At 44.8% G+C, this 144179-nt stretch overlaps 4 protein-coding genes across 4 annotated transcripts; 2 read left to right on the top strand and 2 right to left on the bottom strand.

Moving 5' to 3' along the window:
• Window positions 1-43196: 43196 nt before the first annotated feature.
• Window positions 43197-48294, top strand: LOC308265167 (transmembrane epididymal protein 1-like; the record flags this gene model as incomplete). Its single annotated transcript, XM_080698759.1, has 2 exons — window positions 43197-43985; window positions 48265-48294. 2 exons carry the CDS (start codon window positions 43197-43199, stop codon window positions 48292-48294), a joined length of 819 nt encoding a protein of 272 aa, XP_080554885.1.
• A 1909-nt stretch (window positions 48295-50203) lies between these two features.
• On the top strand, window positions 50204-105268 carry RGSL1 (regulator of G protein signaling like 1; the record flags this gene model as incomplete). Its single annotated transcript, XM_080698758.1, has 25 exons — window positions 50204-50216; window positions 53653-53735; window positions 56501-56575; window positions 58110-58239; window positions 60968-61072; window positions 62461-62622; window positions 64139-65100; window positions 69639-69701; window positions 70888-71110; window positions 74537-74644; window positions 79074-79179; window positions 84000-84193; window positions 85786-85903; window positions 86515-86623; window positions 89221-89347; window positions 89455-89529; window positions 90085-90259; window positions 94068-94206; window positions 94444-94568; window positions 97304-97413; window positions 99585-99677; window positions 100062-100128; window positions 102910-103014; window positions 104933-104940; window positions 105159-105268. 25 exons carry the CDS (start codon window positions 50204-50206, stop codon window positions 105266-105268), a joined length of 3585 nt encoding a protein of 1194 aa, XP_080554884.1.
• Window positions 105269-108761: 3493 nt separating this feature from the next.
• Window positions 108762-124711, bottom strand: RNASEL (ribonuclease L; the record flags this gene model as incomplete). The annotated part of the gene is made up of 7 exons (XM_080698757.1): window positions 108762-108873; window positions 115098-115231; window positions 118110-118160; window positions 118829-118961; window positions 119237-119442; window positions 120587-120672; window positions 123241-124711. The coding sequence occupies 7 exons, from the start codon at window positions 124709-124711 to the stop codon at window positions 108762-108764; spliced, it is 2193 nt and encodes a 730-aa protein (XP_080554883.1).
• Window positions 124712-140451: 15740 nt separating this feature from the next.
• RGS16 (regulator of G protein signaling 16) lies at window positions 140452-143686 on the bottom strand (the record flags this gene model as incomplete). The annotated part of the gene is made up of 5 exons (XM_080698606.1): window positions 140452-140673; window positions 141608-141774; window positions 142057-142124; window positions 142804-142911; window positions 143643-143686. The coding sequence occupies 5 exons, from the start codon at window positions 143684-143686 to the stop codon at window positions 140452-140454; spliced, it is 609 nt and encodes a 202-aa protein (XP_080554732.1).
• Window positions 143687-144179: the final 493 nt, after the last annotated feature.

The following is a 144179-nucleotide window of genomic DNA, read 5'->3' as shown; positions in this document are numbered from 1 at the left end:
ACCTGTGATTCCCTTGTCTCAGACTCCCAAGTAACTAGGATTACAGGTGTGCACCACCATGCCCAGTTTCATTGGCCTTTTGTATTTTTTAGTCTCTTTCTTTTATTTCTGCTCTGATCTTTGTTATTTCTTTCCTTTTAGTAATTTTGGGTTGGGTCTTTGGTCTTGTCTTGATTGGTCTGGTCCTACTCTTCTGGTTCCTTGTGTTGTATCACGAGGGTTGTTATTTGAGATTTTTCATTTTTTAATTTAATTAAAAATTTTTTTTCAAAACAGATTCTCACTAAGTTTCCCAGGCTAACCTCAAACTTGCAACCTTTCTTCCTCAGTTTTCTGAATAGCTGAGATTACAGACATGGGCCACACTCCTGCCTTCTACTTATTTATCTTTATATAGGCACTTATTGCTATAAACTTCCCTCTTAGTACTGCTTTTATTATAACCCATAGATTTTGGTATTTTCATTTTTTATTTGTTTCAAGAAGAGTTTATTTCCTTTTGGCTTATTTATTGATACATTAATCATTCAAGAAACTGCTATTGAATTTTCATATGTTTATAGAATTTCTAAAGCTCACTTTGTTGTTAATTTCTAGTTTTACTCCATTGTAGACAGAGAAAATACATGCTATGATTTTGGGTTTTTTTTTTTTTTTACTTTTTTTAAAATTTGTTGAGTCTTATGCTGTGGGTCAATATAAGGTTTGTCCTGGAGAGTATTCCATGTGCTGATCAGAATAATGTGTATTCTGCAGCTATTGAATGAAATGTTCTTTATATATCTGTTGGGTCTACTTAGTAGTATAATTTAACTTCAGTGTGTATTGTTGATTTAGTGGGTAGTCTAGATGAACTGTCCACTGATGAAAGTAGGGTATTGAAGTCCTCACTTTCTGTTCTATATAGTCTATCTTACCTTTTAGTTCTAATGTTCGCTTTGTCTAATTTAGCACTCCAGTGCAGGGTACACCTATATCTACAATTGTTATGTCCTGTGTTTTGGTTGATCTGTTTATCACCGTTTAGTTACCTTCTTTGTCTCTTTTTTACAGTTTTGACTCAAAGTCTAGTCTATCTTATATGAATATTTCTATTCCTAACTACTGCTGGTTCCCATTTTCATGGTGTAGCATCCTGAGTCATTTTTAATCTCTATGCTCCTTTACTAGAAAAATGAATTTCTTTATAAGCAACATAACATTGGGTGTTTTTTAACCCACTTAGCTAGTCTAATTTTAAATTTTGGGACTTAATCCATTTACATATGTTATTATTATAAATAAAGATATAATTTTGTCATTTGGTAATAGGGGGTGTTTTTATATCCTTTGCTCCCTTCTTTCACTCTTATCAATCTTTGTGATTTGATGGTTTTCTATATTGATAGGATTTGGTTCTCTATTTTTTCTCTTTTTTAATACCTGCTTTATTTACTGTTGAGGTTTTCTTCATGATGTAGTTATAATTTCTTTCTTTTCTTTTCTTTTCTTTTCTTTTCTTTTCTTTTCTTTTCTTTTCTCTTCTTTGTGTGTGTGATACTGGTGATTTAACCCAGAGACATTCTACCTCCAAGCTACACCTCCAGCCCTATTCTTTTATTTTTTATTTTGAATCAGGGTCTCACTAAGTTATGGAGGGCCTCACTAAATAGCTGAGGCTGGCCATGAACCTTATTCTCTTGTCTTAGCCTCCCAAGTCCTGGGGTTACAAGCATGTGGTGCCACACCCAGATTCTTTGGCTTCTTGAGTGTAGTATACCTGTAGGCATTTCTTGTAGAACTGGTCTGGTAGTGATGAATTCCCTTAATATTTGCTTGTCATGTAAAATATTTCTCTGTCATTTCAGAAAAACAACTTTGCTAAGAATAGTATTCTTGGTTAGGAAATTTTTGTTTCTTTCAAAATTGAATAAATCATCTCATTCTCTTCTGGCCTGGGAGGCTTCTGCTGAGAAGTCAGTCACCTGTTAATCTAATAAATGACTTACTGCTCTTATCTTACTGTATTTAGGATTCTTCTTTTCTGCTTCTGACAGATTGACTATAATATGCTTCAGAGGAGCATTTTTGGTCAATTCTATTAGGGATTCTTTGAGCTACCTAGACCAGGGTGTCCATATCTTTCCCAAGATTAGAAAAGTTTTCAGCAATTATTTTATTGCATATGTTATCTAAGCTTTTTACCTTTTCTTCTCCCTCTGGAACATCCATAATGGAAAAGTTTGATTACTTAATAGCATTCCATAAGTCTCAAAGATCCTCTTCATTTATTTTTATCTTTTCTATTTTCCTTTATCCAACTGAGTTTTTCAAAAGACCTGTATTTAACTTAGAAACTCTTTTTCTAGGACTATGTGTGTAGCTCAGTGGTAGAGTGTTTGCCTAGTGTGTATTTTGAGGCCCTGAATTCAATCCCCAATACTGCAAATAAATAAATAAATAAATAAATAAATAAATAAATAAATCTTAGTTCTGCTAAGTTCTGCTGTTCGGGATTTTTTATTTCATGTATGTGGGTTCTTTAGCACTATTTCTGATTGGTTCAGTTTATGATCTCTATCTCTTTGCTGAATTTCTTATTCACAGCATGAGCTGGGTTTCTATTTTTATTGAGTTTTCTGTCTATATTCTCATATCTCATTGTTTTTTTAAAAAAAAAAAAAAACATTCTTCTGATTCCTTGTCAGGCGATTCATTGATGTACTTTTTTTATGGAGTCTGTTACTAGAATTATTGTGTGGAGGCATCATGTCAACCTATTTTCTTTATGCATCTTCTCGGCCTACACTGATATATGGGCTTCTGATGAACTATTTGCCCCTGCCAATTTTATGAGTAGTTTTCTTAGTAAAAGACTTTCTGCTAGTGAAACATCCCAGGGTGTTGGTTGAGTATTCTGCACTGGCTTTGGTGTATGGGCCCTTTAGTGCAGTGTCCATGTAGCTTTTTCAGCCTCAATCAGTATTGGCAGTATCTATGGGTGACTCAGTGGTCTGGGCTGCAGTGGTCTTGGGATTGTGCTGCGAAGTAGAATAAAGCCCCCTTAGGTAGGACAGGTTCCCTGGCAGCCCTGGGTGTAATACGCCCTGCTGCATATGAGGGGCATCCATGGGTCATCCTGGTTGGCCCAGGTGGGTGTGACATAACAGGCCCAGTTGTGACCTGTGGTGCTCGTCAGTGTCTGAGGGTTATACAGGGGCCAGACCATATCAATGGGCACAGAAAAGGCACCTGTCAGTGTTTGAGGACTGCATGGAAGGAAGGAAGGAAGGAAGGAAGGAAGGAAGGAAGGAAGGAAGGAAGGAAGGAAAGAACGATCAATCAAACAATAGCTATTGACTGGAGTATTTGAAGCAAAGCATCAGAACTGAGTGGGGGAGATGGCGCAGAGCAGGGAGATACATCATGCCCTTATTTTAAAAAGGAAACTAAGCACATAGCATCTACTGTTCCATGTTTCCTTCTCTCGAGATCAACCCTGAAGTAGAAGGAGGGAGAGGACAAGGGCCCCCGCTCCTCATATCATGGAGGCCAGCAACAGAGAGCCATCAAGCAAGCAGATTCAAAGATAAAAGCACAGCTTAAGGACACACCCCAGGACACAACCTCTCTAGCCACACCCCTCCGGCCTCGGCTTTCACCCAGTTGGTCTATTAAAATGGATTTTTCCGCCGGGCATGGTGGCGCACGCTTGTAATCCCCGAGCTTGGGAGGCGGAGACAGAAGGATCGCGCAGGTTCGGAGCCAGTCTCTCTGGCTTAAGAGACACTGTTTCCAAATAAAATGTATAAAATAGGTCTGGGAGTGAGGCCTGGAGGTAGAAGGGCTTCCAGGAACCCCAATACCACCAAAAAAAAAAAAAAATGGATTTATCCACTTATGAGCTTACAACTCTCATGGCATATCAACTCTAAACATACTCAAATGAACTCTTCATGGGACTTTCTAATAAGTTAGGGCTAAATTTAACCCAAGAGGGTAAATATCTGTATCCTGAAATCTATAAAACATTAAAAAAAAACGAATAAAACACAGAAAAATGGAACTATCTCCCATGTCCATGGATTGGAAGAATTAGTATTGTTAACATGTCCATAGTACTTAAAGCACTTTATAAATTGAACCTAATCTCTATCAAAATTCTAGTGTCCTTTTTCATAGAAATTAGATAAACAATCTTAAAATCTTCATAAAAGCCAAAGTAATCTTAAGGTAGAATCATGAAGTTAGAAATATCACACTTCCTAATTTAAAATTGTATTACAAGGCTACAGTAATTAAAACAGCATGGTACTGATATAAAAACAGACATACAGACCAATGGAACAGGATAGAGAGTCCAAATAAAAAACCATGCCTATATGGTCAACTGATCTTGACAAGAGAATCAAGAATATTTAACTGGAAAAGAATAATTTCTTCAATAAATGGTGGAGGGAAAACTGGATACCAACATGCAGAAGAATGAAATTGCACCCTCATCTTATGACATACACAAAAATCAACTCAAAAATGATTAAAGATCTGAACCATAAAAGTCTTACAAGAAATCAGTGAAAAAGCTTTTTGACATTGGTCTTGGCTATGATTTTTTAAATGTGATTCCAAAAGTATAAGTAACAGAAACAACAAACAAGTGGAACTATGTTAAACTAGAAATTTTTGGTGCACCAAAGAAAAAAGCCAATGAAATAAAAAGATGGTTCACAGAATAGACAAAAATATTTGTAAACCATACATCTTATAAGAGGTTATTAGCCAAAATATAAAAGAGTCTTTATTTAGAGGAGATGGTGGAGAATAAGTGAGTTATGTCCTGGGCACACAGATGGTTCTGGCTTTATACAGCATATCACAGCTTACTTAAAAGTCATATGTTGTTGAGGATGAAGGAGCCCCAAGAAGCAGGGATCAGGCTTCCTGGACTCTTTCTTATAGGAAATCTATATACTGATCTGAAATATTTATTTTGTATGAGCAAACATAACTTCATATGAGCAAAATGTAAAATTTTTGTTTTTAAAAATGAAAATTATCAATTTTTTTACAGCAGCTAGTTCACACAGGATAATGCATAACTATTATATGGCATTTAGAGAAAAGTTTGGACAAATACATAAATTAAAAAATAAAAGAAAATAAACACCTACAGCACCATGATCCGACTATAACCACTATTGGCCTTTCGTTGTAGGAACCCAGATTTAGGAAGGCAGAGTTATGAAATAGAAAAACATGACTGGGGAATTGAGAGATCAGGATTCCAGTCCCAGCTGTTTTTTCTAATTAGTAGCCTCAGTGTCTTTATTAGCAAAAGGAAAGGATCTTGATCTCTGTGTTCTCTAAATTAAGAGAGGGCTGGGGGATTATTCATAGCAGGATGGACAAGAGTGTGTTTATCACTGTTAAGTTGGGTCCTGCACTCATGTGACTTTGTGTCACATGACCTCTGCAGGGCAAGGGAGGGGCTGAAACCCCCGCGAGAATTGGGCATTCCCGCGAGTAAACCCTCATCTCGCGAGATGCATGCCTTTAAAAGGAGAGCCCGCGTCCTCAAGCTTCGGACAGGCGCGCGGGCCCCACAGTGCCTCGCCCTGATCCCCGGGAGAGCCGTGCCATTAAAACTTTACATGCCACGTGTACCGGACCTCTCTCGTGTTTTTCACACTCCGCCGTATGCACATTATTTTTATTTTACTCGCATTTAATTTTTTATTTTACTTATCATTTGGTGCCGAACCGGGAGAACTCTTGGGTCCCTCCCCATTTTTTTTCCTTTTTTTTTTTTTCTGTTTTCTCTTTTTATTTTTACTCTCTTTTTGAGCCCCGGACTCTCCGACCCGCCAGCAGCTCGACTGTGAGGTCCCACACCAGCGCTCCGCTTGCAGGCGTTGCTCCCACCACTGCCGCCGCTGCCGCCCCGTGCCTGCGTGGACTACCTCCTGCACGGGCCAGGACCTCTGCCTGCTGCTTGGACCTCCTAAAACCGCCGTTCCCGCCTGCCCACGCCGCCCGCCGCTGGAATGGGACCGCGCCGCCCGCGGACTGCGCCACACCGCGTGCCTATGTCTTCTCCGCGCCTGGCGTTGCTTAGACCCGCCTGCCGGGGCCGCCTGCCTCCTCCATCTAGGCGGCCACCACTCTGCTAAACAGCCCCCAGCCCGCCAAGTCCAGCCCGCGCTCCAGCTGGTTCCTCCACTCGGACTCGCGCCCTGGCGCCCTTCACCCTGTGCCTGCCCACCCCTGCTGCCGGGGCCTGGCCATTCCGGTAAGCAGCCACATGGAATTACTGGGGGGGGGGGTCGCCAGCTTTGGCCCGCCATCTTGGACATGTGGAATCACTGGGGGGCCGCCATCTTGGCCCCACCATCTTTAACCCCTCCCACCTCATGGCCTCATTGGAGGCCTCGCCATCTTTAACCCCTCCCACCTCATGGCCTCACTGGAGGCCTCGCCATCCTTAACCCCTCCCACCTCATGGCCTCACTGGAGGCCTCGCCATCCTTAACCCCTCCCACCTCGTGGCCTCACTGGAGGCCTCGCCATCCTTAACCCCTCCCACCTCGTGGCCTCACTGGAGGCCTCGCCATCCTTAACCCCTCCCACCTCGTGGCCTCACTGGAGGCCTCGCCATCCTTAACCCCTCCCACCTCGTGGCCTCACTGGAGGCCTCGCCATCCTTAACCCCTCCCACCTCGTGGCCTCACTGGAGGCCTCGCCATCCTTAACCCCTCCCACCTCGTGGCCTCACTGGAGGCCTCGATATCCTTAACCCCTCCCACCTCGTGGCCTCACTGGAGGCCTCGCCATCCTTAACCCCTCCCACCTCGTGGCCTCACTGGAGGCCTCGCCATCCTTAACCCCTCCCACCTCGTGGCCTCACTGGAGGCCTCGCCATCCTTAACCCCTCCCACCTCGTGGCCTCACTGGAGGCCTCGCCATCCTTAACCCCTCCCACCTCGTGGCCTCACTGGAGGCCTCGCCATCCTTAACCCCTCCCACCTCGTGGCCTCACTGGAGGCCTCGCCATCCTTAACCCCTCCCACCTCGTGGCCTCACTGGAGGCCTCGCCATCCTTAACCCCTCCCACCTCGTGGCCTCACTGGAGGCCTCGCCATCCTTAACCCCTCCCACCTCGTGGCCTCACTGGAGGCCTCGCCATCCTTAACCCCTCCCACCTCGTGGCCTCACTGGAGGCCTCGCCATCCTTAACCCCTCCCACCTCGTGGCCTCACTGGAGGCCTCGCCATCCTTAACCCCTCCCACCTCGTGGCCTCACTGGAGGCCTCGCCATCCTTAACCCCTCCCACCTCGTGGCCTCACTGGAGGCCTCGCCATCCTTAACCCCTCCCACCTCGTGGCCTCACTGGAGGCCTCGCCATCCTTAACCCCTCCCACCTCGTGGCCTCACTGGAGGCCTCGCCATCCTTAACCCCTCCCACCTCGTGGCCTCACTGGAGGCCTCGCCATCCTTAACCCCTCCCACCTCGTGGCCTCACTGGAGGCCTCGCCATCCTTAACCCCTCCCACCTCGTGGCCTCACTGGAGGCCTCGCCATCCTTAACCCCTCCCACCTCATGGCCTCACTGGAGGCCTCGCCATCTTTAACCCCTCCCACCTCATGGCCTCACTGGAGGCCTCACAATCTTTAATCCCTCCCACTTTCCACTCCTAACCAATCCTAGGAGTCGGCGGCCATCTTTCCGGCCTGAGCCAGGCAGCTTGGCACTTGCTCTGCCTGCCAACCGCCTGTGCGGGCCAGGACCTCTGCCTGCCGCTTGGACCTCCTAAAGCACCGTTCCAGCTTGGTTCTCCGGTCACCGCTGGGACCTCTGGCCGGTTTGCCCCACCCGCCCCGAGCCAGGCTCCCTGGCGGTGCTCCTCGGGGCCCAGCCTCAGCGTCTGGCGCATGCCTGGAAGCCATTTTGTCTCCACGCCGCGGGCCCGGCAAGCCACGCCGCCTGCGCGCCCCCACTGATCCCGCCAGCCGCCAGTGCCGTCCACACCAGCCACCGGCATCCACGTGCCCCAGCTCCACCACGCTCCCAGCAGCTTCTCAGCGCTTCTGTCACAGCCAGCGCTGGCTGGCAACACTTCACTCCGGTAAACTGCCTCCTTCCCTTGGTTAGCGGGTTCCGGACTTGGGTCTTCCGGTCCACTGGGACCTAAAAATCCAAGCGCTTGGTGACCCATTGTCCCCCGGTCCACTGGGACCACGCTGCGGATGACCAGGTCATCCTCCGGTTTTGAGAAGGAATGAAGACGTTCTTCCCTATCTCTTAACCTCTGTTTCCGAACGATTGAGCAGGGAAATCGGGGACGCCCATTTCCTGTTCTTCGTTTCCGCCCACGAACCAATTATGGGGAGTCGAACCTTTATACTAGCAGATGCCCTGAGAGCCTGTCTGCCTTGATACGAGTTGGGAAATAGGTTGCGGTGGACCAGGAATAGTTAGGAACTTTTATAAGCGGTCTGGTATCCTTCCAAATGCTCTCCCCCATCAGCTTCCATTTATTTTCCCGCCAGCTGCCATTTTGTGATGGCGCGTAGTCACTGCCTGGTGATGTCACAGTCGCCATCTTGGCCCCGCGCCAGACTGCAATTTTGCTGGGCGGCCCGTGTGGGCGCGCCCTAGGTGCTGTGGGAAACGCCGGGGCTGGGGCGACACCCTCTGCCCGTGGGGAGTCTGCGTTGCCATTCTTGCCAGACACCAGCCCCGGGATGCGCTCTTTGTGAGTATAGGTCCGTCACAGCTGACAGAACCTTAACATAGCATCTAAGTTTTAATTCCAGAGAGAAACAGGCGGAAATGGAGCATACACTCCGACTTTGCCAAAAAGCAGATCCCTGGTAGCTGCCCTTTGGCTGGCGGTGGCGGCTCAGCCCCCTGGAGCGCCACCTACGTGTGGAGGACTGCAACAACAACTACCTCCAGGAGCCTGCCTCAAGTGGGGCAAAGCCACGCCTACCAATCAGACTGCTCGGCGTGTGGCCAGGAGGGCCACTGGAACAGTGCCCTTGGAAAAGGGTGAGCCCCAGGTGCCTCAACACAGGGGGAGCACCTTTCCAGACCAGGCCCCGCCGCTGGCCCTACTCAGCCTGGCTGAAGACTGATGGCTCCTGGATCCCTCAACCTCCATCCTCTTTGCCAGCTCAGGGTAGCTCTCCAGGTACTGAGTAAGCCAGTCTCCTTTTTGGTCGCCTGCTCAATCTCATGATTTGTTTTTTTCTTTAATAGCCCTTGCCTGTTCAAGCCTCCTCAAGCGCACATCACTAAGCTGTCCAGGGTAACCTCCAATTCGCACTGCAGCTATGCACCCACCTGCACCCCCTTCTGGGGGACTGGACTCCCTACTCCTCCCGGCCTGGGGCCCCTGACGACGCCCCTTGACAGCAGGAAGAAGCTAGAGGGTCCAACGTCATCCATTATCCCTACCATCAAAAGGCCGGAATGTTAAGTTGGGTCCTGCACTCATGTGACTTTGTGTCACATGACCTCTGCAGGGCAAGGGAGGGGCTGAAACCCCCGCGAGAATTGGGCATTCCCGCGAGTAAACCCTCATCTCGCGAGATGCATGCCTTTAAAAGGAGAGCCCGCGTCCTCAAGCTTCGGACAGGCGCGCGGGCCCCACAGTGCCTCGCCCTGATCCCCGGGAGAGCCGTGCCATTAAAACTTTACATGCCACGTGTACCGGACCTCTCTCGTGTTTTTCACACTCCGCCGTATGCACATTATTTTTATTTTACTCGCATTTAATTTTTTATTTTACTTATCAATCACCCCATAAGTTTTCCTTTTTAGCTAGTGGTCAAAACACAGAGGAAACTTCAAAGGGTTGAATGGCCAGAGGTGACCAAAGGAAAACTGTGCGTGGGCTATGGAAGAGAAATCCTTAAGTATTCTCTTTGTTTCTTGCTCTGGGAAGTTAGTGAGTCTCTCTGAGTAAAAGTAGTGCCTGGTACAGCAAATTCTATGGTTCCATTAAGTATTTTCCATGAGCAAATGGACAGGGCATGCTTCTGAGTAGCTCAATTTAACCTAGAAAGACTGCAGGTATAAGGAAGAGAGCTGCCTTTGTCCCCCGGTAATGGTACTTCAGTAGTGCCTTGGGGCTGTGGGTCTAGGGACACAGAGAACATGTAGGGAACAAGGAGATATCATTCATCTCCTGACCACACATCTGTTTATCTCTACCTCACAACCACTCCTGGCAGCTGGGACAGGGATGTCAACAATTAGAGGAGGAGGCAGAGCATGTACTAGAACATCAGAAGTTCAAGGTTGGAAGTGGCATGTATGCAGAACAAGTAATCTCACACAACATCCCATCTGTCCCATCTGTGATGTTCAATCCTGCACCTTGGCCAGGCATCAAGGCTACAGTGCTGTTGATTAAAACATGAGCATCCTGATCTCAGGACTTTGAAGATAGGAATCGCCCATCCCAAACCAGACACTGCCCACAGCAGCTGAGATGGAAGCCAAGCCTGGTGAATGATTAGCAGAACTGCCGGATGGCTCCGGGTCTGTGGACACAGAGTCCCCAGAACGCCGTCTAATGGGGGAAATGCAGCTGGATCACAGGAGGGATTTGTCCCGTATCATGAAATGCCAGCGTGAGCAATAAGGTCCTCTGGAATTCAGTAAGCATAAACTTACTAACTGGAGTGACATACGCTTGTCCTCAGAGTCTACACTCTAATGAAAAGTGTAACACACACACACAACACTGCCATTTAAAGAGTTCTTTAGAATTAGAGAATGTCATGGCAAGTGATGTGTAGAATGCATTTTAGATGACTCTAGTAGTGAGAGGTATGAGATGATCAAGCTCATCCCTAGACCTGTCACTCAAAACTGCAGGTTATCAGGAAAAGGCTTGGGTGTGAGCTTCTTTCTGAAGAACCTTTTAGTCTGTCTCTGTTTAGTTGCTTAGATCATCATCATCTCCTTCTTCATCAGTGTTTACAACTCATCTTGTTCCTTTGGGAACTTCTCTCTCTCTCTCCCTTTTCTTCTCTCCCTCTCTTCCTCTCTCTCTCCCCTCCCTGGCTTCCATGAGCCGAGCAACTTTTCTCCACCACGCCCTTCCACAATAATGTTGTGGCTCACCTCAGACTCAGAGCAATGGAGCAGGTTGACCATGGACTGAAACCACAAGCCAAAATAAACCTTTCCTTCTTTAGGTTGTTATTGTCAGGTGTTTGGGTCACAGTGATGAAAAGCTGGCAAACACATAACCATTGAGTGCTTTTAGCATTCCTGCTAGCATTGCTTTCTTTTTTATTGGTGCATCATAATTATAAACAATAGCAGAATTCATTATTATATGCTCACACATACACATACCATAATTCATTCAATTTCCCTCCCGGGAACCTCCCCTTCCCTCTCCCTTGGTCCCCTTTTCCTCTTTATTTTCATGAGAAGTCTTTTATTTCCTTTTTTTCTCCTTAGATTCCTCATACCAGCACAGCTTCCAATGGTCCCTTCAGTGAACATATGCAATAATTTTGTCCCATTTGAGTGTAAAATTCTGGAAACAAATGATGCAGTAACTTATAGCAAAAGTGGCCTCAAGAGTAACACTGAAGATGGAATTTGGGGACGAGGTTGCTGCACATTTGAGAAATCCATGAATAACCTCCTTGCCAAAGAAAGTGTGACATTTAAATTTAGCGCACAGTGGCATCACAGCTACCCCATCCAATTGCACAGCTTGAAGTGTAGGAGAAGGGTAAAGGGCTGCGAGGGGAAACAACTATGGCAAGTTGGTGAGATGGTAACCACAGTGATTTAAAAAGTTTAGGAGAGCAGCACCATACTGCCGGCAGCAGCTGCGACTTCACTGGACGGCTACAGCAAGCCGAGGTGAGCCGCTGCGGAACAGCCAGGCAGGATTTCTCACCGCAGGTAAAATCTAAAGCTCCCAGTGGCTGAGCTCAGCACACGCTGCAGGGATTCAGAGTGGAAATCAAAACCAAGAAGAAATATGCCAGCCTCACGGCCGAGGGCATAGCAGCGGCGCCATATTGCCACCGGCGGCAGCAGCAGAGAATTCACCGAATCCAGTACAGCTACATCTGCGTACTCAAGAACAGTGAGTCAAATTGTGGGCCACAGAGGAGAAATCCCAGTACTGTACTCCCTGGGACTTGACCCAGTGGGGGAGGGGCGGTGGCAGAAATATCACACCATAGGAGAACGTGCAACCTGGCACCCCCCACAGTCTAAAGCAGCCTCTATCGACTCTCTGGGTCGGAGACTCTGTGATACAACCCAGTAAAGGAGTAGTGGGGTATGAGATACTACTGACTCGAGATCCAGAACACCTTAAGTGAAGTCATAGTAACCCAAGGGAAGAAGCCAGAGAAGGCACAAACTTCCGAAATCATGGGAAAGAGGAATAATACTGGAGCAATGAATGCCCACAACCCCACAACATCAGAACCCAATAAAACAGAAAATCAGAGATTTCTAGAAGATCAAATCAGGAAAATAACTGTAGAAATAATAGAGGTGCTTCGAAAAGAACTCAGAGAGAGCCAAAAAGAGATAAAAGATGCAATTAATGAAGTAAAGGCCTCAATTCAAAGCACAAACAACCGATTAGACCACATGGAGAACAGAAAGATGATCATTCCAAAAATGAAAGCATAGTTTCTAATCTAGGAAAAAATATCCGACAGCAGGAATCTGATATTGAAGAAATATGGGCCAATTTAAGAGAGCTAACCTAAGAATAATTGGAATAGAGGAGGGAAAAGAAAGTGAAACCAAAGGGATCAACAATCTCTTCAAGGAAGTAATAGCAGAAAATTTTCCAGACATAGAGCAAGAGGTCGATACACAGGTCCAGGAAACTTATAGAACTCCCTTCAGACAGGATCGGAGAAGAGGATCCCCATGCCACATAATTGTCAAAATGACCAATGTGGAAGCCAAGCAGAGAATCTTAAAGGCAACAAAAGCAAAGGGCCAAGTGACATTCAGAGGCAAACCAATTAGAATTACTCCAGACTTCCCAAACCAAGTTATGAGAGCCAGAAGGGCTTGGAGTAACATATTCCAAACTCTGAAAGAAAACAACTTCCAGCCAAAAATTTCCTACCCAGCAAAACTTTCTATCAAATTAGATGGAGAAATAAGAAGCTTCCATGACAAACAGAAACTGAAGGAATTTATGTCTTCAAAACCAGCACTAGAGAAAATACTCAAAGAGATTAACTACAAAGAAGATATAGGTAACACACACCAGAACCAGAGAAACAAGAGTTTCCATCCAACAGACTGTTACCGACTAGCTCAGTTCTGTGGGGGGCAAGTCCACTAGCGGTCGGGGGCCTCAGAAAGATGGGTCAAAAGGCAGGCGGCGTTCTGCAGATCCTTATCTGCAGCGGTCCTTTCCCCTCTATGAATTCTTTAAGTTTTTAGTCACGACGCTTTGGAAAAAGGACCTGAGGTGGACAAAGGCTTCTTGAGCCAATGACACTTTATTATGAAAAACCCAAGAAATTTATACACTTCACCAGTAAAGTTAAGAGAAAGGGAGGCGGGGGTCCTTCAGCTGGCTGTTGGCCTTTGAAGAATTAACTTCTGTTTCTCTCCAAGGTCTTGCAGATAAGCAGCTCCAGGTGGCAGCCTCCCAGGATAGTCGAGGCTTGGGAGCTTCTCAGGGGGATCTTCTTTTAACCCTTCCTGGAACTTTCCATCTTTTGGGCTCAGTTCATATAACAAGTGTGAGGAGATTTGGTAATTCAGGTATTGGCATCTTATCTTCTGAATCTGAAAGCTTAAGCATACTCACAACACAGTTTGGCAGACAAAATACCACAAACAACACCACAAGTTTCCCAGTTCCAATTGTCAGATGCATTTCCTTAACTGCTGAGCATTCAACAAGCCTATTAAAAGAATCCACTTATCTTTAATAATCCACTTCCCTGTCACAAACTCTTTGCAACCTGCTTTTAACCTTCTAATTTCTTTCTTTTCCAGTTGGGACTTTCTTATGATAAGCTCTTTTTCATGCAAAAATGCTTTTCTTACTCTTACAGTATTTCCTTTTCTTCATACATATATATATTTAGAATGTCTGTCCTTTATTCTGTCATATTCATTTCTAACTATGCGGCCATTTTTTCTGTCTCCTGGAGTGCTCACACTGAGGTAAAAGTTAACAGTCTTTTTCTTTGGGTCTATTGTATTTGGGCAGCTAAGTTGTTTCTTTAAGGTCACACACAAGGTTTTTCTCTGTCTCTTGGCAGGATTTGCCAGAGTTAACGATGAAGGTTGGAGGCCATTTGTGGTTGCTGCAGCTGGGGTGCTTATCACAGTACCCGAATTCTGGCCAGTTTCTCATTATTGTTGAGCAGAGCCAAGGACGCTTGGACAGATTATTAGAGTGTTCATCTTCACTGACTCAGTTTTATAAATCACATCACTGGAGCAATTCATATAGAAAGTTAAAAGGAATAAGAGTGAAGGGTATCTATAAGTTGGGGGGCTTTGGCCAGAGACGATACCTGCCTCTCGGGGCTTTCTTGCCGATTACTATGTGGAGTGGGGGTTCTCAACACATAGATGCCGAGGCAGCAGGATGTCTTGGCATTTCTCCCATTTTTGATTTTAAAAGAAAGGCATAGGTTTCACGTTGAATGGTAGAGATAGAATGACAGATTAGGCGAAAGACAATTGGAAATATGAGAAGTATGAAGAATAAAATTGCTCCAATGACTGCAAAGCCAATTATATTATTTGTCCAATTGAAAGGATTAAGTTCTTTTAAACCTGTTAATAAAGAATCAGCCAAAGTTTTAATATTTTCAACATTCAAATGCGCTTTGCTCATAATAGTGATGTTAGACCGTAAAAGCTGCAAATTATGTGTAATATCTGTATAATTCCAAATACCTAACAGATGATTTCTAGTATTATTCCAATCAAGTGAAGAATTGTATGGCATAGGGGTGACACAAATATACTTAAAACTGGCATGGCAGCGTGTGGACAATAAGATTTTTATATTCTGTATTTTCTGTCCCAGCCCCAGAACAGCTTGTTTTAAGGCATCTACTTTTGTTTCCAATTTTGTGGCAATAATCTCTTGCTGTGCTAATGCTAGAGAGACATTTTTACTTAAGTCATTTATATAAGTAGCAGTTTGTATTTCCTGAACTAAGGCCACAGTAAAAAGTGCAATTCTTTAAGTATTTGTAAAACTGGATTCTCAAACCAAGGATCATCCTTTAAATATACTGGTAACATTACATATTGTGGTCTTTTAAGAATTATAATCACAGAGTATTGCTTATTTAAGTCTGATGTTAAACAATTTGTAAATATACAATTTTTGCATGAAATATGATAAGATCTTCCAAATCTATTTATAGCTAAATTTTCAGGTTTACCAGCTAAAATTCCCATAGGATATTGTATGCATGTTTTAACTCCAATTGGAGCAGAATTAGTTTCTTTAGGCTTATTTAAAAGAATCATATTTGAGGCCGCAAAGAGACGAAACAATTTAGGTTGAATGCCTATTCCATTGTAAAAGGGAGAATGAGTTATAAACACCGGTGCCACCCAGCCTGGAGTGAACCATTTTCGCAGTGGCTCCCCTAGAGTTTGTGGCTGATAATTATTGAATTTTTTAGAATTATTTCTTAAGTACTGAGTATAATCATAAGATGGACTTGACACTGAGAAATCTAGAATTTGGTCTTGTGACTCACTGGGTATGAATACGGCGGCCTTATCAAAGCTACATTGAAGCCATTTTGGTCTGGTATTAAAAGTATTCCAGAACTGATCTGGGTCTTTGTACGTCTGCGCACAGTTGGGCAAGTGCGATTTCCTTTCCAAATATGTATCATTAAAATTATGATATCCTAGCGTCATCATTTCCAGTTCCCAAATTAGACGCTTTGTCCGTTTTTTATCAGCATAATCAGGAGCATCAGTCAAAAAATGTTCTATAATTTAAGGGAAGGCACCCTGCAGGCGACCTTCCTGACATGGTGACACAAATTGGAGTAGTATCAGACATTTCTTCATAATTTATTGTTTTTGATACCAGTGGAATAGAACTATCCTCTATATCTCCTAAGATATAACTATTATTAGTTGTAACCTTTATAATATCAATGTCTCCCCATCCCACAGGATGTAGGATAGGAGGGTCAGGTACATAGGTCCAATAACTGACTCCCTCTGCATTAGGTACCTGTAAAGAAATAATTGCTAGCATTGCTAAAAACATATTTTTCACTGTAACAACCTTCCCTGCCGAAATTACGGCTTCTTTTGCTCTCTTAGTGAGAGTCTGAAGTTGATTTCAGGTGGGGGTACTTGCCTCCCTTGTAGCTCTTGCCTGTGTAGAGGAAGTGTTTAAGCGCTTAAACGCCAGCATCATCCCCTTCATCCTCATTTTTTGTCTCTTCCTTTTTTGTGTTTTTCGCCTGGAAAGGCTTGATGAGTCGGTCTGGGATTCAGATGGGTGATTCTGCATTCTGTGGAAAAAACACACGCACATCCTTCTCCCCGAGGTTATTAGGCCTTTTTCAGGCCCCATTGAGGTCTTTTAAAGTATTTGTGGCTGTTTAGCCAAAGACATTTTTTCCCAATGTCTCTGCATGGGAGTGTGATTTTGGTCATTGCTGTTTAAATGATTTAATACAAATAAAGCATGATGTAGAGCCTGATGAGGTGAAAAATAATGATTTTTCTTTTGCCTTAACAATTGATTCTTTAGGATTTGATGAGTTGTTTTTATAATTGCTTGCCCTTGAGGATTATAAGGTATTTCTGTCACATGCTCAATTTCCCAGTTGTCACAAAATTTTTTGAAACCAGTTGATGTATATGCTGGAGCATTATCAGTTTTAATTTTCTTAGGAGTTCCCAAATAGGAAAAGCAGGCAATCAAATGTTGTATGATATCTTTAACAGCTTCTCCACTCCTAGCTGTAGCATAGAGAGCATGTGAATAAGTGTCCATAGTTATATGTACATATGCCAATATTCCAAAATCAGGTACATGGGTTACGTCCATCTGCCAAACCATTCGAGGCTTTAAGCCCCTTGGGTTGACTCCCATTTTTTGTATCTTATGAGTAAGTGGACATTGTTCACAGACTTTAACAATTTGTCTAGCCTGTTTTCTGGTAATACGAAACATTCTTTTTAGAGCTAAAGCATTTTGATGATGCAATGCATGGCTTCGTTGTGCCTGCTCTATGACATTATTTATTGAGATTTCCCTGGTAAGCAAATTAGCCATAGCGTTTCCATGAGCTAATGGCCCAGGTAAATTAGAATGTCCAGCAATATGTGATATAAAGATTTTATTTTTACGCCCTTGAATGATTTTTTGTAATTGTTCCAATAAGGTAATAATTTTTGAATGTCCAGACAATAGAGCTGTTTCTATAGCAGGAAATATTGAAACCACATATTTTGAATCTGTATACAAATTAATCTTTTGTTTCCAATGTGTTAAAGCCAATATCACAGCATAAATTTCTGCTTGCTGAGCAGAAAACTTTGCACTATAATGAATTATGGGTGGGTGGTCTGGTGTATAGACCACAGACCTTTCATTTGAAGATCCATCAGTAAATATAGTAACAGCCTCATTTAAAGGTTTCACAGATACAGTGTTTGGAAAAATAAATTGTATTTCTTTGGCAAATTTTATTAAAGGGTGTTTTGGTAAATTGAATTTAATTTCTGAAGGCCATACTTAGTCAAATGCTGAAGCAAATGCTTAAGAATTTTTTTTACTATTTCTTTTTTTTTTGAATGAGCCAGCAAAATGTCATCCATATAATGAATTATACAAGCATTTGAGAATTTTGTTCTAGTTTTTAGGATTGCCTTATATATAAACTTTTGGTACAAGGTTGGAGAATTTTTCATTCCTTGTGGCAGGACTTTACACTGAAATTATTTCATGGGCTAAACATTATTTAAAAGAGGGAAGAATAAAAACAAATCTTTGATCAACTTTGAAGAAATACAATTTTTTAATTTAATTATAGTAATATTTTTAAATTTTGGAGTATAATGCCTTAATGAGTCTAAGAAGTTTAGTAACATTTTTTGGATTAATTAACATTTTTTATTATTTATTTATTTAGTGTTTAAGGAATTTTTATTAAAGCAAGAATTTTATAATCCAAATTATGTTATTAATTTTATTACTTGGAACAAAACTGATATTTTGAGCAATTTTCAGTAAAGTTACAAAATTAAAGAAAGAAATGCTTTAAATTTTTGTATTTTGCTTTAAAATATTTTTCCAGGGTCTATAAGACATTAATTTGTTTTTATATTTCACTATTTTTATGGGTTTTTGTTATTTTTGGTATTAGGTCAGGCATGGGGAAAGATTAGCAATTAAGTGATATATATATATTTTTTTTATTGGAAACATATATCATGAGAGGAATTACTTTTGTTGCTGCTACACCCAGAGTTTAACCCTACAGTATTTTTTGGAATAAGGCCCACATTTGCAAGATTTATTTTATGAAGATTATTAATAACTGATAATTGTTGAGAATGAGGAGCTGGTAAATCTATAGCAGCACTCCTTTGCCTGGACACAGTGAGTGTTGGTATGTTTGACAAAGTTGCAGGAGAGGACTATATTTCTTTAAACTCCTGTTTTAGAAAATTATTTTTCATCTTAGTTATGGCTGAGAGAACACTTGTCTATTAATTTTTTTTGTTTTGCTCTTTTTATTTATTTTTTATTTATAATAGAATCTTGCAGTTTTCAATTAAAAGAACTATATTCTTCGGTGGGTCTCTGTAAAATTTTTGTAGACGGCTTTTCTGTTTTTATTTCAGTTATTTTGCCAATTCATAACAGCAGCTTCTCAAATCCAATACGGCTGCCACAGTTGTACATTTTTGACCTGAGTCTTTATGTCTAATTAAGCTCCAATTTTAGTAAAATAATTTGTTTTGCCTTGTTACTGAGGCATATTTGCCATTGCAAATATTGTTGTACTGTAAGGATCTGTTGCTGTACAGAAATCACAAAGGATCCAGTTTTCTGCTCAAGAGTGTAAGAATTTAGTGCAGTAATTAGAAATAAGCCCATAAAGCATGCATGTCAAAGTTAGACCCTCCCCAATGAGTTTGCTGCAGCAGATTAGGGTTAAAAGCAACAGGAAAGATGAAAGCTAGTCCCAAGATTTAGAAAAGACCAAAGTTTTGGCAGGACTGGATCCACTCTTTGTTTAAAAGATTGTATGGTTATTTTTTATATATATTTTTTTGTTTGTTTGTTTTTGTCACAGGGGCAAAAATTGGAAGTGAGTGCTGGCGCCAGGGCACTCATCCCAATTTCATTTCCTGGGCTTTCTGATGCAAATATAGGTTTCTGATTTTAAGCATGATCCAGATTTTCCTCTGACAATTTGTATACATGAAGCAATTTTTAGTTTAACTTTACTATATCAAAAATTGTGCCGTCAATTTGTTGAATGATAATTCTAATTAAAGACTAAATGACCCACCACTAGGAGAAGATGTTTATCCTTTAGCCAACAGGCTTTGGTAATAGACATGGATATTTAATATTTCTTTCTTTAGAGTTTGTTCCTCTGGAGGCCAAGGAATGCATATTATTGATACTTTATAGCAATTTTGTAGTTCTTTTGATGACATATTTATCTTATATTGCTTTAAAAGATGATATACTAATTTTGTAAAAGGATTGTTATTCACTTGATTTCCCATACTGTTTTCTGTTTGTATGGCCTCTTTCATAGCTACCAGAAAGCCTGGGTCAGGCAGAGATTTGTTTTGATTAATAGGCAAGGCAGGAGCTAAGGCAACTACAGGACAAATCTTTCCAACGGATTTATTTTCATGATCTCCGTTCGCCTCTTTTTCATCTGTCTCCCATGCCAGCTTGTCTAAATCACAATCATCAGAATTTGTAAGTTTTCTCTGTTTATTTTCTGAAGATTTATCTGAGCTACATTCTTGCTCATTCTGAGAGAGCTTTGTTAACGGCTCAGATTCATTTCTGCCATTATCTGAAGGTATCTCTTCTGTAAGACACTCCAATTCTGATTTTTCACTCAGGATGTCTCTAATTTGAGACCACAAACTAAAAGCTTGTACAGGCACTCCATTAGGGCCTTTTTGTTCATAATGTTTTCTTATATCTCTTTCCACCTCTTTCCAGTCCCGTAAAGAAAGGCTGCCTTCCTCAGGGAACCAAGAGCTCACAGTTAAAATAAAATCATAAAATTCCGTGAGATTTTTCTTTGAAACTTTGAGTCCTCGAGACTCAAGCATATGACTAAGCACTGACACAAAGAATTCCTTATTTCTAGATTGTGAATGCCCCATAACTTTTCAACTTAGTAGTAATTGCTCGTACTTAACCGATGTCCTTTATCGGCGAGTCTGCACCACTCTGACGAGAGCCTATCCTTTTGCCTGAAATTTTTTAAAGAAATAAAGAGGAGAGATAGCTTACCTTTCTGGGTCCGACCTGTTTAGATTCCACCTTGGGTGCCAGTTGTTACCGACTAGCTCAGTTCTGTGGGGGGCAAGTCCACTAGCGGTCGGGGGCCTCAGAAAGATGGGTCAAAAGGCAGGCGGCGTTCTGCAGATCCTTATCTGCAGCGGTCCTTTCCCCTCTATGAATTCTTTAAGTTTTTAGTCACGACGCTTTGGAAAAAGGACCTGAGGTGGACAAAGGCTTCTTGAGCCAATGACACTTTATTATGAAAAACCCAAGAAATTTATACACTTCACCAGTAAAGTTAAGAGAAAGGGAGGCGGGGGTCCTTCAGCTGGCTGTTGGCCTTTGAAGAATTAACTTCTGTTTCTCTCCAAGGTCTTGCAGATAAGCAGCTCCAGGTGGCAGCCTCCCAGGATAGTCGAGGCTTGGGAGCTTCTCAGGGGGATCTTCTTTTAACCCTTCCTGGAACTTTCCATCTTTTGGGCTCAGTTCATATAACAAGTGTGAGGAGATTTGGTAATTCAGGTATTGGCATCTTATCTTCTGAATCTGAAAGCTTAAGCATACTCACAACACAGTTTGGCAGACAAAATACCACAAACAACACCACAAGTTTCCCAGTTCCAATTGTCAGATGCATTTCCTTAACTGCTGAGCATTCAACAAGCCTATTAAAAGAATCCACTTATCTTTAATAATCCACTTCCCTGTCACAAACTCTTTGCAACCTGCTTTTAACCTTCTAATTTCTTTCTTTTCCAGTTGGGACTTTCTTATGATAAGCTCTTTTTCATGCAAAAATGCTTTTCTTACTCTTACAGTATTTCCTTTTCTTCATACATATATATATTTAGAATGTCTGTCCTTTATTCTGTCATATTCATTTCTAACTATGCGGCCATTTTTTCTGTCTCCTGGAGTGCTCACACTGAGGTAAAAGTTAACAGTCTTTTTCTTTGGGTCTATTGTATTTGGGCAGCTAAGTTGTTTCTTTAAGGTCACACACAAGGTTTTTCTCTGTCTCTTGGCAGGATTTGCCAGAGTTAACGATGAAGGTTGGAGGCCATTTGTGGTTGCTGCAGCTGGGGTGCTTATCACAGTACCCGAATTCTGGCCAGTTTCTCATTATTGTTGAGCAGAGCCAAGGACGCTTGGACAGATTATTAGAGTGTTCATCTTCACTGACTCAGTTTTATAAATCACATCACTGGAGCAATTCATATAGAAAGTTAAAAGGAATAAGAGTGAAGGGTATCTATAAGTTGGGGGGCTTTGGCCAGAGACGATACCTGCCTCTCGGGGCTTTCTTGCCGATTACTATGTGGAGTGGGGGTTCTCAACACATAGATGCCGAGGCAGCAGGATGTCTTGGCAACAGACAATTAAGATTGGTTATCTGTGGAGATTCATTACTTATGTTAGTCTTTTACCTATCTCTAAATGGTATTGTTTGCCTTTATTGTTGTTAATTTTTAGGATTTCTAGTTGGAATATTAATATACCTTCAGATATAGCATTTGGAAATATTTTATCCCATTCTATTAGTAACTGTTAACTCTGTTTACATTGTCTTTGGATATACAATATCTTTTTTATTTTTTAGGGAGTTTGTATACTCTTCTGTTGCCTGTGCCATTGAAATCATATCCAAGAAATCACTGCCAATTTCAATGTTGTGAGGTTTTTATGACCCAGATTTTCTCCTAAAAGTTTATAGTCTTAAGATTTATATTTAGGTCTTTTATCTATTTTGAGTTAATATTTGTATATGGGATTAGGTAAGGGTCCAACTTTATTCTTTTCCATGTCATTATTATGTTTCAACAATATTTAGTTAAAAGATTATTATTTCCGCCACCAAATGTTCGTGGAAACCTTGTCAAAAATAACTTGACAATATAGGGAAGAATTTAGCTCTAGGCTTTTATTTAACTCCAATGGTTTATATATCTGCCTTTAGAATAGTACTACACTGTTTCAATTATTGTAGCTTTATATGGTTTGAAATCAGAAAATATATATCTTCTAGCTTTGTTCTTTTTCAAGATCGTTTTGGGTATCTAGAGTCCATATTCCATATTAGGATAGATTTTTTTTCTGAAAAATAAATATATAAATATATGATAGTTTCACCTAAAAAAATAGAAAAAAAATATTCTCTGGTAAGAAAGAAAGTAAAAAGAAATATTTAAATGTTATCTTTAAGTCATCAAAAGCTTGGTATCAGACAAATGAAACTATTATGTGAGATTATCATTTTTAATTTTGGATAAATTGCTATAATACTAGATGTCAACCACTAAGCCAAGCATGGGAGGGAGGGATGGGGAGAGAATGGGGTGGGGATCGGGTGGGGGCTGACTGGGCGATGTGTGCATGTATGTCTACAAAAGTTTGTATCCCACTATGATGTATGAATACAGTGCACCAATAAAAAATAAAATAAAATATTATGCAAATATAAAAAAAAAATAAAAAGTTTAGGGGCCAGCTGACTTCTTTAGGTGTCCTAGAGTTATGCTGGCCAAGTTGGTAGCCACTAACCATGTGCTACTACTTACACTGAAATGAAAATCAGTTAAATTAATTACATTTAAAATTGCTTCCTTAATCATATTCAAATGCTCACTGGCCACGTGTGGCTAGTGACGACTATATTCTATAGATGTAGCATAGATGTAGACCATTTTCATCATTGCAGGGATTTTTATCAGAGAATGCCCTCCAGTAGGATGTCCAAAGTGGAGAGAAAAGAATGGAAGGATTTAAGTGCTCGGTTCAGAAGATGAGTAGGAAGTGAAAATTCACTTAAGCCAATCTTAAAGGAATCCTCATTTCTTATCACTGCAGGACAGATATGGTGAAGAATCATGTTGAGAACTATATCGTACAGATTGTAAAGTAGAAGAGTCAATTAGGCACAGTTCCTGCCGCTGTCTAGTTTCAAGTCAAGGATTCTGGTAGGAGAATAAGTAGACCCCTGAGACGTGCATATGGAGAAGGACAGGTAAGGTTAAGAGCCTCGAACTTCCCAGTTTCCAAGGCTCTCTTTCTGATAGAGGAAACTTTCTCCTATCCAAGAAAGCAAGCCTTTCTCTGTGTAGACCCCTTCCAACAGCTTGCATGTGGAAGGGAGCCATCACAGAGGGTGCCAGCCTTTGTAAGACTCACTCCTGCTGCTCTGATTACCTCCCAGTCCAGCACAAGAGTAGGTCCCAGTGTGGCCCAGGGGAGGATATTCAAGACCTGGTCTGAAGTGGAAGAGGAAATCAGTACACCAAAATAATCCTAAGTCCTCACCCATAACGTTTGGTCACAAGGTGACAGGCATGGGTAAGAATTACTTCTACAGGGCTTTGACCACATGAAGTGAAATCTAAGAGTTGATAGAGCCAGGAGTGGCGGCACACACCTGTAATCTCAGTTCTGGGGAAGTTGAGACAGGACGATCGCAGGTTCAAGGGACAGCATTGGCAGTTTAACCAGACTCTCGGCAACCTAGCTAAACCCTCGTTCAAAACAAAAAGTGCAAAGGGGCTGGGGTGTAACTTGGACATAGAATGGCCCTGGGTTCAATCCCCAGTACCACACATATTAAAAAAAAGAAAGAAAGAAAAGAAAAAAGTTAATTGACCTACATTTGTACATTTGTCAAACGTCTATTTTTCTGAGATCCTGGATTTTATATGTTGGCTTGGGCATCAAGGAGAGGTAAAAATGACCTGCTGGGCTAGACAAATGAAACCTGTACTTAACAGTGGTCTATGTTCAGTGAAACTGACTTATCAGAATTTACCTGGAAAACTCTGAAAGCACTGCTGCGTCGAGCCCTTTGCAGTGATGGGAATTTTCTATACCTCATCCCCTCTACTACTCAGACTTCTAGCCACCTGTGGATATCGAGCACTTGAAAGGTGGCCAGGAACTGGATTCTAAATTTTATTTCATTTTAAAAGTTTAAATTTAGCGCTCACGTCTAGTGCAGCTGTCCTAGATGGTATTTCTAGTTTAAGGAGCTGGAAGGCTCAAGAGAATGAGGATGTGGAAATGGGCCTTTGTGGGGAAACCGGCTCAGACTTCCCTTAACCCTAGCCTCAACCCCTTGAGGGCTTGGAAGAAACTTTCTTTTTCTTCTGAGCCCACTCTGGCTGCATTCTAGAGGGGTTTTGTTTTGTTTTGATGGTACTGGAGATTGAACCCAGGGGCATTCCACCTCCGAGCTACACTCCCAGTCCTATGTTCATTTTTAGTTTTGAAAAGGGCCAGGCTGGACGTGATGGTGCACGCTTGTAATCCCTGTGCTTGGGAGAAAGAGACAGGATCGCGCAGGTTCAAAGCCAGCCTTGCTGGCTTAAGAGACCCTGTTTCCAAATAAAAATATAAAAATGGGTCTGGGAGTGTAGCCCGGAGGTTTCCAAGGTTTCCAAGAACCCTAGTACCACCAAAAAAAAGAAAGAAAGAAAGAGAGAGAGAAAGAAAGAAAGAAAGAGAAAGAAAGAAAGAAAGAAAGAAAGAAAGAAAGAAAGAAAGAAAGAAAGGAAGGAAGGAAGGAAGGAAGGAAGGAAAAAAATGAGTCCAAGTTGGGAGGGCCTCACTACCTTGCTGAGGCTGTGTGTGAACCTGTGATCCTCCTGTCTTGGCCTCCCAAGTACTAGGATTACAGGTGTGTGCCACCAAGCCTGGATATTCTATAGGTTTTGATCCATGGGATTATTTTCTTTCACATTTGAATGACTTTTTTCATTTCTATTATTATTTTTCTCTTTAGCTTAAAAGTTATCAAGAGGAATGTCTTTTACAAGTAAATTGCAATTTTCTTTTACCATTCTTTTAATGTTAATGTTTCTTATTTTTAAGTAGATTCTTTTATTTTTATTTTTTATTTGTGTGTGTGGTACTAGGGGTGAAACTAAGGGGCTTTCTACCTCTGGGCTATCCTCCCAGACCTATTTTATACTTTATTTGGAAACAGGGTCTCACTAAGTTGCTGAGAGCCTCACTAAGTAGCTAAGGCTGGCTTCGAACCTGTGGAATCCTCCTGTCTCAGCCTCCCAAGTGCGGGGATTACAAGCGTGCGCCACCATGCCCGGCTTGTAGATTCTTATTTTTAAGTATATTTTTTCTTTATAAATATTCTTTGAGAGGTATTAAAATCTTTTGTACTCCTATTAATATTTTACATGATATGATTATGTCTGAGTATGTTATTTTATGACTGTGGCTACAGATTGTTCATTTCTTTTTATTTCTATTAGCATTTATTTTATGCATATATAAGTATATGCATAAAATATATACATATATGAATAAGTATAATGCTGTATTGTCAACACATCAGGGTTCATAATTACTACAACTTCTTAGTGAATTAAATGTAAAAGAAAAAATTACCTTTGTCCTTCCTATTTATTAGCACTTCTTACCCTTAGTTTTGTCTGATATCAGCATCGTAGCATCTGCTTTCTTTTATTGTCTTTCTAGTATACACGTCTACGTGCCCAAACATCTTGTACCCCATCATTTTAAGCAATGTCTTGCAGATACTATGCAGTTTGACTTAGAATTTTAATCTATTCTAAAAAACCTAAGTTACCTTAAGATGAAATTTTAAGATACTTAAATTCATCATGATCATTGATATACTTGGACTTAAACTGTTATATTTTGGACCCTAGTTTTTCCTTTAAAATAAGTTCCATAGGAATGAATAACTTCATTTAGTAGAATGAAAATTTTCCCTGAAAGAAAGCAAGGTCTGTTAGAGCAGGAGGCCGGAGGAACTTGAGGTCGTGAGGCCAGGGTGTTTTGTTTCCAACTGTCCCCACCGTTCAGCTCTGAGTGTGGAAAACTCCCCAACAATCCCACGTACTCTTCAGATAAGCCACATAGGCAAAGCCGCCTTTTGCCTCTCAGAACACCAATAATTTGTGACAGTCCCGATTCTTCTGTTCTAAACAAAGAGCTTTTAAATGTGAAATTTATTAAAAGTCAAGGCCTTGCTTCCCACGGAGAAACAAGAGCTAGGGCAGCGGTTACTGGCTGGCGTCTTTGCTGCCACTAGGAAAGACTACAACTTCCCGACAGGTCCTAAGAAGCTACAGGGTGAGGTGGTTCATGGTGCCGACTCTGAGCACCCGGATGCTGCTGGAGTACCTGGATGCTTTCTGTCATCAACACTTAGAAGACCTCAGCCCAAGAACTTCTCAGAGACTCATGTGCTTCATAGCGCTGTTGTTGCTTGTTTTGTGGTACTGGGAATTGAACACAGAGGTGTTCCACCTCTGAGGTACCCCCCTGGCCCTTTTACAAATTTTTTCCTTCTCAAATATTTTCAGTGTGTGTGTGTGTGTGTGTGTGTGTGTGTGTGTGTGTGTGTGTGTGTGTATTTTTATGGGTGCATCATAGTCTTATAGTGTAATTCATAGTGCTCTTGACAGACATGCATGCCGCCCCTGGTGGGCTTTCCCCTGGCTCGCTCCCCACTCCCCCCTTTCCCATACAGGACATTGAAATTGACACTGGCATTCTCACAGATGCGTATGTCAATGGGAGTGATTCCTTCATTAATTCTCCTTCCCCACCCACCCTTCCCGAGACCACCTCCACCCTCTAGCTCCACTGGAGTGTCTCCTCCACTGTCTAAAGTACTCGCTTAGAATTTTTTGTTTTGGAACAGGGTTTGGAACTCGGTTGCTGAGAGTCTACATTGCTGAGACTGTTCTTGAACCTCTGATCCTCCTGTCTCGGCCCCCCAAGTACTGGGATTCCAGGCATGCGCCAACATGCCGGGCTTCCTCATTGGTTAAATGGGGTGGACACCAGAATCGCATCAGAGGCCATTGTGAGGATCAGAAGAACAACGTAAAAACATTCAGCAGATTCCTGGGCTCTAGTAAGAACTTCCAAAGTGGAAGCTGATGTTATTAGTAATAAGTATCTTAAGTCCCCACACAGGACTCTGGACAAGAGTAGTTTTGGCACAAATTATTGTTTCGTTAGCCTTCCGAGGACAGCCGTGGAGCTCTCTGAAAGCACTTAACATCTGTATGAAGAACCGCATCTTCTTGCCTGGTTACCCTCAGCGCCCCCACATCTGCCTGAAGGCATCGGCCCACAAACAGAGGGCCTGAGGTTTAAATGGACATGATACTCACTGGTCTCAGATTCCCAACCTTTGCCCTAATTTTTAACCTATTTCGGCTGCAGTTGTTGCATTAGGAAGAACTGGACTTAATGAAATATTTAGTCCCCAAACTTTTTGTGTCCCAAATTAACTTTAATGAGCAAACAAAGGCTGATCAAGAGGGCCGAGGGGAGCTTTGAAGCAGAAGCCAGGATGGGTAGATGCCCTCTGGCACCCAGTCAGCGTTTGTTTTTGATGACAGCGAACCCTCAGATCTTTCTCATGGGGGATGCAAACAAGAGGCGATGGTACCAGAGCACTGGAGACTCCACCTTTTGCAATATCTCTGCCTGCTGGCTCAGCAAACATGCATCGGACACCTGCTGGGAACAAGAAGCTTGCTCTAATACTTTTACTAAATGCTTTGGGTACTACTGGGGAATTTCACCTTCTAGGAGAGGAAGGAGGAAGGAGGATGTACACAGATGGCCATGTCAGGAGGGGGCTGTGGCATGTCATAGGAGAGATACAAAGTTCCTTTGGGTAGGGAAAGCTGCAGGTGCTCCCACCTCAGAGAGAACGCAGATGGCTGTATGCAGAAAGTTAGATGGGATCTGCCCTTTTAAGAATGGTGGGCACTTGGGAGGATGAGACAGGAAGAGCACAGGTTCGAGACCAGCCGCGGTCAGTAATTAGTGAGACCCTGTTTCAAAGTAAAATAAAATAAAAAGGGCTAGAGGTGTAGCTCAAAGGTAGAATGCCCCTGAGTTCAATCCCCAGTACCAATAAATAAATAAATAAATAAATAAATAAATAAATAATAGGACAGTGGCATCTGAGCAGGTGTGCGATGATTTTCTAGGTAGAGCACGCAGTGTGAGCACTGGCAGAGGAGTCCATTCATATTGTAACAGGTCAGATGTGTTGAGTATTACATATGCTCAAATAATGGTAGTAAGTATCTTTTATACCTGTTTGTTTTTCCCTTTCTCTAGTCCCTAAGCTGGTGAAAAGCAGATTCCCAAGATGTCTACTGGGATATGGAATTTGGGAACAACAACAAAAAAAAAGGAGATGAAGATGAATGCTAGTGCTTAGGGGAGCTCAGGATTGCCACAGGCCCGGGGTCGTGGGGAGGGGAGCTCTGTTCTGCGCCTTCGGGCTGGCTGCCCTCTGATTACAAATGCCGGGCCGCCTGCTCCTTTCCCCTGTATGATGCGGCGTCCACACCTCTAAGCAGCTCTGCTCTGGAGACATTTCATCCCCTGCCGCCACAGCCCTGTGGGTGAAGACTTCCCCAGCTAGGAGCGCAAGGATTTATGGGATGGTCTGTCTGTCACTAGCCGTAGCAATCCTCCGGACCCGGTTCCATAGTGAACTTTCTCTGGATCCATAGCTTGTCCTTTTCCATTTTTGAAATTCAACACTAAAACAAGATCCTAATCATAACCCTCCTCTTGTCTCTGAGTTTCAGGAGAAGCTTCAAAGGACCCGGGTGATAAGCGTCCGTGGGAAGCGCTACCCTCGCTCCCAGGGCAGCCCTGGAGCGCCTGGACACTCGGCTTGCCCTCAGCTGCTGAGGCTGCCCAGAGGCGGGGCGTGGAGGCGTGAGGCCCACCTGCCCCCGGGGCTGTGGGCAAAAAGAGGGCGCCTCAGTCAGGCTGGAGATGAAATTGCACCCTTTCGTGTTTCTTTATAACACGGCAAATACTGCACTGAAAATCATCAGCACTCCATGCCAACTCCCAAATCTACGTTCCTCGCCCCAAACTCCAGACTTTTATAATCAATTTCCATCAGTCATTGAAACAACAGGCATCTCTCAAAGGTAAAATGCCCCAGATAAACTCCTGGTCTTTCCCTGAAATTCTTCCTGATGATCTTGTCATATTAATATATTCAACTCCCCTCCCATGGTGAATAACTTTTTTAAATACCCTGTCCTCGGAAGCTGGGAGTGGTGGCACACGCTTGTAATCCCAGCATTCGGGAGGCTGAGACTGAAGGATCATGGTTCGCAGACAGCCTCAGCTACTTAGTGAGGCCCTCTGCACTTAGTGAAACCCTGTTTCAAAAAAATAAAGGATAAAAAATAAGGCAGGGGCCGGGCGCGGGGCGCACGCTTGTAATCCCCACGCTTGGGAGGCGGAGACAGGAGGATGGTGCAGGTTCCAGGTTTGAAGCCAGCCGCGGAGGCTTAAGAGACCCTGTTTCCAAATTTTAAAAAAGTATAAAATAGGTCTGGGAGTGTAGCCCGGAGGTAGAAGAGTTTCCAGGAACCCCAGTACCACACACAAAAATTCCAGCTTCTTAGGTGTCAAAAATTAAAAAAAATAAAAGGCAGGGGGTGTACCTCAGAGGTAGAATGCCCCTGAGTTCCATCCTCAGTGCTGCAAAAAGTAAATTAATTAATAAGTAAATAAATAAATAAATACCCTGTCCAGTATTCACTTAAAAGAAAAACTAAACAACCCATAGTTATTAGAGCCTAGACCCTATCTCCATGTTGAAAAATATTTTAGTATATATTAATATACACTAAATGTTATTTTAATCAGAATTCTATCAATAATCCCAATACTTGGGAGGCTGAGGAAGGAGGATGGCAAGCTGGAGGCCAGCCTCAGCAGCTTAGGAAGGCCCTCAGCAACTTAGTGAGACCCTATTTCAAAATAAAAAATAAAATAGTCTGAGAGTGCAACTCAAGGACAGAATGCCCCTGGATTCAATCCCTAGCACCACTACTACTAATAATAATCATAACATTAATAATAATAATAATTCTATTTATTCATCATTGAGGGATACATTTCTGGCAGCAATGTCAGTTTTTAAATCACCACACTGTGTCAGACTACATTCTGCTTATTTACATTTATACAAATATATATACCTATATACTTATTCAGCATTTAGTTCATAAGGTCTATATAAAGAAAAAATATTTTTTGGCTATTACCTTCCCTTAAATAAAGCTTCTTCATTAAAACAAGTTATAATACGGTGAGATATTTATATCAAATACTGTCAAGAGGTTAATGAAGAGGACTGGAAATCAACCATTGAATTTAGCAGCATAGAAATCCTAACTGAGCCAGGCCTGGTGGCGAGGCCTGGAATCCCAGTTCTTGGGAGGCTGAGACAGGAAGTGCGCAGGGTCAAGGGCAGCCTCTGTTTAAAAAAAAAATAGAGTTGGGAGTGTAGCTCAGAGGTAGAATGCCTCTGGGTTCAACCTTCTATACCAAAAAAAAAAAAAAAAAAGAAAAAAGAAAAAATCATTACTGACTTTGAAAAGAATAATTTCACTGGAGAGGTGGGGTTAAGAGTCTCTTTGAAGTTGGTTCAAAAGAGCATGAGAGGACAGGAGTTGAGACACGAGAATAAACAACTTCTTTGCAGAAGTTTTCTGTGCAGGGGAGCAGAGAAATAGGACGATAGGCAAAGCACGCAGCGCTAGCTCACGGAAGGGTCAATAGAGGTTGGCCTATGGGAGGTGCTCAGCAAATTTCGGCTTACTGAGAAAGTGCTAATAAATCTGTAGGGAGAGGGGCTAGCCAGGACAGCCTTTTAGGCCCCTTAGTTTTAATTTTAGTTTTAGTTTTTGTGCCACTGTGGATTGAACTCACGGGTGCTCTACCTCTGAGCTATACCCCCAGCCATTTTTATTCATTTTTTTGAAACAGGGTCTTAATAAGTTCTTAGGCTGGTTTGGAACCTGTGACCTCCTGTGTCAGCCTCCCAAGTGCTGGGATTATTTGTGTGCACCACCATGCCTAGTTATAGAAGACTTGTTGTTCTTGTTTTGTGGTACTGGGGAAGGTACCCAGGGGCATTCTACCTCTGAGCTACACCCCAGCCCAATTTTCTTTTATTCTTTATTTTAAAACAGGGTCTCACTGACTTGCAAAGGGCCTAAGTAGCTGTGGCTGTTCTGGAACCACGATCCTCCTGTCACAGCCTCCCAAATGCTTGGATCATAAGCATGCGCCACCACGCCTGCCTGACTTATTCTTAAAATGGAGCTACAGCGGCTGGCTGGGGGCTGGTGCCAGAGCTGCCCATGGGGCCTTGGCTAATCCCTTCCCCTATATCATCCCATTCTTTTCCTGCCCCTCCCACCACTGTCCCAGGCGAGATACCTGAATTCTGGTTTCATTGCCACTAAGAAGCAATCTGTGTGTCAGAACATTATTAAGTTCAGAGCTCAAACTCACAGCACCTGATTTTCTGGTGTAGCAAAATGAGTCACCAAACATTTGTCTTGAATTTTGTGTTTTAGTGTATCAAGGAGATCCTTCGGAACTGTGTGTGTGTGTGTGTGTGTGTGTGTGTGTGTGTGTGTGTGTCTTGTAGTGAAAGTCCCCTTTTCTCTACATAGAAAAGAGATAGACTGACTGAGGGGCATGGTGGCATACAGTTGTAATCCCAGTACTTAGAAGATTGAGACAGGAGGATTGCAGGTTCACAGCCAGCCTCAGCTACTTAGTGAGGCCCTCTGCAACTCAGTGAGACTCTGTTTCCAAGTAAAGAATAAAAAAAGCCGGGCATGGTGGCGCACGCTTGTAATCCCGCACTTGGGAGGCAGAGACAGGAGGATTGCGCAGGTTTGAAGCCAGCCGTGTGCGCTAGCTTAGGAGACCCTGTTTCCAGATAAAAATGTAAAAATAGGTCTGGGAGTGTAGCCTGGAGATAGAAGGGCTTCCAGGAACCCCAGTGCCACACACAAAAAAAAAGAATAAAAAAAATGGGGCTGAGGGTGTAGCTTAGAGGTAGAATGCCCCTGGGTTTAATCCCAAGCACTGCAGAGGGTGGGGAAGAGGGAATCATCAAGTCGGAATGAAGGCTGTATTTATTGCCTGGCTGCACGCCAAGGCCGACAAGCAGGCAGGTATGTTCCCAAAGGCTGGCTCTTCCTAGTCTCTCAGGAGGGTATAGGCAGCTCTTTTAGTCCCTCAAGAAAGGGCCTTCCTAGTAATATGGAACTCACTATTGAAGGAGACGAGTCAGGTGGCCCTTTGGGGCCTTAGGGGGCTGTTCAGCCCAGGAAGAACTCACAGGAGTTGGGAAGAACCTGAGACTGTGGGTTTGGCGGTGTCTGAACCTGGTGTCTGAAGCGGCACTAAGTGAATTGGCTGCTCAGAGAGTTTCTTCCTTCAGAAGCCCCGCTGGCCAGCAGAGGGACCAGGCTATCACAGCCACCGTATTTCACTGGGCTACGGCACCAGAGAAACTTGGTTGGAGTCAGTTCCCTGTGGAAGCTGGGGGACTGCTGTGAGAAGGGGCGGAGGGGGTCTTGTTGCTATAGCAACAGCAGTGCACTCTTCCTGCCTCTCCGTTTTCCAAGAATGGCTGTTCAACAGATTGCCACTAGCTACGAGGGTCTTGGAGGAAGGGAGGAGATGGCTCCCTGTGGATGACAAAGGGCCTGTTTGAGACAGTCAGGGGACCGAAGCTGGTTCTATTTTCATTTCAGAAGTGGCAACGCTGGGTGTGGTGGTACATGTTTGTAATCCCAGCATTTGGGAGGCTGAGACTGGAGGATCACGGTTCACAGCCAGCCTCAGCTACTTAGTGAGGCCCTCTGCAACTCAGCAAGACCTTGTTTCAAAATAATGAATAAAAAATAGAGCTGGGGTGTAGCTCGGAGATAGAATGCCCCTGCGTTCCATCCCCAGGAACCCCCCACACACACACACACACATGCACACACAAAGTGTGGCATTGCTTCTGTCCAAAGAGTATGAAATTATCTCTCTATAATTTTATGTGCTCAGGCAGCAAACCAGGTAAAAGGGGTCTCTCCTCTCTCGCCTGACGTTCACATAGCAGAGCTGTTGATTCTGATGGCTACACAAATGATATGATTTGTTTTCTGAGTCCTCTTTCAGAATGACCCAAAGAACTACAAACTGTTACTTCAAGTAATAACAAAACTCTCCCTTCACTCCATGTGGAGTTCAAGTTTTCTTTCTGAAAGACATTGAAGCCTAGACCTGATTTTCAATCAGGTGTGAAACACAACACAGCTATTCTGGTACATCTTGGGTGGGAATGGATGAGGGAAGGAAGGTCCATTAAGGACTCTCCTGTGGGAGGACCCTCAGCCCCCAAAAGGAGTTCTTCACAAGCCATAGAACACCCCCTCTCCACCCACAGGTGCATGAAGACTTGGTGGAAGCCTGCCCTGAGAAGAAAGCAGAGCGCCCTCTTGCCCTGGATGTGAGAACTACAGACGCCCTCATGCTAGAAAATGGGCTTCTCTAATACCTACTCCAAGAGCTCCCATTTTGGGGCAACAAAGCAAATGGATCTAAGCCCCCACTCCCCACCCGTGCAGGGAAAGGCATGCTGACTAAGACAGAGCAGAAAAAAATCATTTGTGTTTAACCAAGATCTAAAGAAGCAAGCCCAAATCTCCAGGTGGTAAAATGCAAAGTGTAACTCAGATGACACTCAGATGACAAACCCGTGAGTTGAGCCTGTGGCAAGGGAACGTGAGACAGGACCCAGACACAGGTCCTCAGAGCTGGGATTTGCATGCCAGTTGGGGGCAGGAGATAGTCTTGAGGAACTGAAACTAGGTTCCCGTATAAAGGCTGGATTTGGAAGTTTGAAAATGTGGCCGCTTCAAGGTGAGGGAGACTAAACAAATCCCTCTTACCAGCTAAGGAAAGCGCAAAGAAGCTTGTTTTCTGCTAAGAGAAAAATAAACTGAGGCTCCTGTGACAATCTGGAACTTCTCGTAATCCAAGCTAGGGTATGGGATTACTCAAACTCTTGGGGTAGTGCAGAGGGTACACGGGAATGCCAACCACGGTGAAGATGTCAGGTCTGCCATGGGATTACTCAAACTCTTGGGGTAGTGCAGAGGGTACACGGGAATACCAACCACGGTGAAGATGTCAGGTCTGCCATGGGATTACTCAAACTCTTGGGGTAGTGCAGAAGCAAAGAGGCTCTGAAAGGAAAAAGCAGCCCCAGCTGAAGTGGGTTCCTGATCGGTTTTACAGCCTCTGCTTAAGAAGACAGGATAAGCTCTCTAGGGCTACTGTAAGAGAATACTCCAAACTGAGTCACTTAAAACCAGAAACTTGTTGTTCACAGTTCTGGGGCCAACACGCTGGGCTCGAGGTGCCAGCAGGGTTGACTCCCTCGGCAGGTTTTGGGGAATCAGTTCCTTGACTCTCGCCGAGCTTCTGGTGGCTTGCTGGGGATCTTTGCTGTTTCTTGGTTTGCAGAAGCATCCCCCAGATCTCTGCCTTCACTTTTACGCGATGGTCTCCTTGGTAGTGTCTGCGCCCACGTTCAATCACAGTAAACTGAGCCTGAGCTCATCGAAGGATGGTCTAAAACCAGTGAACCAAGTAAACTAACAAGACAAAAACCACGGTAGATGTTTGATCATGTTTTATCATTAGTCAGCCTACTTTTTTCCTAAGTGTAGCCCTAACGGACAACCCAAGCCAGACATCACTCTTGTCATTTGGGCAGAGATCCTGTCTCCACAAAGAGTGTTTCGATTTGCCACTCGGAAGCGAATTCCAAGAAAATCTAAGCCATTTGGAAAAGGGAAAAAAAACACAGGCCTTTCTAAAACTGTCTAGCGGGCGCCAGAATCGCTAGTCATCAGGGCTGGAAAGGACACCCAGAGGGACCACCACAGGACTCTTTTTCAGTCCCTAGCCATTTTTTTTAATACTTCTCTACTTTCTCCAGAGTCAGCTTCCCTTGTAATCCCAGTGGGGGAGAATCCCGCTCCCCGAAGGCTGTGGGGCTGCTGGGAATCCGTGAGAATCAGAGCATCCACTTCTACCAAGGTCGTTTTGTGGACTTGCTGCCAGAAACCAGATGGCCTGGCAGGAGATCTGAGACTCTGACTGCAAACATCAGCCCCTCGTCCCTGAGGGGTCACTGAGGACGAGGAGCTGGAAGAGGCCTCACCCTGACCACTCACTAATCAGCTCCTAGACTGAGGTCAGGTGACAGGGGCAGGCCGGCCGGGCGGGGCTGCCCATCCCAGGGTGAAGATTGGGTATTTGAAAAGAGCTTTGTTTTCATTGGCCCTAGTCTAGCTCTTGGGGGGGCCTACTTGTCACCCTCCCCCCAGAATGTCCCCTATCCCTGAGCTGTCTATCTTTTCAATGTAAATTCCAATGGAAATGTCTATTGCTTTCCAAGGATTACGCTGAGCCTCTCCCATCAGAATTAAGCACTCCTCTGTGTTCCTATTGACTTCTGTTTATACGACCATCTTAAAATGCAACTCCAGATGGCGTTAGTCAAGCCCTTTCTACTCGATCGTGCTTTTCTTTTTTCTTTTTTTTTTCAATTTCACATTTATTTTTATATCTTTATTGGAGCAATGTGATTATACATTAGAATGAGATTCAAAGTGATACAGAAACACATGCACACTTTGATGTATTTCCCTCCCTCTTTTCTCGTACCCTTTCCCCCTTCCTCCTAAAATAAGTGCTTTCCAAACTTAATTACAGACCAACCGGGGATCCTGGTAAAATGTAAACTCAGTAGGTCTGTGATTCTCCAGTTTTTGCAAGCTCCCAGGTGACAGCGACACTGGTGGCCTGCAGATCGCCCTTGGGTGCCAAGGTACAGCCTTTGAGTTCCTTACAGGCAGGTGACATGTCTTATTTAGCTTTGAAATGCCAGCTTTTAGCACAGGGTTTGGCTGATCATAGGTGGTTAATACATATTTGTTAAATCCGAGTGGAGTGGATTAAGGTTTCTGGAATCATCTTGCAGAATGCAAATATGTGATTTTATCAGTATTAGTCTCTTCTTGTAGCTGAGATGTCAGAAAGTGGAGTGAAGGAGTGTGTGGTGCTCACAAGGGTAAGGATAAACCCAGAGAAAAACCAGAAGAGCAGCTTTACAGATGCAGAAACTCAATTACATCCTCCTGTTTAAGTTCCAAAGGAGTGACTGTCACACGAAAATTGAAACCAGAATCCCAGGTGATTTCGTTAACGTTAAGGCTATGTCTTTCCAGTGGCTGAAACACGCATGCCCTCCCCACCTACTCACCCACACAGCCCATCCACACTTTCCTCTTCCTTGCACCCGGGGCTCGTGTAGCTAGTGCTAAATCACCATCTATAGGAGGCCATTGTTTGGGCTAAGTCCTGCACTAGGCCCAAAAGACAGCCAAATAGTCCCTGGCCTTCCTCTTGGTCAGCTCTGGCTGCCACATGGTGCAAGGTTGCTCCTCTTACTGGGTTCTTGTCTATGAAATTTAAAAAATTGATAGGCTACAGAAGGGTGAGCATAGGGTATAAAGATTTTATTTTATTTGTTTTTGTTTTTGTTTTTTGGTGGTTCTGGGGTTCCTCCTGGAAGCCCTTCTACCTCCGGGCTACACTCCCATACCTATTTTTATATTTTTTTATTTGGAAACAGGGTCTCTTAAGCCAGTGCGGCTGGCTTCGAACCTGTGCAATCCTCCTGTCTCAGCCTTCCAAGTGCGGGGATTACAAGCGTGCGCCACCATGCCCGGCCTATAAAGATTTTATTTTAAGCCAAGGGATGATAGAAGACAAAAACAGCTTTCTCCCCCTGCAGGAGAGAGGAGCCCCAGAAGGAGAGTAATCTGGAAGTTTCTGGGTGGTGAGCTTTTATGCCTTATTGTGGCCCCTCTCTGCTTTTGTGATTGATTGGAACTGGGTCTTGGGAACCCAATATCTTTCACCTAGTTTCAGTGCTTAATGTGAATCTCTAGACAAAGGACCCTTGCAATCTCCTGGGCCCTCCATCTGCCCCTTTACCCTTTTGCTTGATCCCTCTTGGGGCTGAAGGTTTGTATCGACTCACACTGTAATCCCTGTATCTGTTAACCTTTCCCGTTTCTGTCCTTTACACAGCCTCTTCTAACCCTTCATGCTCCCAGTTCCTCTACCTTGCCCTCCATTCTAGGCTAGGAGGTTGAAACTAAGGTGTTATCTGACCTTCCAAAATAATCAGGAGAGAAAGATAATACTCAAATCCCCAAACAGGCCAGTTTTAGCTACACAATAAGGAACGGCTTTAACCCTCACGAAGAAAGTGACTTTGAAATAGCCCATCCACCTTTGTTTTTTTTTCCTTCAGCCCTATTTTTTTCTATAAAGCCAGCGCCCTCCGCTCAGCTCACCAGAACATTCACTGTTTTGTATTCACAACTAGATTGTGAGGGACTTTATGGTACAGAGCATGTGTCCATCCAATAATGAATTAACTGGTTCATTCCTCAAAGTATCACTGAGCACCTGCAGGGATGGGGCTAGATTAGAGGCCAAAGAGACAAAGATGGCAAGACATGGGCCTCTGACTTTAAGGACCTCCAGTAAAAAAAGTTATGAAAGGGTGTGACAAGCATACTGGTAAATATATACATAATTTTAACAGAGAAATATCCTGTCCTGCTGGGAAGAGGCTTGAGCTGAGGCTCAAAGGAGAAATGAGGAAGAATTTCCCAGGCAGAGTGGGGGACAGGAAGACCACTCCAGGCTGCACTTCAAGAGTGTCTGGCCTAGGTGGAAAAAGACTGGAGATGAGACCAGGTCAGAGTACAGGGCCACTTGAAGCTTTTTGTAAGGGCTTGGATCATACCTACGAGGCCATGGAATTCCACTGTAGAATTTGAACTAGCCAGTGGTGTGATTCACTCTCTTTCCTCAAAATTTCCCTGACTGAATGCAAGTAGAAACAGAGGAAGATGGAAGCCTAGCTGAGAGATGTTTCAAAAGAGCAGAATTGCTGATCCCTGAACAAGGGAAATGGGTGGAGAAGGAGTAGGAGAAACAGACCAGAAAGCTTATTTAGGAAGAGAACATCCAGAAAATGTCTTGATATAAAGGATATGAGGGTGAGTCAAAATTAGCACCTCCACTTGAAGAGAAATATGTCATTACCTTTCAAAACAAGAAAGGGACCAGTTCATGTTATAGTTTGGATCTGGTTTGCTCCCCAAAGGCCCATCTGTTAAAAGACTTGGCCTCCCATGATGCTCTGGGAGGTGGTAGAACCTTCAGGAGGTGGGGGCTGGTGGGACGTCTTCAGGCCATTTAGGATCTGGCCCTCCAAGGAATTATGGGATCCTGGTCTCTTCCTTCTCTTTCTTACCCTTACTGATCACAAGGTGAGCAATTATAATGTACCCACTCCCCCCACACACACACAAACAAGACACTTAAATCAGTGGATCTGCCTGACCATGGACTGGAAACTCCAAAACTCTGAGCCCATGCACACTTTTTCTCTATCTCAGGCATTTCTTATAGCAACAAATGCTATATAGTCCATGACCCAGAAATTATATAGTCTATGACCCAGAAATATAGTCCATGACCCAGAAATTTTATTTCTGGCTCTCTACCCTCAAGAGAAAATGTATTTACCATTGCTTACTAAAAAGAAAAATGTAGATAAACTAATATGTCTATCAGTAAAGAAAAATGTTAAAAATAAAAGAGAAGCACCTCTGAAGAATGAAATGGTTCTTTTTCCAACACGTCCTATGACTGAGGGAGGTAGGGAAACAAACCAGTTGTAGAAAGATGCATACAATGAGAGTTGATGCTCTAGAAAAAAATAGAAAGCTCATTTTGGCATTTGAGGGGCCCCTGTACACTTGTCTATCTTTTCACTCTAACATAGGCTTATTCCATATTGTCTCTCCCCTCACAGTGCTACTTGGGTTCCTTATTCCTTTCTTAAGCAATAAGAAAACATAGCCAGGCTTGGTGGCACATGCTCGTAATCACCTACTTGGGAGGCTGAGACAGGAGGATTGAAGGTTCAAAGCCAGCCTCAGCAACTTAGGGAGACTATTTCCAAATAAAATATAAAATAGGACTGGGGATGTAGCTCAGGGGTAAAAAGCCCCTGAATTTAAAAAAAAGAAAGAAGAAAATATATAATTAAAATTACACCTGGCAAAAGAAGACAATTTTATTACTCGCAGATGACATAAAATCATTTGAAAGTTAGAATATGACAATAAAACAAGATGATTAATATGAAGGGCAATACAAAATTATAATTTCTCATAATTATAAAATAAAAGGGCCGGGCGTGGTGGTGCACGCTTGTAATCCCCGCTCTTGGGAGGCAGAGACAGGAGGATCACGCAGGTTCAAAGACAGCCTCACTGGCTTAACAGACCCTGTTTCCAAATAAAAATATAAAAAATAGGTGTCTGGGAGTATAGCCTGGAGGTAGAAGGGTTTCCAGGAACCCCAGTACCACCAAAATAAATAAATAAATAAATAAATAAATAAACTATTCATTGTAGCAAAAAGAAGATAATTTACTAATAAATAAACCAAAATGAAAAAATATAGGATCTATGTAAAACAAAACTTGAGATATCTTGTATATTTGGTTGGCTGTCATGAAGGGTAATATGGCCTTAACCTTCTAAATAAATAAAGGCATATTTCAAAAGAGAAAATATTTGATGGCATTCTCAAAAATATTTGAGAAAATATTTGATGAAGTTACTAACTCAACAGACTTTCTTAGCAGTAGTGAGACCCTGTTTCTCAATGAAGAATAAAAATATAGGGCTGGGGGTGTAGCTTGGAGGTAGAATGCTCCTGGGTTCCATCCCCAGTACCACAAAAAAAGAAATTATCTGGAGATAAAAATTACCTGGAGATGCTTATTATTTTTGTTTTCGTTTTTATTTTTATTGGTGCATTATATTCATACATCATATTGGGGTAAAAAAAAACTTGTGTGTAGAGACATGCACACATCACTGATTTAACCCAATTCCCACCCCATTCCCTCCTCTTTCCTCCCTCTCTTGCTCAGCTTAGTGGTTGACTTCAATATGTTTAAGTACATTGTGTGTTTTAGAGATTTTCCTCTTCCTCCCTCCTTTCTCCTCCTTTAGGCTGTCTTGTTTGCCCCTCCATAGGAATTCAGAAAACGCTTCCACTCAGGATCTCCCACAAAAAAATAAAATACTTAGGAATAAAGATCCTATTCATTGTATCAAAAAGAAGATAATTTACTAATAAATAAACCAAAATGAAAAAATATAGGATCTATGTAAAACAAAACTTGAGATATCTTATATATTTGGTTGGCTACCATGAAGGGTAATATGGCCTTAACATTCTAAATAAATAAATGCATATTTCAAAAGAGGATAAAAAATCTCTACAAAGAAAATTATAAAACACTGAAAAAAGAAATTGAAGAAGATCTTAAAAGATGGAAGGATATTCCATGTTCATGGATTGGCAGAATAAATATCATTAAAATGGCCATCCTTCCAAAAGTGATCTACAGATTTAATGCAATGCCCATTAAACTACCAAGATCATTTCTCACATACATAGAAAAATCAGTTCTTAAATTTATCTGGAATAACAAAAAGCCCAGAATAGCCAAGGTAGTTCTCAGCAACAAAAACCATGCTGGAGGAATCACAATACCTGATTTTAAACTATATTACAGAGCCATTGTAATAAAAACAGCATGGTACTGGCAAAAAAACAGATACATAGACCAATGGAGTAGAATAGAAGACCCAGAAACAAGTCCACACACTTCCAGCCAATTGATTTTTGACAAAGGGGCCAAAAACATACACTGGAAAAAAGATAGCCTCTTAACAAATGGTGTTGGCAAAACTGGTTAACCATATGCAGAAAATTGGAAATTAATCCCACTTTCTCACCCTGCACAAAAGTCCATTCAAGATGGATCAAAGACTTGGAGATCAAACCAGAGACCTTGAAGCTCCTTGAAGAGGGCATAGGTCCAACACTGCAACACATAGGCACAGATAAACACTTTCTCAACAAGACCCCAAAGACACAACAAATTAAAAGGTGAATCAATACGTGGGATTGCATGAAACTGAAGAGCTTCTGTTCAGCAAAGGAAACTGTCAAGAACCTCAATCGAGAGCCAACAGAATGGGAAAAGATTTTTGCCACCTACACCTCTGATAGAGGACTAATATCTAGAATATACAGAGAACTCAAGAAACTCAACACTAAGAAAACAAATCATCCAACAACAAAATGGGCAAATGAACTAACTAGACACTTCACAAAAGAAGAAATTCAAATGGCCAATAAATGCATGAAAAAAATGCTCAACACCACTGGCAATCAGAGATATACAAATCAAAACTACCCTGAGATTTCACCTAACTCCAACCAGAATGCCAATCATTCAAAACACAAACAACAACAGATGCTTGCAAGGATGTGGAGACATGGGAACTCTAAGACATTGTTGGTGGGGTTGCAAATTAGTGCAACCACTTTGGAAAACAGTATGGAGAATCCTCAGAAGAATGGGAACAAATCTATCATTTGATCCAGCAATACCACTTCTGGGTATCTACCCAAAAGAAAAGAAACCAAACTACCAAACTAAAGCATATGTATGTTCATAGCTGCACAATTCACCATAGCCAAACTATGGAACCAGCCAAGATATCCATCAACAGATGAATGGATTACAAAACTGTGGGATATGTACACAATGGAATTTTACTCAGCCATCAAAAAAAGTCAATTACATCATTTTCAGGGAAATGGATGGAACTGGAGGACATTATGCTAAGTGAGATTAGTCAGTCACAAAAAATAAGAAATCAGATGCTTTCCCTAATATGTGAGAATTAGGGAGAATTGGGTCATAGGAGGAGATGCTTATTATAAAACACCACCCCTAGATTTTGTTTTTTTTTTTTTTTTGGTGGTGGTACTGGGGTTCCTGAAAACCCTTCTACCTCCGGGCTACACTCCCAGACCTAATATATATATATATATATATATATATATATTTTTTTTTTTTTTGAAACAGGGTCTCTTAAGCCTGCCTGCACAGCTGGCTTCGAACCAGAGCAATCCTCCTGTCTCTGCCTCCCAAGCGCAGGGATTACAAGTGTGCACCGCCAAGCCCAGACACCCCTAGATATTCTAAATGAGCATTTCTGAGTAGGACCTAATCAGCTACATTGTAACTAGAAAAAAACACTGTGTTAGCCCAAAGAAGGGAGCTCAGACAGCAGCATCCCAGTTCTCTCTAGAGATCATCAGGACAGAGATTCTTAGGAATGAGCATTTTTCTGGCAATTCTCCCATCCCGATAGTTTGGCACACCGTATGTCTACCTGTGGCTCTTAACATCTGTTCCTACCTCATCTCTACCTGTATCATTTATGGTATTTTGTAGCCTCAGTGACTAAGAGGAGGGAAGTGGAAACCATAGATGAGGCAAAGGACAGTGGGTGGACCAGAGGGCGGCAGGAGGGCCTCCTGCAGAGGCTCTGACGGGGCAGGGCCCGGGGATCGTGCAGGAGAACATGTTCCTGTCATCAACGGTTAGCTGGTCATCAGTGAACCAGGACAGGAGACTAGAACGGAAACCGTGACACCCACCCATCATGAGCTTGGGCGTCCTCCAAACCCATTTCCCTTCTGTATGCGGACGCAGTGGGCTGGGTAGAGGATATAAGTAGGTTTCCAGAGGCCCCTCCACCCCCCAGGCCCCTGACTGAGAGGCCATTCCCAATGCTTTGAGGCCGCCTTTGGCCACACCTACCTTCAGTTCCATGGGGGGCTTTGAGGGTCATCTGTTCCCAGGGCTGTCTTTTTTCCTCTATGGACTTTATCACGCCCGACTCATTTCCAGAGCCTTGATATGCAACTCCCCCATCCAGTATCCCCCACGCCGTCCTTGGAACAAAGGGAGATGGGCAAGGCTCCGGCAGACATATTACATCGGCTTGCTGAAGATCCTGAGCACCGGCATTTTAGTAGCCCAGGAGCTGCACAGCATTCACGGACAGCTGGTGCTCATCAGCAAGATCTACCACCAGCGGAGCTTTCTGTACCGCAAACAGTGGCAGCATCTCACTCTCTATATGTCCTTCTTCCTGTCCGGGTGTGTGGACGTGGTGAGCCAGAACCTGCTGCCCCAGCGGTGCGTGGCCCTGGAGCAGGGTGCCCAGGCCTTGGGTACCTTCATCTACCTGCCCTTGCTGGTGTCTCACGTGCAGGACACGGAAGGCGTGGAGCTGCAGGCTCACATCCTGCTCACACAGGCCCTATTCCTGCTCACGCTGGTGGTCACCGCAGAGATCTGGGCTCCCAACGTGATGCTGCTCTGGGTGGCGAAGGCCTTGCTGTATATGGTCGCAGGCTCTTGGCTGATACAGATCGGCTTTATGCTGTACAAACCCATCTCTGGCTACAAGTGGATGGACGATGACACCAATGACATCGCGTTTGCCAGCACTGCCTTCTGCTGGCACGTGGTCTTGGACGCCGCGCTGATGGGCTGGGTCTACGGCTTCTCTTGTGTGTGGTATTGTTGCATTTTTATAAGGCCTGATGCTGGTGTACCCCCGCAGGGTTCCATAAGGCCTGTGTATTCTGGGACACCTGGAGGGGAGGTCGCGGGAGGCGAGGTGTCAGGGAGCAGGGGCAGGTGTCCTTCCTTCAGAGGAGTCCCAGACCTCGAGGCGGCAGACCCCGCTGGGGCGGACAGGCCCCTCCCGGCTGGGCAGCATGGGAAGGAAAGGCAGATGAAAGAAAGACACAGACCTGTGACCTTCGCTCTCAGCCCTCCCAGCGCTGGCCTCCCTGCCTGTGCCCTCCTCAGCTCCAGCCCCCCGCCAGTTTGCCCTGCACCTCTCTACCCCTCACTCCCCTCCCTTGATAACATTAAAATAAATAGACAGGAGGATGGCGGTTCGCGGCCACCCTCGGCTACTTGGTGAGGCCCTTTGCAACTCAGTGAGACCCTGTTTCAAAATGAAGAATAAAAACAAGGGCTGGGGATGTAGCTCAGAAGTAGAATGCCCTTGGGTTCCATATCCAGTACTGCAAAATAAATAAATAAATTAAATTAAATCATGCGTTTGGGGCCTTTTTATAAACACCCCTCACCCACCACACAGAATGGCCATTCCCAGACACATTTGGCACACAATAATGTCTCCACCAGAGTCGCCACTTCCTTCTTCCTTCTGATCCCAGGCCTTTTTGATGTTCATACTAACCCCAGACTGTGATTTTGACTGTTTCTTACTTTGAGTACTTTGTGATTTGGCAAAGAGAAAGTCTGAGTCTTTCTGCAGCTTCTTCTCCTGCAGAGTCTAATAGAGCAGAGAAACCCTCTTCCTACACACAGGCTCCACGGACTTGCCTGCTTCCGGGGACTCTCCACTCTGCCTCCTTGAGTACCATCAGCTTCTCCTGCCAGGCTTTTCGTGTGTGTGTGTGTGTATGTGTGTGTGCACGCGCGTGTGTGTGTGGGGGGGTAATAGGGTTGAATCCAGGGGCATTCTACCTCTGAGCTACATCCTCAGCCCTTTTAAATTTTATTTATTGATTGATTGATATATTTATTTGTGGTACTAGGGAGGGAACCCAGGGGTCTTCTACCTCCAGGCTATACTCCCAGGCCTATTTTATATTTTATTTGGAAACAGGGTCTCACTAAGTTGCTGAGAGCCTCACTAAGTAGCTGAGGCTGGCTTTGAACCTGCGTGATCCTCCTGTCTCCGCCTCCCAAGCGCGGGGATTACAGGCGTGCGCCAACATGCTGAGCTATGTTTTGCTTTTAAACAGGGTCTCGCTAGGTTTCTGGGGACCTCCCTGAACCTGTGAGCCTCCTGTTTCCACCTCCCATGCACTGAGATCGCAGGTATGACTGGGCCCGGCTTGCTCTGTATACTTCTGAATCGATTTCCAAGTAGTTGATTCTCCTGAACCCACTCCGCTCTGACTTCTGTGTATAATAAAATCCAACAGCAGGTTTATTTTGCATACTTTTAATCCTCAAAACTCTTCTGTTGGGGAGATTTATCGATGAGTCAAACTTAAAAGGGTTAAGAAAGTGGCTCAGAGCAGCTAGACACTTTGCAATGCCACATAGTGCTACAGCTGGGTGTCGAGGGTGAAATTATTGGTTATACTACCACATATTCTTCATTCCTGGTTGAGACTAAGCATCTACTTAGAACAAAGTGGGGCAGGGCAGGGATGCCCGAGACCCCATCCTTCTAGTGCCCTAGTCCTTCTGGTTCTCAGGAGAACTAGATGTATTCTTTAGTTCTAATCCTGCTCTTCCTTGTTCATTTTTCTCATTAAAAAAAAAAAAGTTTTGAGGAGTCGAACATGGTGGCACATGCCTGTAATCTCAGTATTTGGGAGGCTGAGACAGGAGGAGCCAAGTTCAAGGTCAGCCTCAAAAACTTAGCAAGACTCTGTTTCAAAATAAAAAAGAGCCAGGTGTAGTGGCGCAGGCTTGTAATCCCAGTGCTTGGGAGGCTGAGACAAGAGGATCACAGGTTCATGAATAGCTAGTGAGACCCTCTGTAAGTTAGTGAGACTGTGTTTCAAAATAAAGAATAAAAAATAGAGGTGAGGGTGTAGCTCGGAGGTAGAATGCCCCTGCATTCAATACCCAGTGCCACAAAACATAAATAAATAAATAAATAAATAAATAAATAAATAAATAAATAAAACAAATAAAATAGGGCTGGGGCTGCAGCTCAGGTGTAGAATGCCCCTGGGTTCAATCCCTAGTAACACACACACACACACACACACACACACACACACACACACTAATGGTTAGGGTGAAAAGTCAAGGGTCAAATATTTTCTCTCATATGTGGAAGCTTGAGAGAAAAAACAAAAAAACAGAAAAGAGATTTCATGAAAATAGACCAGTAGAGCAGAGAAAGTGAACCGAGGGGGACAGAGGAGAAGAGATACAGGAGAGGTGCTGGGGAATGAAGCCCACCAAAGTATGCTGTGTGCATGAGGTATCACCATGAATCCCGCTGTGAGGCATGATTATGATGCATCAACAAAAGCACACTTAACACATTAGAGTGCCCAGGCATGAACTTGCTGGTGGTGGGGTGCCAGGCTGCTCCACCCTCTGGTTGGGGTCAGCCCGAGTTACTGCAGGGAGGGGAGGTGCTTCTCACAATCATTTTGATGCGGCTCAACCCTGACTTAGCATGTGCTGGCCTTCCAGCCTGGACCCTCTTCCGTGGATGACTCAACGCATCGGTGGGAGCACAGGCAGCGGTGCTCCTCCCCCATGGAGAAGGCAGGATCCTCCGCAGGCAAGTAGAACGTGCTGGGCCGTAGTTCAGCTTCCATGGTCCTCCCTGGCCCTGGGGGTCAATGGGGCTCCGCAGTGTCTCCCATGGGTGCTATTCTTTTTCTTGCTGTTTCAGCCCTGTCCCGTGGTTTCCCCCACCTTGGAAGTCCTTCCAGGCCTCCGCCCAGCCTTGTCTTCTGTCTCTCACCCACTTGAACCTCCCCTAGAGCCTTGAGTCTGGGGAGGTGAGGGATCTTCTTTACTTCCCAACTCTTTCCTATTGATACGCAGAAGTCTTTTGCTTTTGTTTTGATTTGTCTTTACTCAGCACCTCTTCCACTCCTTTTTTAAATTTTAAGACATGTTTTGGATTTTGTAGACTTAAAAATGGGCGCTTTCTTTGCTATTATAGTCTGACCTCAGTGTAAGGCAGTATCTTTGGCAGGGGGAAAGTCATATTCAAGGGTTGAAAAGCAAGATCCACATGTTAGTATTTCAAGGTATTATCTCCACAAAGATGAAAGTTGAAAAACTACCAAAGCAACTTGTTAACCTTAGCCGTATCCCATTTTTTTTATAATTTTAAAGTTCTGTTAAATACTGATTAACTCATCTCTTTTTTAGAAAATTAACACCTCCAAACAGTATTATGTATCACAACATATATCTTCTGTGTATAATAATAAATCATAGTAGGAGCTAGGAAGCCACAAAGAATTATACTGAAGGCCTAATATATTAGAATAGACAGGCCTGCTATTGGATAAGGGTATTTTTGTATTCTCTGTATCATAGTAGGTATGAGAAATTTGACAGTAATCCTAGTCACTTTGTAAAGTAAAAACTGAAAACATTTTGTGGAAAATCAAAAACACCCAAATTACAGAACATTTTTTGTGGGAAGAAGGGTGTAGTACTCACAATCGTCCACCAGAGGACATCATCTTTATGTGAACTGTGAAGGACACTTAATCTTCCTTTGGTGTTGAGCTCTCAGTTTAAAAGAAGTGAAGAGCCAGGCGCGATGGCTCACGTTTGTAATCCCAGCGCTTGGGAGGCGGAGACAGGAGGATCGCACAGGTTTGAAGCCAGCCTCAGCTATTAGTGAGGCTCTCAGCAACTTAGTGAGACCCTGTTTCCAAATAAAGTATAAAATAAGTCTGGGAGTATAGCCCAGGTAGAAAAGCCCCTGGTTTCCATCCCCAGTACCACACACACACACACAAAAAGTGCAGGGCAGGTGGAGAGGAGAGCAGGAAAAACACATAAGCAGGTGTTGTCCAAGCAACTAGTCAATATAGCATGTATCTGTTATGAATAAGCATGGATTCCAATCATGAAATAGAAATACGTGTGTGTGTGTGTGTGTGTGTGTGTGTGTGTGTGTACACCTTGCACATATCTTGGTCATTCAATCTCAACCACTCTTTCTATCTGGGGTAAAAAATTCATCTTGTGATTCCTGGAAGGACTGTCTTCTCCACGAGACCATGAGGTGCTTGCCACAATCATCCCGGTGGGGCGCAACCCACACTTGGCATGTGCTGGCCTTCCAGCGTGGACCCTCTTCCACGGACGACTCATAACGCATCGGTGGGACCACAGGCAGCAGCGCTCCTCCCCCATGGAGAAGGCAGGGTCTTTGCACGAGGGTAGAGTGTACTCGGCCGCAGTTCAGGGATCGTTCTGCCTTTCAAGTCTCTAGCCAGTAATGTGGGCGTCTCATCCTCACCATGTGGCTGTGATCCCCATTTGATTGTTAATGGCGCCAAGAGTCGACCTCTTTTGGTCCTTAGTTCTGATGGTGGAGTGACAATCGAGGGGAGAGAGTAGCTTCACGTGGCTTGGCTGAAGACCAGTCCGAAGACATCGTTATCTTAAGGAAGCGGAGTCTATATCACTATTGTAGACACCGTTCTTTTTGGAAGAGACCACAACTCTGTTTCTTTTGCTCAGGTTCTAATACCTCTTTTCCTAAGGAGGTGATAATCTAAGAAATACACAGATGCTATAGAACCATCCAGAGCTTTATCGTAAACTCTCTTACGATGTAGGTACCACATGGACCGGTGGATGAGATCATTGGTAATAGATCAAAGAAATATTAAGGATACAAGCTCATTTTAGGACACGCAAAAATAAAAAAAGAAAGGCTCTTTTCTAATTAAAAGGACTTTAACAGTGTCCAGTCTTTACCTATGCTTAAAGTACAGCAATTTTTCAAATATAAGTGATATCCTATTGGCAATTTATATTAACAATATTATTCTAACTTCCAAAGTCCCCCCACCCTGGAACAAAGATATTTTAGGAGTTATATGGCTTCCTAGAAATTCCAGAACTTAAATATTTTTTTGTGTGGTACTGGGGATGGAACCGAGGGGCCTTCTACCTCCAGCGATACCCCCAGACCTATTTTATATTTTATTTGGAAACAGCATCTCACCAAGTTGCTGAGAGCCTCACTAAGCTGCCAAGGCTGGCTTCGAACCTGTGCGATCCTCCTATCTTAGGCTCCCACATACTGGGATTACAAGTGTGAGCCACCACACCCAGCTTAAATTCTTTAAATCCTCTCATAATTTGCAACATTTAATAACTCTCTTACCAAAAGCTTGGGGGATATTCTTGGCTAAATTTCTAAGGTTTATAGGGATGATGGTCTTTAGTCTTGATATGCACATCCTGGTTCCCAGAGAAAGGGAATTCAAGCCCTTTGAAAGCTGATGTTTTAGGTTGACAGAATGTCCAGGAGATATAGCTCATTAAAGTTATATCAAGAATAATAGCTTACAAGTCCCTTCGGAGTAGAGTTTAGAGCCAAAAAAAGTAGCTCTAGAGTAGGAAAAGATGGAGTAATTAATATATCTTAGAGCCAGGTAAGGCAGCACATGCTTGTAATCCCAGCATCTAGGAGGCTGAGACCAGAGGATCACAGTTCATAGACAGCCTCAGCTACTTAGTGAGGCCCTTTGCAACTCAGTGAGACCCTGTTTCAAAAATAAAGAATAAAAAAATAGGGCTGGGGGTGTAGCTTGGAGGTAGAATGTCCCTGGGTTCCCTCCCCAGAAGAAGAAGAGGAGGAGGAGGAGGAGGAGGAGGAGGAAGAAGAAGAAGAAGAAGAGGAGGAGGAGGAGGAAGGGGAAGGGAAGAGAAGAGAGATAAGAGAGGAAGAAGAGGGAGGAGGAGGAGGAGGAGGAGGAGGAGGAGGAGGAGGAGGAGAGAAAAAGAGAGAGGGAGAAAGAGATTTTAGAAAGAACCTGTCAGTGCACACAAAATAGTATGGTGCAAACATAAGATGAATCTGGCACATTCAGAGGGACCCAGGAGATCAGGTAAGATGAAGACTTACCTGCAGACTGAGGTCTCCATCAGAGATAAGGAGGCCAGTGCCCATGGAATCTGGAACCCTGTGTGTTCACAAGGGGTGACTTTCTGTTGACTAGAGTCTAATTCTGTTCTAGCCCATCACAGGGGCAGGAAGAACATGGCAACATGAGCAACGCTGGTGAGTCTGAGAGGGTTGTCTCCGAGGCTTTGAGCCCTCAAGGCAATCTGCTTGCCTTCCCAGTTAGGGACTGGAGTGAGTCCTCAGGGGAACCACGTGTGACTTTTGTGCGTGTCTCTCTCCCCCTCCCTTCCTCTTTCTACCTACCACTATCATATCTAAGGATAGGACAAGGCCTCATTTATAAGACAACTAAGAGCCGGGCATGATGACATACACTTATAATCCAAGTAGTTGGGAAGGCTGAGACAGGAGGATCACAGGTTTGAGGACAGTCTCAGCAAGTTGTGAGACTCTCATCAAACTAATGAGACTCTATTTCAAAATAAAAATAAAATAGAGCTGGGAGTGTAGCTCAGAGGTAGAATTACCCTGGATTCAATCCCCAGTAATACACACACACACACACACACACACACACACACACACACACTTAAGGCTAGAAGGAGGGATAACTAGTAACTGGCTTTTATGTGCCTTACCCCTTCCAGGGAGAAAGATCCCATGAAGTTTGGGGTCATCCAATGATTTATTTTCTTACCAAGTCAATATCATTATTGTGGAAGGTGAAAGCCTTCCAAAATTATTAGGAAGCTTAAAGGCAGAATAGGAGAGAATAAAGAAAACAGGAATGAAGAAATGGTAAAATGGGGAAGGGGGTATGTGGAGCGCTGTCTCATGGTCTAGCCCCTTCCCCTAGTAGTGTGTATAGACAAGGTAAACAATCAGTTCAGGATCTCAGCCAACCTCTATTTTCTTGCATTCAGAGGGTCTCAATAACTTACTCTCCAAAACCCGAAACCCATGGCCAGCTTCATAAAGACAATGACACAATCACACCCCCAAGAGATTAAAGATCATCTCTTAAAAGAACCATTTATTTGGCCTTTATGGATCTTAGATAATGTGCAGGCATTTTGAGTGCTGAGGAGAAGGATGCGGAGACAGACTTCCTCCTCTCACAGAGCTCGGTCTGGTGCGGTGGACACATCAATGGATGAAAACATGACTTGTCGATTGTAATAATGGAAGATGTGCACAAGAGTGCAGGGGGTGAATGCTTCAACTATAGTGCCAGATGCTACCATTCTTGGTTCACCAAAATTATATGTAAACCAGATGGATAACTTGTCATTGTGAAGCTGACTGGGGTTGACCTCTCAGGTGATGGCAATATGAGAAAAAAAAGACATAGAGGTTTTAAGTGAGAGTTGACAGAATGCTCAGGAAATAACCGTGCCTTGGTTTTGTAAACCAAGGAGACAGAAGACACGGAATGACAGGAGATGGGCTTAAGAGGCAAAATCCAGGTCAGGTGAAGCCTCCGATTCTATACCAAGGAGTTTAGACTTTACCTTGTAGGACACTGAGGGGTCTTTGAAGAGTCTTAACAATAATTATTATCAGCACATTATGGGTGTCATTGTGTGGAAGAGGGAGGAAACGAGACTGGAACTAGGGAGATCATATAAGAAACTGGTGCCGTAGTCTCAGAGAGATGCTAGATCTCTGAAGATAGAGTGGCTATGTATAAATGGAGAGGACGGGAGAGATTCCAGAAATGTGTGCAGGAGGGAAGCCTCATAAGATAGACCACCACTGCGTGTGGTGGGTAGAGATGGAGGAGAAAGAGCAAGCAAAAGAGTGAGCCAGAGAGAGAAAAAGGGGCGAATCTGTTTCCTGGATAATTGATCACCAAAAGTTATCTTAGATAATTGAATACAGGATGTGTCCAGTAACTGAGACTGGGAACACAGGAAAAGGAGGACGTTTTGAGGCCTGTGGAGAGGAGTCCCATAGCTCACTGGACATTTAGAATTAGAGCCAAAGAGAGAAGTCAGGACTGAACACAGAGATTTTGGGATCTTCTATGTGTTGTTGATTAAATAAACCAGACAGAGCTCATGGAAAGAAGAGCCGTGGGCTGGTGAAGGGATACAGGAAAATCACTCATGGAAATTTGTCACCCAAGACAGGAAGAAAAAATGATACCCAAGAGAGAGAATGCAAAAATGGTACCCGCTCTGCCGCCCTGTTGGATTGGCTGGCTTTCTATTCTATGATTCAAAGACAATAATAACTTGATGTTGGAAAAGTGATGGACTGTTTAGTCTTTATGTTATCAAAACTGCATAGTGGCACTCACTACCCTCATCACACACTTAACTGAACTAAGAGAGAGGCCTCATGGCCAGGCGTGGTGGCGCACACTTGTAATCCCAGTACTTGGGAGGCTGAGACAGGAGGATTGCATAGGTTCGAAGCCAGCCTCTGCTACTTAGTGAGACCCTGTTTCCAAATAAATAAAAAATAGGTTTGGGGAGTGTAACTTGAAGGTAGGAAGCCTCTGGGTTCCATCCCCAGCACCGAAAGAGAGAGAGAGAGAGAGAGAGAGAGAGAGAGAGAGAGAGAGAGCGCTCATGTATATTATTTAGATTGTTCATTTTACAGTTTTTCATTATAAACTTTGGGTGTGACAGAGAATGGTAGGCCGTTAATACAACAATGTCTTATTATCTACTAGTTAAACACTGTGCTCTAAAGAATGGATTGGAGGGAACTTAGAGGGATCACCTAGTATACCCAGAGTTTCAACATTTTTGGCTTTTTGACATTCAATATTTACACCCTCTAATGAACTCAGGAAAAACTATGATCAAAGCTGGGGGAAAAGTAAGAAAACATTGCTTGACCAAATCAGTATTCAAGAAAGTTCTTGATAGGCGATATACAAGGCTGGACCCAAACTTAACCAGTTGAAATTTGACTGGAATATAAGTCCCTGCCGTTGTCTTCTAAAGATGACACTCTTGAATGAAGTCTGATGGAGTTAAACAGTGCAACGTGGCAGTCCTAAAGATCCCAGCTCAGCTCACAATGTAGCATGCATGATGGGTATGGTTCTCTTGTGCCTGGGCTGGGCAGCATCTGCAGAGTGTGGGTGATGGGCCCTACTCCAGCCCATGAGAGAGGAACCAGACAGAAAGGAGGAATCGGTGAACTATGACTTAGTGACCATCCGGAGAGGTTGAAGGTAAGCATAAGGCTGTGCTGCCTTTATAAATATTGGAAGCACTGTCCTATGTAATAGGACTTAGATGAATTCTGTTCAACTTCAGAGGGCAGAATTTCCATACATGGGAGGTACTTCACAGTGAGAAAAATCTAACCATTTTAATCCCTTCCTAAATGGAATGGGGACCCCTGTGAGGCACTGAGCGCCCCACAGCCGGGAGTGCTGAAGCAGAATGATACAGAAGAATCCTGGAGAAGGGGAAATCAAGTGACCCCAAAGAATGTCATTATGCTGAGATCTGGCCATGTGAAATGACCGATTCAATGGCTTCAGTTTTTCAACCTGAATATAACCCTGGTCATGCTGTTTTGTTTTATTTTGTTTTATTCTGCCTTGTTTTACTTTGTCCTCCCCATATAGAGATCATCGGGTCTACAAATCTCATCATTCTGCTAGAGGATGAAATCTTTGCTGACTTCTTCAACACGTTTCTTTCTCTCCCGGTAAGCATTCTCAGACTTAAAATGCTTTATTAACAGCTGAATAACAAATCTCGATGACCCAAGGGCCCTTTTTTGGTATCTTACTAAGTTCTTTATTAAGTAAAAAACTTTTCCTACTTGAGCAAATTAATATGAGCCAGAGCTACCTCTCCCATCTCCAGGAACTTCCTATAATCAATATGATAAAATCTAAATCCTCAGCCCCCGTAACCGCCTTTTCCCATCCAGAGGCATTTCCTCTGATCTGGTCTGCCCATACCAGTGCCCGGTGACTTCTGCTGTAGCCTAAGTACCCCTGCTCACCCCCACCTCCAGCCCAGGCTTTATTTTCTGTCTTCCCCATGGTTCCTCTAGCAAAAGCCCTGACCCAGAGGAGTCAGGAGAAGCTGACATGAGTGTAACCTTAAAAGAGGAGTCTATATTTAGAAACCAACTAGGGGAAGAAGGAACAGAGGGGAAGGTGGAGAAGGAAGTAGGAGACAAGATGGGTGTGATGGCGCACACCTGTAATCTCAGTACTTGCATGGTTGACCTAGGAGAGTCTCCAGCTCCAGGCCAGCCTCGGCAATTTAGCATGAAACAGCAACTTAGTGAGATCCTGTTTCAAAATAAAATGGGTGGGGGTGTAGCTTGGAGGTAGAATGCCCCTGAGTTCAATATCCAGTACCAAAAAAAACAAAACTAGAAGTAGGAGAAATAAACTCAGTTGAGTAGCAAGAGAAGCAAGGCTTTAGAGACAAAGAAAAAAATGGTGCCAACCAATATGATTTGAAAAAGGAACAGGAACCTAGCATGGAAACATACATCTGTAACCCCAGTACCTAGGAGGCTAAGACAGGAGGATTACAAGTTCGAGGACAGCCTTAGCAATGTAGCAAGACTCTCAACAACCCAGTGAGGCCCTGTTTCAAAACAAAAAGGGGTGGGGAATGTAGCTTGGAGGTAAAATACCCTTGGGTTCAATCTCCAGTATCAAAAATAAATTAGTAAATGGGAAGCAAGAAGAGCGTTTCCATGAGCAGAGCTTTGGGGAGATCCTGGCTTACACCTTTGCCTCTCCACTATCTTCGTGAAGGTCTCAGAAGTCTTAAGACATATTCACCACTCAGTTCACCAGTATGATTGAAGAGGCTCACAATAATGTCCCAGCACCAGAGCAATGTCTTCAGGCCAAGAGTGTAAGAGGGTCCTGGCTACTTAGGCAGCTGTAGTCAATGGAGACAGACAGTGTTATTTCGTGTTGAGTAGTCCTGTCAATTTACACATGTCTATCCCTTCATTCCCATTCACAGTTACTTTTTAAAATAGGCACGACTCCCCATTTATTAGCGGCTCTCATAAGCCACATGACTTGCCTAAGAGCGTGCAGTGAATCTGCCCTGCTCAGGTCTTTGTGCACCACGCTCCCATGCCCTCAAGTGTTGTATTGAAGCTGCTCCTCTGTAACCTACAACTGTGCGGTTCTATCACACACCCTGTCAAGTATTAGTACACCAGGCAGGGCATGTCGTATCACACACTGAGTGCAGAGCAGAGGGAGGTCCCTAAGAACCACATGTCTCCCTTATTAACTTATATGTACAAGCAGCACTATTACCTTCGTTTCCTACCTCAAATCCAGATCGAGGGACAAAGGGATTCAAGGATGAGGGGACCACAGGCTGGTTAGGGTTGGAGCTTGAGGAGACGGTCAGACTGCCATGAATTGGGCCTTCCGTGGACCCAGTTCTCCATGAACACTCCCGGGATGTTCTGAGACACTTTGGTGTCTATTATAAGATTGTTTCAACTAAGAGAACTTTAAATGTACAAGTCTTTCCCCACCAGTTTCAAAGCTTGTTCCAAGGTGATCATCGCTCCTCCGTGACAATAGAGGACAATAGCCCAGAACTAGCTATCAGTTTGAGATCTTGTTAAAGCTTCCACACATAACTCATGCCCGAAGTCTTCAGCTCTCAGTTCTCTCTACGTCTTCCAGTTCAAGGTTCTAGATAAATCCAAAGCTATTTCTCATAAGGAAAAGATTGTAGACCTTTGCTTTGCCTCTCTGAGTCCATAAAGGAACTGAATAATGTGAAGGAAAAATGTTATATGTTCTGATATCAAGAGCCCTGATCTTTGCACACCAGCAAGATAGCTCCCAAGCCTGGTCAGGGTCAAGCCAAAAGTCTACTTATTTTGGTACAGGCCAAGTTGATTTGGTGAAATAAATTTAAGAATAAATGTCTCAGCAGGGCCTGGTGGTGCATGTCTTGGGTACTTGGGAGGCAGAGGCAGGAGGATCATAGGTTCACAGTCAGCCTCAATAACTTGGAAAGATTGTCAGCAACCTAGCAAGACCCTGTTTTCAAATAAAAAAAGGATGGGCAGACCAGATGTATAGCTTGGAGGTAGAATGCCACTGGGTTTGATCCTCAGGACCAAAAAAAAAATGTTTTTTTTTAATGTGGAAGCTAGAGAGAAAAAAGAGAAGGAACCTCATAAAAATTAGAAGAGAGACAGACCAGTAGAGGAGTGGAAGGGGGTTAGAGGAGGGGGAAGAAACACACCAAATAATGTTATGTGTACATATGAAGGTAGAATTATGATCCTCACTAGCATGTACAATTATAATACACCAATAAAAATTGAACAGAAAAGACTTCATGTCCCTGAAATAGGACAGCAGCAGAGCCCTTCCTCCTCTTTGGCCACAGCGGGACCACATGCCAGGTCTCTGAAGAGAAGCTCTTCCTCTTGGGCTGTTTTCTAGCTTTCTTTTGCAGGTCTTTGGTCAGACACCATTTTATACGGTTGAAAATTCACAGTGGAAACTGTGGCCAGAAATACCTAATGACTTGGTAAGTACAATTCTTGAATGGAAGAGGGCTTTGGGGCAGAGGAAGATGGAGTTTTAAATGAAGTATGAATTGGGAGAGGGAAAAGAAGAAGGAGACCAGAAGATGGCTATGAACGAAACTGTAAAACAGGTAAGTGAAACAAATAATATCAAGCCAGGAAGAGAGTTTACATTTTTACCTTGTGCAAACAATTGCTTGGGAAGCCTTACCTTTGCGTTCTAGTTTATAGTCAGCAAATGGAATCTTTCTCTCTCTCTCTCTCTCTCTCTCTCTCTCTCTCTCTCTCTCTCTCTCTCTCTCCCCCCCCTTCCTCTCTCCTGTCCACTATGATTGTTGGGTAGTAGATGCTTGGAGTGCTGTGCTTAGATAAACTATGAGGCCACATCTAAACAGAGTCTAGGAACTGACTGAAAACGTCTACCCTAGGGTGTGTGATAGGAAGTAGCAGCCCCTGTGAGCCGAGTCTATACCTAGATCAGATATAGATGAAGGTAGGAAATCTTTCTGCAATTTCTGAGAATTATGTGACCATTTTATCCTATAGCCATGTCTTTCTCTTAATCTTTTTTCTCTTTCTATCGACATTTTTCCCTTTTCCTTATGCACTGCCTTGCTCTTCCTTTTATCCCCCTTTTCTTCTCTTTTTCTACTAGGTAGATCTTAAGCCTTCCAACGGAGTCTGCAGGCCCTCCTTGACTACGTGGAGTCAGACAGAGCACTCTAACCCCTGCTCACAATTGTTTTTCTTAGTCCTAAAGAGCTAAGAAAAGATAGCCTACCCTAAGTTCTTGTGTTTGATTTCCCTAAGATAATTCTGAAACTTAAACTTTAAAATTTTGTTCTCCCTTATCTGGTGGTTTGAACCCTCAAAGATCCAGCCTGTACCCTGAACGATGGTATGTGTGTATGTTTACGTGTTATTGCACATGTTGTATGTATAATTGATATGTGTTGGAGACTTGTGAGAAATCACGTGTTTACAGTGAAGCCAGTTAAATAGTTTACGACCCAACACCACAGACCAAGACTTTTTCTGCTTCTTTTCTGAAAGCAAGGCTTAAATTTCCTTAAGAAATTCATCCAGGAATGAGGAAGAATTGTTGGAGAAATATCAACTTTATTTCTTACCAGTTAATTCACTTCTTTGGAAGCTTCAGCTTGAGTTTTTAAGTAGATAATATTTTTCTCCCTTTGGTATGATACTAGGGATTGAACCCAGGGACAGTCTACCTCCAAGCTATACCCCAGCCCTTTTTTATTTTTATCTTTTTTTTTTTTGAAACAGTGTCTTGCTAGGTTGCTGAGAATCTTTCTAAATTGCTGAGGCTGGTTTCGAACTTGTGATTCTCCTATCACAGCCTCCCAAGTACTGGGATTATAGGAATATACTACCTCACCTGGCCTTCGATACTATTTTTAATCAACACTCCTCTACTTGGATACTGAAAGTGCGAGGCTATCGATTACCCCTTGCTAAGCTGCATTTCTTAACAGTTCCACTTATCTTTCTATTGCGATTTTGTTTGCACTCTAGATTCCCAAGTATAAAGGATTATTGACCTGGTTGGAAAAATACCGGTTACCTTTCTTCTGTAAAACGAACTTGTGTTTCCATTACATTCTCTGTCAGGAACTCCTCAGTTTCATTAGGTCCCCAGAAGGAGGTAAGCATAAGTGTATGTGTGTGGTGAAATATGGGAAGTCATACTATACACTATATACTGTACCATACATTATATACTATACAATAATCTTATGCCCTATATTAAGATATAAATACTGCTACATGTGTAGATATGTGGGTGGCCCAGCCTACACTGCAACCATAGGGGAACCCTTAGCTAAAATTGGTACTTGGGACAACGGTAGCAGTCTGGTGGGCTAGGCTATTGATCCTACTGTTGTCAGAAATTATAGGGGTCTTGCTAGGTCACAGAGCACGACCAGATTCTCTAACACATATCCAGAATCAAGCCAATCTTACCACCTTCATTATTACCACTTGGTGTAAACCACTATCATCTCCTACCTGAGCACTGAAACCATGTCTACTCTGCACTGAAACCATGTCTACTCTTGCCCTCATTCACAGCATCCCAGAGAGTCTTCTAAAACGTAATTTGGGGGAGACAGCTGCTAATTCTAGGAAGATGGCAGATTGGGAAGCACCCTATCTAGATAGCAAATGCACGGGCAGAATTTATATGATATCACTATTTTGGAATCTGGGGTCTGCTGAGGTCTGCAACTTTCAGGGGAAGGCTTACACAGGAAGCCGCAGTCACTTTCATTCCAGCTCTTCATACAGCAGCAGCTGTCTATCTCCCCACCCCAACCCCTGGAGCGGCTTGCACACAGCTTGTGGGAGTTGTGATAATCAGAGAGGATCTTGTCCTCCAAATACCAGGGATCTGGGCTCTGATAGCTTGTTGCTGCTTCTGATCCCAGAGGGATGTGTTACACCTCTCCATCAGTGTAATCCCCTCTCCCTCTGGCTGAAGTGGTTTCCTGGGAACTTAAAGGTCTAGCATTCTTCTCTCTCTTGCTTTTTCATTTTCCCACCTTTGGGGATGTAGAGATTAAGGACTAGGCCATTCAAAATTAATTGCATGTTATGGGGAAAATTAGAAAGGGAAATTGCCTAGGGAAGTCACAAGCTTAGACAAGACCCGAAAAGACTCAAGTTCATACTTCAAGCTGAGCCTCGGCACAAAAGTGGCCCACAGCAAGTTTTTAAAAATTTAAATAAACAAAATGAATAATGAATAGCAAGGTTAGGAGGGGGAATCTGATTTCCAGACTTACCACATTATTAGATTCAAATGTTCAGTTTTTAACAAAAAGCCACAAAGTCATACAAAGAAACAGAAAAGCATAGCCCAATTAAGGGAAAATAAACTATTCCTGAAAAAGACCTGGTGGCAGATCTACTAGAAAATGATACTGAAACAGTTTTCTTTAAGATATCCCAAGAACTAAAGGACATTATGGATAAAGTAAATACACACACACACACACACACACACACACATGCGCGTGCACACACACACACACACACACACACACACACAAAGTGAGAGGTGAAATTAAGATTATCCTAGATAAAAGCTGAGAAAGATGACCTATAAGAAGTACTCAAGGAAGTTCTTCAGGGTAAAACAAAAGGACACTAGATAATAAATTGAATCCATATTAAACATAAAGTACCTCAATAAAGGCAAATAAATGGACAGTTATAAAATCTAGTAGTATTGTAGCAATGATGCATAACTCTACCTTTTCCATATGATTCAAACATTTAGTGCATTTTAAGAGAATAATTGTTAGTCTAAAAGCTAGTCCTATATGAACTTTGGTTTGTAACCTCTGCATTATATTTTGTTTTCTACATAATCTAACAGACCAATGCATGCCACCAGGTGGTTAGTTTATATTCTGGGGCACACAATATATAAAGATGCAGTCTTGTGACATCAACAACAGAAAGAAACGAAGGCGGAGCTCTCGAAGGAGCACAGTTTTGCCTGTTATTGAAGTTAAACTGTTATAAATTCAAATTAGAATGTTATAAACTTAGGATGTTAAATGTGATCCCTCTACCTGGAATGTTCCAGATACTCAGGAACATCCTTCTCACTCCTCCAATGTTCCTGCCAACCTTAGCTCCTCAAAGAAAACTACTCTCTCACTGACTACTCTACTATATCCTGTCCATCCGTCCAGTCCATGCCCCCAGAACCCCGAATCTTCCTCTACTTTGCTCTTTTCTGTTTTTCTCTGGTGCTTATAACAATTTCAGTAAATAATGCATTCATTGTGTATAAGAATAAAAGCTCCCTGGGGATTTTAGTTCTGTTTGCTGATGTATCCCAATCACCTAGAATAATAGCTGGCACTTAGTAGGCATGTAATAAATATTTCTTGGAAGAATGAATGAATAAAATTTGGTTGAATTGGTAACTTTTGGCTCACTAGCCAAAGGAAACCCAAGATGTTCCACTCCCAGCAAAGTTAACCTCCAAGAGAATCCCTGGAGTGTATAATGTTGTAACAAATCTGCTGCTATACTCAACTGCCCCCTCAATTTATGCATAGATTTGTAAAACTGGATTAAAAGTACACTAAGAAAAAATATCGTTGTCAGGTAGGGACTATGGGGACAGGGGCGTTGGTTGGAGGATGTTTTTGAGCTGCAGGTTAAAGCTTAACTGTGGACCCTCATGTCAGATGACATGAGACACATCCCCAATGGCTCCGTGCCTGACCTCACGCATCCCGCTGGCTGCCATTTTTCCTCACTCACACTGAGCGAATGGCGGTCTGGCTGAGTGTGGGCTAAGAGGGGCGGGGGAAGAGCTCATTCTCTTTCTTACCGTGGACTTTTCCTGGCAGCCAAGATGTTGAGATGGAAAAAGGCCGACCAGTGGCTCCTGGAGAAGTGCGTTGGCGGGGTCAGAGGGATGTGGCGCTTCTGTTCCTACCTCAAAGGCAGTGCAGGTGGGTTCCTGAAGTGGCCCCTGGGGCCTCTGCTAGTCCTCAGCAGTTTCCACATTGTCCCAGAGTTCTAGATGACAACCATGTGTGCTTATCATAAATACAAGAAATGTTTCATGAGATAGTTTGGGTAAGAATGCTAGAAAACTGGAGTCCATGGTATAAAACAGATATACATGGTATAAAACAGGTCAGAGTAAAAACAGCCATAGTTGCTGGGCGTGGTGGCACACGCTTGTAATCCCCACGCTTGGGAGGCTGACACAGGAGGATCATGCAGGTTCCAAGCCAGCCTTAACTGGCTTAAGAGACCCTGTTTCCAAATAAAATATAAGATAGGTCTGGGAGTGTAGCCCGGAGGTAGACGGTCCCTGGGTTCCATCGCCAGTACCACCAAACCAAACCAAACAAAACAAAACAAAAACCCAGCCAGAATCCTTCCTGCTCATTCATTCATTCAGCAATATTTCTTGAGCACCACTGTGTGGCAGCCACTGTACTAGAAGGTTGGGGTACAAAGGTGAATAAGGCCCCTAATCCCCTGCTTCATAAAGGATGGGGAGACAGATAGGGCACAAGTAAAGCCCCGTGCTGAAAGTGTTGGCCACCACTGCTTTCTGTTCCATTGGGTCCAGCAATTTTTGGGTGCTGGGTCCTCAGCCACTCAGGGACAAGCACTTTGTGTGTGTGTGTGTGTGTGTGTGTGTGTGTGTGTGGTACTGGGGGTGGAACCCAGAGGATTTCTACCTCCAGGCTATACTCCCAGACCTTTTTTATATTTTATTTGGAAACAGGGTCTCACTAAGTTGCTGAAAGCCTCACTAAGTAGCTGAGGCTGGCTTCGAACCCGTGCGATCCTCCTGTCTCAGCCTCCCAAGCGCGAAGATTACAAGCATGCGCCACCACGCCCGGCTTGACAAGCACTTTTTAAGGGGGAAACCATGAGTCTGTAGGGGCAAGGATAGGAGAACTAGACAGGCTGTGGCTGTCAGCTTGCCATTCAGAGTTTATCTCCGACAAAGTTGTAAACTAGGCAATGTGGACCTGGGCACCCTTAGGCTCCAGTGTCCTTCATCAGGCTGTCAAGGGTCCATGGTCTAGGAAATGTGCTTTCTCCTCCAATTCTTCATTATTTTGGACAAAATTTAAATATCTCATGACTCACGCTCAAGGACACAGATGTATTAAGTCCCTTCCTGTTTCCATCACCCCCCACCCACAAACACACATGAGGATTTTTCTGGAGTTGATGTCTTACCCCAAAGAAATGTCTAATGCTGGTGCTTGCTGCACTAGAACTGGCTGGTGGTGTGTCTGTGGCCTCTCCCAGACACGCCACCAAAGAAACAAGGTTAGGGTGCAGCTCTGTGCCTGTCCTGTCTGATCTGTAGGTGAAGAGCTGGTGGATTTCTGGATCCTTGCCGAGAAGATCCTGAGCATAGATGAGATGAACCTGGAAGTGAGAGATTACTACCTGTCCCTCCTCCTGGTGCTGAAGGCCACCCACCTGCAGGAGGGCTCCAGGGTGTTGACCCTCTGCAACATGAACATCAGTAAGAATCGCAAAGCATCACTGAAGTGAAACTCTTGGGGAGATGTAACCATAAAGTCAGTCCAGCATCTTATAACTCCCAGTATTTTGCTTTTCAGACTGCTACCCTCTCCATCAGCTAAGTATCGGGGATGCCAATGGGAAGCCCGACTCTTAATGGGGAAAGGTTGAAAGGCACCAGCTGTCCTTAGACTGGTATTTGCCTCTTCCTGATACTTTGCCCGCCAGTGAAAGCTGGCTGGAAGGAGTGAAGAGGAATTGAAACAGGAAAATTGAAAAACTCTTACATCTTCTGAGCCTGCACAGCTCTGTTGTGTTTTTTTTTTAATGAAATAGGATTTTCTAGAACAAATTACACATGGGTCAAATGCAGTACATGTGGCCTATAAAAAAAAAGAATGGTTTTAATTTTTATTTTATTTTATTTTATTTTTGGTGGTACTGGGGTTCCTGGAAGCCCTTCTACCTTCGGGCTACACTCCCAGACCTATTTTTACATTTTTTATTTGGAAACAGGGTCTCCTAAGCCAGCACACGCGGCTGGCTTCGAACCTGTGCGATCCTCCTGTCTCTGCCTCCCAAGCGCGGGGATTACAAGCATGCGCCACCACGCCCGGCTGGCTTTAATTTTTAAAGGGTTAAGATAAAAGTGAAAGAAGCCGGGCATGGTGACACACACCTGTAATCTCACTACTTGGGAGGCTGAGACAGGAAGATCACAGGTTCAAGGCCAGCCTCAGCAAATTAGCAAGGCCCCTTGGTAACTTAGTGAGACCCTGTTTTAAATAAAAATAACCAGGGCTGGGAGTATAGCTTGGAGATAGAACCTCTGTGTTCAATCTCCAGTACAAGAGAGAGAGAGACAGGAGACTATGCTGCAGAAACAGTATGAGTTCACCAAGCCTAAAATATTTACTGTCTGGCCCTTTACCTAAAAAGTCAGCCAGATTTTTCTCTAGAACATCACATTCATCTTTGTTGGATGAAGAGGCATCTCAACCCCAAATACCAGTGCATGCTAGATCTGCTGCTCAGGATTAGCCATACTCTTCTCCATTCGTAGAGATGATTGAGAATTGATAGCATTAAAGTCAGAGCTAGTAAGGACTGACTGTGATCTGGAGGAGCCGTCCCCTTCATGTTATCCAGTCCCAAGCTCTTCCTTTGGTCATTTCTGACCCTGAAGGATCCCATTCCGACGTCTGTATCTCTCATTCTTCACAATCATTTCTTGTACTTTTTGCTTTTCTTTATACTAATAGTCAGTACTCTAAAAAGCATTCAAGAAATCCTGTTAACTGTCCCATTTCTGTGGGGGCGTGGAAAGTGGAAAGAAAGAGGACAGGATCACTGTGTACTGAGCACACCTTAAAAATGTGTCTACTGTCCGCTTCACCTGCCCAACCAGAATTGTTTGGGGAACGCACACAGGCATTCGGGCAAAGCTTAAGACCTCTGTCCTCACCGTTGCCATCATCACAACATTTTCACCCTTCCTCTCCCTTTATTCTTCCCAGAATCCCTGCTGAACCTCTCCACCTGGCATCCCAACCAGACCACCACCAGAAGAGAGACCCTGAGCCACATGCAGAAAGTGGCTCTGTTCAAGCTTCAGAGCTACTGGCTCCCCAACTTCTACACCCACGCCAAGATGGCCATGGCCACCGAGGAGGCGTGCCACAGGGTGATGGAGGAGTATGAAACTCGCCTGTACAGTATTTGCTACACTCACGAGGGAGGGCTTCCTCTGAACATGAGCATCAGCCAGTACCACCAATCCCAAAAGCAGTACTCAAGCAAGAAGGCCAAGGGGAAGATGTGGAAACTGACACACCCCAGCTCTTTCTTTCTGGAAATGGACTCTAAGACAGATGTCAGCATTACACCCCCAAAGGAGACGAATCCTCCAGAGAAGGCAGAGCCAGAGCCTTCCCTGAAAGTGCCTTCTTCAAAGGAGAAAGTGAATGGCTCCCCAGAGAAGGAGAGTCACTCTGCCAAGAAGTCTGGTATGAAGAAGAAATCTAAGAGCCTCTGCATGGAAGGCCTCTTTGAGATGAAGTTCTCTACCCACCTGCGGACCTCCACCCCCATCATCCATTACCCCTCCCAGATTACAGTCACGAAGGCCACCAAGCAAAGCTTTTCCATGGGGTACACCCACTGGGCCTTGTGTGCGGACGCCTGTGCAGGGAGCCCCTTCCGGGACCACCTGAAGAAGCTCAATTTGGATGTGGAGGCCCAGCTCCTGGACCTTTGGCAGGACCTGCAGCACTTTGTCAAAGTCCTGATGGTTAACAGGATGGATGGAAACTCAGTCTTTCGTCACATGCTGGGCGACAGGATCTGTGAGCTCTACCTGAATGAGCAGATTGGTCCACGCTTGCCACTCAAATCTCAGACCATCCAGGGTCTCCGGAAGCAGCTACCTTCTGGGGATGTGAACCCCTGGATTCCCAAAGCCCAGAAGGAGATCTGCAAGGTAGGACAAGCCTCAAAGAGATGGGTTAGTATCTCCAGATTAGGTCAAGACTGGCCCCAAATCCTGTCTGGTCATCTATACTAAGTTAGTGATACAATTGCCCACACACATATTGTAAAGCTGGTTAATCTCTTAAGGCAGAAGTCGGTTTTTTTCATATTCTTAAAAATATTTAATGACACAGAAGCTCATATATACATGCAAAGAGCGGGACAGAAACCATACACATAGTAAGACACAATTTTTCACACACACACACACACACACACACACACACACACACACACACATACACAAAGAAAAGGATCAGTTGCAACGGCCCCACAGAGTTCCCAGTGATGATGTACGCGGCGGGGACTTCACGGTCATTTTCTATGTCACAAACGTGGGGCAGCTCGGAGCTGCGGAGTCGGACATTAGCTCTGTTGCCATCCCAGCTCCACTGCCAGGAACACAATCCAGGTGCCTGCTGGCGAACACTGCTGTGCCAACCAGGCCGCACACTGAGTTACTGTCAGCCGGGCAGTGGCGACGCTTGTAATCCCCGCGCTTGGGAGGCGTAGACAGGAGGATCATACAGGTTCGAAGCCAGCCACACTGGCTTAAGAGATACCTGTTTCCAAATAAAAAATATAGTATTCTTTTCTTTTTTTTCTTTTTTTTCTTTTCTTTTTTTTTTTTTTTTTTGCGATACTGGGAATTGAACCCAGGGGCATTCTACCTCTGAGCCCCACGCCCAGCCCTATTTTAATTATTTATTTTGAAACAGAGTCTCATTCAGTAGCTGAGGCTGTACAGGCATGCACCACCATGCCTGGCCCACCCTTCCCTTTACTACCGTGAGGCCAGTCGCTGGCATTGATCCTCCTGTAGACAGATGTCCCGGGGCAAGTCCCTGCTGCAGGTCTCACTAGCACACCCTGGCGGTGGCCAAAGGCTCAAGTTTTATAGCTTCTCACAAACCAGCCAAAATGGAGGAGGAGGGGGCCATCAGTATCCGCCCACTGTTCCTTCTGCCCCTTGTTCTTATTTGCAGTCTCTCCAAACCACAAAACTTGGAATCTTTTATTGAGGGCAGTTTGAAGAACTCTGTTAAAAACATTAGGTATGAAAAAGCAGGGTCTTCCTTTCCTGAACTGGCCATCAAGAAAAGAGACAATTGGGAAGAATGGTTTATTGTTATCCCAAAGCATTAAATAAAAGCAAGGGAACATCTGGGATGTAATAATTGAAGGCCAAGACGGGTGTGGTGGTGCACGCTTGTAATCCCAGCATTTGGAAGGCTGAGACTGGAGGATTGCGGTTCGTGGACAGCCTCAGCTACTTAGTGAGGCCCTCAGCAACTCAGTGAGACCCTGTTTCAAAATAAAAGAATAAAGTGCCGGGCGTGGTGGTGCATACTTGTAATCCCCGCGCTTGGGAGGTGGAGACAGGAGGATCGCGCAGGTTCGAAGCCAGCCGTGCTTGCTTTAGAGACCCTGTTTCCAAATAAAAATATATATTAAAAAAATAGGTCTGAGAGTGTAGCCCGGAGGTAGAAGGGTTTCCAGGAACCCCAGTACCCCCAAAAAATAAAATAAAATAAATAAAAGAATAAAAAATAGGGCAGGGGTTATAGCTCAGAGATCAAATGCTCCTGAGTTCTATCCCCAGACCCGCAAAAAGGAAAAAAAAAAAAAACAAAGAATTGAAGGCCATCACATAGACACCAATGGCAGAGTTAAGCTGTATGAGATATGAGAGCCAAGAAAAAGGGGTAATTTACAAGGAGTCAAGCAAGAGAGACAACTTACAAGGAAGGGGTGTGGGGGGGATCGCTGGGGTAGCACTGTGCCTACCACAAAGCCATCAAGGGCCGGGCATCTTTACTATTCCTCAGCCTGAAGAATTTGAGGAGAGGGAACGATCAGCCCACAGTGATGCAGCCGGGGGGATCAAGGGGGACCCAAGCTCACTCTCCTGCTTTTTTACCTCCTGCCAGGATACCTTCTATTCATCTGGTTGACAGGTTCAACCAGAGGACAGGAGAGCCTACTGAGGTGGTCTCTACAGGTTAATCTTCCAAGGTATAGCAGAGTAAGGAAGGGTAGGGAGTAGCTCTGGGGGAGCAAAAATGGATATAAACAACAAATTAGTGCATTATAAGGTATTTGAGAATGTGTTATAAATCACACACACATTGTTTCATTTATGCTTCTTAACAACTCCAAGAGGCAGAGCTATAGTTTTGTCTTTGTTGCACAGAGGAAAACGAGCAAGTTAGTCCAAAGGCACACAGCCAGCCGATAGATATGATGCTGGACAGGTAGGTATTTGTGACTCTTCAGCAGAAAAATCAGAAGCACAACAACAGGAGTGAGACTCCTAGGGCTTCTTGCTCCAGCAGAAGGGAGACATGGCAGTGTCAAGAGACAGGTCAGGCTGACTCAGGACAAAGGAGAGAGCTAGTGTTTATTCATGTGAGCAGGGCTAAGGGTTTGGAAATATTAATTAATTGGTTTTAGGTACATTTCAAAACAGACAACCTTACTAGCATGTATGGGGAGGAAGGACAGGGCTAGCTGAATGGGGTTAGGAAGAAACCATACTAAGAGATGCTATGTGTGGATATGAATGTATCACTTTGAATCTTACTATGGTATATAATCATATTGTACCAATAAAACTCTAAAATACAGTTTAAGAGATTGAAAAGTAGTTATCAGAAGCTCCAAACAAATAAAAGTCCAGGAACAAAGGCTTAATAATGAATGCTACCAATCACTTAAAAGAGAATTAATATCAATCCTTCTTAAACTTTAAACTCTGCCAAAAAATAGAAGGAATCCTTCCAAGCCTGTTCTGTGAGGCCAGCATCACTCCAATATCATAGCCAGACAATGACATCATAAAAAAAACTACAGGCAAATATCCCTTGTGAACACAGATGCAAAAATATGTAAAATACTGGCAACCCCAGGACAGTAGCACATTAAGAGAATTATACCTCACAATAAAGTAGAATTCATTCCTGGGTACAAAGACATCTCAACATATGCAAATCAATTGATGTGATAGGGCATATTAACCGAAGCAAAGATAAAAATCACATGATCATCTCAACAGATGCAGAAAAACCACTAAAAAATTAAATACCTCTTTGTAACACACATTCAATAAAAACTTTAAAACATTAAGTATAGAAAGAATGTAACTCAGCTGGGCATGGTGGTGCACACTTGTAATCCCCACACTTGGGAGGCGGAGACAGGAGGATCGCGCAGGTTCGAAACTAGCCGCTCTGGCTTAAGAGACCCTGTTTCAAAATATAAAAAATAGACCTGGGAGTGTAGCCCAGAGGTAGAAGGGCTTCTAGAAACCCCAGTACCACCAGGAAGAAAGAAAGAAAGAAAGAAAGAAAGAAAGAAAGAAAGAAAGAAAGAAAGAAAGAAAGAAAGAAAGGAAGGAAGGAAGAAAGAAAGGAAGGAAGAAAGAAAGAGGAAGGAAGGAAGGAAGGAAGGAAGGAAGGAAGGAAGGAAGGAAGGAAGGAAGGAAGGAACTCAGCATGATACAGACCATTTATGAAAACCCCACGGTTAACATCATACTTGATGGTGAAAAGCTGAAATCTTCTAAAAGCCAGAACAAAACAAGAATAATCTCTCACCTTTCTTGCTCCACATGATGTACTAGCCAGAGAAAGTAGTCAAGAAAAAGAAAAAGCATCTACATTAGAAACAAAATAAAACTATCTCTGCTTGAAGATAACAATCTTAGATAGATGAACCTAAAGCCACTCCCCCCACACACCTGTTAGAATCAATATGCAAATTTGAAAAATTACAGGTAAAATTAACAAACAGAATCAGTTGCATTGCTATACACTATCAATGATTCATCCAAAATCAGATTTTGTAGTATATTGGTGAATTTGATAAGTTTATATATGTTGAGAATACTAGAGTTGTTCCTTAAGATTGGTTCCAGGACTCCCACAGATACAAACATCTGCAGATAATCAAGTCTCTTATATACAACAGTATCATCTTTGCATTAACCTATACCCATCTTCCTATATATTGTAGGTCATTTCTAGATTATTTATAATACCCGGATATGATGTAAATAGTTGTCATTCTATACTGTTTAGGGAACAATGATAAGGGAAACGATTTTCAATCTGCAGTTGTTTAAACTTATAGATGTGAAACCTACAGATACAAATGTATACTGTAAAAGAGACTCAAGTAAGATAGTACTTTGGGAAGGAACCAAGTGGTAGGCAGATATTACACAATTGTTCTGTGAGTCCTTATATGTCTTTGAAATGTATGTTTATGACTATTCTCTGAGACCTAGAGACAGGGTCTGTGAGCTGCTATATTCAGAGAAATAAAGAAACGCCTACTGGTCAGTCATAGCTGATGTTGGCTGTCCCATTAGGTCTCCAGTTTGGAGAAACCAGAATTGCAGCCTACTCTGCTCCATGTGGGCACAGCTGGAATGGTGAAGCCAGCTGAGCCCCACCATGTACAGCTTGTGTTGCGTTTGGATTTCAGGTGCTCAGCCCCTGGTATGATGAGTTCCTGGATGAAGAGGACTACTGGTTTCTCATTTTTACAGTAGGAGGGCCTTCGGGTTGGGGAGGAATTCTGAGGCTTAGGGGAGAGACTACTGCTGTTTTAAAAGGTTTCTCTGTTAAAATCAATGAAATTATGAGTTATGCCTGGAAGCAAGTAGAGATTGACATGGCCACTGATTTCTAAAGATATACCACAAAGAGAAAGACTCGAAGCATAAGCTGACTTTAGAGAAGTCACATTGATATAGAAATTCTCCATTATACAAAATGGGTTTGATTAACAGACCACCATGGTAACACATGCATATTTATGTCTATAGCAGCACAGTTTATAATAGCCCGATTATGGAACCAACGTAGGTGTCCATCAACAAATGAATGGGTTACAAAATTATGGGATATACATGCACAATGGAATTCTACTCAGCCATAAAGAAGAGCACACACACTTATGTCATTTGCAGGGAAATAGATGGAACTGGAGCATATTATGATAAGTGAGATTATTTAGCCACACAAAGTGAAAGGCCAGTTGTTTTCCCTCATATGTTGAAGGGAGGGAGGAGCTGGGATACAGGAGAGAGTCTAGACGAGGAGGAGAAACCCTAGTGGAGTAATGGGGGGGCTAAGGGAAGAGGGGGTAGAGGGAGGGAGACTCCATGAAGGAAACACTTCCATGGACATGGTGTTCATACACAAATTTACCAATGCCCATCTCCATGTCGTGCACGGGGTGGGAGTGCAGAGGGTGGCAGCCGGGGTGGAGGCTCACCAAATGCTGTGTGATGCGTGTTTCTGAACTTAATAACGTATGATTACAACACATCAATTAATAACTTAAAAACGAAAATTGCTTGATTAAAAATGAGGGAGGGGACTGGTGTACAAAGGCTTTCAACAGACCGAAGATGATCAGCAAAAGTCTATGTGACGGGGGTACAGAGGAATGGGTTCTGACATGGCGCTTGCTTCTGGTCTGATGCCTGTATCGAATGCCATCTGTCGCCGGGCATGGCGGCGCACGCTTGTAATCCCCGCACTTGGGAGGCAGAGACAGGAGGATGCGCAGGTTCGAAGCCAGCCGCGCTGGCTTAAGAGACCCTATTTCCAAATTTTAAAAAATATATAAAATAGATCTGGGAGTGTAGCCCTGAGGTCGAAGGGCTTCCAGGAACCCCAGTACCACAAAAAAAAAATGCTGTCTGTCCCCCACCTGCTTCTCTTAGACTCAGACCCGGTTCATCAAAGCCCGATGGCATAAAAGAGACTCCATAAGCAAAGAAGAGAACACTCTTCTTTATAAGAGGATTCAGCTATCTCTGGAGTTGAGCCAGGCTTTAACTAACATGGAGGAAATGGATCCTAACCAGTGGCAAAAGATAGGTACCGAGAACCTGAGACAAAATGGGTCTCTCCAGGTAGAACTGACGTCTCCGGTGTTTCTGGAAGGTAAGATCAGTTGCTATACTATTTTTTTTAACCTTTACATACAGGCAATCAGGTAATATTATTTAACATTTAGTGATTATTTGCTCTGTCAGTGTTGTGTAATGCAAGGACTAAGTAATTGAGGCACAGAGAAGAGGCGACCTTCCTAAGGGCATATCTTAAGCAGCAGATGCAAGATTTTTATTCAGACAGCGCCTCCTACTGGCTGGGAGGAAGCCAGCGTGCTCACATCTTGGGCAGAGTCCACCCACAGAGCATCAACACCCTTCACCTTGAATACTTCACGTCATGGATCTCATGTTCTACTTCACCACACTTCCAGAATCAGGTCCAAGAGCATCTCAATGATGTTTGTTTTGGTGGGGTTTTTTTTCCAGTACTGGGGATGGAACCCAGGGGCATTCTACCTCCAAGATACACCCCAGCCCTATTTTGTATTCTTTATTTCGAAACAGGGTCTCACTGAGTTGCGAAGGACCTCACTAAGTAGCTGAGGCTGACAGCAAACCACGAACCTCCTGTCTCAGCCTCCTAAATGCTGGGATTACAAGCGTGCGCCACCACGCCCAGCTCAATGAAGTATTTTTAACAGCCTCCTGCCTTTCTTTACACAACATACCAACCTGCCCAGGCCGTGGAGACAAGTGGTTAGGAAACCCAGGCTCTCTTGTCCCTGAGTCTGGGATCCTATGCTAGTTTTACTATTGTCTGTGGATACTTGAGCAATATACTTGAGTCTCAGTTTTCTCATCTATAAAACAGAAACAACAACAGACTTGCTGTGAAGGTAACCTGAGGCTACCTAGGGAAGCTTGCTTTATAATGTTTGGCAATGGTAGTAAGAGTCTAATAAATGTTAGCAATATTATCCAAATTTAGATTTTATTTTTTAATATTTGGTGTTGAGGAGCTGAAGAGCTGCAGTAGTTCTCAGACTTCAATTCACATTTGGCTTTGTGATTTCATAAATATGTGCCTGTGTGTGTACATATACGGAAAGTTTTTCACAAAGCAATATTTATTACATAAGATGATGCACCCTCGCCGGAAGTGGTGGCACACACTTGTACTTGGGAGGCTGAGACAGGAGGATCACAGGTTCAAGACCAGACTCAGCAACTTAGGCCCTCAGTGACTTAATAGGACCCTGTTTCAAAATGAAAAAGACTGGGATGTAGCACTGCGGCAGAATGTCCCTGGGTTCAATCTCTACTATGAAGAGAAAGAGAAGAGGAAAGAAAAGATGATGACCCCTAACATTATCAGGTCTATCCTATTTCATGGCTGGAAAAGATCGCTTGCCCTGCAAGCTGGGCAAGTTGTTTCATCTTTCTAAACCTTATTTCTTCATTCATAGAATGGGGATCATTGAGAGAATTCCAGGTAATGTATTCCCACAGCAAGCAGGTGCTTAATAAATGGTACTTATTAGATTACAAAAAAAGGGTGACACGCAACTCTTAAAAAAAAAAAAAACCTTTGATGTATGTTGTATATACAAATACAAAACAAGATCCTGGGGGACCGACCTTCAGAGACATGCTTGGCCGTGCTTGTTTCAGTGTAGCAGGAACAGCCCTTCTTTCTTACCTTAGAGCTTCTACCTTCTCTCTAAACCTCAACATTCCAGAATTCCTCCCAGGAATCAGAACAAAAGTAGAAGACAGGATGGATGGTAAATGCCACCACTCACATGCAGGGCAGCAGACATAACTTTGTGGCTGTGGAGTGCCAGGGGTGGCCAGGAAGCATGAGAACCCCCTGCGCAGATTCCACCTCCTCTGTCAAAGTGCTCCTTATTGCTTCTACCACTGTTCTGTGGGAGCACACGCCTGGCCTGATAAAAGGCCTTCTTTACTCTTGTCCCAGCTGGGGCCCTGACACCCAGGCAGGCTGATGCTTCCCCTTAGGCGACAGAGTAAACTCACAGAAATGTTATGGACAGGAGTCCTAGAAAGGTGAAACACTTTCCCAAGGTTGTTCAGCAGGTTAGGTATTGATCCTGGACTAGAAGCTTGGATTCATTGCAGAAACACTCTGCTGCTTTTACCACCCATGGCTGGATTCTCCTCTCTGACAGATGATGATGGTGATGGTGATGATGATGGTGGTGATGGTGGTAATGATTATGGTGGTGGTGATGATGATGATGATGGTGATGATGATAATGGTGGTGATGATGGTGATTATGGTGGTGGTGATGATGGTGATGATGATGATGATGGTGGTGGTGATGATGGTGATGATAATGGTGGTGATGATGGTGATAGTGATAATGGTGATGATGGTGATAGTGATGGTGATGATGATGATGATGATGATGGTGGTGATGAGGGTGATGATGGTGATGATGATGATGATGATGGTGATGATGGTGATAGTGATGATGATGATGGTGGTGGGTGGTGGTGATGATGATAGAGGTGGGGGTGGTGATGATGATGGTGATGATGACAACCATGATGACAAAAACCACAACAAAGATGATGCTGACAACATAAAGATGATATTTATAGATCTAAACCACAGAATTCCATTTAGACTCCAAGAAGTTAAACTCAGAAAGGATGCAACTGATAAAAGAGCCTCTGTACTCTTAAAAGAGTACAGAGCAACTGATAAAAGAGCCTCTCCTCTGTACTGGAGAGGTCCAGAAGAACTCTGTGCAATTTGATGTACTCTGAACACCAGAACTCAACACAAATATGAGTGTTTTCATCTTCACTGGAGGCAAAGTTCTACTGTTCTGCTTCTGTTGCCCAGAACTTTGTTAACATCTCTTGCTAGCTCAGCCTTACTATCCCATCACATCTTTGATACGAAAAGATAGTCTGAATTCACCATGCATTACTACAAATGATGTATGGTTGTTTCTAAAAAAAAATAATCTACCCCCCCAAAAAAAGAACGATAATTTGTAGTTTTGATACTATTGAGGCATTTGAACTTTTAATTCTAAAATTAATTCCAAAGCCAAAGCCAAGAATGGAAAAGGTCATAACATACCATTTGCCATGCATTACCTCCAAGTACACTGGATTTTTGAAGCAATAGAAGAATTTCTGGAATTCATTTACAACTTCTATTTACAAGGGCTGGCTGCTTTGGAGGGGTCCACATTCATTTAAATGAGATTTTTCTTGTACATGTAGTAATAATTAGTAGCTCTTTCATATTATAGCTCTGTACACTAGTATCTCTCAGGCAGAAAATCTCCATGGGTCAGGCTTTCCAGAGAAGGGCAGAGGCCTCCCATTCAAGAGAGAAGGCTGTGTTTACTTGCTTCTGATTTGGCTTAGAACACTTGTATTTTTTTATGGAAGCATTTCATTAAACACTATTTTCCTACAGATTAGAGGTAAAAACTGCAGGGAAAGTAAGTGAATCTTTAGATAAGTAGACTGTCTCTTTTTCCTTTCTTTGCAGACACAAACAAAATGACCTTTGGGGAGCTCTGCTATAAGAATCCAAAGATGGCCATAAAGATGATCAGTGAGGACTACAAATTATATTGTGAGAAAGCACCTCAAATAAGTGAGTGTTTAAAATCAGGGATAGATTTGAGGCAAATAGTTTTTCTCAAATCTAAGAGAGAATTTCTAGGTCATAACATTTTCAATGTTAGCAAGCAATCTCCAGTAATTTTTTGCAAAATTATTTGCACAAATTTGTGTTCCCATCATCAGGATATAAGAATTCTAACTGCTCTACACACACACACACACACACACACACACACACACACACACACACACGATGTTATACTTATTTATTTATTTATTTATTTATTTCAGTACTGGGGATTGAACTACCTCTGAGTTATCCCCACAGCCCTATTTTATTTTTATTTTGAAATAGGGTCTTGTTAGGTTGCTGAAGCTGGTCTCAAACCTGTGATCTTTCTGTCTCAGCCTCCCAAGTATTGGTATTGCAGGTATGTGTCACAATGCCTGGCTTCCAATTTATATTTGATGTGCCAGATTTATATTTTTATCTGTCTTCCCCCTTCACTTTGGAGTGCCTTTTTTTTTTTTTTTTTTTTTTTTTTTTTTGGTGGTGGTACTGGGGATGGGACCCAGTGGCATTCTACCTCTGAGCTACACCCCCAGCCCTATTTTTTTTTTTTTTTGCAGGTCTGGGGGTGGAACCCAGGGGCATTCAACCTCCAAGTTACATCCCCTGCCCTATTTTTTATTCTTTATTTTGAAACTGGGTCTCATTGAGTTGCAGAGGGCCTCACTAAGTAGCTGAGGCTGTCTGCAAACCGCGATCCTCCTGTCTCAGCCTCCCGAATGCTGGGATCACAAGCGTGCGCCACCACACCTGGCTTGGAGTATCATTATGGTCATCTAACAAGACTGCATGTGTTTGTTTCTGGACTCATTGGTAGCACTGGTCAATTTGTCTATTCTTAAAGATATAACACTATATTAATTATGATAAATTTATAACAAGTACTGAATTAAGTTTCTCTCTTTGTTTTGCTTAAATTAACATAACTTTTTAGCTTCTTTTTTTATATGTGTCTATTGGTACATTATAGTGTCACATCATAACGTAAATCATGTTGACAGTGATATACGTGTACATAGCACTTGGTAGCCCCCCCTCATTTTTTAGCTTCTTGTATTTCTACATAAACTCTAGAATCAGCTTGTAAATTTCCACCAAAAAGTTGCCGCTTCCCTGTAATCCTAGTACTTGGGAGGCTGAGACAGGAGGATTGAAAGTTCAAGTCTAGCCTCAGCAAGTTAGCAAGACCCTATTTCAAAATTTAAAAAATAAAATAGGGTAGGGGGTGTATCTCAGAGGTAGAATGCTCCTGGGTTCAATATCCAGAACCACAATGAGTGAATGAATGAATTCAACTCCTCCAGAATTTTGATTAGGATTGCAAGAGACTTATAGGTAACTTTGGGGAGATCTGATATCTGGGCATTTTTGTAGCCTTTTTGCTTTTATTAAGCATTTTAGGTTGTGCTATCTGGTGGTATTTACTGCCTTCACAGTCTCAATGCATCCATTGTCTCTATCAAGTTCCTAACATTTTCTTTTTTTTTTTTTCTTTTTTGTGGTACTGGGGATGGAACCCAGGGACATACTACCTCCAAGCTACACCCCCAGCCATATTCTTTAGTCTTTATTTGAAAACAGGGTCTCACTGAGTTGCAGAGGGCCTCGCTAAGTAGCTGAGGCTGTCCGTGAACCGCGATCCTCCTGGCTCAGCCTCCCAAATGCTGGGATTACAAGCGTGAGCCACCATGCATGGCTTCAGTTCCTAACATTTTCATCACGCCCAAAAGAAACCGGTACCCATTAAATAGCCACTCCACACTCCCCCATCCTGCCAGCCCCTGGCAACCACTAGCCTGCTTCTGTTGCCATGGATTTCCCTATCCTTGGATATTTCGTATCAATAGAATTATACAGTATGTGATCGTTCATGTCTGACTGCTTTCACTTAACCTGGTGCTTTTGAAGTTTATTTGTATTTTAGCATGCATCAGTTCTTCATAACGTCTTATAGCAGAATAATGTTCTAATCTATGAATATACCACATTCTGTTCACCTATTATTCATCAGTTGATGGAGTTTTGGAATGTTTGAAGCTTTGGGCAATTGTGAATGATGATGCTATAAAAAAATCATGCACAAGTTTTTGTTTTGTTTTGTTTTTGTGGTAGTAGAGATGGAACCCAGGGGCATTCTATCTCTGGGCTATACCCCCAGCCCTGTTTTTTATTCTTTATTTTGAAACAGGGTCTCACTAAGTTGCGAAGGGCTCGCTAAGTAGCTGAAGCTGGCCACGAACCTGCAGTCCTCCTGTCTCTGTCTCCCAAGCATTGAGATTACAAACATAAGTCACCACGCACAGTTCATGCACAAGTTTTTATTTGAATACTTGTTTTTAGTTCTCTTGGTTTTATGCCTAGGATTGGAACTGCTGGAGCATACACTGATTCTGTGTTTAAGTTTTTGAGGAATGGCCACACTATCTTTCATAATAGCTTCGCCGTTTTACATTTTCACTAGCAGTGTAAAAGGGTTCCAACTTCTCTAGGTTCACACTAGCTCCTGCTTTTTTTTTTTTTAATTATAGCCACTCAAATAGGGATGAATGGTATCTCATCACACTTTCAATTTGTATTTCCCCAGTAACTATGATGTTGAGTAACTTTGATCTGCTTTTTGACCATTTCATATCTTCTTTAGAAAAATGGTTATTCAAATCTTTTGGTCATTTTAAATTGGTTTGTGTTTCTTTTGTTTTTCTTGAGCTATCTGGGCTCTTGGCTAAGACTTCCAAAATAGTATTAAATAGAAACGGTAAAAGAAGGCATACTTGTCTTGCTCCTTGTCTTAGGGGAAAAATTTTCAGATTTTCCCCACTGACTATACTACTGCCTGTGAATTTGCCTCTTCTCCTGTCAAAGATATTTACTTCTCTTTGTAGTTTATTGAACTTTTTAAACATGAATAAGTGTTGAATTTTGTAAAACATTTTTATCAGTTGAGTTCATTGGTTTTTCTTCATTCTTTTAGCATGGTATGTTATGTTAATTTATTTTCACTTGTGGAACCTGCAAGCAGGGTATAATTTTCTTTCCTTGTGTCGTCTTTATTTGGTTTGGCATTGGGATAATGTTGGCCTCATATAATCAGGGAATGTCTCCTCTTCTTCAATATTTTGGAAGAGTTTGAGAAGGCCTGGTGTTAATTCTTCTTTTTAAATGTTATGTAGAATTGTGCTGTGAACTCATCAGGTCTTAGGCTTCGCTTTGTTGGTGTTTTTTGATAATTGATTTAATATCTCCTTAGAGAGAAGCTCAGATTTTTATTTCTTCTTGAGTCAGTTTTGGTAGTGTATGCATTTCTTGAAATTTGTGCATTTATCTAGATTATGTAATACGTTGGCATACCATTGTGAATAGTCCTCTGTCTAATCCCTTTCACTTCTGTAAAGGTGGAAGTAATGTCATTTTTAGTTTTAGTCATTTGAATCTTTTTTTCTTGATAAGTCTAGCTCAAGGCTTGTCTATTTAGTTGATTTTTTTTTAAATGCTATTACTGGCTAGGCGTGGTGGTGCACGCTTGTAATCCCTGCACTTGGGAGGCAGAGACAGGAAGATTGCACAGGTTTGAAGCCAGCCTTGTTGGTTTAAGAGACCCTGTTTCCAAATAAAAATATAAAAAATAGGTCTGGGAGTGTAGCCCGGAAAAGGGTTCTATTCCCAGTACCACCAAAAAAAAAAAAAAAAGCTAATTTTTTTGTCTCTATTTTGCTTATCCCCCCTGTAATCATTATTTTTTTTCTTCTACTAGCTCCAGGTTTAGTTTTCTCTTTTTTATCTAGTTCCTGAAAGTTTAATAATATTATCTAGTTACTGAAATTGATTTGCTTTCTGGAGTGGGGTTTAAGAAAAATGGCTGATTGGGCCAGGCGTGGTGGCACGCGCTTGTAATCCCAGCATTTGAGAGGCTGAGACCGGAGAATCGTGGTTCGTGGACAGCGTCAGCTGCTTAGTGAGGCCCTCTGCAACTTAGTGAGACCCTGTTTCAAATTAAAGAATAAAGGTATAGCTCGGAGGTTGAATGCCCCTGAGTTCCATCCCCAGATCCGCCAAAAAATAAATAAAAATGGCCAGAGGGGGACCAACATTAGGTTTTGGCCAATATTATGAGTACAGTGCACTTTACCTCAGTAATCTCTCTGAGGGAGGGAGGTGCCAGGCTTAATGGCCAACATGCTCCCTAACATAGCTGGACCAATGTCAGCATCTGGGTGTGAATTATCCCTAGGTCTCTTCTCAGCTCAGATTATTTCAAACAGCAACACTCGTGTGGACAAGGGCTTTCCCATATGCAATTAATGTCTAATAAATGTCTTTGCTACTTTGTCCCTTTTTCCTTTCTACAAAGTTTCTTATTGCATGATATTAACCAAATTTGTGATTTCTTTAGAATATAAAGTGCAAGTTATCAAGGAGCCAAGGATAGCTCCAGCATCACAGAGGAAAACATCCTTCCTCAAAAGAAGTGGTTTAAGGAAGCCCTCAATGAGACCCAGGTAAGATATAGATTTTGGCTATAGCAAGTACAACCTCTCCTTCTGTATGTAGGTTTCTATACTATATGCATGGGGGGTGTACTAGGGATTGACCCCAGGGGTGTTCTACCTCTGAGTTACACTCACTCTCAGACCCACTTTATTTTTTTATTTTGAAACAGGGTCTTGCTAAGTTGCTGAGAGCCTCACTAAATTGCTAAGGCCGGCCTCAAACCAGCAGTACTCCTGGCTCATCCTCCTAAATACTGAGACTACAGGCATATGTCACCACACCTGGCTCTAGATCTTTATCCATGTATTATAAACATATAAAAAGCATGCTTTGCATTTTAAATTTTGTTTATTTTCTAAAATTGGCACCATGTCCCATATATATTATATAGCAATATCAATATTATGTAATATATACTATTTTTGAACTTAAGCTATCATGGGCATCCTTTTATGTCAATATGGGTAAGTCTACTTCCCCCTTAGCATGGGCATCCTGTGATTCATTTAACCATAGCTTTTTGATGGACATTATTACATTGACTTTAACTTTTTCATTATCGTAAGTAGTGCCACAGTAAGCATCTTTGCACATGTGTCTTTTTACTCAGTTATTATCTACCAATGGCTAGCTACATGAAAGGTCCTCTTTTAGATGATGATATTCTGGGAATGTAGGAATTTGATAGAGCCTCTGGAAGAAAAGGCTCCCATAGGAATGCTTTCCGTCACTTCCCATGACAATACTCATAGGAAGTGGGAAGTTTTTCTCCCTTCTGAACACTCTGGAATACCTCTCCTTTGCTGTACATAGATCTTCTTCCCCTGAGATCCAACCATTTATCCATTTTGCTGTTCTGATTTGTACTCCTCTTTCTTATTCATCTGAGAATCAGCCTCTACCAGCCCAAGAGTTACCTCTACTGCTTTCTACCATGATTGTGGATAAGCCTTCTTTCTAGTTTGGTTGAGCATAGATGTCGTAGAAATTTTTTCTAAGTAATTTATTGATAAGATCATTAAGTTCTAATAGAGGATCCCAAATTTATTGGCTTACTAGTCCCTTTGCAGAAAAAATATTACTCAGCACTCCCCTGGGCGTTATCCCCTTGTTTTTATTCAACACCCCCTATTTTTACATCTGAGGCTACTGTTGTCCAGCTGGATCATTCCAGTGCCCCCAGGGGGTGGTAATACCCACTTGGGGAATCTTTGTAGGGAATATGCAGGTCCCCATAATCCAGACTTATGATTTCAGTTAGGATCACAATAGTCCATAGCCCTCATTGAATGTAAAAACAGTTTGTGCGTGCTAATGATATGAAAATTAGACATAGTCCTTGCCCCGAGTCGGATTCATAAATGAATAAAATGCAAGGCTCCTCTTAAAATATTATGATGAAGCATTTGCAAATTACTATAGTAGTATAGTGGAAATAGAAAGAAATTTGGAGTAAGGACCAGGAAAGGCTAGAGTAACAGAAGAGGCCCTGAACTGCACGTAGGGATTTAGTTTCAATAAAATTGGAATTTTCATGCGTAAGGATAAACCCAAGCTGCAGAAATGACACAACACTATAAACTCACTACTATAAAGGCAGGTCGGGCATGGTGGCAGACCCTTGTAATCCCAGCATTGGGGAAGCGGAGACTGGAGGATCGTAGTTCATGGACAGCCTCAGCTACTTAGTGATGCCCTTTGCAACTCAGTGAGACCCTGTTTCAAAACTAAAAAGACTAAAAAATAGGGCTGGGGGTGTAGCTCAGAGGTACAATGCCTCTGAGTTCCATCCCAGTACCACAAATATATATATGTACGTGTGTGTGTTTGTGTGTGTGTGTGTGTGTGTGTGTGTGTGTGTGTGTGTGTGTATACCATCTATTGCAAACCATCTAGTGGTTTTGAAGCATAAAATGCAGGAGGTGAAGAGACATGAAGCAAAATTAGAAAGCCAGATGGAGACCAAATAACTGAAAGAAGGCCTCAAACAAGTGACTGAGGACCGTGTACTAATTAAATGATGATGAGGATTCACTAGAGTTTGTTGGAGTGGTCGGTGGCGGAAAACCTGTTTTATGGATTCTAAAAATACTGTTCTGAAAATAGGAAGCAATTGAGGAGAGAAAACAGTAAAACAGTGGAAGGGGGTTGGGGAAGAGAGGTAGGGACTTGCAAACCAAGGATTCAGAGAAGGACTGGTTCCAGTAAGGCTCTGCTCATACAAGGTTTCACCATCAATCTCACTAACATGTATGCAGAGAGAGGACGGGAGAGGGGCCAGGCACTGAGTGATGTATGCCAACATGCTTCCATCCCTTTGAGTCTCTTTATGATATGTAATCACATTGTGCCAATAAAGGTATAAAGATAAGCCGGGCGTGGTGGCGCACGCTTGTAATCCAGCATTCGGGAGGCTGAGACAGGAAGATCCCTGTTCACAGACAGCCTCGGCCACTTAATGAGGCCCTTTGCAACTCAGTGAGACCCTGTTTCAAAATAAAGAAAAAAAAATAGGGCTGTGGGTGTAGCTCAGAGGTAGAATGCTCCTGGGTTCCATTCCCAGCACCACACACACACACACACACAGTATAAAGATACTGCTCTGGCACAAATATAAGAAATCGGAGACTCAGAGACTGGAGGCAAGTTGTTACAGTTGTTCAAGCAGGTGGTAAAAGCCTGAAGCCAATAGTAGAAGTGAAAATGGAAGGGGAAAGGGCAAATATAAAAACAGGAAAGGGTCGAAGAATCAGACTTCTGGAAGAGTGGAGAAGAATTATGCAAATAGTCTCCCCAGGCAAACATTGACAGCATTGGGTGTGCTAGGATACAAAATGTGTCGGAAAGAATTTCAGAGACTTACACCTACACATATCAGAGTCGAACTGTCATGGAGACAGGAGAAAAATCTCGAGTGCTATGAGAGAAAAAGGACTCATCGCATTCAAGAGAACTCCAAGATGAGATTAGAGTTAAGACCAGAATCAACAGAGACTAAAGGTGAAGGGATGATACATTCAAGCCAAGCTCAAAGAAGGTGAAAATAAAAATTGGCTTGTAAATCAATAAAGAGGAAAATCTAGGAAAATAGGTTAATTTTTTTGCAGATCTTAACAAAACAAATAAGCCATTAACTTACTGACCAAGGGAAAGAATCAGATGACCTAGATGATCAAAACAAAGATTGAAAGAAAAGGCATAACCACTGAATTAATAATTATAAGAAATTGATATGATTGTAAGGAAATGCAAAGAATGAGAGAACTTAGGTACAATAGATGAATTTCTAGAAATACCCAAATTATTAAAGTTGATTCAAGAGGTATAAAACATAAATCCATAACAAAAAATTGAAAATTCAAAATAAGTACTGATATAAAATTGGGCCTTCTTTGTGAGCTGGGTCAAAAGAACCTGGTGTTTTTATAATTTAGAATTTTCTCATATAGGAAAGTCTGAACATAGATAGCTTCACTGAAGAATTCTATTAAATATTTACGGGATAAATAATACCAATATCCCATGAACTCTTTGAGAAAATTAAAGAAGGAATACTTGTCAACTAGTTTTATAAGGTCAATATTGTTCTGATCCACAAATCAGACAAAGATATTCTAAGAAAACCACAGACTAATATCCCATCTTGAATTTAGATATAAAAATCCTCAACAAAGTATTAGCAAACCAATTCCACTAACAAAAGAGATTGCATAGCATAACATCCAAGAAATACAAGGTTGGTTTATCATACAAAAGTCAATTTAAATAATATGGAATATTTTTTTTTTCGGGTTTGGGGATGGAACCCAGGGGCATTTGACCTCTGTGCTACACCTTCTGCCCTATTTTTTTATTCTTTATTTTGAAACCGGGTCTCACTGAGTTGCAGAGGGCCTCACTAAGTAGCTGAGGCTGTCCGCGAACCGCGATCCTCCAGGTCTCAGCCTCCCGAATGCTGGTATTACAAGTGTGCGCCACCACACCCAGCTAAATAATATGGAATATTAATAAAATAAGGGGGAAATCTCATAAGATTATCTCAATTGATGAAGAAAAGTCTTTTTAGGTATCCAGAACCCATTCATGATAAAAAAAAATCAATAAAATCAAAATAGAAAAAAAATACTATTCCATTCTGATAATGGGCATCTATCAAAAACCTATAGCTAATATTATACATAAGGAAGTAGATACAAAGATTAAGAATAAATTGATCAACATATGAGTGTATGTATTTGTAAAGAACTTTAAAGAACAACCATGACATAAAGGTAAGGCTCAACGAGCAGCTGAAATTTGGAAGCGGAGCTCATGAGAACTGGAAATATTGTTTTACAATATTAAGGAAAATTAAAACCACAGCAGAAGCACAGACCACTCAGAAAAAGACTTTAAGGAAAAAAGAAAGAGGATAATGGATGAAACATTATAGTTACTGATATCCAAGGAACAGTGAAAGAAATTTAGTAATAATGGATCAATAACTATTGATCAGTCATGTTCTTTCTCAGAAATAACTGTACCAACTGGTAGTTGCTCTGAACCCAAGATATGAATAGAAAGTTCCCTTGGAGGGAAAATCCCTTTAAAATCACTCCCCTCCTCTTCCATTGGGGTTGCCAAGTGATTGGCCAAGCTTGGGAAGAATGTATAAAAGTTCAAGTTCATCTCCAAGGAAACAGACAGACTTAACCAATTCATACACCATGTTCTTCACATATGGCGAAGGCTCCACAGCCTATAAGATGCCCTTCCCCTTCCCTAATCAATACAAAGTCCAGAGCCATCATCTCATTCTCTCCTCTAATGGTGCTCTTTTACATTCCAGGAACTTGACAGAAGTCCTCCTAAATTCACAGCACTTGGAGTTCTTCCGAGATTACCTCAAAGACCGGAAAGCTGAGAGCCCATTGCAATTCCTGATAGCCATACAGAAGATCAGTATGGAAACCAATGAAAAGACTTACAAGTCTTTATTAGAAAACATAATCAAGACTTTCTTCCATGGCAAAATCTCTCCCGGTATGCATCCTTTTCTCCTGATCCTGCTTCCTTCTCCCCTCAGCGTCCAGGGACATAAACCTGTTTCACATGAGTCCCTCAGAGCAGTGGCCTCCCACATGGGGCCAGGGTTGAGACAAAGAGTGACCATGAGAGCACAGTAAGTCTAAGAAGCCCAAGTGCACTATGCTTTCACATATATCCTCTCATCTAATTTTATTTAATCCCAAAATGGAATTGTATTAGCTCTAGTAAGGTAAGAACAAATAGCTGCATTTTCTAAATAAGAAGGTAAAACCTACTAGTTGCTTCACTTAGTAGAATTTGTGTTCAAATTCAAGTCATTTGATCATCAAATCAGCTAGGCTGGGGTTATCTATGAAGGCAGAGGGCTGGCTGCTTTCAAAGGTGGAGCCTCCACCACCCATGAATTGTGAAGAGTCATCCTGGGAAGGACAACTGTCTGCCTGAAAATCTTTCATAAGTTTTGTCTTGTTGTCTTGCCTAAGGCAGGAGGGTAAATCTGGCCCATGTGAATTAATCTTGGCCAGAAGTAGAGGTTGCAAGTAAAATACTGATCTGTGATTCTAGAGAAAAGACAAAAGTGGGTGAGTGCAATCTCATACTGGAGGCGAAAAATCTACAGCAAAGCAATGAAGATAGCACTTTCTGTTTGGGCATAAATGGATAGGTGGGTGGATGGATGGATGGATGGATGGATGGATGGATGGATGGATGGATGGATGGATATGCATGTGTGTATGTGTGCACATGTGCATGTGTGTGTGCATACATGTGTGTGTTTGCTTGTAGCTAACCAAATAAGCGCATAAATAGAAAAATAAAAAGTCAGATGAGTAAAATATTTGTAAGAAATATTTATTTGTTGCGTCTCAGGATCTTGAGTTCAGTACATCATTTTGAATGAGCTAGATGAGAAAGAATGACCACATCTCTGATTCATTTCAAGTCTCTTTAAGGAACGTGACAGTCTCTGTCCACCTGGACACCATATTGTCCTAACGATACCTGTTCTTAGTCCTGGATTTCCCATCTGCCCCAGTTTAATCCTTTACTCTTATGCTCTCTCTCCCTAAACTGGGAACTTCGCACCAGCCACAGAACAAAATCCTTTAAAAGTGCCTTTTTCCTCAAGCACTTACCTTAGAAATTTGAATGGGGCCGGGCGTGGTGGCGCACGCTTGTAATCCCAGCATTCGGGAGGCTGAGACAGGAGGATGGCAGTTCGCGGACAGCCTCGGCTACTTAGTGAGGCCCTTTGCAACTCAGTGAGATCCTGTTTCAAAACAAAGAATAAAAATAGGGCTGGAGGTGTCGCTCAGAGGTCGAATGCCCCTGGGTTCCATCCCAGTACGGAAAAAGAAACAAGAAAAAAAAAAGAACTTTGAATGGAACTATAGAGCGGGGCCCTATCTGCCGATGCGCTCACAGGAAACATCCCACATATACCTTGAGGATTTTTAAACAAGTCACGGAGGCTCAGAGTCAGACTGAGACAGGGACTACAAGACACTGAGGCAAAACCACCATGGGCTACCTTGGAAACGGTAGGTGAGGATGATGGTTCTTTCTCTTTTCGTTGCATTTTTTAGAGGAAATGCTGCAGTGCGATGCCCCTCTCATGAAAGAAATCGGCCACATGCGCCATATCAGTACAACCACCTTGTTGACGCTCCAGAGCCATGTCATGAAATCTTTGGAAGAAAAGTGGTGAGTAGAGAGAAAGGCAGGGGCTCTTTCTGGACTTGCTCACTGGCTTTTGAAAGCCACAGTAATGACGGTTTTTATTTTTATTTATTTTTTTATTTTTGGTTGGTACTGGGTATGAAACCTAGGGACATTCTACTTCTGAGCCCTATTTTATTTTTTGCTTTGAAACCAGACCTCACGAAGTTGCTAAAAGCCTCACTAAAGGGCTAGCCTCGAATCTGCGATCCTCCTATCTCAGCTTCCCGAGTACCGGGATAGCAAGCATGTGCCACCACACCCGGCTAAATTAAGGGTCTTATAATCTGCTCTCACAGCCCGACAAAAGAAAAAGTCAGGCTTATCTTGAACCCTTCTGCCTGCCTATGCGCGCGCACACACACACACACACACACACACACACACACACACACACACAGAATTTCCATTCCTTTGCCTTAATGAGGAGCAATATAATGTTGGTCAAGAAAGACAGCCTAACATCAGTAAAGGATAGAAATGGCCACGGCATATTTTAGAGCCTTTCATCATTCTCCAACTGTGCAGGAAGTTTGTCTCAAGTTTATGGGCCAAGTTTTTGCCTTCTTTGTTATTCTTGGTCTCCCTTTTGGCAGGTTTAGAAATTACCAAGACTTGTTCCCACCTCGTCCTCCAGAACCAGAGAATGAAGTACAGACTTCTAGGAAGCCCTCAAAGGCAACAGCCTCATGCCTGGATTCCCAGGTCAGTGAAGGAGAAAGTAGAGACAAGACATTGAAAACTAGAAGCCACTGTCTGGGCCTCATCAGTTTTACAAAAGATTATCACCAGCTGGGCATGGTGACACGTGTCTGCAATACCAGTACTGAAGAGGCTAAGACAGCAGGACCACTGCTTTGCGGCCAGCCTCAGAAACTTAGTGAGGCCCTCTACAACTTAGTAAGATCCTGTTTCCAAATAAAAACTAAAATGGCGCTGGGAGTGTAGCTCAGAGGTAGAATGCCTTTTTCAATCTCCGGTACTATCAAACAAACAAAAGATTATCACTGCTAGCCTGTTTAATTATCAAAACAATTAGTCCTGGGGGTAGGTTGTTAAAGCCCTGTTTTATGAGCAATATGAGGTTCAGAGACAATGTTAAACTGGGGATGTAAAGAAGCCCCTGATCGGCCCAGGAGTTGGACGTCTGCAGGTTATACTGCCAAGGTTTTTACTGCTGAAAGCTAGTTTGTAGGACCTGAATTGGCCTAGAAGTAGAGTGATTTTGCCAATCTTCTGTGCAGCATAGGCTGACTTACATATCCAGTCAGCAGCCTAATAGGACAATTCAAGCTTCCCTTCTGCAGAGTTAGCCCCAACTTGTATAACAAAGGGTGGGCCTAAAACTAAAAAGTGTATTGAAGACAAGCAGATCCCAGAGAGAGAACACAAAGGATAGAGAAGAAAGCATGCCCATTTTCTTCTTTCAAACACAGTTGTCTATCTTATTTATCTCTCAGAGGAGTAGAGGAACTGAGAAGAAACAAGAAACTGGAATGTCACTCAGGAAAGTCTTTCCATAAGGTTTAAAAAAATACAAGCTCCTCAAATAATCACTCTGTGGGCCATGGTAGGATCACAGGCATGTACCACACAGCCCGGAGCTTGATGTATTTTAGTTGGTTAGATTCGGAAAGACATAGAGCCCAGCTGTAACCCCAAAGATTATATCGTAACCTCCTGGCTCAAATCTTTATCTCTGAAAATAATGCCTAAGCCAATTGATCCAGAACTCCAGAGCTGAATATGTGTTACTTTCTCTTTTATCCTCTATATTTCCTCTCTGTGTGGATCAACCCTATGTCAGGGTACCATAAATATAAGATGCTTAAGAGAACACTGGACTCGAAACCAGGACGCTTTGCCTTCATTTCATATCTTCCAGTTGCTCTTAAATAAAAGAAAACCAGCATGCCTTTAATGACTCCTTTGTGCCATAAACATGTTAGAGTTTACATATATAATTGCTAAGCTTCACTTCTGCATATGAAAACATTTAGACACAAGTAAAAAAAAAAAAATAACCCAAGTTACGCATCTGGGGAGATGCTAGACTCCAGGCTCAAAGCTTGTAAGCCTCAATCCAGAGCACCCCACGCCTCTCTGCTGCCTGTCTAAAGCCACACTTACATTAAGGTTCTCTTTGTAGACTCAGACAACCAAACCAGCTAGTCAGCAGTGTTATGAATGTCAAGTTCCTGGCTATAAGTACCAATTGATCAGATGCAAATGAACTGGAGAATGGTCACTAGGTACCTATTAGGGAAAAAAAAAACAGATGAAGAAACATAAAATGCATTTACGTGCCAGGCATGGTGGCGCATGGTTGCAATCCCCGCGCTTGGGAGGCAAAGACAGCCAGCTTCACTGGCTTAAGAGATTCCATTTCCAAATAAAAATATTTTAAAAAATGGGTCTGGGGGCTGGGCGTGGTGGCACTCGCTTGTAATCCCCGCGCTTGGGAGGCGGAGACAGGAGGATCGCGCAGGTTCGAAGCCAGCCGCGTGTGCTGGCTTAAGAGACCCTGTTTCCAAATAAAAAAGTATAAAAAAAGGTCTGGGAGTGTAACCCGTAGGTAGAAGGGCTTCCAGGAACCCCAGTACCACACAAAAAATGCATTTATGTTGCATTCATATGAGTGTGTGTATGTGTGTATGATATGAGTGTGTGTAGACAATTATGTTTTTCATTTTAAGTACTTAGCAGTAATGGCTTTATTATGTTTTTTTCTCCTGGGTACTGAATCCAGGGGCATTCTACCTCTGAGCTACACTCCCAGCCCTATTTTATTTTTTCATTTTGAAACAGAGTCTCACTAATTTGCTGAGGCTGCCCCCAAACGTGATCCTTCTGGCTCAGCCTCCCAAGTACTGGGATTACAGGCATGCACCACCATGCCCGGCTTTCTTATTTTTCCAACATTCACAATCTGCCTGTACCATGATTGCCTTCTTGTAAGTTGCCCTTATCTCTGTCCTGTTCCTTCCTGTTTTTAGTGCTCACCCTCTCTCCTATCCATGGCAATTCACATCTTCACTATTGAAAGACTACGGTAGAACGAGCTAACTGGGCAATGGCCCCAGCTCTACCTGGTTGGGTCCAGAATCTTCCAACTGCTGACACATTATACGAGCTCTCAGACCTGAGAGTCCTCATCTATAAAATGGAGCTAAAATTGACCCCTTCATCAAGGGGTTGGATGACATGGGATTCAGTGTTCTGAGTGCCTGGCACCTGGTAGACCCTCAGTGAACAGCAACTGCACTAACGATTAAAGTCAAATCTCTTTTCTCTTTCTCCAGAAGAAAGGCTGGCTGAAAATGATCAGCTTCATCAGGAGCTTTTGCAAGTACCGCAGATTTATGAAAAATCCCAGTAAGCGCCAGGAATTTTTCGACTTTCTTCAACTGGAAATGCACAACAAAGAGAGTAAGTCCCTGCTCGGTTTGCTACCCCACCGCTGCCTCAATATTTGGGGTTGGCCCAGATGAGCAGCCGCAGAACTTACTGCTCTGGGTCCTGTCTCTGTCCACCAGGAGTCTGGCAAAAAGCCCTGAGTGCCCAGCCGCACCCCGGAGACCCAGCCGCCCAGGGAGCCGGCTGCGTGGAGAGTGACTAGCCTAAAACACTGTGAGGTCTCTCCGTTCACAAAACTCCTCCTTTAAGTTGCTGATTTGGTCTTTCAAACTTCTTTTAAATATTCTGCTTATAAAATTAATGCATACTAGCCAGGCATGGTAGTACATGCTTGTAATCCCAGCATTTGAGAGGCTGAGACAGGAGGATTGCAGGTTTGAGGACAGCCTCAGCTACTTAGTGAGGCCCTTTGCAACTCAGTGAGACCCTGGCGCACGCTTATAATCCCCACACTTGGGAGGCTGAGACAGGAGGATCGTGCAGGTTCAAAGCCAGCCTCAGCTGGTTTAAGAGACCCTGTTTCCAAATAAAATATAAAATAGGTCTGGGAGTATAGCCCAAAGGTAGAAAGCCCCTGGGTTCCATCCCCAGTACCACAAAAAAAAAAAAAAAAAAAAAAAAAGAATAAAAACTAGGGCTGGGGGTTTAGCTCCCTGGGCTCCATTCCCAGTACTGAAAAAAAAAAAAAAATCAACGCAGACTGCAGACTATTCAAAACAACTAGTAATTACTTCCTCTTTCCTGCCCAGATTTCTCCACATCACCCAATGCATTGGGACGCCCAACCCCATTATCCCCCAATGTTCGGGGAACAGACCAGGAGAATGGAGATATAATCCTTCTAAAGCGCCGTGTCTATGGCCACAGGATCATCACTGTCAACTTTGCAATTAATGATATATATTTCCTGTCTGAAATAGAGAAGTAAGTTTTTCATCTCTCCTTCTTCTCGGGTCTTTTCAATCCTGAACACCTCTCAGCCAAGATCGGCCCATGAGAAGCGCAGTGGTTCAGTCCTGCTTAACGAGAACCTCCTGCAACTCACACTGAATTCTGTCTCTCTCCCAAGCTCCACATTCTTTTCTTTGGACATTAAAAGTTCTTCAGTGTTTTTAGTTCCCAATATTGAAAAGCAATTACTTATCCCCAGGAAGTAGAACATACCTTTTGGCCCAACCTATAAATATGAAAGAGGTTCAAATTAAAAATATTAATGTACATTCATCCACTTGCCATAATTTGATATAAAACCACAACCAATTCACTAATAGAGAACCATATATTTTTCGTGTATAAATTCTTACCTACACCCAAAAGGCTGTTAAGTAACTCTAATTAAAAAAAAAAAAAGTGGAGCCGGGCGTGGTGGCGCACGCTTGTAATCCCTACGCTTGAGAGGCTGAGACAGGAGGATCGCGCAGGTTCGAAGCCAGCCTCAGCTACTTAGTGAGGCTCTCAGCAACTTAGTGAGACCCTGTTTTCAAATAAAATATAAAATGGGCCTGGGAGTATAGCCTGGAAGTAGAAAACTTCTGGTTTCCACCCCCAGTACCACAAAAAAAAAAAAAGGTGGAACAGGAATTTAATGATTACTTCAAAGCAATTTAATCCTTCTCAGGGTTTTTGGTTTTGCAGTGTTGGGAATCAGAGTTAGGGCCTCACTTGGTCACTGAGCTATGCTTCCAGCACAGTCCTTCTGGATTTTTACTTCTGTTTTTCAATTTAAATTTATTTTGCCACACATAGTATTTTTCCTCTTTTTCCATTCTCTTCCTCCTCTTCCTCCCTCCTCCTTCTATTACTGTTAACAGGGATTGCACCCGGGGCCTCATACGTGCCAGGCAAGTGGTGGTCTATCATTGAGTGATAGCCTCGGCCTTTTTTTTGTTTTGAGACAGAATCTCAGTAAGTCACCCAAGCTCAAAAGCGATTTTTCAAAAACCCACTTGTGCTGGGTGTTGTGGCATATGGTTGTAATCCCAGCATTTGGGAGGTTGAGATGGCAGGATCGCAATTTGCAGCCAGCCTCAGCTACTTAGTGAGGCCTCTCACAACTCAGTGAGAATAAAGAATAAAAAATAGGGCTAGGGGTATAGCACGGAGGTCGAATGCTCCTGGGTTCCATCCCCAGAACTGCAAAAAACAAACAAACAAACATCTGCCTTGCTTGGAACATTTCAAAGCATTCGAATTATTTTCATTGAAACAACAAATACTGAACTTTCGGAAAGATGACGACAGGGAAGGAGCACAGACCAGTCCTGCTGACACCTGATCTCCATTGCCTCAATAACAGCATTCTACAAAGTCAGAAAATACTATCAGTAGAGAAATAAAAATGATAGATACAAGCCGGGCGTGGTGGCGCACGCTTGTAATCCCAGCATTCGGGAGGCTGAGACCTGGAGGATCGCGGTTCGCGGACAGCCTCAGCTACTTAGTGAGACTCTCTGCAACTCATTGAGACCCAGTTTCAAAATAAAGAATAAAAAATAGGGCAGGGGGTGTAGCTCAGAAGTCAAATGCCCCTGGGTTCCATCCCCAGACCCGCAAAAAAAAAAAAAAAAAAAAAAAAAGATAGATAGATAGATAGATAGATACAAGGGACAGGGAAAAAGAAGGTTAGAAGACCAATCAGAAAGTAGAAAAGAAACTTTCCCGCCTTGTGGTGGCGGGCACCGCGGCGACGACATCTTGCTTCACTGTACCCAACTCCAGGGACGATCAGAAAAACAACCAAAGACCTGATGTGAGCAGCTGCAGACCATCGGAGTTGTAAGCCATCAGTTTTTTCTGCGCAAACACCAGCTACAGCTTCCAGCAGTAGCAGCGGAACTCACCACGGCCTCCAGGGATCCAGAGTGGAGCTCAACACCAGAAAAGAAACTCGCCTGCCTCGCAGCCGAGGGTGCCGCGGTGGTGCCATCTTGCCTCACTACACCCGACTCCAGGGATAATCAGGTAAGCATCCAAGGACCTGAAGTAAGCAGCTGCAGATCATTGGAATTGTAAGTCATCGGCTCCTCCTGAGCAAACAACCAGCTACAACTTCCAGCAATGGCAGCCGAGCCCACGTGCCCACTGGAGATCCAGACCGGCGTGCAACTAAACCATAAGTGAAGCCACGGTTCCCGCAAGAGAACACCCAGTGCGGCGCCCCCAAGGCCTCGCACAGCCGTGACAAACTCCCTGGGTCTGAGACTTTGTAATTCAACCCAGCGAAGGAGGGGATCGAGTTTACAACTTGCAGCAGCGGTGGCCGAGTTGACCTCGGCTATGGGAGATGTGAGGGTGCCCTAAAGATGCCCCAGGCTGTGCTGGGTAAGCCAACGGTGTGATCTGTGGAAATGCAGAACACCTGGTAACTCACACAGCGGTTAGGGCAGTTTGGCTAGAAGAACTCCCAACCGCACTGCAGAGATGGACTTAACTCAGTTCCAAAAATGCATATTGATCACTTACTCATTACCGAGAGCAGGATTCATCAGCATTATAGATTAAAAAACAACAACAGCAAAACATGTTCTCTACACTCAAAGACCCCACAAGCTAATGGGCTGGCTGACAAGACATAAATAAAAGGGAAATTCTTGGGGTGTGAGTTACTCTGTAAAATCAGGCACAGGAAACACATTTAAACTGTGAGAGCCAGGCATGGTGGCGCATGCTCGTAATTCCAGCATTGGGAAGAGGAGACTGGAGGATTGCAGTTCGTGGTACTTATCGAGTCCCTTTACAACTCAGTGAGACCCTGCTTACAAAAAATAAAAAGACCTAAACATAGGACGAGGGGTGTAATTCGGAGCTAGAACACCCCTGGACTTCATCCCTAGTACCGCAAAACAAACAAACAAACCGTGAGTCCTCAGGGCTGAGCTCTTGGAAGGCAGGTCACCCAGGCTGGATTTTGAAGGATGAGTCAGGGTTAGTCAGATAACAAAGCGTGTAAAGGGGGAAGGGGGAGCAGAGAGACAGAGTGGACGGCCTCCGGGCTGCTGCTCTGGTTCCTGACTCCATCATCTCCGCTTCCTTGCTGTGCTCCGTGTATCACAATCAGAGTCAACTATTGAAAGCATAAAACCAGGTTATGTTACTCTCCTGCCTCCACCGCACCGGTGTCCTCTCCTTACTACTGGAATGAAGCCCGACCCTCCTGTTGCTGAAAGCACTGTACATGAGCGGGGCCTCCCTGCATCTCAGGACTTGCCTCCGTGCCAGCGCAGAGGAGGAAGGCGCAAGATTACCCTTAGCCCGGGAAGTTGTAAGAAGTAAAACCTACAGGACCAGGATGGATAGAGAAGGGGGCTTGGGCTGAAGAAATGCCTTTGAGAGAGGCCTTAGCATATTATCTGATGTGTGGTCTGTGCTCAGCTGTATTTGCCAATGGCTGGACATGGAGGCACATGCCTGCAATCCCAGGACTTGGGAGGCTGAGACAGGAGGATGGCAGGTTCAAGGCCAGCCCCAGCAACTTAGCAAGACACTATTTCAACATAAATATAAAAAGGCCTAGGGTCATAATTCGGATGCAGGAGGCCCCCGTGTTCAATCTTACCACCACACACAAAAACAAAATTGCCAAGGGATGAGTTATGATTGACTAAAGTAGGAACTTGGCCCAGAATTGACCTGGTCTTTTTCAAGCCAGAAATGGGCCTGAGCCAGATGTCTTCTACAGCCACCGCTTTCATCTCCTCCTTGCGGATCCTGACTTAATGCCTCTTTGTTTTAGATTTAACACTTTGGTGAGTTCGGCTAACATGTTTCACGGCAACCGACCCTACAATGAGAACGATGTGATCCTCCTGCGGTCCAAAATTAACATCATCTTAAAGCTCTTCCTGCATTCTGACCTCCCTCCGAAGCTGAGGGTAAGGGCGATTCCCACCCCACTCTTGCCTTTCACCCACAGGCATTTCCCCCACAAGAACTTTGAAGCGGAGCTGCCCGCCCCACGGAGTCCTGGGCCAACTTCAGGTCCTCCCTAGCCAGCCACGTAGAGTTCTGCCTTCTGGTGAGGAGCTGGCCCTGAGGCTCCTAGGACCCAAGAGGGGTTTTCTGTCTTTCCCGGAGCCTCTGCCAGTGACGGGTTCCTTCTCTACGGGTAGGTGAATATCTCTGAGTCCCAGAAGGATGCCGTCTTTGCTGCCATTACAGAGGGCCACCTGGATCGAGCCACATTCCACGGGGCTGTCATGTCTGTCTTCCCAGTTATCATGTACTTCTGGAAAAGGTAATTACTGCCCCTGCCCTGCCTATGGCCAAGGCAAAAGCACCTTCAGCTTTCTGAATAAATGGCTGCCTTCTCCTAGGATTCTGTCCCACTTCCCAGTTTCATGGGGAAATAGAGTGGTTGTTTTGACCCTACCCGGTGCACCCCGACCCTCACACTGAACACCAAACCAGAGGATGCTTGGCAGAGCAGCCCAAGCATTCGAATGTTGCTTCCCCTGCTGTTTTTCAGCAGTCTCTTGGAGTGGGGCGTGAGGCTTGCTGAAGCCGGTGTTTTTCGTCTGGGGATGAGGTGGACTCCAGCTTTCTGGGGAGAACTTCTGTGGAGGTTGACAGCTCTGCTGCAGCGCAGAGCGACCAGCTGGAGGGCGGAGCCAGAAACATTTTTACCGTTGTTCCAAATTATTGCCGCTGGGGGGCGCAGTTGCTAGATATTCTAACTGCAGAGGAACCAGAAATTCCAGAGTGTATGACAACTCTCCCGAGGTTGAAGTGGCAGGTGTAGCAACCCATGCAAAGGGAAAACACGGCGGGGAGCGGCTGTGAAGGTCGGAGATCAAAATGAACAAAATACCTGCAGGTCAAATGCAACCTGTGTCCGCTGGCTTGGGCTGAGAGACTGGGCTCAGTTCTCCCCACTGCCTGTGGCCGCCCAGGGCCCCACTTGGCATCTGCCACATGGCGCGTGGCGGTGACAGAGGCAGCTGGCTGGAATCTTCCTAGACAAGGCGAATGGGGGTCATCATGGGACTCTGGCTCCGCGGGTCCCCTCCTCCCCACAAAATGTGATTTTAATACAGTATAACGGGAGCCAGGTGTGGTGGCACACACCCGTTATCCCAGTACCTGGGAGGCTGGGACAAAAGGATCTAAGGTTCGAGGCCAGCCTCCCTACGCAACTTAGATTCTATTCTATTTCAAAATAAAAATAAAAAAGGGCTTCGGGTATAGTTCAGAGGCAGAATTACTTTGGACTTAGCCCCCAGTACCCTTCCACACACCAAAAAAGTGTAAAGGTTGCTTACGGATCATTAATCATTATTTTTAAATCTCCAAGATAATAAATTATTTAATACAGGCTTGAAATGCAAAAATCTCAATTCAGGATAAACATTTAACCTTTTGAAAATCTGTAGCTATCTAGCACCCAGTTCTAATTCTCCTAAACAGGGCTGCATGGAAATTCATCACAAGGCATTTCTTTTTTGGGGGGCGGGTACTGGGGATGGAATCCAGGGTTATTCTCCCTCCAAGCTACACCCCAGCCCCATTTTTATTCTTTATTTTGAAATAGGGTCTCACTCAGTTAGTTGCAAAGGGCCTCACTAAGTAGTAGCTGAGGCTGGCCGCGAACTGAGATCCTCCTGTCTCGGCCTCCCTAATGCTGGGGTTACAAGCGTGCGCCACCACGCCCGGCTATCTCAGGCAGTTCTGAGAAGTCAGAAACTTCTGGGAATTGACGGCTTCCCTGGACCTGACTCAGCGCTTAGCGCTCCCCATCTGTTTTAAGGAAGTCTAAGGTTGCTTCAGGAGATTTCCATCCCCAGTCCTCAGGCAGCTGGATCTTTATCTGCCTTTCTATATACTTAAAGAGATATTTATATGGCGAAAACCGTGTTCGTGTATCATCGCTTTCCAAAGTCGGTGAGACTGCCCCCAAGGTGGGGGAGGCTGGGACAACTGGGAGCCGCAGGAGCCTTGGGAGCAAGTGGGGAGATTCAGTAAAAATACGGGGGCAGTGAAGCACTCGGAGCGATGCTGAGGAATTTTCTCTGAACTGGGGGAGAGTAAACCACTAAGTTTGGGCAGCTACGATAGTGTATTATCACCAGTGAAGCCTTCAACCACCCTATGAGGTAGGACAGGCAACATATTATTATCCCTGTGTTACCGATGAGGAAGCTGAGGCTCCGAGTGATTAAAAGGGACTTGCCTGGGTCAGACCAGGATGAGAACCCAGGTGTTGGTCTCTTACCATCATAAAGATGCCTCTCTGGCTTATCAGGGAGGGCCGTGGGGCAGGGAGACACAGCTGAGCAGGTGGAGGGAGAACACAACCGGCACTGAACTGACTGCCCCGCAGGGAGGGAGAGAATAGCACAGAGGAGACCACCAGAGCCGAGGGAGCACAGAACATCAACGCTGTCTTAGCTGAGGCTGACCCAGGAACCCAATCCCAGGGCTGGCCAAGGGCAGAGATGGCGAGGGGCCGGCGGCCAAGCCAGGGAGGACGGCGAGCATTCAAGGGCTTCAGGGGCACAAGTTCTGAGGTCCCCATGAGCCAAAAAGTCTGAGGAGCAGGGTCTATGGATGGGAGACGCCTGCTGGGAATCAGGAGAGGGGAGCGGGCTCCCAGAAGGGGCGGACGACACCCGGCCAGGCACTGGCTGCACAGGTGGGGTTCGGTAGGGACTTTATGGCCTGATACTCAAGTGCACACCCCAGAGGTTCACCCCGCACTATGCCCTGCCCTGGGCATGGTGAATTCTTCTCAGACTCTGATCACTGATGACTCAAGGAGAATGTCCCAGCGTTCCACCCAGGCCGGATCCTTGCTGCGGCCAGGTCTGACAAAGAGGAAGCCCCAGAAGGAGCGTCTCTGAGGGGCGCCACTTGGAAGCCAGGATGCCCACCCACTCTGTGAGGGCCAGTCCCACTCAGTTGTCCCAGGCGCTCTTCTGTCCAGCCCTCCGCTGGAGGTTTTCTTCCTGTGACCCAAACTCTTTCTTCCCTTAGGTTTTGCTCCTGGAAGGCATCCCGCTCTTACCTAAAGTACATGGGGAAGACTCTGAAGGACCCCAAAATTTCCTCCAAGTCTGCTTACAAGTACCCTCCTTGGAGCGGAGGTAAGCTCCACCTTGGCTCCGGGCCAGATCCCCAGCAACTGAGACTCGTGAAGGGAAAGCAAGGGCCTGGGACCAGCGTGCTGAGGCTGGGGACCTCCCCTTGATGTGGTTCTCAGAGGAACAGGAGGACTCGGGCAGCGCCCGCAAGAGGCGGCCTGGCTCTGCAGGGCTCCAGGCCGTGGCTCCCAGGGTGCCTCTGGGTGTTCCTGTTACAGCAGACCCCAGGAGGTAGCCCTGCTTCACTCCTGGGTACGAGGCTGCACTAAGCCCAGCCACTTGAAAAGCATGCATTTATTTATTTACTTTCTGTGTGTGGTACTGTGTGGTTTTGTTTTGTTTTTGTTTTTGTTTGGAAACAGTACTTTCCACGTTGATGAGGGGCTCCCCACTTGCTAAGGCTGTCCTCGAACCTGTGATCTTCCTGTCTCAGTCTTCCAAGTACTGGGATCACAGGCGTGCGTCACCACACCCAGCTAAAAAGCATTTATTTTTTGGATTTAAGTGAGAAAATAATTTAGAATTAGACACATGATATATAGTTTTAATGTGATAAATAAATAAATACACATATATTCATACATATATATAATTTTTATGAATGCAAAGGTGGAACTTACAAGTAAAGATAAAAGTGTCAATAGAGTTATGTCTGGGTATTATGGTATGAGGGATTAATACATTTATTATTAACTAATATATTACATAATTATTAGATATATTATACCATAATAACATATAATATAACATATTGAGTGTGCTATTATAGTATATGATTACTAGGTATATTGCTGGTACATTTATTTTAAAATATAAGTAAATAAATACATACACACATACGTTTTCTTGGCACAAAGACATTAAGCCCAGTCCCTTTCCCCCAGACTGAGATACAGCTGAGACTAGTACCAGAGCAAAAGGGGATTTTAGTGATGGGGAGGAGGGGGAACAGGGTAGAGCCTGGTGAGGACAAAGCTGGAATGTCTCTCAGTGGAAAGTTCTGGAAATAGTACAGGTGTGTGACTCTGGAGACAAGACCAGCATCAGAATGGAGCATGGAGGTAGAATCAGAATATTAGACAGAGGATCTACTTTCCCCATGACGGAGCTGAGCAGCCTCTTGATTTCATTCTAGCTAGCCTCATCCTCATGTCCACATCCCAGATACCCACGCTGTTCCCAGGCCAGCTTACAGGCAGTGCATCCCGCCCCCTGCTCAGCAGGCAAACGAGACCTCAGTCCATCTGAACAGCTGGGGAAGCGACTCTGGGCTGGCAAAGACCTGCTGGCTGCCCTTCTGAGAGGGGTCTAGCCCCGTGGGAAGCGAATCTCCTAGCTCCCTGGCTTGGCCACACAGTGATCCTTGGACATCCTCTCGTCCTCATCTCCGCCTTGAAAAATGTCAGGGCAAAGCCAGGCGTGGCGGCACAGGCTTGTAAGCCCAGCATTCGGGAGGCTGAGACAGGAGGATCACGGTTCACGGCCAGCCTCAGCTACTACTTAGTGAGGCCCTTCGCAATTCAGGGAGACCCTGTTTCAAAATAAAGAATAAAAAATAGGGCTGGGGGTGTAGCTCAGAGGAACAATGCCCCTGGGTTCCATCCCCAGTACCACCAAAAAAAAAAGTCAGGGCAGCAGCCAGAAGTCAGCCTTCTCTTCAGTACTAGGGCAAAAGGTCCCTGGGAGTGAGAGGGCTATTTAGGATGATTATTTAGAAGATTACTTAGAATGAGGATGTGGAAGGGGATCATAAAGAGGGAGGGGAAAGAAGATGTAGGCAGGGCAAACAAACGATCGATCCTCAGGCAGAGGAAACCATCTTTGGTGTGGCCCAAGAGCTCTCGGCCCTCAACTACATTTTCTCTAGCTGAACCCCAGGGAAAGAACTCCCTAAACCTTTCCTAGACTGAAAAGGAAGAAGAGTGCAGCCGGTGCCCTGAATTAAGGGGTCTCGGTCCAAGCCTCAGAATTCTCCTATGAGCTGAGGGAACTTGCTTCCCACTCTCAGCGCCAGACCCCGGGTGTAAGCTACACAGGCTTGGATTTAGACCCATCTGTCCTCAACATCCTGTGATATGAGGGATGCCAGAGAAGAGCTTTCTCGCTTCATCAAGGGAGATTTATTTTATCAGATGCCCCAGGGTTTTGAATGCATCCCCTTCTCTCCTCCCTAGGAGACCACGCCGTCCTGAGGTTCACCTTGGTCCGAGGTGTGGAGTGGCTGCGGCCTCAACAGCGGGATGCAGTGTCGAGTCCCATCCAGAATTGTGAGTTGGAACCTCACTGCTAGTATAAAGCCCATCGTTCAGCCAGGCATGATGGCACATACCTGTGATCCCAGTACTTGAGAGTCTGAGACAAGAAGATCGTAGGTTCAAGGCCAGCCTCAGCAATGTAGTGAGACTCTCAGCAACCTAGCAAGACCTTGTTTCAAAACAAAACTAAAATAAATAAAGTCCACTACTTGATTAGAGGGCAACTCTAAGCCCAGCCTGGCCTCATTGGCCAAGAGGAGCCAGAGACCCACAACTACTCCCCTGGAGGAGCTCCCTGGAAGCACTCCTGGATGGCACCCTCCGGGCTGCAGCTCCACCTGTTACAGTGTCTGTGTCACTAGTCCTGATCGATTTTTTTTCTGTATTTGTCTTTAGCTTCATCTGACAACCTTACCCAGCCGATAGTTGCGATATCCAGCATGCAGCTGAGTACCATCCAGGGGTAGGCATGAGCCAGAAGTCTTCAGCTGAGAGCTGCTATGTCCAACAGCACTACGGAAGACCTAGCTGCACATTCTCTAGCACCCCTCTGCATACAGAACCAAGCTGAGCTTGCTGGCTCTGGAGGGGCCGAGAACCCGTGCAGTAAGGGAGGGATTCCCCTGTAGGGATCCTAGCCAAGTGCAACCAATACAGCCACCCTTTGTGTTACCGGCGGGTTCAGTCCTGTGGGGGGCAAGTCCACTAGCGGTCGGGGGCCTCAGAAAGATGGGTCAAAAGGCAGGCGGCGTTCTGCAGATCCTTATCTGCAGCGGTTCTTTTCCCCTCTATGAATTCCTTAAGTTTTTAGTTACGACGCTTTGGAAAAAGAACCTGGAGTGGACAAAGGCTTCTTGAGCCAATGACACTTTATTATGAAAACCCCAAGAAATTTATACACTTCACCAGTAAAGTTAAGAGAAAGGGGGGCGGGTGTCTCTCAGCTGGCTGTTGGCCTTTGAAGAATTAACTTCTGTTTCTCTCCAAGGTCTTGCAGATAAGCAGCTCCAGGTGGCAGCCTCCCAGGATAGTCAAGGCTTGGGAGCTTCTCAGGAACTTTTCCTGGAACTTCCATCTTTTGGGCTCAGTTCATATAGCAAGTGCGGGGAGATGTGGTGATTCAGTGTTGGCATCTTTTTAAATCTGAAAGCTTAAGCATACTCACAACACAGTTTGGCAGATAGAATATCACAAACAACACCACAAGGTTCTTTGTTCTAATTGTCAGATGTATTTCCTTAACTGCTGAGCACTCTTCTTTAAACAACAAGCCTATTAAAAGAATCCACTTCCCTGTCACAAACTCTCTGCAACCTGCTTCTAACTTTCTAATTCCTTTCTTTCCCAGTTGGGACTTTCTTATGATAAGCTCTTCTTCATGCAAAAATACTTTTCTTACTCTTACGGTATTTCTTTTCCTTCATACATATATATATTTAGAATGTCTGTCCTTTATTCTGTCATATTCATTTCTAACTATGCGGCCATTTTTTCTGTCTCCTGGGGTGCTCACACTGAGGTAAAAGTTAACAGTCTTTTTCTTTGGGTCTATTGTATTTGGGCAGCTAAGTTGTTTCTTTAAGGTCACACACAAGGTTTCTCTCTGTCTCTAGGCAGGATTTCAAGGGTGAATAATTATTTTGAACTGAGCTACTTTTGCCAGAGTTGATAGATAGTGATGAAGGTCGGAGGCCATTTGTGATTGCTGCAGCTGGGGTGCTTATCACAGTACCTGAATTCCGGCCAGTTTCTCATTATTGTTGAGCAGAGCCAAGGACGTTTAGACAAATTATTAGAAAGTTTATCTCCATGGACTCAGTTTCTTTTTATAGTCCTAATTTCACATCACTGGAGCAATTCGTGTAGAAAGTTAAAAGAAATAATAGTGAAGGGTATCTAAAAGTGGGGGGTACTTTGGCCAGAGACGATACCTCCTTCTCGGGGCGTTTTTTGCCGATTTTTACTATGTGGAGTGGGGGTTCTCAACACATAGATGCCGAGGCAGCAGGATGTCTTGGCACTTTGGAAGTTGGAGTCCCTGCTCCACCTTGGAGTAGAGCTCTGTGGCTGGAGGAAGGGTGTCCCAGGCAATCTTTTATTACCAACAACCCACATAAGTGCAGCACTTTGGGAGTAAGATGCATAAGGTGAGAAAGAGAGAGACGCCATTGCTTGGCAGGATTTTGGCAATAAGAACAGAAAGGATTTGAGCCCACCGAAATCTGATTCTGCCTTGCTCACTCCTGCACAGGCACCAGAGGGAAACCAATGCGGAGCTATGGACCTCTGGGGGCATTGCCAGGGGTCACAGAATCCAAGGCTAAAGGATGCCAAAAAGTTCCCTCGAGTTCAAAGTTGTAGACAGCAGCCTCTGCGAATGCCAGGGCTGTTGTCTTCACCAGCCATTCCACCACCAGACCTGCCCTTACAATAAGGACTTAGCGCAGGTGGTAACACACCTGTAATCCCAGGACTTGGGAAGCTGAGACAGGAAGATCACAGGCCTGAGGCCAGTACCTGGCAACTTAGAGAGACCCTGTTTCCAAAAAAAATATTAAAAAATAAAGGACCAGGGGAGTAGCTCAGAACAGAACCTCCCTGGGTTCAATCTTCAGTCTGATGAAAATAAGGAGATAAATAAGGACTTGGGAGCTGGGCGTGTTGGCACACGCTTGCAATCCCCGCGCTTGGGAGGCGGAGACAGGAGGATCGCGCAGGTTTGAAGCCAGCCGCGCTGGCTTAAGAGACCCTGTTTCCAAATAAAAATATAAAATATAAAATAGGTCTGGGAGTGTAGCCCGGAGATAGAAGGGCTTCCAGGAACCCCAGTACCAGAAAATAAATAAATAAATAAATAAATAAATAAATAAATAAATAAGGACTTGGGGCTGCTCAGGTGTTTGCCAGTGGCGGTACCCGGGGAACACACCAGCTTCGGAGCTCTTTATCCTGCAAGGATAAAGAGGTTGCCAGCTCTTGGGGAAAGTGATAAGGAGAACATGAGAAGCCCTGTCTTGAAGACAAGGGGTTGTAGTCCTGGCCATCTCTATTGCTAAAGAAGACAGCTTCAACAAAACAGAGGATGGTGCAACTCCAGTTACTCCATTGTTTCTGTGATAACTATTTATTCTCATCTCTTCTTTCAGAAAAAAATTAACCCACACCAGAAAGGAGAAGAAGTAATCCAGTCAGGTTTCCCTCGCCAGAGGCAAATCACCCTTCAGAGGCCTACCAACACTGGCAGAACCTTTTCTGGTCAGAAACGAAGCGCCCTGGTGCCATCTGCCCCTGGGAAGATGAAGAAGGAAAAGGGCGACAGCTCAGATATGGCAGGAACAGACGGCAGTGGGTAAGGTGCGGCCGGAAGACGGGAGAGAAGGTCCCCCGTAAAGCGGGGGTCCTGTTGGAGATGCTGTTTCCACCGTGGGCTGGGTCGGCTGACCTGGGTTCTAGGACTCTCTCTGCAGCTGTGTGGCATTGAGCTCACCCTGGCTCAGTGGTTGAAGAATCCCATGACATTCTGATGGAGATGTCACTGAACTCTGTAGGGAGCAGGTGCTGATGTCCTCACCAGCCACAGAAGGGGATTATTTTATTATGTGTGTGTGGTACTAGAATTGAGTCCAGGGCCATTTTACCTCTGAGCTACACCGTCACACCTATTTTATTTTTTTATTTTGAAACAGAGTCTCATTAGGCTACAGAGGGTCTCACTAAGTTGCTGAGGCTGGCTGCAAACCTGCGATCCTCTTGTCTCAGCCTCCCAGGTACTGGGATGACAGATAAACACCACCATGCCTGGCTTTATTACTGGGGGTCTTTAATGCTAGGATCTCCCTTTTGCACAATGGTTTACATTCATCATCATTTGTTGTTGTTGTTGTTGTACTGGGGTTCCTGGAAGCCCTTCTACCTCCAGCCTACACTCCCAGACCTATTTTATACTTTTTTTTTTTTTTGAAACAGGGTCTCTTAAGCCAGCGCGGCTGGCTTTGAACCTGCGCGATCCTCCTGTCTCCACCTCCCAAGCAAGGGGATTACAAGCGTGCGCCACCACGCCCGGCCATTCATCATCTTAGTAAATCCTCACAACAACCCGTGAGTGACCGAGTCATAAATCATTTATTTTTAAGCAGTTAAAGAAACTGATATAGAAAGAAAGTAGGTGACTTTCACAAGATCACTAGGTGATTAATGGCAGAGACAGGGCTAGAACATAGCACTGTGCATTCTTTTTTTCTGTTCTCATTCCGTGGTAACCATCCATGTGAATTCTCACACCCAAAAGGAAGAGCCTTTCTCCTAAGTTCTGTTCACTGGACAATTAACTGAAAAGTTTTGTAAAGTTTTTGACCTAAAGACCTAAACTCTGGTCTTAATTTTAGAGTAACTAGGTTTAATTTCTGTCTTTTGAGTCGGTAAGGTGTATGCCTTCGCTGACCTTAAACTGTGGTATCACCAGAAAATCAAATCAATAGTCAATGGCAATCTGGGCATGGTACTCCTGGAATCCCAGTACTTGGTAGGCTGAGATGGGAGGACCACAGGTTCAAGGACAGTCACAGCAAGTAGTGAGCAAATAAATAAAATTGGGAAATTGGGGTGGGGGTGTAGCTCAGAGGTTGAGTACCCCTGGGTTCACTCCCCAGCACCCCCAAAAAGAAAATTTAATTACAATTGTAGCTAGTACAACCAAGAGGAAACATAAAACACTTTTTTTTTTTTTTTTGGTGGTGGTACTGGGGTTCCTGGAAGCCCTTCTACCTCTGAGCTACACTCCCAGACCTATTTTATACTTTTTTATTTTTGGAAACAGGGTCTCTTAAGCCAGCACGGCTGGCTTCGAACCTGCGCCATCCTCCTGTCTCCACCTCCCAAGTGCGGGGATTATAAGCGTGAGCCACCACGCCCGGCTTAAATGCTATTTTCTTAATTTACAAATTTTTATTCCAATAATTCCTGGTGCTTTAAGAACTATTTATTTATTTATTTATTTATTTATTTTTAGGAAGCTTATATAACCTGCTCAGACTAAAGAGTGACCAAAGAGACAGAGAAAAGAAAAAAGAGCCAGAGAGACTGAGAGAGCTGCTTCTACCTGCAGAGAAGCCTTTTCAGACCTGTGTATCAGAGACTGATGAGCGAATCCCCACTCCTTCTACAGAAGCACGAAAAGGCTCTGACTGATCAAGCGTTGCTGTACAGGAAGGGGTGGCCCATGTGTGCAGCACCTCGGGGTACAGCCCTCGCCCCTCCACCTCCACTAGGGCTGCAGGTGACTAGCCAGAATAAAGGATGTCTGTATTCTTCACCATGAGCCTGCCATCACCTTCTTAAGGGAAGGGATAAAACAGTGTGTTGCCCCCAGAGGGCATCCAAGGTCATTTCCAATTTAAGAGATTAATGCACATCCCACTCCCCATCCTGGATCAAGACCTTGGGCCAGCCCATTGCACCGGTGGCTTTCACTCATGGGCCTTCCCTGACCCACAGCATCCGGAGGAGGCTCTGCTGCCATCCCAACACAGCTCAAGTTTGGCCACAAGGCAGACTACTTTCAAACCATGTCTCTACTCCTGGGTACCTTCGTGGTCTCAGCATGAGCTCATAGCATAATCTCAGTGTGAGTTGGGACTCATTGAGTCCCAACACCTTTATATGAGAAACAGAACTAACAACAGGTACCTCGCAGGGTTGTTTGAGGACCAAGGAAATAATATAGGCCAAGTTCACAGCATGGGGCCCAACACATGGTTGGGAGTTGGTGACATTAGTCACCGATAGTCTTTCCACCTCTTTCCTAAACTTCCCTAAATGTGGGGGTTGGGAGAAACATGGTTGACCAGGAATGATATAGTTAATTCCTAGAGAAACTTCCAGTGGATTTTCTTCAATGAGCTGTATGATCCATTGGGTTAGAGTAGTGAGAACATCACAAGATCTAATTCCCAATACATATGTAGTTCTCTGAAGGACTTCCAGAGGTGATATGCTTCCTATTAACAGGGAATGAACAGATTTCCTCCTGAGCTCTTAGTCCCATCAGATCCTTTGAAATAGCCACCCTGTACTGAACATTTATGTGACAACAGGGATGGGAAATGTTCTAATTAGAATTCTCGCAGCTATAATCTAAAAGACTGATCATGTAACTTAGAGGAAAGATTTATTTTCTTACAGTTTCGGGCTCAGTCCATGTGAGGCCGGGGATCACGGATCTCAGGACGTAGCAGCAAGAGGCAGAGAGAGGGCACATGTGCTCCTCACATCATGGAGGCCAGAAGCAAGAAAGAGAGAGCAGGGGAGGAGGAACCATGTATAATCTCCCAGGCTGCACCCCCAGAGATTTACCCCTTCCGGCTACCACCCAGAGAGATACATTGTAATGGATTTATCTGCTTCTGGGTTTACAACACTCAAGACTCATTTCTATCCACTCCAAACACCACTTTATGAGTTCTAACAGGAATCATAAGCCTCATTCTACAAGGAAGAAAATGGAAGTAGAAACAGGTCAGGTGGCAGCCCAGCCACACTTCTAGTAAGCAGATCCAAAATCTGGGATGTTTCATGGTGCTCTGCTGAGATTCTCACAAAGACTCAAAAATGTATATACATGTGAGATAGAAATCAGGGATCCATTGCATCATTTTCCTCATGGAGTGTGTTCATGCCAAAAGGTGGGTTTGGGTAGGTAGGAGTAGGGATGGGAACAACTAAAGTCCTCCATTTGTAGGTCTGCTGGCCTTAGCAAATAAAAACACAAGACATCTCCATCAACAGAAAAATGGACAATGAAAATGAGCTGTGTATACATAACGGTGTATTACTTAGCCATAGGAAAGAATTAAATCCCGCCATTGGGACAACATAGATTATAAGTCAGATATTAAAAGGCAAACACCTTATGTTCTAATATGTAGAAGCTGATGAAACTGATCTCATGGAAGTAAAGAGTAGAATATTGGTTACGAGAAGCTCAGAAAAATAGTGAAGAAATAAAGAGGATGGTTAGTGGGTACAGGGTGCAGTTGAATAGGAGGAATAAATTATGATGCTCTATAACACAGTAGGACAACTGTAGTTGACACTTACTAGTGGTATACTTCAAATTAGATAGTAGGGAGGCTTTGTTTCTAACACAAGGAATTGACACATGTTTGAGACAATGATAGAATTATTTCTTCCCTTGGAGGGAAGGCCTTTTGAAGAACAGAATATTCTGTCCTACTTCCGAATGGTTGCTTTTCTCCTCTTCATTCCAGGAACCTGAAGGGATTTTTCTCTAATCTTCCTGGAGGTAAATTTGACCAGTGTATGAGGGTTTCACTATCACTGGGAATTTGACAGTGTATGAGAGTTTCCCTATTACTGAGTCTCCTTAAAATTTTTATCTCACTGAGTGTGGTAATTCCAGTGCTTGAAAGGCTGAGAAGGAGGACCACAGGTTCAAGGACAGCCTCAGCAACCTAGTGAGACCCTGTTTCAAAATAAGTAAAAGTAAAAAGGTATGTAGGTATAGCTTTGAGGCAGAATGTCCCTGGGTTAAATCCCCAGCACCACAAAAAAAGAAAAGAAAAAAAAAAAAACCTCTCAAGCTCGCCCACATTGAGCCTCCAGGAGTCTGCCAACTGCAGTATAGGTTTCCTACCTACTACTTTTCTACTGAGCGCACCCAGGTGGGTCTTCCCCATACATTGTGATTCTCTGTATCTGCCTGTCAGACTGTCCGGTTTCAGAGCACGAGTTTGCCCTATGACCTCACTCTTACACAGGATCTAAAAAGAGTTGTTGATTTTTTTTAATGTTTTCAATTATTTACTTGCATTTAGGATGGTGTGATAACTTCTAAATACCATACGTGCCAGATCCAAAATCAGAAGTCCTTAGAAGGCTTTATAATATGTCTGGGCCTGAGGTCAACCCAAGGTTTTGATTTAAATGGTCTAGGGTGAGACCCACGTGATTCTAGTATAAAACCAGTTAGAGAACATGATGTATATTATATACATTTCATTGCCAAAGAAAAGAAAAGTAGGAAGTGAGAATGGACGCAGAGGTCCTGGTCTCCAGTCACCCTGGTTAGCCTTTGCTGGGCTGACTCCAGCTCTTTGGTTCCTAGTAAAAGAAATGCTGTGTGTACAGTGTTTGTTGTTCTGCCCCAGCCCCACTGTTCTCAGCGCTCTCCCAGTGCTTATGTTGGAAATGAAGAAAGTAGTTTTATATTTTGCTACTAAAGCAAAAATGTTGCTCTCCTGGTCAATCGCTTGACACTTCTGTGGTTTTGAGAGCAGCGACAGTTTGCCTCAATTCCTTTGGTCCACAGGGACTCCAGAGTCCTTTCCAGGAACATGACAGGTATCGCCATTAGAGACAGAGTAGATAGTAATCTCATCAGTGGAAAAATCCATTATTATGGATTTACTGGGTGGCAACCTAAGCAGGTGAGGTGTGGCTAGAGGAGGGGGTTCCCAGGGGTGTGGCCTTAGCGACTGTGCTTATGTCTTTGAATCCCTTTGCTTATTCTCTTGCTTCCAACCTTCATGATGTAAGAACAGAGTTTCTCTCTCCCTCTCTCTCTCTCTCTCTCTCTCTCTCTCTCTCTCTCTCTCTCTCTCTCTCTCTGCCATGCCCTGAGCTCTGTAGATCTGGCCTGACATGGACTGAACCTCTGAAATCTCCAAAAACTGTGAGCAATTAAGTCTTCCTTTCCTCTAAGTTGTGTGGTCAGGTGTATTAGGTCACAGCACTGAGAATGCTGACCAAAACAACCATAAATATACAAATGCACATGACCCCATCCTTTGCTCCACTCAGAAACCATGAAAAGACAAAGTACAGCCCCCTTTACTGTTACCAGTGCTCAGTGTTACTGGAGCACCCTTGTGTTCAGTTCAAGAAAGAAATCACAAAGAAACAAGCAAGACCATCTCAAGGAGGCTTTATTAGGGCTTTTACTCAGCACAAAAATGGCAGGGCAGGGGACAGAGATTGCAGACTTGGCTCTCCACATAAAAAATGAAGCTTTTACAGGCAAACAGGGTGGGTGCAGGTACATGCATGTAGTCTGCTGTTGACCACACAATTTCTGCACCCTCATGCTAGTTCCTTTGCTCCCAGCACCTGAGTTTGCTTGATCTGTGCATAGAGGTTGGACCCATGGGCACTCAGCTGCCATGAGATGGTGGAGATGTTCGCCATGGCCACCCTGCAGGCTGAGGAAAGATCCTACAGAAAACCTCCAGGGCCATGGCCACTTGGACCGGCATTAGCTGCAGTGGTTGCAGAAGTGGTGGCTGTGGTTGCCCTGGCAGTGGGGAAAGCAGCAGTGACAGATGGCAGACACAGGAGCAGCCGAGGGCAACACAGTGCTGGTTACCATGGTTACCACAGGAGGGATAAAAGTAGCAGTAGCTGCAGAAACCTGTCAGTGGTCCTGGCAGGGAGATGCTGGTATCTGCTGCTACAACTCAAACCCTTCCAGCAGTGCTGTGGCTGGCACTTGGCATTGCAAGCAATGTTTCCCATATCTGAGTCCCCACCCCACCTCCACTATATCCCCCCAGGCCCGGCCTGGCCACCCAGCTGCACCCGAGGACAGCAGAGGCTACCCACAGAAACACTCCATTCAAAAACAAGAAAACATCCTTGGGGAGGGCTGAGCCCTTTCTAGTCTGTCACAGTTAAATGCATCATAAAACATCAGGTAAGAAGCCATTACTAACTATCCCTCAGTGCCCCTTCCTGATATTTTTAGTAGTAGGAGCCCCATGTTTTAGCTGAGTCCCTTGTTACCCAAGCAGAAGCTTCATTCCAATCACCTCTGAGGCTCTAGATAGGTACATGTAACTACGTTCTGGCCAGAAAGATGTAATCAGAAAGGACAGAAGTAATGACCCCCCTCCATCTGCCTCTTTCTTCTATCTACCCGTGGTCCTGATGGTTGTTTCCTGGCACAAGGCTTTAATACCATCATTAGCTGACTCATAAATCCATCCCCAGCCAGCCTCTGCCTGAACTTCCGAGACGCCCATCTGACCTTGTATGGCATTTTCGTTCCAGGGTTTAACAGGAAGATCACATTCCTTGGGTCCATGGGGAAAGTGTTCCCCTTCCCTCTGAACCTGCTCCTCACCCCAAAGCCTTCCCATCTTCCTGAGCAGCAGCCTCCTTCCTTCCGGGTTGCCCAGGCCAAGATGCCTACCGCTGTCCTGGACCCCTCGCTCTCTCACACCAGCGCTCCCTCTGTCAGCAAATCCCCTGGGCTCACCCTTCAAGACACATCCCCAGTCTCCCTGGAATCAGCTCCACCACTCTCACCCAAGGGAAACCACCGCATCTCTGGATCCGTATCTCTGAATCTGCATCTCTGGCATGCCTTGTGGAACGGCCTCTTAGTTCATCTACTTTTCCCTCTTGCCCTCCACAGTCTGTTCATAGAGAAGCCAGAGTGGTTCTCTTAAAATTCAAATTGCACCTTGCTGCCCCATGCCCATAGTCTACTCAGGGTTTCTTATCTCACCCAATAAAAACCCTGTTGGGTGTGGTGATGCACATCTATAATCCCAGCACTTGGGAGGCTGAGAAGGAGGATCGCACAGGTTCAAAGCCAGCCTCAGCTACTGAGTGAGGTTCTCAGCAACTTAGTGAGACCCTGTTTCCAAATAAAGTATAAAATAGGTCTGGGAGTATAGCCCAGAGGTAGAAAATCCCCTGGGTTCCACCCCCAATACCACAAAATAAATAAATAAACAAATAAATAAATAAATAAATGCAAGCCAGGCATGGTGGCACACCCTTGTAATCCCAGCATTTGGGAGGCTGAGACAGGAGGATCATGGTTTGAGGACAACCTCAGCTATTTAGCAAGGCCCTTTGCAACTCAGTGAGACCCTGTTTCAAAATAAAGAATAAAAAATAGGGCGGGGGTGTAGCTTGGAAGTAGAATGCCCCTGGGTTCCATCCCCAGTACCGCAAAAATAAATAAATAAATAAAAATGCAAAGGCTGGAAGTGCAAGTTAGAAGTCAAATGCCCCTGGATGCAATCCCCAGTATGGAGGGAGGGAGGACGCCGAACCCTTCGATTGCCTTGGGTCCCTCCCGCACTGGTTTCCTGTTTCCTGTCCTCCCTCTGCACCCTGCTCTTCGGCTCCCTTTGTGTATGATGTACCACACTGTTACAGCCTTCAACAGGCCAGGTATGAGCGTGTCTCAGGGCCCTTGAACTGGTTGTTCCCTGTGCTGGATCCCTCAGATATTTCTGAAGCTTGCTTACACTCTCCCTCCCTTTGAGTTTTTACCCTTGCTGCCAGTATCTCACCCGTGTTGCTTGCTCAGTATTTCTAGGTACATCACCTCCTCCCTCCTCTGTGTAACTGATACTTCTGCTTGGCAAACCTGGCACAGAACCGCCTGGCCTAACACTGCACCTCATCCGAGCTACATGCTCCATAAAGTGTTTGTGATAATGACAACCAAATAGGAAATATTTGCAGTGTCAGAAGAAAATCTCAGAGAATGTGAGCACAGTATAAAACAAGCAGCTCCTTCCTGCCCTCTCCATGAGGATGCCCAGGGCCCACTTTATTCAGCAATTACTAGAGGACCGGAAGTAGGTTCTTTTTCACATTTTTCAACAGCAAAATGCCCTTCCTTAAAACTTACCCTAAAATTGCTTATTTAGCATTTTCCAGTTTAGATACCGCTAGTCTCTAAAGTAGAAATGGCATGCAAAGAAAATCAGACTTAAAAAGACAATTCAAAATGTATTGAGTGTGCTCCACACTTGGGCATTTCATTAACCTATCCAGGTACTCACTACAAATCAGACAGACGAAGCATAACTGTAATACCTAAAGCTATCTTTCTGCTCATAAAAACCTTCATTTTTAAAAAGCCTTCAGAGCCGGACCTGTAATCGCAGTACTTGGGAGGCTGAAATGAGAGGATCATTGCTTTGAAGCCAGTCTCAGCAACTTAGAAAGACTCTGTTTCCAGATGGAAAACAAAAGAGGGCTGGGGTGCAGGTCGGAGGTAGAATGTCCCTGGGTTTGATCCCCAGCAGCACAAAATAAAAAATAAAAAAATAAAAAGAAGAAAAACAAAACCTCCATTTGGTTTCTCCTAGCACATCTTAACTCCGTTCAGTGGCGCACATTTATCCATCACTGGAAACCTTTTCATAAAGAACAGAAACTACTGTGTATTCTCATTCCAACACACCTTCTCACCACCATGATAAAAAATGGAAAGAACATCACACTTAGCACCAGAAAACTCAGTCCAAATCGAGACAATGATACTCCCCGGCTGTTATGTCCTGGAGTGAATCAAGATATTTCTAACCTTAGTGTCCTCATCAGTATAATGAGGACCTCAATGCTCACCCTGCAAGATCATTCTGAAAACATAAACGGGATGAAAACACGCAGACATGATGTATAAATTACAAAACCCCACCAAAAGGTAAGGCAGGAATAGTAGTCATGGCAAAGATGGTTCATTCATTATTCAATGAATATTTATTGAACATTCCCATGAGGCAGCTGTGTTGCTAAGCAGAGAAGATACAAATTCAAAACCAGTCACTGGCCCGGCGTGGTGGCGCACGCTTGTCGTGGTGGCGCACGCTTGTAATCCCGGCGCTTGGGAGGCAGAGACAGGAGGATCGCGCAGGTTCGAAGCCAGCCACGCGTGCTGGTTTAAGAGACCCTGTTTCCAAATAAAAAGTATAAAATAGGTTTAGGAGTGTAGCCCAGAGGTAGAAGGGTTTCCAGGAACCCCAGTACCACCAAAACAAAACAGAAAACAAAACAAAACAAAACCAGTCACTGGTCCCAAGGAACTTCAGTCCCCGTGGGGAAATCAAAACTGCGACTTGGAGGGAAGTGACTTGGACGTGGCTCTGGGTGCCGGAGCTAGGGCGGGCACTCAGACAGAGCCTGGGCAGGGAGGGAGGAGGGAGCACTCCTCAGAGATCCAGAAGCAAGGAAATCAATCAGAATCACTCCTCTGTGTGGCAGTCCACATGCTCTACAGCCAGGTCAAAAATGTCCCAAGCCTTGAAGACAGGCTTTCTCAGGCTCAGCACCACTGATGGTTTTTAGTCTGAATAATTGTGCTTCCTCTGGGCTGTCTTGTGCACTTCAGAGTGTCTGCCACCATCTCTGGCCTCCATCACTAAGTGCCAATCATGTTGCCCTTCCCGACCCCTCAGCTATGACCTCAAAAACTGCAAGTACTGAAGGAGCCGCTGAGGAGCAGGTGCCCCCCATGAGCCAAATGGCCCCATTCGAGAACTCCCACCTTAGGGTCATGGAAAACCGCCGTGTGAACGTCTAGAAGGAATGGAATTTGTGCAACGTGTGCCTAGCTTTATAGCGGCGCTCAGCACATGTTGAACGGATGGATGGATGAGCCTCCTGGGACTTCTTTGGCATATTCCCTTTGGGTCTCATCTGGGAGAGCCCTAGGCTGCTAATAAGTTTTTAAAGGACCCAAGTTCATGATAATAAAAACACCACATCCATTTAGAAGTGTTTGGCACATGTTGTATGATGGTCTTGAGCAAGGACCTCAGACTCCCTGAGCTCAGGGTCTTTGAATGGGGATAATATTCTGTTCTTCAAGGTCAAGGTGAGAATGAATGAGGTAATTGTTGATAAATACATGTTCTGAGGGGTCTTGGCACTTGCAATTGACAAGAAGAATCTAAGCCAGTGCCCTTCCAGTTCCTGCCACTTTACCCACTCAGATGGGCTAGAGCGATTTGGGTTTACACTACCTTGGCTACGCACTGTGGGCTGTTTGCTGTGTGCCAGGATTGCATTGTGCCAGAGACTGCACATCAAGAGGCAGCAACTCAGCCCTCACAAGCAACAGGGTTAGGGAAGAGGCCCAGAGAGTTGCACCTTGCCAGAAGTACACAGTCAAAAAGTGGCTACTTGCTGGGTGTGGTGGCGCACGCTCGTAATCCCCGCGCTTGGGAGGCGGAGACAGGAGGATCGCACAGGTTCGAAGCCAGCTTCGCTGGTTTAAGAGACCCTGTTTCCAAAATAAAAATACAAAATAGGTCTGGGAGTGTAGCCCGGAGAAGGGGTTCCAAGAACCCCAGTACCACCAAAAAAAAAAAAAAAAATTTAAAAAGTGGCTACTTGCTTGGCTAGCACTCAGGCCTGGCCACCTCTGTCACGCTTGGTTAGGGCATGGGCTTGGGGAAAATGCTTCCTGTATTTTGTGTCCCGCAGCTTTGTGTAGACAAAGATCGCCAGGTCTGGAAACGTCCTTTGAAAATAATAGGCAGGATCTCCAATTTTCTTCCTTATCCTGAAATGAAACACCCATGGTTTGACCCGCTCGCCCCAAGCTCTTCTCCTCACCCCATCACAGAATGTAGCCCAGGAGATCTCTCTGCTCTCTTGACTTTTATAGCAAGATGAAGAAGAGCTTCAGAATCCAACAGGACAAAACTCATCGCCTGACTGTTGGGTAACTGCAATGTTGGGCCGCTTCATCTTTCTGAACCTGTTTTTTTCATTCATAAAATGGAAATAACACAATTCCGCATCCCTTATGTACAACGAGCTCAGAACTGCAACGTTTTGAGTATGTATACAAGTTTGCAGCTAAGGTTTTTGCCAGCAAAAGCCAATGTAACTAACCTGAGATTGCTGTTAGATTTGTTTTGTGTTTATGGTACTGGGAGTTGAACCCAGGGACATTCTACCTGATGCACACCTTCAGCCCTATTTTATTTTTACTTTGAAACAGAGTCTCACTAGGTTCATGAAAGTCTTGCTGCTTGTGGAAGCTGTCCTCAAACCTGTGATCCTCTTGTCTCAGCCTCCCAGGCACTGGGATTGTGCCCCATCATGCCCGGCTCTATTGTTAAATTTGGATAACTCTATATCCACTTTTCCCAGCTTTCAGGTCCCCTGTGCTATTCACATACAAAGTCACTATTTTCTGCTCAGTGAAGCACAGGAAAACTAAAAGTAAGATGAGAGGCTGCTAAGCATGTCCATAATTAATTGCTTTTGCTTATTTATTTCTGTGTGTCTATGTATGATACTGGGGATTGAACCCATGGGCATTTTACCTCTGAGCTACACTCCAGCCCTTCTTATTTTATTTTGTAACACCATCTAGCTAAGTTGCCCAGGGTCCTGCTAAGTTGCTACGGCTGGCCTGCAATCTCCAATCCTCCTGTCTCAGCCTTCCAACTACTGGGACCGTAGATGTGCACCACTACACCCAGCCATAATTAATTGTAATTAATTCTGCATTTCACAGTGAAATCTCTCTTCCAAACAGAGAAGAATAACTTTTCTTTTATCAAAATATATTTCCCTCTTTCCATGCAGATAGGACTCTGAAACTTATTTTTTAATTGTCCGCACTTCACAGATGATTTCTATGAAAAGGGTACTTACCATTCATTTTTTTTGTCATTGATATGTTCTCCCATATTCCGGATGAACTTTAGCAGATCACCCACAGTCTTCTGGTAGAATTTGCCATTGTTCTTATAGTACCTATTCATATCCTTCAAAACATCCGTGTCAATCTAAAAAACAAAACATTACACAAAAATACTGTGGCAACACACTATAAATCCGGATGGCATGTTAATGCCCTAAGGCAAAATACAAGTTTGAATATATGTACTATATGTAATAGTGAATATATGTGAATATGTTACCTATTACTAATTAACAACACATTAATTTAAGAAAAAATACAAATACATGCCATACACCAAAATGCCAACATGTTTAGATCTGGAATTCTAAGTAACTTTGAGCTTGTGTCTGTATTTTTTTTATTTATTTTTTTTTTTTTGGCAGCACTGGAAATAGAACCCAGGGGCATTCTACCTCAGAGCTACACCCCCAGCCCTACTGTTTATTCTTTATTTTGAAACAGGGTCTCACTGAGCTTCAAAGGGCCTCACTAAGTAGCTAAGGCTATCCATGAACCAAGATCCTCCTTTCTCAGCCTCCTAAATACTGGGATTGCAAGCGTGCGCCACCATGCCCAGCTTGTGTCTGTATTTTTCAAGTGAATTTTCCAAAAAAAATTCAATACATTAAAAAATATATATCTTTAGCCGGGCGTGGTGGCACAAGCTTGTAATCCCCATGCTTGGGAGGCTGAGACAGGAGGATCGCACAGGTTCAAAGCCAGCCTCAGCTACTTAGTGAGGCTCTCAGCAACTCAGTGAGACCCTGTTTCCAAACAAAGTATAAAATAGGTCTGGGAATATAGCCCAGAGGTAGAAAAGCCCCTGGGTTCTACCCTCAGTACCACACACACAAAAAAAAATTTCTTTGACTACTATATTAGGAAATGGGCTTGCTATATTAAACAGTTTTTAAAAGTATATAGGATATAATATAATATATAATATATAATGGCATATAACATATAATGATATATCATTTATATATTATGCACACACACTTTGAGGGTGGGGTACTGGAGCTTGAACTCAGAAGCATTCTACCTGTATGCTAAACTGCCAGCCCTATTTTATTTTTTCTTTTGAAACAGGGTCTCACTAAGTTGCTAAGGGCCTCACTAAGTAGCTGAGACTGGCCTCAAACCTGTGACCCTCTTGTCTCAGCCTTTCAAGTACTAGGATTACGGGCATGCGCCAGCACACTGTGCTACTGTGCAGTTTTTTGTTTGTTGTTGTTGTTGTTGTTGTTGTTTGTGGTACTAGGGGTGGAACCCATAGGCTTTCTACCTCCGGGCTACACTCCCAGACCTATTTTATATTTTATTTGGAAGCAGGGTCTCGCTAAGTTGCTGAAAGCCTCACTAAGTAGCTGAGGCTGGCTTCGAACCTGTGCGATCCTCCTGTCTCAGCCTCCCAAGCGCAGGGATTACAAGCATGCGCCACCACGCCCGGCTTGTGCAGCATTTTTATCTGTATGGCTTCCCAATTCACACTGGATTACATTTCCTTCTAAAGGGACTCGCTCAGATGGAAAGCAGTCCTAGCAGCCATTGCCAAAGGGACCAGAGTTGGTTTCTGTATGCTTGTTTGTGGTGGTTCAAAGTGTATCTCCAAAAGGTGACTTGTCCGTCCTTGCCTCCGATGTCCCAGGACAACATTTGCCTTTCACATGAATGCCTCAGTCTTGCTCTGTGCTTGTCGCCTTTGCAGGCGCCTCATATTTAGAAAGAGTTTTGGTAACAGGATAAGATGCAACACCAGGAAGCCAGAGAGTCACAAAGGAAGAGTGACTGGCGACTGGGCCTACGGGGGACAGAGCTGGGAGTGTGCGGGTGTGCTCCATGGGAGCGGCCTAGGGCGGCAGGATGGGGCAGCCTGAGAAATGCAGAAATAAACTCTGGAAAACTCGGGTTCTAGACCTGTGCTGCCAAAAAATATATATAAAAATAAAAATAAAAGTTGACTATGGACAAGGGCCCATCACTAAAGTCAACAGAAAAACACAGCTTAAAATGGGAATCCCAAGCTGGGCGTGGTGGCGCACGCTTGTAATCCCCGCGCTTGGGAGGCAGAGACAGGAGGATCGCGCAGGTTCGAAGCTAGCCCCGCGCGCTGGCTTAGGAGACCCTGTTTCCAAATAAAAATGCAAAAATAGGTCTGGGAGTGTAGCCCGGAGGTAGAAGGGCTTCCAGGAACCCCAGTACCACCAAAAAAAAAAAAAATGGGAATCCCAATAAGGCTTGAAGCCAATCAAAATTCAATATAAGCCCATGAAATCTAAGGCAAAGAACCAACGAGCTGGGAAAAGGAACAGGCTTTTCTCCCCTGTTCTGGTTTTCCCACCCCCAAATACTTCAGGTACCACCTGAGCCTGGCTTTTCTCAGTGATTAAACGACTTGGTGAAGCTGGTGATGTCATAGCTTTGGGAATGGAGTGGGTTAAGCACATGGCCTCCTTAGCCATCCTTGCCCACCTTTGAATCCTAAGCCACCCCTTACAAACTCTTGGGAAAAAATTATTTGTCTGTGCCTCAGCTTAGCCATCTGCAAAACATAGGTAATTCCGTCAGAGGCTCTTATAGGGATGAAAGGCGGTAACTCCCTAAAGTTCCGAGAACTGTGGCTTTCGTAGAGTAGTCAGGCGCTCTAGAACCTCTACGTCACTATCATCTGCTCTAGTTACAATGTCTGTCCTACACGTGTACATTGAGCCAACATTCGGTAGGTGTTTATTAGCAAGGAGTCATGGCACACCTGCTCCAAGCCAGAAATAAAATAACCAGCAAGATGGCGGGCAGTCTCCGCCCTCACAGAACCGAACAGAACGCAAAAAGAGACAGTAAGGCAGCAACTGGGAGTGGAACGTGTAGCCTGGAGCAAGAAGAGGGCAAGAAGAAGAAACAGCGCGGTTTGGGAGAAGCAGAGGCCTGGGCCAGGGAGGCTGCTGGTCCAGTCAGAGGCCTGAGGGGCTGGATTCCCTCACAGGCTTCGTCTGTCCTGTGGGGCGCCCAGCATGCATCTCACCACATCGTTTCTGCAATGGGCACAATGACGCCACAGAGACCAGGCCCCTTCAGCTCTACGCGCCCAGGCCCTCACGTTGGCCTAGCACAAAACTGGCATTTGACGTGTGTTTGTGAATGAATAACACTAATGAAAAAAGATCACAATAAAGGCAAGCGCAAGATGGCAATGGAGTCTGTAGAGCCTCGTGACTTAGCCCAGGTTCAAGGGAATTTTCTTGAAGAGGGGCATTTGAGAGACCACTGTTTCTTCCTGGTGTGCTTTCTCAGGCAGAACATAGGTCGAGTGTGACTCCTCAGAGCCGGCTGTTCACTAGCAGTGGAAGTAGCCCGTCTCCCGGGGCTGGAAGTCCTCATGCTGAGCTAGCTCTATTTAGCCAGCCTCTCTAATCATAACGGGAATAGGATTCTTGACCAGGCTTTCCGGTGAGGCTTATGGGCCAGGCTATCCCAAGGGGGAGCCTGACTCAGAGTCCATCAGGGGACCTGGCCTCTGGGTCGGGGAGCAGAGACCTGAGAGGGCCAAGGAAGACCGTGAGGACGAGGGAAGAAGGGAAAATCACCTTTCACTTTCTCGTTAGAACAGGCCAGTGGTATAAAATAAGTCTAAAACACAAACATAAAGCATCATATAGACTCCTTCCAGGAATAACTGCTGGGCCGTAGGAATTGTTTATACCTTATCTGTCCACTCCTCGAAGCTTCTGGATGGTTCAAATGGCCCAGGCTGCAGGCGCTGAAGTAGCTCACTTTCGACTCTTCGACATTTGATGTCAGATTCATTCCCCACATCCCGAAGTATCCTGTAGCGACTGAGACAGAATTACTATGGTCATTCCTTCCTACTCTCAGCAGAAAGAGAAAATGGATAGATTCTGGTTTTTAATCCAGGTAGCAAAACTCCTCAAATTTCTGCACGATGGGGTCGGCAGCCACCTCTGTCTTCCCATCCCCCTTTCTTTAGAAGAAGAGACCAGATTCCAGGAGAAAAGCCTGGATTTGCTGATTCCAGGCCGTGACCCCTGCCTGGATCATCTTGCCCCTCCATTCGAGAGGCTGTGTTGTACACAGCTCACATTTTACTTACTTCTCCCAACTCCAAAAGAAGGGGTGACCCAGCAGGTCACCCAGACAGCCCTTCACGTTTTCCCCGGGGCAGAACAGGTGGCAGATGAGGTCCTTGACTTCTTCATGTGGAGCAAGTTGAACCACCTCTTCACTGCTCTGAGCCATCAGCTTCTCAAAAGGGATCTCCCCCCTCTCTACCACGTACAGGACCAGCCGTCCGAGGGCCTGTGCGAAAGCCACAAGTCAATTCAGAGGTGTTCGTGAACGACCTCTCTGGGTAGCCACAGAAAGCATGGTGCAGGCTGTCTGCCTGTATACTGGGAGACGTCTCCAGAAGCCCCAGACTCATTAGGGAGAGCAGACAATGAGTGCATAGAGAACTCTTCCAGGTGTGTTTGATCTGCACAGTTGAGGTTTATGAAGAGCAAAAGATGGTTCTGGGCTACAGCTGTCAGGGCAAAGCACTTGAAGGGAGATATCGTTGAGGTGGGCCTCAAACATGCTTGGAGATTACAGGCACACTCGAGAAAGGGAGAGTGCTCTAAACCAGGAAAATACCGGTGGACCGCCTGTGCCCTGGAACTCTGGGTGGAGGGCTTCGTGAAGCAGCAGATAAAAGAACCTGTCCAGGTGGGCAGGGGCACAGCCAAGTCCAGGGCTGATGCCACAGAAGCAAGAGAAGGCAGACCAGGGGCCAGATGCATGGATGAAGAGGCCCTGCCCAGTGGTACTCTCTGGGAGAGAACTGCTAGCAGGGAGCTCTGCTCTGCAGAGCCAGGCTCCATATCCTCTCAGGAGCAGCTATTTCTGGATCTAAGTCCAGCCATCATCTCTTTCCAGTTGGGGCTGGACCCCATCCCTCCTGGGAGTTTTCTGAGAGCCTCAGTATCTGGACTTCTTTGAAGCTGAGCACAGAAGTTTGAATAGAGTGGGAAAGAAATCTCACTTATTATATTCATAAACAGAAAAATACCTCCTTGAGTGATTTTGGAGATATTTGGGGATACCACCTGAAAGTATTTAGAAAAGAGGTAAGGCATGCTTTCTTATTTCAGCTTTTTATTTAGCTAGTACAAGAAAAAATAAATAATAAGAGATATGGTAAGGTTCAAGTGTTGGTGTCATCACACTGATTCAGCCATTACACCTTCCCTGCTGCACACGGAACGCTCTCTCTGAAGAAGCCCACGAAATGCCTCCTCTCGGAGGAATGAGGACAGGGAGCAGATAGTGCGGGGCAGGGGGAGCCCTGAACATTTCTTCCTTCCTGGTTGAAATAGAAATGTCCTCTAACTGGCCATAGGAACCCAGGTCATGAACAAATTAGGAAGCAGAAGGAAGCCAAAGTAACCCGCACGGAAGAAATTACCTCTAGGTCTTTCTTCATTTCCTCTGGATCTCCAGCCCACTTGATGCTCTGATCAAAATCGGCCAGGCAAACACCATTCTTGGAATCTAAAGGAAAGTTTGAAGAAATGCATGGAAAATCCTCATTTTCCATACTGCAAGAGTCAATTGACTTAAATAAATGATCTGTTGTGCAGTCCGTTATCTCTAGATGGAGGTAAGTAATAATGTTGTTTACTTCCCCAAAAGTGTCATGTATACCATTTCCTTTGATCTATTAGGTATCTTCCAAAAGCAAGACATATATTTTATATTTTCTAAGCCAGAGAGGAGGAAAAAGATGAGGATAAATCTAATCAGCTCCCCACAAGTACAATTCCTTGGGGGGGGGGGGGCGAACAGCACAGACTTGTAAAGGAGCAGCTAGCAGGAGTCAACTTTGCATCCTGTGCCTAAGGATCAACCACCCAAGGAGGTCTAAGTGCAAGCCTGTCTTAGAATGGCATTCATTCCGCTGAACTGAGCCAGCCAGCCCCAGCGCACTGAGGCTGGGGCTCATCACGGGTCAGTGATGTGTTTATAATCAGCCCCTCCTTCTTCCTTCCCTTCTTCGGGTTCTGCTCCCCTTGAAGGAAGCTACTGAGCTTTCAGGGAAAGGGAAGAATGGATGTGAGGGTCAGGGACAAGAAGAAAGGAGGTCCCGTTAGTCATTCATCCTTCGAGAGGAGGTGCCCTGATTCTGACTTAAAGGAGATTCAGAAGGAAGACTGAGTAACCCAAGGAGGGTGAGGGCCAATGCAGTGCTTCCAGAGCCTCTTTGATTCCAAACTTGGATCGTGAAGTCCTGTGGGAACCTAGAGCCTAATTAAAATAAACTTGTTAGCCGGGTGTGGTGGCGCACGCTTGTAATCCCAGCATTTGGGAGGCTGAGACCTGGAGGATCGCGGTTCGCGGACAGCCTCAGCTACTTAGTGAGGCCCTTTGCAACTCAGTGAGACCCAGTTTCAAAATAAAGAAAAAATAGGGCAGGAGGTGTGGCTCGGAGGTCAAACGCCCTGGGTTCCATCCCCAGACCTGCAAATAAATAAATAAATAAATAAATAAATAAATAAATAAAATAAACTTGTTAAATGTGTCAATAAGTGTTCATTAAGAGGTAAAATGATGGGGAAGGAGAATACTATCCCAGAGTCTCTGGACCAAGAGACAGATATTAAGTTAATAATTGCACAAATAAATGTAGAAATCATTCCCATTTTGGAAATGCTTGCCAAAAAGTGCAGAATGGTCTGTGATAACTGTCTAAAATGTGATAATGGGCTGCGGCCAGTTGGCTTGATTTAGTGGAAGGCTATGCCAAGACCATCTCAGAGTTAGAGCCTTGATGGTTAGCTGCTCAGTGGCCATAAGACAGCCACATGCTTAGCAGTGAAGGTGTGTGTGTGTGGGGAGGGGTCCTCCCATAAGGAAGAGAAACTTAGACAAAAGGCAGTGTAGGCCTTGGGTATGCAAATGGAGTGAGAGGAGAGAATTTCAGATCGGAATTCCTGAGGCTAAAAAGAAACTCAGAAAATCCCCGTGTCCAGAGAACCGATATGGAGTCCCAACCTGATGGAGTCCCAACGTGGTCTGCAGTGAGCCTGAAGAGGCAGACAGAGTGGCTGATGAAAACCAGATACTTGAACCAAGAATTTCCCTTTATTGCTTAAATTGCTTTGAGTTTTCTGCCATTTGAACTGAGGATGCCTGCATGAAACATCTCCCTGCTCTTCTAACACATGGTTTTTATGGGTTATTTTTTCCCCAGGCACCAACTTTTTACTTAACAAATATTGTTAAAGTGTTAAAAATGTTTCTTTCCCAGGCACCAACTTTTCACTTAACCGATATTGTTAAAGTGCTAAAAATATTTTTTAACACCTTAGGCTTGCTTTCCGCAATTGAATCAGACACTACTAACAAACTGTTGATGGGAGATTAGGACCAAATGTGCCCTCCATCCTGCTGCCAATGAGCCTGCACGTCACTGGCCCTTTTTGAAGTCAGTTTGCTCCATTTTCTTTGCTGAGTTTTAGGAGTTCTTTGCATATTTTGGATAGCAATCCCAAATATCTGTGTCTTTTGCAGATATTTCCCTCCCAGACTGTAACTGGTCTTTTCACTCTCTTAACCATGTCTTTTGCAGAGCAGATTTTTTTTTTGTCTAATTTTCACAAAACAAATTGATCCCTATTGCTTATCAATGCTTTTCTCATAGATTGTGCCTTTGGTATTACATCTAAAAACCTCATCACTAAACCTAAGGTCTTCTAGGTTTTCTCCTGTGTTGTCTTTTAGAGTGTTTTATAGCTTTTGTGTGTGTTGAGAGGTGGGAACCCCCAAAAGTTAAGTCCTGAGAGATGTGCCCTCATGAATGGATGAATGCCCTTATCAAGCGAGTGGGTTCAGTCCCTGGAGTGCGTTTTTATAAAAGCAAGTTTGCCCCCTTCTTGCTCTCTCATCTCTTTTGCCCTTCTGCTTCCTATCATAGATAGCATGACAAGAAGGTCCTTTCCAGTTGCCGGTGGACTTCCTAGCCTCTGGAACTGTAAGAAATAAACCTCTGTTCTCTCTAAATTACCCGGTCTGTAGTATTCTGTCATAGCAGCACAGAAAAAGATCAGGACAGGGACTCACCTATTAAGATGTTTTGTGGTTGCAGATCCTGGTGTGTGTATTCATGCAACACGTGTAGCTCATGAACAGCCCTAAATATAGATGACAGGACATTTCGGGCAAATGTATCTTCCTGATCGTCCACAGCTTCCCCTCTGCGCCCATGCAAGCATTCTTCCAGAGTCTGTTCCCAGAGGGCAACGCACACGTAGAGACAGCCCTTGCCACTCTCGGCCCCATAGAAGGTCACCAGACCACTGTGCTCTCTGCATTTCTGCAGACAGGCGACTTCCCTCTGCGCCTGTCTGCTGTCCTCACTGAATAGCTTCACGGCCACCTCCTGCTCCCCGTAGAACCCCAGGTAGACGCCCCCTTCAGAAGTGTCGGCGATTTTGTACTCTTCATCAATAAATATCTTGACGACATCGGCAATCCTAGGGCGGTAGATCCTGTGGAGTTTTTTCAGGGCGGGCCCCCAGCGTGAACTCTGAGGCTCCCAGTCTTCGGAAGGAGGGTGAAAATATTCTTTGGCTCCACAGAGGCGAAGAATCCTTAACAGGGGCTGGTCGTAATTCCGCTTGGCTATCATAATGAGATCCCCGCAATCGAGGCTGGCTTCCTTCCTGCACAGCAGCTGGACAATGTCCTTCTGTCTGGACTCCACAGCCACCAGCAGGGCCGTTCGGCCCTCCCTATCGGTGTCATTAATCTCTATGTCCTTCTGTTCTAGAAGCATCTGCACCAAACCCAAGTGTTTCTTCTCCACCGCCAGGATCAGAGGCGTCTTCCCTTTTTCTCCTCTCACATTGACCTCGGCCCCATGGTCCAGCAGCAGGCGGGTGAGATCCTCCACATTCCCATCAGAGGAACTCTGGAGCCCGTGGATCAAGGCGTTTCTGCCCATGTTGTCCCGGGCCTTGGCGTCTGCGCCCATCTCCTCCAGGAGAATCCTGACAACATCCACGTGGCCCTGTTCAGCTGCGTCCATGAGGGCCGTGGCCCCTCCTTTCTTAAGCCGCTTCTGACCCTCCTGGGTCTTTCGACTCAAATTCACCTCCGCTCCGCTGGCGTGAAGGAAGCGTAAGGCTTCGACGTGACCTTGCCCGGCAGCTTCCATGAAAGCGGTGAAGCCGTTGCAGTCGCACTCGTTGACATCTTCTGGAAGGAAGCGCTTGAGCAGCTCCACGTCGCCCGTGATCCCGGCGACAATGAAGGGGGTGGCTCCGTTCCTCTTCTTCTGGCGAGGGTCGGCACCTTGCCGAAGCAGAAGTTCCACAATGTCCCCCCGGCCGCGTTGGACGGCGTTGAGCAAAGGCGTCCAGCCCCACTCGTCGGAGACATTGACATCCGCCCCTCTTTCCAGCAATCGCTGGATCTTGGGGATGTCTTCCTCTTGAACTGCTTTAATCAACAGGGAATTGTCCTCTACCTCAGCCCCGGAGCTCCCGGAGGCCGCTCCTTCCTGGGGGTGATTCGGGCCCTGGGTGCCCATGGTGGTAAATCCCACCAGGTACAGCTTTCTGCCTTTTCCTTCAGAAAATGGAATCTTATTCCCTCAGAACTTGATCAGAGTCTTGGCATGTAAACTGGGATTACCTGGCTTCAGTATTCACAGTCCCCTGGAATCCACAGTCTGCCTGGAAACAAGGGGACAGACTTTTGTCATTTCAGGATAGAAAGAATATATTTGAATCACAAGAAACTAGTTCTGCTTCTACTAGCAACTTATTTTACTCATCATATTGACTCAGATATAATAATAATTGTTTATTATTATTATTATTATTATTATTATTATTATTATTATTTTGCAGTACTGGGGATGGAACCCAGGGCATTCAACCTCCAAGCAACCCCCAGCCCTATTTTTTATTCTTTATTTTGAAACAGGGTCTCACTGAGTTGCAAAGGGCCTCACTAAGTAGCTGAGGCTGTCCACGAACCGCAATTCTCCTGTCTCAGCCTCCCAAATGCTGGGATTACAAGCGTGCGCCACCATGCCCAGCTTGATTCAGGTATTATAAAACTTCTAACCTAAAGGATATTAGAAATATCTTTAGCTGGGCGTGGTGGCGCACCCTTGTAATCCCCGCGCTTGGGAGGCGGAGACAGGAGGATCGCGCAGGTTCGAAGCCAGCCGCGCGCACTGGCTTAGGAGACCCTGTTCCCAAATAAAAATGTAAAAATAGGTCTGGGAGTGTAGCCCAGAGGTAGAACGGCTTCCAGGAACCCCAGTACCACCAAAAATATATATATCTTTAAACTAAAAATAAAAAATTATTACTTTATCCACTGCCCAGAAACAGCCACTAACAATATTTTTTTTTTATTTATTTATTATTTTTTTTTTTTTTGGTGGTACTGGGGTTCCTGGAAGCCCTTCTACCTCCGGGCTACACTCCCAGACCTATTTTTACATTTTTTTATTTGGAAACAGGGTCTCCTAAGCCAGCACACGCGGCTGGCTTCGAACCTGCGCGATCCTCCTGTCTCCGCCTCCCAAGCGCGGGGATTACAAGCGTGCGCCACCACGCCCGGCAATATTTTAATATATTTCTATAGACTTTAAAAAAAAGTTGGGGTCATAAGTATCTTTGTATCCTGCTACTTTTCATTTAATGCCAACTATAAATAATTCCCTACATTATTACATCTTTATAAAGTTTTTTTTTTTTTTTTTGGTGGTGGTACTGGGGTTCCTGGAAGCCCTTCTACCTCCAGGCTACACTCCAAGATCCTCCTGTCTCGCCTCCCAAGCACGGGGATTACAAGCGTGCGCCACCACGCCCAGCCAAACAGGTTTTGTTTTGTTTTGTTTTTTGGTGATACTGGGGGTGGAACCCAGAGGCTTTCTACCTCTGGGCTATACTCCCAGACCTATTTTATATTTTATTTGGAAACAGGGTCTCACTAAGTAGCCGAGGCTGGCTTCGAACCTGTGCGATCCTCCTGTCTCAGCTTCCCAAGTGCTGGGATTACAAGCGTGCGCCACCATGCCCGGCTTATAAATATTTTTTAATGGTGTATAATATGCCATCATATAGTTGTTTTATTTCTCTATTTTGGGGCAGTCTTTTGTTGGTGGTAGTGGTACCAGGGATTCAACCCAGGGACATGCTACCCTTGAGCTAGACTCCCAACCCTGTTTGATTTTATTTTTTTTTATTTTGAAACAGAGTCACTAAGTTGCTGAAATTGACTTCAAACCTGAAATCTTCCTGTCAGCCTTCCAAGTACTGGGATTAAGATGTGCACCTCACACCTGACTTGAGTGGGTTTTTATTAATGTTTTTCCCTATCATTCTGAACTATATAATGCTGTGGGACTACAATGCATCAATAAAAGTATATAAAATTGTGTGTGTGTGTGTGTGTGTGTGTGTGTGTGTGGCACTGAGAATAGAACCCAGAGGCCTTCTCTGGGCTATACCCTCAGACCTGTTTTATTTTTTATTTGGAAACAGGGCCTTGCTAAGTAGCTGAAAACCTCACTAAGTTGCTGAGGCTGGCCTTGAACCTGTGATTCTCCTTTCTCAGCCTCCTGAGTACTGAGATTATAAGCATACACCACTATGCCCGGATTTTTTTTTTTTTTTTGGTAGTACTGGGGTTGAAACCAGGGTTTTTCCACCTCTGGGCTATACTCTCAGATCTATTTTATATTTTGTTTGGAAACAGGGTCTCACTAAGTTGCTGAGAGCCTCACTAAGTAGCTGAGGCTGGCTTTGAAACTACACAATCCTCCCGTCTCAGCCTCCCAAGCACCGGGATTACAAGCATGCACCACCATGCTTGGCTTATGCCTGGAATTTTATGTTTTAAATAAGATTTCTGCCCGATGTAGTGGTGCATGTCTATAATCCCTGTACTTGAAAGCCTGAGACAGGAGGATCACAAGTTCAAGGCCAGGCTCAACAACTTAGGGAGACCTTGTTTCAATAAAGAAAAATAGGGCTGGGGATGTAGCTGGGATACATGCCCCTAGACTCAATCCCCAGTACCAAATATAAATAAACAAAAAAAGATATTTTAATTTAAAATTTTTAAACAATTTTGAATGATGTTGTAGCAAATTCAGCTCACTTTAGCTTACTTTCTTAAGATAGATTTGAAAGAACTACATGACTAGTCAAAGCTCATGATTATGTTTAGTATTCTCAACCTACATTTAAAAACTTTTTTCAGCCAGGCGTGGTGGCGCACACTTGTAATCCCAGCACTTGGGAGGCTGAGACATGAGGATTGTGTAGTTTCGAAGCCAGCCTCAGCTGCTTAGTGAGGCTCTCAGCAACTTAGTGAGACCCTGTTTCCAAATAAAATATAAAATAGGTCTGGAAGTATAGCAGGAGGTAGAAAGCCTCTGGGTTCCACCCCTCGTACCACAAAAAAAAAAAAAAAACTCTTCTCAATATTAGATAAGCATATTTTTTACCAGCTATAGGTAGAATCTTTAAAACACAGCAATCTCATTGGATAGGAAAAAGTATTTCATGACTTCATTTAAATTATACATTTTTTATCAACAGCAAGATTAGTCACTGTGTTTGCTGACTGGGCTCATGCCCTTGTACAACAGCAGGCTTCTCGTCAAGCAGTAGTGAAAAGAGCTTGGATTCTGACCTCGGAGAGAGAGCTCAGTTCCAGGCGCTGGTTGTACAACTGTTACTTCCTGATTGTCTAATCTTAGATTATTGAGTCCGAATTGTGTTTCCTCAAGTGAGAACAATAATTAATAAAGTCCAGCATGTACAGTGTATTAAAGTACAGACTGTGGCAATTATCCTGCACATAATGAGTGGCAAAGCTAATTATGTCTCTTTATGAAAAAAATAAATTTCTTGTAATGACTCCTATGCTCCCGCCCGTGTGCGTATAAACACTCTACACGGGGGGAAGCTGGGCGGTCTGAGTCGTCCCAACGGCTCTCAGTCAGCGCTGAACACTTTAGAGCCAGTTCAATCAGCCAGTCGGCTCCAAACGGTCACCTGAACACTGAAACACCTTCACCTGCTACAGAGTTCACAAGGCCACCCTTTTCTGAGGTCAACCGTTTGTGCACCCCGATCAGATCAACATCCCCAGGGGGGAAACTTTGAACCAAGGTGTTGATATAGACGGTCTTGGTTACAACGGGGTATGAAGCGGGCTGGAATGAATAAAAGAAACAGAGAAGAAGAAGTGACGTTCAAGGAAACCCCGAGAGAAACTTCAGAACCTGGAGAACGAAGCAGGGCAGCCAAGTCCTGCTTTCAGTTTCATTTTCTCTGTATGGTTGGAAGAGCCTGAAAAAAGGACTTAAATAAACACTGTGGGCATCTCCACAGAGCCTTGGAAGAGAAGTCTGAGACGTGCAGGGGCTCCAGCGGGGGGCTTCTTCTGCTTCCCAAACCCTCACCCCGAAGCCCCCAAACCCAAGGGATTTCTCATCTCGGCCTTTTCAGATCTCTACTTCCCTTCTTACCTTTCGACTCGGGATGCTCCCCAGACATTTCTGTGGCAGCAACTCATCCTGGAAGAAGGTCCCCAATGAGAAACACTTCCTCCTTGGTAGTCACCGAGCCAGCGGGGCGGAGCCCTGAAAGAGAGGGAGGGTGGATGGTAGCAGCCAGCCTCAGGTGTGGCTCAGCGCAGCTGAAGTGCTCCTTAGGAAACCACCCAGAGCCCGGGGGGAGCGCCTACAGAACCCGAGACCCTTGCCAGCCACTCCCCTGAGAGAGAACTCAATCCTGGAATATACAAAGGACTTTAAATACTTAACACTAAAATAAACAAGTAGCCCCATTAAAAAATGGGCAATTGAACAAAATAGACATTTCACAAAAGAAGAAACGCAAATGACCAATGAACACGTGAAAAAACGTTCAGCATCATTAACCATCGGGGAGATGCAAATCAAAGCAACACTGAGATTCCATCTAACCCCAAGGAGAATGAGCCCGTCATCAGAAGCCAAGCAAAAATAAATGCTGGCGAGGATGTGGGGAAATAAGAACCTTACACACTGTCGCTGGGACGGTAAATGAGTGCAGCTGCCATAGAGATCAGCGTGGAGATTCCTCGAAGACTGGGGATGGAGCCACCAGACAGTCCAGCCATACCACTCCCTGGTATTTTCCCAAAAGGATTAAAACCAGAATATTATATTGATGCTGTTTATAGCAACACAGTTCACAATAACCAACTTGTGGAACCAGCCGAGGTGTCCCCTGACAAATGAATGGATGAAGAAAATGGATTCTGTACGCACAATGGAATTTTGCTCAGCTAAAAAAAGAAAAAAGCTGGGCGTGGTGGCGCACGCTTGTAATCTCCGCGCTTGGGAGGCTGAGACAGGAGGATCGCACAGGTTCAAAGCCAGCCTCAGCTACTTAGTGAGGCTTTCAGCAACTTAATAAGACCCTGTTTCCAAATAAAAATATAAAAATAAGTCTGGGAGTATACCCCGGAGGTAGAAAGCCCCTGGTTTCCACCCCCAGAACGGTTAGATGAATTTGGTTCTTACTTCAGACCACCCCCCTCCTTAAGCTAAGTGTCCTGAAAGGCCCTGGTCTGACCAGTTAAGCTACCATCCTCCTCTGACTGCACCTGGTCACTTACCTGGGAGACTTGCCCCCTCCTGGTGCCCTTGGCCAATCAGAGAAAGGGACATTCCCTGCTGACCCCCCCCAGCCAATTACCTGGCCCCCTCCCCTGGGACTGTAGCCAATTAGTTCAAAGGGCATTTCTCCTAGCCTATTAGCCCCCAATCTGTAACCCCAAACCACTATATAACCCTGATCCCAGCACGCGCTCCCTCTCTTCCTGGTTTCTTCTTTCTCTCTCCCCCTCTGTCTGTCTGTCTTTCTGTCTGTCTGTCTGTCTCTCTCTCTCTCTCTCTCTTTCTCTCTCTCTCTTTCTTCCTTTCATACCGGCCCCTCCAATAAATCTCTTGGCTACAAGGCAATCTTTGGTGTGGTCAAATTTGTCCTTTCAAGAACCAAAAAAAAAAAAAAGAACAAAATTATTTCATTTGCAATAAATGCATAGAACTAGGGAACCGCATGCTAGGAGAGGTTAGCCAGACTCAGAAAGCGAAGAGTCCTATGTTTTTTGCTAGGGAGAAATTGGGACACCAGAGGGAGTCCAGATAGAGGAGGAACCCTAGTAAAGCAATGGAGGGGTCTAGAGGAGGGAGGTGGGGGAGACTCGACGGAGGAAACACTTCAAATAATGCCCTGCGCGTATACAAAATGACCAGTGTCAATCTCAATATTACGCGTGTCGTAGGGGAGAGAATGGGGTGAGACCCAGGGGAAGCTCACCAAGGGCTGTGTGCCTGTATCCCCATCACTCTGACCCTCGTTATGAGGTGTGACTGCAGTGCACCAATAAACGTGTACATTTACTTTAAAAAAGCCAGCCCTCCGGAAGAAGCCAGGCCTCTTCTCCGCCAGCTGCTGGCGGATTCGCCATAGGCCCGCACTGCGCTCTCCCGGCCTGTCCACCTGCGCACCGCAGCATCTGCTCTCTCCGGCACTCTTGCATCTTTTCTATGTTATAGAAAATCTGTCTTCTTGGGGGAAAAGAATGGAAAATAAGTGCTTGCCCTGTTATTTGCCCAGTCAATATTTAACAAGCATTGATGCAGCCGGGCGTGGTGGCGCACGCTTGTAATCCCCGCGCTTGGGAAGCAGAGACAGGAGGATCGCGCAGGTTCGAAGCCAGGCGCGTGCGCTGGCTTAAGAGACCCTGTTTCCAAATAAAAATACAAAATAGGTGTCTGGGATGTCTGGGAGTGGAGCCCGGAGGTAGAAGGGCTTCCAGGAACCCCAGTACCACAAAAAAAAAAAAAAAAGCATTGATGGTGTTGCCAGTAACCGTTGTAATTACTTGGAACACAGTGATTTGGCACACAGATTCATGAAGTTCTTCATGGAGCTTGACCTCAGGAGAAAGGATCATAAATAATTAAAAAGAAGAAAAGAAGGAGGAGGAGGAGGAGGAGGAGGAGGAGGAGGAGGAGGAGGAGGAGGAGGAGGAAGAAACCAGCAGCAGTCAGGAGTGGTGGTGCACACTTGTAATTCCAGCGCTTGGGAGGCTGAGACAAGGACAGGAGGGTCACAGGTTCACGGCCAGCCTCACCAACTTAGCAAGACCCTTCAAAGCTTTATGAGACCATGTGTCAACATAAAAAATAAAATAAAATAGGGTAGCCGGGCGTGGTGGCACATGCTTGTAATCCCCGTGCTTGGGAGGCTGAGACAGGAGGATCGCACAGGTTTGAAACCAGCCTCAGCTACTTAGTGAGGCTCTCAGCAACCTAGTGAGACCCTGTTTCCAAATAAAATATAAAATAGGTCTGGGAGTATAGCCCGGAGGTAGAAACCCTCTGGGTTCCACCCCCAGTACCACCAAAAAAAAATAAAATAAAATAAAATAAAATAGGGCAGGGGGTGTAACTCAGAGGCAGGATGTCTCTGGGTTCAATCCTCAAACCACAAAATAAATCAATAAAATAATAGCAAGTGTTTACATAGCTCTTTGGTATGCTCCGGGCCTTTATATGTGCACATTATATATATATTAAATATCATCGTATAGTATGATCATATCACATAATCACATAATACAGTCCTTTTGAGACAGGTACCATTTCAAAGAGACATAAAGTAACTGTCTCTGTTCTAGAGGCTTCTGCTACACCACTGCACAACCCAGAGAAAGATTCCTGCCCTTGCTCTCACCAAAGCCGGACAGCAAACAAAACAAGCCAACCACGCAGTATATTTAGGGAGATAATAAAGTAGAATAAGGAAAGTTGGAAGCGCCAGCGTGGGGGATGCAATTTCACGCCAGCTGGGTGGGGAGGGCCTCATTCAGGATGTGACAGTTAAGCAAAGACTTGAGGAAGTTGTAGAAACGTGTGATGCCATTTGCCTGGGCAAGAGCACAGAGATGAGAGGGACCCACACATGCAAAGGCCCCGAGGCAGGATCAAGCCTGGTGCAATCTAGGAGTGAGTCTGGTGTGATCTAGGAGTAGGTTGGTATACCAGGAATGGTACAGTCAAGGAGCAGCCCTGGTGTGATCTAGGAGCAGCCCTGGTGTGATCTAGAAGTAGGCTGGTGTGGTGTGATCTAGGATCAGACCTGGTGTGACCAAAGAGTGGGCCTGGTGTGACCAGGAGCAGGCCTGGTGTGATCTAGGGGTAGGTTGGTGTGATCTAGGTTCGGGCCCGGTGTGACCAGGAGCCGCGCAGAGCTCCGTGAGACGGCAGCAGGGCTTAGGAGGAGGTAGTGAACGGAGGTTCCGGTCACCTAGGTCCTTAGGGGCCATCCAAGGACTTTGGCTTTCACCCCGAGCAAGAGCACAGCCACTGGAGAGTTGAGGTCTGGGATAACACCATCTGAATTACATTTTTTGATGGTCGTTTTTAGTGCTGTGTTAAAAAGAACCTGAGTGTTGAAAGCAAAGGTAGAAATCAGCACATCAGTCAGGAGGGATTCTATCAAACTGAATTTGGACACGGATGCCTCTGTTCCTATTCCTTACACAGTGATGAATTGCAAACTCGCTCAGTACAGACTCTAGGTGGAGCCTAACTTGGGAGAGAACTTTTGTTAAAAAAAAAAAAAAAATAGCTGTTTCTCTGCAGGTCCCAGCAGCCCAATCACAGATGGCCAGTGGATGAGACCATGTTCAAATAAGACCCAGGTGGCGCCCAAGCCAATCAGGCATCTCCGAGGCTCACCTCTTGCTTTCCGTCCAAAATGCTGCCCGACCACATTGCGGGCTGAAGTTCTCCAACCTGCTCTGGTTGAGGGCTTCCTCATTCACAAATCATGACTTGCTCAATTGAACTCTGATGAATTTTGTGTATTTTTTTTCCACAGGAAGGGTGTGTGTGTGTGTGTGTGTGCGCGCGCGCGCGCGCGCGTGCATGCGTGTGCTGAATCTAGGGGTGTTCTACCTCTGAGCTATTTTATTTTTGTTTGTTTGTTTTGAAACAGGGTCTTACAAAGTTGTTGAGGACCTTGCTAAGTCACTGAGGCTGGCCTCCAACCTGTGATCCTCCTGTATCAGCCCCCCCAAATACTGGGATGACAGCTGTGTGCCGCCACGCCTGGTGCCCAGGAGTTTTTTTGTGTGTGTGGTATTGGGGGTGGAACCCAGGGGCTTTCTACCTCCAGGCTACACTCCCAGACCTATTTTATATTTTTATTTGGAAACAGGGTCTCACTACGTTGCTGACAGCCTCACTAAGTAACTGAGGCTGGCTTTGAACCTGTGCGATCCTCCTGTCTCAGCCTCCCAAGTGCGGGGATTACAAGCGTGCGCCACCACGCCCAGTCACAGGAGCTATTTTAATCATCCAGCTGAGAGTGGAGAGTGGCCCAGCCCAGGGCAGGAGCATTGAGGTGTGATGGGTATCAGATTGTCTTGAATAGGTTTGACAGATACCTGGGCAATGCTGACCTTTCTCCTGAGGTTGACATATGTGCAGACCCGGCGTGCAGGAACACACCTGTAGTGAGGCAGGTGTATTAACCTGCTGCGACCTGGTAGAGCTCACCCCGGGGACTGCAGAGCATCTAAGTTAGAAAATTAGGAGCTCCTTTTATATGTGTTATAGGCATTGGCAGTGCTAGGTGTTTGGAGTTAAGGAAACAGGGCTTTACTCCCAGGTGGGTGCTATTAGGAACAGGAGCAGTTTAAAAATTGGTGCTATAATGATTATTATCCAGGAATCAGAAAGTGCTGGCTGCACCCACTTGCCCCGAGAGAGGACATTCGGCTACTCCGGTGGTGTGTGAGCCTCTGTCTGTCTCGTGTGCAGTCGGTCCTCATTGAGACGTGGCCTTATTTTGGTCTTGTTCCACCACAGTCATGGGTCTAATTGTTGTTGACATTCCGTGGAGCTGTTTGCATTCGGTGTAAGCACTACATACAGCCCAGCTGTTAGCTGCCAGCTGCCACGGCCATTTTTCTAATTTTTTGTTTGTTTTCTCTCCTCTCGTATTTAGAGTTAAGTCACAGTTCCAAAGCAGATATTGATTTTTACATAAGAAACATACAATCAAATATAAACTATAGGAATAAGTTCTATTTGGAAAAAAAATTCAACTGGTTTCAACGGATCATTCTGGAAAATTAAGTAGTATTGTTCACACCCTGCCATCTCCTTCCCAGAGAGGAATTTTAAATGACCCCAGACTGGACCCCTACGTACTTATTTCTGATTGGTGCTTGGGAAGTAAACTGGCATGCAGGTTCAAAACATGCTCAGTGGAACCGGGCATGGTGGCACACACCTGCAATATCAGTTACTTGGGAGGCTGAGGCAGGAAGATCCCAAGCTGGAGAGGCCAGTCTGGGCAACTTAGTGAGACTTTGTCCCAAAATTTAAAAAACAAGACAGGCTAGGAAGGTAGCTCAGTAGTAGAGCCTCCTGGATTCAACCCCCAATAACATACACACACACACACACACACACACACACACACACACAATATGTCCAGTGGACATTTTTAAAACCTACTTCCAAAAAGGACATGAGGCCACTTAACAATCTATATTCTTAAGAATATAGATACAATAAAACCTTCCACAGTTAACACAGGAATAATATATGCAACGAGGCCGAGCATGGTGGTGCACGCCTGTCATCCCAGTACTTGGGAGGCTGAGACAAGAGGATCACAGGTTCGAGGCCATCCTCAGCAACTTAGCAAGGCCTTCCTCAACTTAGTAAGACCCTGTTTCAAAAATAAAAAGTAGCTGGGTGTGGTGGCACACACTTGTAATCCCAGCATTTGGGAGGCTGAGACAGGAGGATTGTGGTTCGCTGCCAGCCTCAGCTACCTAGTGAAGCCCTTTGCAACTCAGTGAGACCCTGTTTCAAAATAAAGAATAAAAAATAGGGCTGGGGATGTAACTTGAAGGCAGAACATCCCCTGGGTTCCATCTCCAATACAGCAATAAATAAATAAACAAATAAATAATAAAAACTAAAATAGGATGGGGGTATAACTCTGAGGTAGATCCCACTCCTAGGATCAGACTCCAAACACACACACACACACACACACACACACACACACACACACACACACACGCAATATAAAGAGTAATGGAGTTTAATTATCATATTTCAATAGAAAACTTAAGTTTGAATCAAGGCCAAGGCAGAGGGCAAAAACTGATCTTTTAGCCGGGCGTGGTGGCTATGCTTATAATCCCTGCGCTTGGGAGGCTGAGGCAGGAGGATCGCACAGGTTCGAAGCCAGCCTCAGCTACTTAGTGAGGCTCTCAGCAACTTAGTGAGACCCTGTTTCCAAATAAAATAGAAAATAGGTCTGGGAGTATAGCCCAGAGGTAGAAAGCCCCTGAGTTCCACTCCCAGTACCACCAAAAAAAAAAAAAAAAAAAAAAAAAAACCTGATATTTTAGGAAGGAAGGAAATGTGGCGGTGTGTTAGTTCCAAGCCGGGTTATATGGCTTGTTACTCATTGTATCACCCAGATGAGCAGAGGGGAGTGGCACCAGGCCCCAGCTACCCCTCCTGGGGAAGGACTGGTCCTGGGGACCTGGGGAATCAGAGAGGAAGTAGCCCAGGAGTCTGCCCACTACCCTGGCAGGAGAGATAGGTCTGTCCAAAAAGAGAACCCCTGCTGCTGGGTGGGTTCAAGCCCCAGGCTCTGATGAAGGGATCACCGGCAGCCAAGGGGAGCAGCCCAGGAGCGCGTGGGAATCCTGGGGACTTGAAGAGAAAAAATCAAGGCCAAGTCCAAAGAAAGAAATTGAGCAAGGTGCTAAATATTATTCAGCTCATAGGCCGGAAATTTGGAACCGAATTCGGCGGCCTGACTGCGAGCCTGCTGTCTGAATCTTTGCACCGCGTCTGTGAAGCTGCCCTTTGGAACTGGCAAGATGGAATTAGCGAGGACGATTATACTCCCAGCATAGAACTATTCCTGAAGTGTGAATTCATGACAAGTAAAAAATTAATTTACACATTCTTGTTTTTCTCCAAGTTTAAATTCAATCATTATCCAGGCTAATAATCACGGCTTAGGAATAACCAACATTGTAAGTCTAAACAATAGACATTCAAACTCTATTATCTAGCACCTGTCTTATTTCTCTTACTACCCTTAGGATCATACCTTGGTTATTTAGTTTCCAATCTTTCTTTTTTCCCCTAAAGCAATTTGAGTTACTGAAACAACGTAAAGCGTTCAGTGACAGTAGATTATCTTGAGGACAGCACTTCATAGGTCTTGAATACCTTTCCTCTTTCTTAAGAACTTCATTTATATTTTTAATACATAGAAATCCAAATTTCATTTAAGTTATGCAATTTTTAAAACACTTATTGGTCCATTGTCATCCCATATTTTAATAAAGAACAGCTTCCATTTTTAAGTCGATTTCAACCCTGTGTACTAGAGAAATCTTGGCTGATCTCCTCTTCCCACTGGACTACATTAGCAGCTATGTTAATAACTAGAATTTTATTAAAATTGAATGTGCTTATTAGAAATAATTGATTGACACTGAAACAAATTCTAGCCTTTAAGGTATATTTCCAAAGAAAGAAGTCAAACTTTAAAAATGGAAGTCAAGCACAGCGCGTGGGGGGCGCATTACCTGTCACAGCCACCAAGGGGCAGCAGAGAGTAAAACATGAGCTGGCCTCCCACAGCCAGGGAAGCAGTTAGCACCCGTTTGAAAACAGCCTTAGCTGATCTGGGTTTGATTGAAACCAGTATTCTCCGCCATACCTTGCCTTGACTCTTACATTTCTTTGAATAAGGTCCCGGCATGTTCTGAGCATCCGACAAAAACATGGTACTGAACAGCTGCGCTAAGCCGGGTGTGATGGCACACACGTGTAATCCCAGTACTTGGAAGGCTGAGACAGGAGGATCGTGCAGGTTCGAAGCCAGCCTCAGCTACTTAGTGAGGCTCTCAGCAACTTAGTGAGACCCTGTTTCCAAATAAAATATAAAATAGGTCTGGGAGTATAGCCCGGAGGTAGAAGGCCCCTGGATTTCATCTGCAGCACCACCAAAAAAAAAATAAAAATAATTTTAAAAAATAAACAGCTGCACTAGAAATAAATGTTACTGGGAATTCTAGTTTTGGACCTTCATTTTGTCATTGTTTTACAAAAATCGATAAGCAATCTTGACTAAGGCTAGACTGTGCACAAGGCACGGGGCTGGGAAGCAGGTAATAACAATAGCTGATATTCACAGGATAGCAACATAGGGCCACTTTTATTCAATATTCCCTGTGAAGGGCACACTCTTAATACACTTATTTTAGAGATGAGGGGACTGAACGTTCTGTTTAAATAACTCCAGAGCCAAGATGAAGAGGCCAGGATTCCAGCCCCAACTCCCAGCCTGGGCTGTGAGCTAATTCGCTGAGTTCTGTTCCATCATAACCAGGTGAGTGCCATGCATCTGACCTTGAAGAGCTCTGCCTAAAGGAACAGGAGGAGTGATGAGATTCACTGCCGAGCCGTGCTGTGTGTAAGAAAAGTGGGTCCTAGAATCATAGAAGTGAGAGCAGTTCATTCTCTATGGGAACATCCGGGAAGGTTCCACTGAAGGGGATATTTTTGCTAGATTTTGAAAGTTAGCATTCTCCTTACCTCCCAATCCTGAGTTTAGAACAAGAAAAGAAAGAGGAGGAGGAGGAGGAGGAGGAGGAGGAGGAGGAGGAGGAGGAGGAGGAGGAGGAGGAGGAGGAGGAGGAGGCATTGCAAGCAGAGGAAATGGCACATACAGCAACACAACTTATAGGAAGGAAAGGGCTGTGGGCAAAGGCCACGTAGGCAGGGAATATGTCTGGAGAAGGACTCAGGTGAGGTCAGAGAGGGCCTGGTATGGCATGGAGGAGCTGGAAGCCATAGATACTCAGATCTGTGCTTTGTGGGTGAGACTGGTGCAGTATTTTTGTGGTTTGGATCTGGGAACGTCCCCCAGAAAAGCTTACGAGTTGTCCGTGCAGCAAGGTTCAGAGGCAGGGCATGGCTGGTGGGTTGGGTCACAGGGGACATGGTCTTGAGAACTATATCTGTCCCTGGAGACTATCTCTTGTCCCTCCTTCCCCCCCCACCCCTGCTTCTGTGATGAGTGGAGCAGCTCTCCTCCACCACGCCTCTGAACGCCATGGAGCCAGCCAGCCATGGACTGAGTCTCTGAACCTGCGAGCTTGAGCCAACCTTTTCTTCTCTGAGTTGTCCTTGCCGGGCATTTTGATCACAGTGATGAAAAGGCTGATGTAAGTATAGAAAGTGAGCAGGAGCAAGGAGAGGCTGTGGTCAGGAAAACAGGTGGGAAACAGTTATTAGAGCCCAGATTGGAAAGGAGAGTCTCATCAAAGGAAGTCTTGGTGAAGCTGGGGAGAAATCTGAATCACCCCGTGTGGATTTGATGGAGAAGGGATAGGGAGAAGCCTAAAACTGGATGGCCCAATCAGGTGGGCAGCAGATACGGGCTGTGGAGCCTGGTCCAGTCCAGACAGCCCAACACAAGCTGAGCGGCCATTAGCTAAGTCTCCATCCCTGGTGGCCACTGTCAGCAGGTGGATGGAGCCTCGCCCTCCTGCCTGTACCTATGAGGGAGCTGGCCCACTACCCTGCAGGGTTCTGAGACCAGCCCCTCCGTAGACTCTCTACCACACACCCCCAGCCCCTTTCCCATCACTCAGCCCTTAGAGACGGGATGTTGTATTTGTGCTTTATTTTACAAGAATATAACATGCTGAAAACAGGCAAATAAGAATTGCATACATCACTCATCAGATAACCTAGCTCCTTTTGTTAACAATAAATAAATATTTAAACAAGGAGGAGTTCCTGACGGGCCCTAAGCGGTTCCCCGCACATTCAGAGGTAGAGTCTAGTGGAGATGGGGGGACAGTCAGGCAGCAACTCCTGCTGAGATTCTCCAGTAGAGGCAAACTGAAAATTACAATAATAAATAACAGAGACAACAGTAACAAAAATAATAAGCTATGACGATCGGCACATCACCAACAACACAGCACGTTTAAATAATTTTCTCCTGGAGGAGCTCAAGTGCAGAGAGAACAGTGTTAGCTATCCTGGGGGGTCTGGGGGCCACCCTGGTGCACTCCCCTCCCCATCCTGGACTCTAGTGCAGGAAGCCCCGTGACAGCATATTTGTTCAGTGAGGCCCTGAGGTGACCTGCAAGTTCTGAGATCCCCCAAAATGCCCTTCCCAGCAGCCTCGCCCCTCATCTTCCACTACACTCCGTCCCGGGGCCATGGTGGTCCCTGCTGCATTTTTTAACACTCCAGTGATGCATGTCATGTCCACAGGAAAGATGCTTCCCCACCACAGTGACTTCTTCCTTCCTGCTTCTGTGCACCCACACGAAATACTGGCTCGATTTCACAGGACGTTCAGACACTGGCAAGCATGGTGTGTCTTGACCCTTCCTCCCCCGCTCCATGCTGCTGGTCCTGAGAACAGAGCTTGATGCCCCTGAGGCGCCCACCTCCTGCTCCTCCTGGTGGCGCGCACAGGTGGACCTAACGCACAGGGCCAGGGGCACCTGCAAGAGGCCCCACGAGCGCCCACGCTGGTCTCCGTGGGCAAGCGGGCCGCTCCTCAGAGCTGGTTACTGAGCTGGTCAGTGGCTCAGAGGCCAGTGTTGAGGTATAGCAATCTCCTTCTGGCAAGAATCACATCGAGAAGGGGACAGGGATGGACACAGAGGAGCATAAGCTTGAGGCCTGGCGTGACCCCGGGGCAGGCCAGGAGGGCAGAAGGAAGATCCCACACCCCCGGGCTCCTTCTGTGGCCAGTCCCAGAGTCAGGAAAACCAGACGAGATCTGAGTCTACTGCTCCACTGCAAAGCAGCCGACTGGGTTGTCTTCTCTCATTTCCAAGTTTCCCAAGACACCCTGGAACACTTCCTTCCCCCAGGGATAAGGACGGACCAGTGCTAACTGACGCACCCCACTCTTGTCCCCAGAGAGCCCCGCCCAGCTCCGACGTTGGGTGCTAGAATTGGGGGCCCTCTCCGGCATGGCACCGAGACCATGCATCTGGAGGGGCAGGTTGCTTCCCACGCAGGTTGCGGGACACCTTGCCGTTCACTGTCCTCCTGCACTTGCCGAGCAGAACCTGCCTCCTACGCAGGGTAGCCGCCTCAGGGATGGGTGACTCCACCTCTCTTCCTGCCGGCTTCTTCTCCACGGCTCAGGAGGCTCAGGTGTGAGAGGGCTCCGCCGGGCTGCAGCTGGATGCAGAGGAGGCGGCGGCCGACGCTTGGGCCACCAGGTGCTGGTAAGCGGGCGACTTGAGGAAGCGCGGGTAGGAGTCCTTCTCCATCAGCGTGTGCGTCTTCCCCTGAGCCGCGTCAAAGCACGCGGCGGTGGCCGCCTGCAGGTTCGCTCTGGTCAGCTCCCGGGTCTCGTGGTCTATGTTCACCTGTGGGAAGGAAGGCAGGCGCTGGGTGAGCGGGCGGCGGGCGGAGGAAGGCAGGGCGGGTGCCAGTGGGCTGAGGAGTCGATCACCAACTAGGTCTTAAGCCTGACCCAGGTTAAGGACCCAGCATTAATCTTTCAATCTCTCAAAATTATCACGCAGATATCTTAAGGATGTTTGCACATCTGGCCCTTTTTTACCCATCACCCCACTCTACCTCTGCTCTCTCTCGCTCTTCCCCTGCTTTATCTCTATCAGACCACAAAGTAAATCCGACCTGGCTTAGATTTGCTTAACTGGCCACTGGCATCTTCTCCCATGGGTATATAAGTTTCGCTGGAGTAGGGAAATTGTTTTGTTTGTTTCTACATCCCTGGAGACCAGAACAGTGCTTTGCATGTAACTGGTGCGCAATTGGTGTTTATAGGAGATTTTTATTTTGTAAATAAAAGCAGTTTGAAAACAAAATACAAGATACAAAAATATTGAGGCGCTGCTCCAGTGTCTCCGCCAGGGGGCGCCATGTTCTTTATCAAAAGCCGCTGCCCAGCAGAGGACGCCAGAAGCCAAGGTTGAATCGCAAAACCCCCAGGGACTCAATTGAGTCAGGGGACTGAACCAGGTTATGTAAGGTCCCTGTGAGGACTTTGTCTCCCTAGCTGGTAAGAGTGTTGTGGCTTTAAAAAGAATTGATTTACAAAGATAGGTGTGAACAGAGCCAAAAAACCTGCCGTCCAGGCTCGTCCCATTGCAAACCTGAGTGGCGGCACGGGGCAGTATCACAGACCCTGGCTGTCTGGCCTCTGACCACAGGAGTCCAGTCCCTCCGTGACAAAGAAGCCCACCCTAACTCAAACCCCGGCCCTCCACCCACTCCCCACCACGATTCTCAGTGGGGCAGGAGCTGGGAGACCCAGGGCCTGTGTGGAGCACCAACCTCCTTCGGGGCTTCACTGCGAATGAACTCATCAAAGATGCGGTGAGCCCTGGAGGCGAGCTTGGCCGCAGACCGGATCTTCTTGAACTCCTCGCAGGCCAGCCAGAACTCCAGGTTCTCCTCGCTGAACTCTGTCTTCAGGAAGGCATGGAAGGCGGCCACTCCATCTGGGGTTGGGGGAAGAAAAGGAGGACACAGGTCAGACCGAGGGACAGCTGGGAACGAAATAAAAGACAGCGATTGCAGCTAATGGCTCTAATTTTAGAATGTCATTTTCTCAAACAAGGACCTGCCTTTGTGTTGTGAATAGAGCCTGGCACGCTAGGGGATCATGATTATTATTACTACTGCTATTATTGTACCCGTGCTCCAGCCTCCCTCTGACTGCCCCCAAAGCACATGAATACACACGTGCCGTCCACAGACACACACAACAGGGTCCTACTCACTTTTACTGCTCAGCAGCGTGTCAAAGGACTCTCTCCACCCCAGCACGTCTTCTGAGAAGCTTCTGTTACTAAAAGAAGAAAAGCCAATGGTTTAATTTTAAAAAAATAAAACCAAAGCATAGCACAAATCCTAGCCAGACCTTTGAGGAGAAACTGCATGATTCGAAGCTGACCCCTTACACACTTAGCTGGAGTTAGGGTAAGGAGTAGTGTTTTTTGGAAGACAAGTCAGCAATCAGAAACTGAAGGCCCGGGAGCCTTTAGCCCCCAGTCTGTATCTCTAAGGCTGTCTTTTCTCTGTCCAAAACTGCTTCTATTCCCCGACTCTTGGAGCCCCATACCCACTCATGGAAGTAAGGGCCTCCTAAATACACACTATCACCCCCGGGCCAGCGCAGCAGGGGGCACTGCCGAGGTCCAGTAGGAAAGGGCTTCTAGGTGTGGTGCACACCAACAGAAGCAGAATCATTAATAACATCAGGGACAGGGCCCTGTGCGTGTGCAATATAGCTCCAGATGGGAGTGTGGTAGCTAAACATTTGTGCCTGGAGCACAGTCATCTGTTGTTGGACTGAGAATCCCAGAGCCACCTGCCCATTCACCCCTGAACCAGGCTACCACTGCAGACCAGCAACCCATCCCAGGGGCCGACCCAGGTTCTCCCGGGCACGTCTTAGCTTCCCTGGTATTTTCCATCTCGGGCTCCCTCCCTTCTAGAAGCCCCAGGCAGAGGGCAGGACTCACCACTCTTTGCTGTGTTTACTGCCCCACTCGAACTTGCCAAAGCTCCCAGAATCAGAGCCCAGTTCGGATTTGTGGAGGAAGATCCCCAGACGTGTCTTGAACTCTTTGGCTCTGAAAGACAAACGAGGAACATGAAAGGTCTCTCCACTCACTTGATCATGACAGAGAGGTCTACAGGGACCCAGGAGAACTAACTACACCACCCAGACTTCAGCCTCAAGATCCCTGGGAACCTCGGCTGTTCCCAGGGTCCCAAGGGTGCTTTTCTTATTACTTTCATCAAGGCTGAAGCAAGAACAGCAACGTCCCACTGTGCCTTGGTGGGGCTTGTGCTCCTGGGCTTAAGGCACCGCATGGATAGATGTTTTTCTACTTAAGTCACACCGGCTGCTGATTAACAGAAGGAGTGTTTCTGGAACTGTGTGGAAATCGATTCCTGCCTTGATCTTTTCCTCTTTCTTCCCAGACACTAAGTCCAGTCCAGATGAGAAGCAGCCCTGGGAAGTTCACCTATCCCTCACTAGTTCCAGGAGAGAGAAAAAAAAGGATCTCCCTCCTAGGGAAGCCTAGCCCCCATCTTTGGGCTGTGGAATGAAGACCGAGTGCTTAAAAAACTGGGACAGACTCGGGCAGGTGCCTCCCGCAGCCGGGTCTTCCTCAATCCTGCCGGGTTCCCTGACCTTCCTTCTCCCGGCTCCAGATCCCAAGGTGCCCTCTGCGCCTCCAGTCGTCTCTCGAGCCCCAAACCTCACCCACTCGAGTCCCCGCGCCCTCCACTCCAGTCCCTGAGAGTTGCTGGGGCTTGGACTTCTTCCCCGGGCAGCGGAACAAACTCCTCTTACCTCTCCAGGCAGGTGGTGGGAAAAGTGGCCAGCGTGCGGCACATGATTGCGGGTGGGGGCAGCACGTCGTGAGTGGATGGTCGTGAGAGGATGGTGGCTGGCTCCGGGGTGGGGTGGGGGTTGCGCGGGGCGGCTTGGTGAAGCCCGGTCCACCCTGGCCGAGATGCTCAGCAGGTATACACGCGGCAGCCACAGCCCAGGCTTTTATCCCCTCGGGGTGGGGCGGGGCCCGGAACCGCTGACCAATAGGAGGACGGAGGCGTGGCCGAGGCCCAATGCGGCAGGGCGCGACTGGAACCCCTGGGGCCAGCGGGGGCGCCAGGCTGCGCTCTGCTGGGTGGCAGGGAGGGGAGGACACGACACCCGGAGCCACACTCCGAGGCTTGGAGAGGAGACGACGTGCCGCTCAGCTTGCTGGGGGAAACCCGCCGACCCCTAGTAGAAGCAGGAAATCAACCAACGCCGCCGTGTCGGAGGGTTCCTGCGGAGGTGGTGGGTCCCCGAAAGGCAATCACAGGAAAGTCTGAACTTGGGTCT

The sequence above is a fragment of the Muscardinus avellanarius genome (genome assembly GCF_963383645.1).
Source record: "Muscardinus avellanarius genome assembly, chromosome: 7".
NCBI classification, from domain to species: domain Eukaryota; kingdom Metazoa; phylum Chordata; class Mammalia; order Rodentia; family Gliridae; genus Muscardinus; species Muscardinus avellanarius.
The sequence above is the reverse complement of the archived record's forward strand: the minus strand, read 5'-3'. Positions and strand labels throughout refer to the sequence as shown.